This window comes from Choloepus didactylus, chromosome 24, assembly GCF_015220235.1.
Source record: "Choloepus didactylus isolate mChoDid1 chromosome 24, mChoDid1.pri, whole genome shotgun sequence".
Taxonomy (NCBI): domain Eukaryota; kingdom Metazoa; phylum Chordata; class Mammalia; order Pilosa; family Megalonychidae; genus Choloepus; species Choloepus didactylus.
The window spans coordinates 5,222,703-5,366,881 of record NC_051330.1 but is presented as its reverse complement, the minus strand read 5'-3'; the positions used below and the strand labels follow the sequence as shown (position 1 = coordinate 5,366,881).

General features: G+C 41.1%; 2 protein-coding genes, 1 long non-coding RNA gene, 1 other non-coding gene and 2 pseudogenes across 6 annotated transcripts; 3 read left to right on the top strand and 3 right to left on the bottom strand.

The window, feature by feature from the left end:
* Positions 1-6,791: 6,791 nt before the first annotated feature.
* LOC119520043 lies at positions 6,792-24,117 on the bottom strand. Of its 2 annotated transcripts, XR_005214124.1 has the most exons (4): positions 24,034-24,117; positions 21,685-21,766; positions 19,175-19,318; positions 6,792-8,359 (listed from the first exon to the last, which is right to left on the bottom strand). It is a non-coding gene; the product is annotated as an uncharacterized LOC119520043 (long non-coding RNA). The 2 variants fall into 2 exon arrangements; XR_005214125.1 differs by lacking the exons at positions 6,792-8,359; positions 19,175-19,318; positions 24,034-24,117 and adding exons at positions 14,683-15,736; positions 23,788-23,886.
* A 28,554-nt stretch (positions 24,118-52,671) lies between these two features.
* Positions 52,672-54,109, top strand: LOC119519825 (annotated as a pseudogene).
* A 923-nt stretch (positions 54,110-55,032) lies between these two features.
* Positions 55,033-68,170, bottom strand: PSMB1 (proteasome 20S subunit beta 1). Its single transcript, XM_037817817.1, has 6 exons — positions 67,986-68,170; positions 64,555-64,662; positions 62,247-62,328; positions 59,564-59,693; positions 58,086-58,192; positions 55,033-56,991 (listed from the first exon to the last, which is right to left on the bottom strand). Exons 1-6 carry the CDS (start codon positions 68,096-68,098, stop codon positions 56,806-56,808), a joined length of 726 nt encoding a protein of 241 aa, XP_037673745.1. The 5' UTR covers positions 68,099-68,170; the 3' UTR covers positions 55,033-56,805.
* Positions 68,171-70,752: 2,582 nt separating this feature from the next.
* LOC119520071 (TATA-box binding protein) lies at positions 70,753-133,531 on the top strand. Of its 2 annotated transcripts, XM_037817819.1 has the most exons (8): positions 70,753-70,878; positions 73,643-73,863; positions 87,217-87,599; positions 97,577-97,664; positions 120,426-120,517; positions 129,643-129,810; positions 131,231-131,325; positions 132,086-133,531. In XM_037817819.1, exons 2-8 carry the CDS (start codon positions 73,810-73,812, stop codon positions 132,163-132,165), a joined length of 960 nt encoding a protein of 319 aa, XP_037673747.1. In that variant the 5' UTR covers positions 70,753-70,878; positions 73,643-73,809; the 3' UTR covers positions 132,166-133,531. The 2 variants fall into 2 exon arrangements, with proteins under 2 accessions (XP_037673747.1, XP_037673748.1); XM_037817820.1 differs by lacking the exons at positions 131,231-131,325; positions 132,086-133,531 and adding an exon at positions 130,167-131,215.
* LOC119520150 lies at positions 109,165-109,298 on the top strand. The gene has a single exon (XR_005214141.1). It is a non-coding gene; the product is annotated as a small nucleolar RNA SNORA70 (small nucleolar RNA).
* On the bottom strand, positions 124,256-125,292 carry LOC119520070 (annotated as a pseudogene).
* Positions 133,532-144,179: the final 10,648 nt, after the last annotated feature.

The window sequence follows — 144,179 nt, the reverse complement described above, 5'->3', positions numbered from 1 at the left end:
TTGATCTAACAATCTCTAACAATCCCTGTGATTAAGCTTCTGTCATGAAACAATGATTGAAACTTTTACCACCTTGCATACAGTAGGTGCTCAATACATGCTCATTGGACAAATGATTTGGTGCTCGATCTAACAATCTCTAACAATCTCTGTGGTTAAACTTCTGTCATGAAACAATGATTGAAAATTTTACTACCTTGCATATAGTAGATGATCAATACATGCGTATTGGATAAATGTTTTGGTGCTGATCTAACAATTCCTGTGATTAAGCTTCTGTCATGGAACAATGATTGAAACTTTTACCACCTTGCATACAGTAGGTGCTCAATACATGCTCATTGGATAAATGATTTGGTGCTGATCTAACAATTCCTGTGATTAAGCTTCTGTCATGAAACAATGATTGAAACTCTTCAAAAGATGTATCATTAGTTCTTTCTATTAATTCTGGCTAATATTTTGGTAGTAACAAGTCTGAGCGGATGGGGCTTTGTTGGCCGTGGAAACTTCGGCCTCAGTCTTTAAGCTCTTTTCCCTGAAGATTCCAGGTAACAGTTAGTTCCCAGAGCCCAGTGCCCCAAATTCCATAAAAACACTATTTCAGGAACACCTTTATTTTCATCTACAAGAAAATGTTCCAGTAAATAACCAGCATAGCCTCGAACTAGCCAGACGGTTGTCAATAGCAAATCTTACCTAGAATAGACAATTTTCTATTTAAAACTCAGCTGCTATGAAAAATACATACGCAAATAGGGCCATGACTTATTTCTAAGTGTTTCTAAAGCCTCCCTGGAAGCTTCCAGCATTTACTATTCTATCTTGGATAGAAGGGTAACACCTTAGTGGTTTGAGAGTCATGTAACAAAACCTTCAGGGCAATCCACCTTTCAGTAGCAGGTAGAGCAAATGCACGTTTTGAAATTCTTCATCCAGAAAGCACGTACTGCATGTGGGAGAATCTCTGCACCCTGTCCCAAACCGAGGGCTCGACTCCACTTTGCAGACAGAGAGGAAGAGAATGGGCACCATTCATCCAGTGGGGGCTGGTTTCCAAAACATGGAAACATGCTTGGAGGTGCTCGATCTTGGGGCTCCGTGATAGCACGAGGCACGCGCCCCATGCCCCAATCCCACACCCGCCCCTTTTGGGGCCTCCCCGAAGTTCCTTGCCCTACCCTGTCTCCTTCTACCCACGGCACCCAAGAATGACAGAATTAACGAGAGGGGAGCACGGTCACCCCGGGCCTGGGTCACTTCACCAGGACTGTCAGCAAAGGTGTCAACTGTGCGAGCGGCTTAGGACAGGCACACACCTGTTCCTCGGAGGACTAAAACAAGACTGCTACCTCATTTCAAATCCCCCACCGAGCAGCTGTCGGGCGGCCGCGGCTTTTGGTCCTTGTGCCCAGCGAGCCAGATTCAAACAGGTGGTCTACACAGGTTAAAAATTCCCTATCCCCTTACCAGTTCCCAGAGCTATCCAATTCCCCTCTTTCCTTCTTTTAGGGAGCACTTTGTTGTGAATAGAAACCTTGAACAGGCTGCTGCTTCTTTCTTCCCATTTTCTTCTTCAGGTCTGCAAGAAGAACCCAAACCAAACATGGAAAGCTGTGCTCCTTTTTTGTGCTTCGTCCTATCCAGAAAGCTCCCATGGGGGTTGCTGTGACAACGCAATGAGCTCCTGCGAATGCAGATGTTCATCCCCAACCATCTAACCAAACTGAGTGCTCCCAAAGGTTCTCCTCTTTAGCAACTTAGGCCAAGGAACGGTTGTAGGTGGCTTTAGACACACCACACAACGATCACTGGGGGACTTCTGTTTTTGAGACACAGCCCTTCTCACTTTTCAAAGTGCATGTCACTTGCATTGTTTTAAATGAATCAAAACTCATCTTCTTTGGTGAAATGTTGACCATAGACAGGGACAATTAGAGACAGAGGAGAACTTTGCGGTCACCTGATTCAGTATTCTGACCACAGGTGTCCATTGGCATCGCCCTTAGAGATTTTAAGGCATCTGTGGGCCAGGGTCTCCCCCCAGGGTCTAAGTCAGTAGGCCTGGAAGGGCGTCTGGCAGGGACATTCTTGAAAAGTCATAAGCATTGAATATCTCATGTCTTTCTATCTGATTGCTATTTTTGTCTCTGTATATAGATTTCTAGGTTATTTTGACATTATTGCTCTACAAGATTGTTTGTGGAGTCTAATACCATTCTTATATTTTCCTTTGAATGTGATTTCTTTCTTTTCTTTGGGAGTTTTTACAATCTTCTTTTTATTTCTGGAGTACTAGAAATTGTCATGATATACCTTGGCATGTGTTTTATTTCCTTGTTAGTTTCTGCCCCCTCATTTTCTTTTTTCTTTCTTTCTAGAACTACCCTCAGATGTTGGACTTCATGTCTTTACAGTTTTTTTCTTTTTTCTTTTTTTTAATATTTATGACTGTCTTTTTTTTTTAATCTTCATTTTATTGAGATATATTCACATACCGCGCAGTCATACAAAACAAATCGTACATTCGATTGTTCACAGTACCATTACATAGTTGTACATTCATCACCTAAATCAATCCCTGACACCTTCATTAGCACAAACACAAAAATAACAAGAATAATAATTAAAGTGAAAAAGAGCAATTGAAGTAAAAAAGAACACTGGGTACCTTTGTCTGTTTGTTTGTTTGTTTCCTTCCCCTAATTTTCTACTCATCCATCCATAAACTAGACAAAGTGGAGTGTGTTCCTTATGGCTTTCCCAATCCCATTGTCACCCCTCATAAGCTACATTTTTATACAATTGTCTTCGAGATTCATGGGTTCTGGGTTGTAGTTTGATAGTTTCAGGTATCTACCACCAGCTACCCCAATTCTTTAGAACCTAAAAAGGGTTGTCTAAATTGTGCGTAAGAGTGCCCACCAGAGTGACCTCTCGGCTCCTTTTGGAATCTCTCTGCCACTGAAGCTTATTTCATTTCCTTTCACATCCCCCTTTTGGTCAAGAAGATGTTCTCCATCCCACAATGCCAGGTCTAGATTCCTCCACGGGAGTCATATTCCACGTTGCCAGGGAGATTCACTCCCCTGGGTGTCTGATCCCGCGTAGGGGGCAGGGCAGTGATTTCACCTTTCAAGTTGGCTTAGCTAGAGAGAGAGGCCACATCTGAGCAACAAAGAGGCATTCAGGAGGAGGCTCTTAGGCACAACCATAGGGAGGCCTAGCCTCTCCTTTGCAGCAACCGTCTTCCCAAGGGTAAAACTTATGGTAGAGGGCTCAACCCATCAAACCACCAGTCCCCTATGTCTGTGGTCATGTTTTGTTTTTTTTTTTTAATATTTATGACTGTCTTTTTTTCCCAGTAGGGGAAGGTGTGGCCCACTGACATTCTGTGAATGGGAATGTAGGATGGGGACCAATTTAGTTCATGTACAGACTTCCTACCTATCTCTCTATTTTCCCCTCCCTGCCTTACCTTTACCCTTTTATTCCAACTGAGCCTCTCTGGATTTGGGGGCCAGTTGTTCTCTTCTTATTGGTGTCCCCCTCTGCTCTGGTTTGCAAAAGCTGCCATTATGCAAAATGCCAGAAATGGATTGTCTTTTACAATGGGGGCTTATTAGTTCACAAATTTACAGTTCTAAGGCCATAATAGTGTCCAAACTAAGGCATCAACAAGAGGATACCTCCACTGAAGAAAGGCTGATGGCATCTGCAACACCCCTGTCAGCTGGGAAGGCACGGGGCTGGCATCTGCTGGTCCTTTGCTCCTGGGTTGCATTTCAAAATGGCTTTCTCCAAAATGTCTCTGGGCTTCTGTCCCTCTTAGCTTCTCTCAGCTCCTGTGCATCCTTGCTTGTTCTCCTAGGGCATTTCTCTTTAAGCATCTGGGGGTCCTCTCTTAGTTTCTCTGGGGCAAACTCTGGTCTTCATCTCTTAGTTTAGTATCTCCAAGCATCCTTCTGTCTGCATCGCCAAGGATCTGGTGTCTGTGTCAGCCCCTGAGCTCTCTTAAGGACTCCAATCAACTAATCAAGACCCACCTTGAATGGGTGGGGTAACACCTCCATGGAAATAATGTAATCAAAAGGTCTCACCCACACTTGGGTGGGTCACATCTCCATGGAAACAACCTAATCAAAAGATCCCACCCATAATAGGTCTGCTCCCACAGGATTGCCTTAAAGAACTTGATCTTTCCTGGGATGCATAACAGTTCTAAACTGGCACAGAAGCCATTACATGCCCTGATTCCCATCCCATCGCAGAGCCATCTTTGCTAGGCTAAGTGTCTCCCTCCATCCTGGAGGCTGGGAGTAGCCTTAACAAATCTTCTCAGATCTGACTAAACCCACACTTCCCCTCGGAGGCCCTGATCCATCTACAACTGCTGGACCACTTCCCTTCCCTCTCCCAGGAATCACAAACCAGCTGCAGCTGCTGCCTCTCTCACTCAGGCCCCACCAGAGGCAGATACTACACAGACATCTGTATTCCATGCCGCCTGAGGAGGACAATTCATTCTGCTGGCTGCCCCATCTTTTTCCTCCTCTCCTGCCCCACGCTCCCTCACTATCTAGCTTGATAGGATCTTTTTCAGCCTTCTCACTGGATTTCCATCTCATCTGACTTCCAGGCCCCCTTTCCTCCAAGAGAAACCAAAAAACAAGTCCACGAACTTAATGTAGGGGCACATCCAGAATGATGCCTGACACAGCAGGTGCTCAAGAAATGAGGGTTTGGCAGTGAGTGAATGAGTGTAGCATTTTAGGATCCAGCCAGAGGGTAGGGCAGGCTCTCCAAGGCAGTGTGAATCTTCCTAGAATCCTCCAGAATAGCACAGAACAAAACTTTGTGCTTGCATATTCCCTAAGAGAATTTTCAAAACTATGAACCTCACACATTTTTAATTGACAGCTCACAATTTTTTATCATGCATTAAAATAGTTGCAAAGACTGTTGTTTCTGGCCTATGGTAAAAATTTACATTTTAATATAAAACTGTTATATCACTCTTTTAAATACATCCAATGAATCCTAAATAAAATAGTGACTTGAAACCCACGGTATTTTATTCTAAAGTATATACATCTAGACTTTAAAAGTTATTCACTGATAACCCCATCATATTTCTCTGTCAAATAGAATGTATATGATTAAATAGATTTTAAAAAATTTATTATCTGGGTTTTCTTTTGTGGGTATTGGAAATGTTTTGGAACTTGATAGAAGTGATGGTTGCACAATATTGTGAGTGTGCTAAATGTGACTGGATCGTACACTTTCAAACGGTTAACTTTATTTTTCATGAATTTCACTTCCATAAAAAATAAATTTAAACAACCTATTGCCACCATAAGCCACAATTCAGGATTCTTAATCTTTATTTCCGTGGACCCCTCTGGCAGTCTAGTAAACCTGTAGCTCCCTTCTGAGAATAATGTTACTAAATGCAGACAACAAAATACCAAGGATTAAATGGGAACCAAGCATATTGAAATACAGTTATTCAAATATCCTAATTGTGATATAGTTGCATGTGCTTCTTTGGTGACATTTGAAAATGAGATCTAGCTGTAAGTCTAATCACTGTTGCAATTTCAAAGCAGTGCTAAACAGAAATGCTATTTCAAGTTATCTGCAGCAACTGTGCTGGCTCTTAGAGACAAAGCCACACAACTGCTGACACTGCTGTGATCTGTTGCCTATGTGTATAATGAGAAGAAATGCTAAACTTCATTTAGAGGTTAGTGAAAAAAATGATTTTTTCTTTCCCCATCCAACTTTATGACCCCACTAAATTAAGAACTCCTATTCTAGGGGGTATATGGGAACTCTGTATTTTATGAATAATTTTTCTGTAAATCTACAACTTCTCTAAAAATAAAATAAAATTAAAATCAAATCAAATCAAATCCTCATTGTAGGTATAAGAAATCTATTCCAGATCAAGTCCTCATTGCATTTGTTAGTAGTGTATAATTGATAAAAAAAAATCAGTATGCTACAAATTTTGATAATTAAGTAACATTAAAAGTCAATTTATTTGAAGTGCATCCCTTAATAAAATGGATGAGGCTGGGGTTTTTTTTCAATTAATTTATTTGTCTGTGGATGGCCAATACTTATTGCTAGAATGAATAGGGTGATATCAGTCTCTCATTTTTAAGCACTAAGAAAACTTTGCCCAGATAAATACAGAAATGGTAATGGAAGCAACTTCATCAGAGCAACAGTCCACAATTCTCTGACCCCTCCTGAGACATATGCCAAAATTCAGATAACGTATCACCAAAAATTATTTGTAATGCTCAATCAGCGGACAACTCAATTTGGACCTATGTCAACTTTTTAAGCATAATTTTATTGAGATATATTTACACACCATAAAATCCATCCAAAGTATACAATCAATGGTTCACAGTATCATCACATAGTTGTAGCAACCCGTGGCCTGAGCAAAACAGGCCTGCAGATCTTTGGTGCACAGCAGTCTGCCTGACCTAGGCAGCTAAATGTTTAACCTATTGTCTTTCTAAGCCAGTAAAGAGAAAAAGGGTAAATTGACCTTAAAATGTAACTTGATGCAAGCAGGCAGGAAGTGAGAGGCTCTTAGTCTCACAAAAAGAGCAAAATGTAATTGTTCAAGTGCTAGTCTGGTTCCTTCGTGCACCACCCCCCAGGTCAGAGTGACCTATTCCTGCATCCATGCTCCCCCCACCCTTAGAAGGGCCTTTGTCTTAAACCCTTATAAAAGGCTTTCTGTCCTTTTTGCATCGCTTGGTCATCTTCCCTGCAAATGCGATGCCTGCCCGGCCTGAGAGAGCCGCCATGATCTCTCCACGACTTCTCACCCTGTAAGTAAGCCCAGAATAAAAGTTCATGTGTCAGAAAATGCTCGTTGTCTTCTTTGGTGTTTGGACTGGCCTGGCCCTCTTGGGCTGGGACAGTTGTGCATTCATCACCTGATTATTTTTAGAACATTTGCATTACTCCAGAAAAAGAAAAACAAACAAAAAAGAAAACCCCACACATCCCATACCCCTTACCCCACCCCCCTCATTGATCACTAGTATTGTGTGCTAACACAACTTAAAACTTACAATAGAGATGGGTTAACTAAGAAAGTGTAGTATTGGCAGAGATAGATACATAGATAAGTGGAACAGAACAAAACATCCAGAAGTACATCCTTACAAAGACAGGCAACCGATCAGGGCTATTGGATTACAGTTCAACAACCTCAGGTGTTTCCTTCTGTCTACTCTAAAACACTCTAAACACTAAAAAGAAATATCTATACACAGAGTCACTGTCATTTGTTAAATGCTAATTTCTCAGTTGACACCTCCTCCGTCTCATTTGATCATTCTCTCAATCTTCAAGTCTATCTGGGCAGTGCTACATCCATCCCCAGGAGTCATATCCCAGTTGCCAGGGAGATTTACACCCCTGGGAGTCAGGTCCCACATAGTGGGGAGGGCAGTGAGTTTATTTGCTGAGATGGCTGAGAGAGAGCTGGACCTCCATCAATTTTGATGAGAGAACAGGAACCAACTTTTTTATGAAAGGTTTTCTTTTTTTGCAGTCATTAGAATCATTCCCAGCCTTGGTTTCTCACTATACCGGAAGACTTAGCAAACATCCACGTGTTGTACCTGTTACTCTTTCGCTTAAAGGCACGTCATGTCCCATCCTTAGCTTTGCGGGTTTGAGAGGCACAGCAGAAGCCTGTGGTCCTGAAGCCAGCAGCTGTGGAGGCAGCTTCTCTATCCCTGGCTTGCTGATCCCAGCACAAGCATCACTCCTCTCCCCAGGACAGTTCTGTGTCGGCATTCTACTTGTTTTTGGAACTTCAACCTAGAGTCTGCTCCTCTACTCGTTTCAATGATCGAAAAGTTCCTAACACCCTGCATTTAATCCCTTTCTGCTTAAAATAGCTAAAGTAGAGGTAGATTTCTGCAATTGAGCCTTAACCAATTAAAAAAGCTATTTCCTATGTACCCCAGTGGGTCTGTTATTGCAACCTTCGTGGAGGCAACATACCACGGTGGTAAAGAGGGCGGCCTCTGGATTTAGGCTGCTGCTTCTGGACACATCAGCTTCTCCTGGGCTTGTTTCTCTCATCTATGAAATGAGGCGAGGTAGATGGACAATCACTCAGTGAATATTCATGCTCTATTCCACCGCCACCTGGCCTGGGCCTCTGACTGGCTTTGACCCGTGGTCAGCCAAGCCCGAGCCTAGGCCTTCAAGACCTCGTGTAGCTCTGCTCTCCACCTGGTCCTCTGTCCTCCATGGTGAAAAGGATATGCCGGGTTATGGGATGAGACAGCCGAACAGACCCGAATCCCACCTGTGAATGGAAGCAGAGCTGATCCAAGCTACCCACACACAGTCCCTCCAGGGAGAAATAAATGCCTCTCGTTGTGTGCCACCAAATCGCGGGGAGCTCGTCACACAGGAGAGCAATCTAGCAGTAGCTGTGGAATACCTCAAAGTTTTGAGAATAAAACGAGAAAATCTTCAGGAAGTGCCCACCTATCCCATAGTACGTGCTCACTTAGTCATAACAGCATTCTGTTGACATTTCCACTGATTTCTCTCATCTGGCTGTTGGCTTATAATCCCCTTTCTCCCAGCTTCTTCTTTCCCCCATTACCAACCTTCAGAATTGGGTGTGAGGGACATGATTAGGATACCTGTGCTTTGCAGAGCAGCTCTGAAAGTGCGCTCTTTCTCCCTCTGGGCCCCCTCACCATCCTGGCGCCCCACAGGATGCCTGACGATGAGGCAGACAGATTCGCCTCGGGCTACATCTTTTGGACACGGAGCATGGAGGACAGAAGCCAGGGTCCTGTGGGGGAAGCCACCAGGGGGCCTGTTCTCCTGACCCTATCTGTGGTGTCCTGTTGGTGTGTAGTGGAGGGGGGGCGTGGGAAGGGGGGAGAGAAGGGGAGGGGGAGGGGAGGAGGGGCAGGGAGGAGGGGGAAGGGGAGGGGGGACTGGGAGGGGAGAGGAATAAGAGGAGAGGAGGAGGGGGAGGGGAGGAGGGGCAGGGAGGAGGGGGAAGGGAGAGGAGAGGGGGAAGGGAGGGGGATGGGAGGAGGAAAGGGGAGGAGGGGAGGGGAGAGAGGGGGAGGGGACGGGGAGGGAGGGGAGGGGGAAGAGGAAGGGGAGAGGAGGAGGGGGGACAGGGAGAGAGGATGGGGAGGGGAGAGGAGTAAGGAGATGGGAGGAGGGGAAGGGAAGGGGGAGGGAGGGGAGGGGAAGAGGAAGGGGAGAGGGAGGAGGAGGGAAGGGGAGGGGAGGAGCGGGGACAGGGAGAGAGGATGTGGAGGGGAGAGGAGTAAGGAGATGGGAGGAGGGGAAGGGGAGGGGGGACTGGGAGGGGAGAGGAATAAGAGGAGAGGAGGAGGGGGAGGGGAGGAGGGGGGATCACTCCCGGGGAGGAGCCGGCCCAGTTCCTCCTTTCTGGGGGCCCCTCCACCGACGGGAGCACAGCCCTGGGGAGCCCACGCTGCCAATGTCCCCCTGAGCTGCTTCTCAGTTACCACTTCTGCCCTCTCCATCCTCTCCCAGCCCTCCCCTCGCCCCCATCTCCAGCTTTATTTGTGTGTGTATTGGTTTGGCTCTGGAGGGGCCGCCACCTCCCAGCTGCTGCTCAGTGCAGGCCAATGTGAAATGCACTTGGGGGACCCCTCCCACCCTGCGGGCCCCCGGGCTGACGTCACAGACACCCGTGCTCGTCTCTGCCCCACGCGCAGGCAGCCTTTCTCTCCCCTCCCGTCCCAGGGGCGCCCTTCTACCTGCCCTCGCGGCCTAGTTCCGATCTGCTAACCCATTTAGGGGCGCACAGCCTCTTTCTCTCCCTCTGGGACTGCTTCTGCCCGTTCCCTCCATCCTGCGCAAACTGCCCCCAGCCTCAGTGTGACCATCCGAGGAAGACTTCACCCTCTTTCTCCTCCTTTTAAGTTTCCCCCAACAGCTCCTCCAAAAGTAAAGAGACAGAGGCCTTGGGGTCAGAAGAGGCCTGGCTGGGCCCTGGCTCCTCTTGGACAGGCCGAGTGCACCCCAGCGAGCTCCTTCATCCCCGCGAGCCTCGGTTTCCTCGTCTATAAAATGAGGAAACTCATACATTCCTTTCAGGGTCGTGGTGGGGATTAAATGGGATGTAGCTCGTGAAGCAGGTGGCACGTGTTTCGTTTTCAGCAAATGTCAGTTGCTTCCACCGTCCCTCTCCTTCCTCCCCTTGCCCCTGTTTTCCTTCCCTGCCTCTCGCCCCACAGCCTCTTCTCTTCTAGAGCATTCAAATATCCCTCTGGCATTGAACGCTCGGCCAAAAGCTAATGGACAGGGAAAGGCCGCTATGGAGCAGCCGTTCTAGAGCTCTCCTTGCAAGGGTCACTCCAGGACATCAGAGACCCCCCCCCCACCTGCCCTTTGACGCCTTGGCCTGGGAGCCCGGGGGGATGGCACTGCAGCGCTTGCTACCCCCTCAATCACACCCGATTCGAGGGCACACGACCCTCCCCACCCCACCATGGCCCAAGAGGGCAGAGCAGCCCAGGGTGCTGATGGGGGCTCAGTGGACAACCAGATTCTCTCTGCAGGAGCTTGAACTTGAGATAGCCTGAAAGAGCTGAGCAGCTGGCGGCAGGAACAGAAGCCTAAAGACCCACAGCGAGAGGGACGGGGGCAGGACGGTGCATTGGCGCCTGGGCACAGAGGGGGCTGGTTTTGGGGGTGGGTGGGGTCTTCTGCTGCAGTGCAGACCCCAGAGCAGCTGCCCGGCTGCCGATGCTGGAGGGGTCATGGGTAACGTCCCCAGTTCCTGGGGTGACTGTGCAGACGGGTGGGTCTCTGACGCCCCTTCTTTTCCTGAACGCTTGCCATAAGCTTCGCTCGGGAACAGAAGCCAAGGGGATCCCCCTTCCTCGCGCTACGAATGAGCCCCACTAGCCCAGCTGTGAAGGGGGCAAGAACCTCTCAGAGTTGGACCATAGGAAAAAAGATAATCATTTTAGAGCCTAGAGGGTTTGTTTTCTTTTCAACCAGGCATCCAAGGTGCTCGAGATTCACACTGATCTGCTGAGATACTGTCTTCAGGGCCACCTCTGAAGAAATAAATCCCTTGGAAATAAATCCCTTTCCAAGCAGCCAGGTAAATTCGCCTGACATTATGAGTCTATGACTTGAGAAAAATTAGACTCCTCTGAAAAGCAGTTGGTATTCAGGGAAGGGAGATTTGAATGTGGAAGCAACTTAGTCTTTCTTCTTTTTCCAGAAAGCTGCTTCTCTGAAGCCCTGGGTCTAGCTTGTAGGAAACAAACATTTATTTCACTGGACTCCACCGTCCAGGGCCCGGTCTCCTTATGGATTTTTTATTTGGGTCAGAATCAGGATGTCCCTCTGAGCTCCAACGATAGTGGTTTAATATAATAATCCGTTCCCTTTGCCACCACTCTGTGGTTAGAGGATATCTAAGTTAGGAAAGAGCCCCCAAAAGTGGACAGAAATTGCTTTTTGTACCCCCCGCCCTTCCCCAGGACCCATATCAGCAACCCCATTTGGTTGGGGGGTTCCACCCCTCTAGTAAGGTGGGAAGTCAGGAAGCCGGCAGTGTCCTGAGTGACATAAAGACACAATATGACAGTCTTTCCCCCCAGGAACACCTGGGCAAGCTGCCCCACTCCCTGTGGTTCCTGTACCCCCAACCTCAGGGGGCCCCCGTCTTGCTCGCCGCCTATTTTCAAGCTGCCCCATCCATTCCCCGAGCTCCTGACAGCCTCACACTAAACCCCCCTGTTCCTCAATGCTCAGAGTCAGTTTCTGTCACTCACAAGCCAAAGAATCAAATTGAAACAACCCCCCTCACCCACCCACCCAATGACTTATCCTTTCAGCCAGGACTTCATTTGTATTATTTCCACAGTAACTCTGGGCTAGTTTCAAGTCTTTATGCTTTCTCTACAGTAGAGGGTCCTTAGACTCTGCCCTTCACCCCCCGTAAATCTGCCTTTTCTAAGGGCTGAGCCTGCACCCTTCATTTGAGTGGAATTTCCAGAGTGATCCCCAGCAAGGAGAGGACAGAGGGTCGATCTCATCTTGGCCAGAGCGACCCAGCGGGTTTCAGGCCCCACTGCCAGCCGCAGTCCTAAGCCATGGGGTCAGGAGGTGTGGATGATGTGTCCTGAAGTCACTTCTGATCCAGGGCAAAGCTCCTTGTGGCAGCCCCCTCACCTCCCCTGTGAGAGAGGCCCTCCACGTGTCCAGAGCAGAATGCGGATGCCATCCTAGAAACCTCAACTCATCTCCATTTTTGAGAGGCTGGCAGAAGAAACCGGAGAAATCAAACCTTTGGCTGGATTTGGGGATGGGTGAGCATTTTGTTTTCCTTTTTCCACTCAAAATCTTCAAAGGTTGCCTCACCAAGCATCTCTCCATGTGTCCTGGGGTTTCAGGTACCAGGGCCAGAGGAGAGCAGGGAAAGCCAGGATCTGGGACCCAGGAAGGCTGACCCGTGTGTGCATGTGTGCACATGTATGTGCATTCCTCAGATGAGCATATCCACACGTGCACCCTGGAGCCATGGAAAATGGTACAGCCCTGCCAAAAAAAGAGAAAACGAACAAACGAACCAAAAAACCAACCACAAAACCATTGAGAATGTTTGCAGCTGGACGAGCTGATTGTATTCTAGTTGAAAAAACTCCAAGCAATCCAGCAGGGCCAGGGCTGAGGGGCAGAGGAGACAGAGAATGTGAAATGAATTTGCAGTTTGGACACAGCCTCTTCCAGAGCAGGTATCCTTGGGATGGAAACCCAGATCCCAGCTGAGAGGGGCCCCGGCTGGGGTTACACGATCCCACGATCCCACACAGGGCACCGTCTGATGTCCCTGCTCCCCGGGTTGGAGTTATTTTGACATGGAGATGTTTTGACAAACAAGGGTTCACATCAGAGACTGTGCTGGTTTGAATGTTTTACGTCCCCCAGAAAAAGCCATATTCTTTGATGCCATCTTGTGGGGCAGACATATTAGTGGGGATTAAGTTGGAATGTTTGGATTAGGTGGTTTGCATAGAAATGTGCCCCACCCAACTGTAGGTGGTGACTCTGATGAGATATTTCCATGGAGGCGTGGCCCCATCCATTCAGGGTGGGCCTTGATCAGTGGAGCCGTATAAATGAGCTGACAAACAGAGGGAACTCCGTGCAGCTGTGAGTGACATTTTGAAGAGGAGCTAGAGCCAAGAGGGACACTTTAAAGAAAGCACAGGAGCTGCAGATGAAAGACAGTTTGAAGACGGCCGTTGAAAGCAGACTTGCTCCGGAGAAGCTGAGAGAGGACAAATATCCCAAATGCAACTAAGAGTGACATTTTTGAGGAACTGCAGCCTAGAGAGGAATGTCCTGGGAGAAGGCCATTTTGAAACCAGAACTTTGGAGCAGATGCCAGCCATGTGCCTTCCCAGCGAACAGAGGTTTTCCGGACACCATTGGCCATCCTCCAGTGAAGGTACCCAGTTGCTGATGTGTTACCTTGGACACTTTATGGCCTTAAGACTGTAACTGTGTAACCAAATAAACCCCCTTTTATAAAAGCCAATCCATCTCTGGTGTTTTGCATTCCGGCAGCATTGACAAACTAGAACAGAGACCAAGGCAATTGCTTGCACTGGCTTCCACTTTAAACCGTTAGCTGCCAGTTCCTCTTAACATTTAAAATATAGGTTGTTGGATTTCATATTTAGGTAGTTTTAATCTGTTCACATTCATTACAGCTTACTTAGACTTTTATAGGAATTGCTCTTGAATATTAATAAAATTTATTTTCAGTATCTAGTCACATTTTTTAAAATTAGCTGCTTAAAATAAAATTAGTTGCCTTAAAACAGACAAGGGGAGGCCACCTAGTTATTTAGAAAGGCCTCCAAAAGTCTTGTGAGATGATCAGAACTCCATCTTGGAGAGCCCTGGGCCCGGAGCTCGAGCTGACTTCAGTCCTGCCAGGATTATGAGTGGTTTCTCCACTTATGAAATGGGTGTGAACACACTGGTCTGAAGCACAACACACACTGAGGCCCCCCTGTCTGCGTGCCAAGCATGGGACTCTGGATATTTCCCAGTAAAAGGCCTCTCTGTCACTGCAGAGATGAAGACTTGGGAAGAGAAGTTAGAGGGTGCCACTCTTTCTCTGGGCCACCCCACAAGTTAAGAGCGGCATGCAATGTGCTGGACGGGAGCTAGAGCCAGACGGCACGGGGTGAAATCCAGTGAAAGTCCCTGGGAAGGTGGACATCCAGGTGGGCAGCTGTCAGAAACACCGCACAGTGGGTTGGCTCACACAGCGGGAGCTACCGTGTCACGGTTTTGGAGGCCGGAAGGTGAGCTTCCTCTCTTAGCTCTCTGGTGCGGGCTTGCTGTGGCCCTCAGCGGTCCTCGGCTTGCTTGAAGCTCACAGCTCAGAGGGCAGAGAGAAGAGGTGAAAAGAAACCAATTCATTCAACCCACCTAACTGAGTCCCACCTTCAGTGAACCCTACCTCCGGATTGTTCAGTTCAGTAAGCTGATGAAGTTTATCATTGCTCAAATCCAGTTTGAATTGGGTTGTCCGTCATTTGGAATCAAAGGATTCTCAACTGATACATAGGGCTTGAACCCTTTTTTGTTGTTCTAAATATACTTTAAAGAATAAAGTCAAAATTCTAGAAAGAGTAGTCTAAGCGTGCTGTCTTCCTTCATCTAATCATCCAGTCCTCAACCTCTCCAAAGAGGCATTTGCTTCCAATCCTCCAAGAAATAGCTCTGCTAGGGGGGCCAGGGAGAGTCATTTACACAAAAGCAAAGGTAATCAACAGGTAAAGCGTGCGAGAGACAATGGCGGCTTGGACCAGGATCAGTTGTAGTGGAGGTGGTAGGGTGTGTGTGTGTGTAGAAAAAGTCCAGAAGAACATGTAAGAAAATGTCAACACTGGTTATCATCTTTGGCTGGTGTATTGCATGCGCTTCCTTTTTACTCACCTGTATTTTTAAAGCTTTCCAAAATAAGCTTATATTAATTGGCTCCTAATTATTTCAAAAGTTGAAGAACATAAAAGGACATACATTGACCACGATTTTTAACCTCAACAAGATAATACAGCACCTTAAGTCCCTAATTCTGTTTGCTTAGAAAGCAAATGCTCAGATATAGCCACTCAGGGCTTTGCTGAATAGACTGAATAAGACAAAAACTCAGACTCAGTTTCCAGATTTTATATTCCATTTAGCCTCAGGTTGTGTGCCTGCATTTCATCATTGTGAAGAATCTGAGCTCTTCAGAAAAAAATAAACTAAGAAACACAAAGAAGGAAAACTCCCATCCTGGAAGAGCAACAATATTTTCTGAACCAGAAACAGGGAGATGCGGTCTCACTGATATCATCGCACTTGCTAAAATAACAGGGAAAGACATTTTCCGTCGGGGCTGTCCGTGAATATCTGAGACGATGCCCGGAGCTTCCCGACGGTGGCAGGCCTTGCATCGCTGGCTTTGGGGTGCACAGGAGAGAGTGAGCGGGGCGCGTCCGTGGTGGGGACAGGCGGGTGGCAGGCCCAGGACCCCAGTGTGCGTAACAATGACAGCCACACAGCCGGGCAGAAATCAATAAGCCAAGAGATCACAGGCTGGACAAGCCCTGGGCGCCCACACACCGGCTGAACATCTGTCAGGCCCACAAAGAGCAAACTGCGAAGGACAAAGGGGAGGGGGATTATGTTCACTCAAGTCCTCCTTCTGGCCCAGCAGGTGACATCCAAGCTGGCCGGCCTGCTTTTCTTCAGACACTGAAACTCCGTGGAGGGGTTGCTGCCCAGAAAACACAGAACCCAGCAACCCCAGCACAAAGGAGGCATGGGGGAAAGAAAGTGCAGATGGGAAATGTAGGCAGATCCACGTTACTGGGATGGCAGAAGCTTCCCACGTGCTCACCAAATTGGGAATCAAAATTTCCCCAGAACCATCGTGTTTGTATGTGAAAGCCATTGATCCCAACTGAACTGATCAGTCCAGGTAATGAACTGCTTGCTCCACCAATTTCCTATTACTGGGTCTTTATAAAATGAGCCGAGTTCAGGGATGACTACAGCAGGGGCCTAGGGGTTGCAACCATTAGTAATAAAAACGGCTCCCTGGGATTAAGCACAGGCTCTGGGCCAGGTTCTCTCTTTGCATTTAATCCCAAATCCCTGTGAGGTAGATCCGTTATTAACCACGCCCCAGCACAGGGCCCTCCAGAAGGCACACGCTGTCCTGGGGAGTCGTGCGTGTGGTGATCGTGAGTCATCCCTATTTTACAGATGACAAAACTGAGTCACAAAGCTGGTCAGCAATTAGCCCAAATCCCACAGCTGGTAGGTGGCCAACTTACAATGCATTACAAGCCTCCCAGTGAAATTAAGTTCGCCCAAAGGCATTTCTCGGGAGGCTTTATGCATCAAGCTCAGACGGAACCGCTATCATGATTTTAAAATAGGTCCACAAATTTTGTGATGTTCCTCCCTTCAAAAAGTGGAGTCTAAAAAATACAAAAAGACAACAAAAAATTTAAAAAATAAACTAAAATTAAAAAGTGGATCCTAATTCCTCTCCCCTTCTGTGTGGTTGCACTTAGGGACTCACGTCTAATGAATAAAAGGTGAAAATGTGGAGGGGTGTCACTTTTGGAAGCTTGTTGCCAAAAGCATCAAGGTGCCCTCTTTGTTCCCTCTTTCAGATCTCGCTCACTCTGGCGGAAACCAGCCGCCATGCCGTGGGGACTCTCAGCAGCCTGATTGCAGGGTCCACCTGCTAAGGACCAGTGCTAACTTGCCAGGCAGGTGAGGGAGCCGCTCGGAAGCAGATCTTCCCACCCCGGGCAAGTCTTCAGATGATGTCAGCTAAGCCACACTGAGTGCCTGACTCCACAGACCGTGGGGGATCATAAGTTTGGGGGCTGATTTGTTATGCGGCAATGGGTAACTAATGCATCCACTTTTATTAATCTGATGCCAATGGTGTGATGTGATGATTGCCAAGTTTGAAAATTAATTAACAAACCGTCTCCCTGTCAGTGTGACAAGGAGTTTGCAAATATATTACACAGCAAAGACAGGTAAGTGCTCTCCAAACTCATTTTCCTTTCCTTCCAGGCATCCCGCTGGACTACGTTTCCCAGCCTCCCTTGCAGTCAAGTGTGACCATGTGACTGAGTTCTGGCCAAGGAATGTTGGTGAAGATGATTATGCCACTCCCAGGCCTGGCCATAAAAATTTCCTGTGTGATCCTCCATGTTCTCTCTCTTTTTCCATCTGCCAGCTAGATATTGAGGCTCAAGGGCACGTTGGAAACCATATGTTGAAGGTGGTGGAGCCTCCAGCAGTCTTGGAGCTTGGATGACTACATGGAGGAGACCAACCACTTCCACCATTTTGATACACACCCATCAGGGGCACAGATGTTGAACATCACATGCACTAGAAAGAAACATTGACGGTGTTAAGCCACCAAGGTTTCAGGATTTGTTTGTTAGGGCAGCCAGGCAGCCATAATGAATACCTCTTGCATTTCACAGGGGCATTACAGCAGAGTTTCATTCGTATGTATGCTGATATCAGGGAAATCCCTGTTCCAGGCATTTATTCTGCTCAACTGTAGTTTCAATTCTTGCAGACTGTCTTTTACTCAGAAAACAATAACATGCAATTGCCTTGGGTGAGAGCCGGCTTCTTTGCAGGATCATGGATTCCAGTGGCTATGTGAGCCCTGGGCTGTGGCTTTGGGGGTTGTGTTAGTTAGGGTTCTCTAGGGAAACAGAATCAACAAGAAATATCTAGAAATAAAATAAATATCTATAAGATATTAGGAAAGTGTCTCACGTAACTGTGGGTATGCACGGGTCCAAATTCCGTAGGGCAGGCAGCAAACTGGCAACTCCAATGGAGGTGTTCAATAAACTCAGGAAACGCTTCACTGGCTAGCAGAAGAAGTGAAGGTGCTCTATCTGTCTCGCTTAAAAGTCTTCAGCTGATTGGATTAAATCCAGCTTATTGAATTCTCTCATTGTGGAAGACAACACCCTTTGTTGATGTGATCAGTCACAGCTGCATCCAGTTGACTCATGATTTAATAAACCAGCCTTCTGGTTTATTAACCAGCCACAAATGTCCTTGCAGTAACGGTTAGGCCAGTGCTTGCTTGACCAGACACCTGGACACCATCACCTGGCCACGATGACACATGAACCTAACCATCACAGGGATCATATGCTTGAATTTGATGAATGCCATTGGATGGCTCTTGGTAATTTTGTTCACAGGTTGGAAAGATCTTCATTGTCAGTGGGATCTTTGAATGCTTGGGACAGAGAAGGCAAATGTGAGCTACTCCACTGGTACCTAGTTGAGAGCTTTCTGTGTTTTCTATCTTTTCTTGAAAGACATTTTACCATCTGTGGTAATTTTGCTGACTTTTCCTTCTAGATACAGGCCACATGAGCACATCCTACAACAATTCCCAAGGGAAAAACTCTTTCTTCTCCCTGCCATTGGGAAAACCACATCCTCCCATGGGAAACGCTGTAAAGTTTGCCTGCACGGGGCTATAATGATTATCACAAATCTCTTACCTGCAGGTCAGAAATTCAGGTGAATAATAATGAGTTTCTTAACTTCCGTGCCTCAGTTTACTGATCTGTTAAGTGGGGATAATCATAGCACCTGCCTCAAAGGATTGACGTGAAGATGGAGTCAGGTAATATACCTAAAGCTCTTAGCATAGTGCCCAAAGCAGAACATTCAATAAATTAGTATTATTAATAATATTGTCATAATGGTGGGGTGATTGTCACTGACCCCAACAGAGAACAAAGGGAAGCAAATTTTTTTTTTTTTTTTTTTTTAAGTTCTGAGTTCCATTCACATTTCAGTCAGATGCTTCTTCTGATGTCAACCCTCAGCCTGAGCAGTGGGTGGGTGTGAAAGGCCCTGGCCTTCCTCCCCAACTGTCCCGCCTGGTTGAAATGACCGCCTCTGACCCACAGCCTGTGATGGGAACAGCTACCCTTGCCTCCCCTCCCTGCCAGCTGCACCATCTCCAGTGAGTACCACAAAGGGACCCAAAGAGGCCAAGGGACCTGCGGGGAATCACCTTCTTTCCAGGTAAGTGGAGCGCAGGGACTCACGGGACATCCTTTGCCTGGAGATATCGACTAAAGCGGCCTCCCGGGCTCCACCCAGATTCCCACTCTGCTGGCTGCTCTTTGTTTTCCAGTCTTGCCCTCCGTGCACATTCCTAAGGAGGACCAGAGAGTGGGGGAGAGGAGGAGGTAGATGAGGCAGCTGGTGGAGGATGTGAGCGCTTAGGGATGCATGTCCAGGTATCTCAAAATATCCAGGAAGATGCGATTAGCAACTCCTTCCCTTCCCTCATCCCTGTCAATCACCAAGCCCTGCCAACCTACCTTCTCAAGATCTTTCCAGCCCATCCACTCCTCTCCACTACAACCTTTTTCATTAAAACCCCATCCTCTGCTCCCAACTGGTCTCCCCACCTCCAGTCTAATCCCCCCAAAGCAGCCACATGATGGATCAAAATCACGAAGCTGACTATTCAGCTCCCTACTTAAAACTCTTGCCTGGCTTCCCAAAGCCTTCAGAATGAAGTCTACGCTTCCTAAAAATGGAGTCCAGGCCCTTCATCAACTCGTCCTAATTCTCCTTTGCTACTGGGTACAGACCTTCCTATGGCAAAGCTGCCACACTGAGGCCACATGAGAAACTGGACACCAAGGTCAGTCACATGAGCAGACACCTTCACTCAAGGTTGGTGTTTTTTTCTACCTCACTACTCTTGGTCTCTGTTGCTGGCTTCTCTGAGGAGCCTCCAGATGTTGGAATGTCCCAGCTCCATTGGAGAATGCCAGCTCCACTCCAAAATGTCCAAGAATGGATAAATGGAAGAATGCCCTCCATTCTTCTTTCTTTATATTTTTAAATTATTCTTATTTTTTTTTAATCTTTCTTCCTTGAGAATGTCATTCAATCCAAAACAATTCAGCCCCTAAATGGTTGTTTTCAGTCTATTAATTTGCCATTCACTTCTTCAATAAATCATCAAACATTCATTGGGTCCCTTGCACACCAGCAAAGAAAATGGAGGGAAAATGGGCCATGTATCAAGTATCAAATACTCTAACAAGAGAGGAGAACAAGCATATAAACAATTATAAAATCAAGGTGAAATACTAACTACCATAAGCAAGAGATAAACAAGTTCTGTGGGAGTTGGGAGGAGGCAGAAATTACATTTAATTGTTAGCATCAGGAAAGGTCTTACGAAGACGTCATTTAACTCACACATTCATTCACATATCTTTATTGAGCACATCATAAGCATTTGAGATGGATCAGGAAGGATGAATAGAATTTTGACTGGGTTGGGAAGCTAAAAGGGAGGGGAAAGGAGAGGTAGAGTGACCCCAAGAAGAAATATTAGCTGCAGGGCCCACTAGCACATTCTCTCTACTCCTGACAACAGTGCCCTGATTTTCCTCTGGAGAACTGCTGCTTCCCCAATTATAACCGTATGATTAGATACAACTGACCCTTACTCCCAGCTCCAAGGGCAGACCCTCGTTGGCTTAAGTCAATCAGCATATCCCATCTTCCTGGTCAAAGAGATTGGTTCAAGGATGGGCCTGTGAGTCACCTAGAACCACTGGTGCTAGACTGAGGTTATAGCTACTATCACAAAAAGCAAGACAGAGAGAAAAAGAATAACTAGTTGAGTGGCTAGATCAAGCCTTGCCTGAAGCCCCTTTACTGTCTGAGCCAGTTTTAGTTTGATTTTTCTATTCCCTGTAACCTAAAAAGTCCTAGTAGATACAATGAGTAAAGATATTGACACAGGTAAGCAGGAAGAAAGTCCTGGAAACCAGAGATTATTGTAAAACATAAGTAAATAATAAGAGATGAGCCTGGAAAAGTAGATTTTATTCTCATTGTAATAACTTTTTAACTGTAATAATAATAATAACCTAATGCTTATTGGTTACTTAATACATGTCAGGTACTGTTTTAAGTTATTTAATGTTAATTAATTCACTTAATCTTGTGAGATACACACACTATCATTAGGCCCCACCCCTTTTTTTCTACAGATGTGGAAACTGATGCACAAAAATGTTTATAATTAATCCAAGGTGGCACAACTAGTGGATGAAAGGGCCAGGGGTTTACACTATGCGGCCCTACTTCGGATCCTGAACTGTTAACCTCTACGCTGTTGTTTGTAGTTTGGGGGGGGACTATAAGAAGCTAAGAGATCTGTACCCTTATGGGCTGTGGGTCAGATACATCCTCCTCCACTTTTTAGCTGAGGTGACTTTGGAAAAGCATTTAACCCTTTTGAGCTCCAGGTTCTTCATCTATATAACAAAACAGGGCTACCATCAGGATGGAATTAGATGGAGTCATGTGGTTAATGAGCTTAGTACCATAACTGGGGTATAGTAGCTGCTCAGTAAACCTCAGGCCCTTTGCCTTCTCTTTCTCCGCATCTCCCTGCTGTGCAGAGCTTGTTGCCGTGGACACTGGGGGAGCTGGGGGAGCACTGAACCCCTGGGGCCCTGCTCTTCCTTTCTGGCTGAGATCACTTACCTTCATTGACCTGCAGTGGCTAACGAAGTCCACTTGCAGGCTCTTAGTGGCTGTAGCTCTGCACAACGCCTGCAAGATTCTCCTGAGAAGTAATAAAATAAAGACAAAATATATATATATAAATAATGGGGGGGGTGAGGGCTGTTTTGGGTGTTCTTTTTATTTTCATTTTTATTTTTATTTATTTATTTATTTTTTGGTGTAATGAAAATGTCTTAAGATTGATTCTGGCGATGCATGCACAGCTATATGATGACACTGTGAGCCATTGATTGTACACTTTGGATGGATTATATGGTGTGTGAGTATGTCTCAATAAAATTGCATTTAAAAAGAAAAACTCTCCCGAGAGAAGAGACGCTGTCCCCTGACCTCGTCACATTGCCCCAGGCTCTGTTTGGGTCTTGCTCGTAGACATATGGCTGCGGCTTTGTCTTCACATATGTCTGCAAGTCAAATGCAACCACTGTCCCAGCCAGGACCCTGCAGACGCTTACTGACGAGGGCTGGTTGACCATGGCACAGATTTTCAGTTGGGAAGTTTCTGGTTTGGCTGGCTGCTCCCAGCTGGGATGAGCAGTGAAATCGCAGCTGGGATTCCCAGACTGTCCCTTTTAGGGTGGACAGTCCCGGCTACCACTCCCCACTGCGTCTGAAACCCTCTCCCCGCTAAGCGGACCCTCAGGGCAGAGCCTGAGACTGGGGAGACACGTTCCAGAGGGGTGGGATGGAACGGGGTTCGCCCACAGCTGGAGTGTGAGTCTGAAGTGTGCATCTGAGAAGCAACATCCAGAGACAAAACTGAAGGGCCAGAGATGGCGGGAAGACCCCAGGAAGAGAGTGGTGGGGTGGAAACCATGGCAGCCAGGCTGAGGCCGAGAGAGGGGATTCCCAGGCTGGGGGCACAACTGCAGGGACCTCTTTTGTTTTCTTTAAACTTTTTGCTTTGGAATCATTTTAGATTTACAGAAAATCTGCAAAGATAATACAGAGTTCCCGTATACCCTTCACCCCGCTTCCCCTAACGGTAGAGATCTTACATAACCACGATGCACATGTCGGAACTCAGAACTGACATTGGCACAGTGTCATTAACTAAACTCCAGACTTCATTCAGAATTCTCCTGTGTTTCCCACCATTGCCCCTTTTCTGTCTCAGGATCCCATCTGGGACCTCACATTATGTTTAGTCATCACATCTCCTTAATCTCCTCTGATCTGTGACAGTTTCTCAGTCTTCTCTGGTTTTTCATGTCCTTGACACTCTCTGAGCACTAGTGGTCAAGTGTTTGGTGGAATGTCCCTCAATTTCGGTTTGTCTGATGTTTTCTCATGATCAGACTGGGATTATAAGCTTTGGGGAAGAATAGCCCAAAGGTGGGGTGCCCTCCTCATCACTTCGCCCCTGGTTGGGGTGGGGGGTGGTACGTGTTATCGATGTGATTTATGGGAACGTTACCCTTCATCTCTTGGGTAAGGTGGTAACTATTTTTCCCTTGCTCTATTCTACTCTTTGGAAGCAAGTCATAAATCCAGCCCACACTGAAAGGAAGGAGAATTACGCTTCATCTCCCAGAAGGGAAAGTATCTACCTGTACTAATTGGTGTGCAGAGGCTTCCAAAAATACTTATAATACCTGCTTTCAGGATGCCCTCCCAGCTCAGACTACCCCTTCTTAGAGAACATTTCCCGGGGGCTCAAGGGCCTTCCTGTCGATTAATGTTTTTTCGGAGCAGCTCATTTTCAAGTTGGAAAATCCCAAGAATTCCTCCTGGCCACTTCAGTGTCATCAGGAGAGCTATTTAGAGACAGAATTAGAGAAATCTGTCCAGAGGGATGATGTCTAGAGCCAGCCATCAGCCCCCTGCCCCCCATCATGGTGCAATTTGAGAATCAGAGAAAAAGCTCCTGTTCCAAGTCTCCTTGCCTTCTGGACCTGGCTAAGGTGGCCCCCCACCCCATCCTAGATTCCCTCCCTACCGGCATTCCCCCTGAGCTGCTCTCTCCAGCTTTTCCAAGTCCTCCCCTGATCTGGAAGACGGATCTTCGCTGTGGGACCCCTGAAGTCACCTCCCCTAACCCTCACCCCATCCTACACTCACCCTCTGCGCTCTCCAGGTAGACTCTTGGCCTGGGGACCCTGGAGATTCCAAGTATCTTTCTGGACCTGATTCTCTCTGTCCTGTTTGGTTTTCTGACTTGACAAGTCTCTCAGTTAAAAAATCCTAGTGTGCAAAAGACACCCTGCCCTCCCCCCAGCTAGTTACAAGTAAACCTCAGAACAGATCGCCTGGTGGAACCTGGGAGTCTGCATTTTAACAGCACCCCATGTGGGTTCAAAACCACACCTTGAGCTGGCGAGTTTTCTTCTGGCCCCTGGTGACTCTTGTCTCACTCTTGCGTCACACTCTTGCTTCTGCCCTGGTGGAGTGTTTTCCTGGTTCAAGCCGCAACCCTTCTTCCCGTCAGTTCTATTTCTGGTTTAAGGGCAACTCTCCAGTTCATAGTTCATTTACCAGCCAAAATGCCCGGCGTTCCCTGACTGCTGGCTCCCAGCGTGGCTTCATGCTCAGCCACACTTTCATAATGTAGAATCCTGAAGTCCTCTGTGTTTAAGGAACCGAGGTTCAGAGATCTGAAACAATTTGTCCCATGTCACAGATTCATTCATTCATTCATTCATTCACTCATTCTACAAATATTTGTTGAACGTCCACTATATGCCAAGCATGGATCTGGGTGAACAGAACAGGTAATGCCCCCATCCTTACAAAGCTTACAGTCCATAAGGGGGCACAAGATTATCACAAATCAACACACGTGTACCATGTCAGGTGTTGATACATGCTTTGAAGGAAAACAAAGAAGGATAAAAGGAATGGGATAGAAATAGGGTCAGGAAAGAGAGAGAGGACGATCAGGCTTGGTCTCCCTCAGGAGGTGGCATTTAAGGGGCCTGAAGGAAAGAAGGGGACACGTCATGCAGCAATCTGCGGGAAACAGGTGTGAGTCCCGTGACGCTGGGCAGCCAGGCCAAGTTTCCAGCGAGCGTTATGCAAGCCCTGCGCCCTGCCTTGCCTCCTGAGCTAGCCAGATGCCCAGGGCACCCCACAGGCCTGGGGGTGGATGCCTGATAGCCCTCCCTGGCAGTCTTCCCTGCTGGGAGGGGAAGGACCTGCTGGCTAGCACCCCCTCCCTGGGTGACCTTGAACATGAGCCTGCGGCTTGCTAAGTGGGGAGCCTACAGCTGCCGGCTCAGGCCCGCCATATGCCCTCGGTTACAGTGTCATCTGTGACAGCACCGGACGAGAGCACGTGGGTTCTGCAAGACCTAGCATGGGGGCACGAGAGTATAGCAAACATTCTGGACATTGGGGTCAGGGGGTGGGGGCAGAACTTTCTTCCTATCTCAAGAAGTTTGCCAGAGAAGCGAATATTTGCAAATAGCTTTTGTAATCCCTGCAGCACAGAAAAGGAGCATATTAACTTCCAGGAAATGTCCCAGCTGGTGCAGGTTCTTGACTCTGTGGCGCCAACCCCTGTTAGAGGGGTCAGGAGGTCTGAGGAGGCTCAGAACTCCCCAGAAGGAAAGGAGAGCAAGAATCTATCTCCTCTTATTTTTCAAGTCTCTTCTTTTCCTTTTGTCATCATCATCACCATAATGGTGAATATCCTGATTGCCAGAAAAAATATGGTGCTGGATTAGGACTCCAGTGTGGCCAGATTCTCCGGCAAACTATTTTCCCCCTTTAAATTAATTAAGTCTATTAAGGAGTCTGAAACATAACAACAAACTCTGGCCCCATCACTTGGTCAGTGTTGAGGCTGGAAGGAATGAAGCCTTCTTTCATGAGGTAAAGCTTTTGGGGTCTTAAATCAGATAGTACCTAATATCTCGAAAGAAGACTCACTCCAAATTTTTGTGTATTTATGGCTGTTGTGTCACACAGGGTCTTGTTTGTTTGTTCGTTGGGTTGTTTTCATTTGGTTTTGCTGGTTTTCTTTTGTTTCTGGTGGTCTCTGATTTTCCCCCACTGCGGCCCCTGAAATACACCTACTATACAGTTTCCAAGTTCTTTTCTAATCATCTTCAGCTTGATCAAGTTAGTCCCTTCCCCCACCTAACTCCCAGGGGTGTAAATCTCCCTGGCAATGCAGGATATGACTCCTGGGGGTGAATCTGGACCCGACACTGTGGGACTGAGAACATCTTCTTGACCAAAAGGGGGGTGCAAAATGAAATGAAATAAAGCTTCAGTGGCTGATAGATTCCAAATGGAGCTGAGAGGTCACTGTGGTGGACATCCTTATGCACTATATAGATAACCCTTTTTAAGTTTTAATGTATTGGAATAGCTAGAAGCAAATACCTGAAACTATCAAACTCCAACCCAGTAGCCTTGACTCTTGAAGATGATTGTAGAACAATGTAGATTACAAGGGGTGACAGTGTGATTGTGAAAGCCTTGTGGATCACACTCCCTTTATCCAGCGTATGGATGGATGAGCAAAAAAATGGGGTCAGAAAACTAAAGGAAAAATAGGGTGAGAGTGGGGGGTGATTTGGTGTTCCTTTTTCACTATTACTTTTTTATTCTTGTTGTCACTTTTTCCGTTACAAGGAAAATGTTAAAAAAAAATAGATTGGGGTGATGAATGAACAGCTATATGATGGTAGTGTGATCAATTGTATATTTTGGATGATTGTATGGTGTGTGAATAAATCTTAATAAATAAATTTAAAAAAGAATACAGGAATGGAAGCTGGAGATAGTTCCTAGATATTATTTTCTTGTCCAATAGAGGCCAAAAAAAAAAGCCCAATAGTTGAGCTGCCACACCCTTCTGGGGGCTCTCACTTTGTCCCTCCGATTGTCCTTGGTTTGCTGCACAGGTCAAGAAGGGCTTCATCTTGTTCTCAGTGGAGGATGGGCCAGAGGTGTCCGCTCGGGCTGTCCCCGGCTGGGCTGGGCAGCCATTGGCAGGACCGTCCACCTTAAGTGAAATGATCGGAAACCCGAGGATCAGGGCCGAGCTCCAGCCTCCCGCTGCCCTAGTTGGCTGCAGCCTGGAGTCTTCACGATGAGGTTGGCGAGCAGCTAACGAGGAGCACTTGGGGACAGGGCAGGAGGGAGCCTGGCCCAAGCAGTGGAAGAGAAGCACATACTCACCTTCCGGAAGCCTCTACAGAGGTTTGGAAAGGGGCTCCACCCAGGAAAGCCTTACTGAAGGGATGGAGTGTAAATGCAAACCTATGGGCTTGCTGCTGCAAGAGGGTGAAATAAATCCGAGATTCTGAGGAGGAAATAGTTGGGCATCCATGGAAGGGAACAGGGCTCTGGGTTGAGGCAGGGCCTGCCCCTGGCGTCCCAGGGTCTCCTGCCCTCGCGGCCCGGGCCAGCTTTCTGGGCTGACAAGCAGTGGGAGGAGACAAAGATGGAAGAGGAAAATGGTGGCATGTGCTGGTTTAGGTAGAGGCTCCTCATACAGGACTAGAAGACCAATCAGCAGTGACCGTTAGAAGACTAGGGAAGAGCCAAAGAGTAGCGTTTGCCCAGCTACTTAATTCAGTAATTTCCTACCTTATGCCACACATCAAAATGTCCTGGATGAATTAGTAAGTTCACTTAATTTTTAAAACATAGCAGAAAATATAAGAGTATATTTTATTAATCTAGGGCAAGAAAAGCCTTCTTATGAAAGAAGCAAACTCAGCAGTCATAAAAGAAAAGACGGGCAGATTTAACCATGCAAACATTTAAAACACCTCAATGAAAAAAAGGCCTCCTAAATGAAATTTTTAAAAATGACAACTGTAATAAAATATTTGTAAAGTATGCAAGAGGTAAAGAATTAACATGCATAAGGCATAAAAAAATCTTCAGATCAGCGGGAAATAGGACTCAGAAAAATGCACAAAGAAAATAAACAGGCAATTCACAGAAGACACAATAAAAATATGTACATATCCATGTCCATATACACATACACAAATATACAGACATATACACACACAAATAGATGATTTTTTCCAACCTCCTCCAACTATACGTATGTGTGTGTGATCCCATTTCTGTAGGAAGAAGCCGCTGTGTATGTAATGTAAATCATTGCACGTAAATGCAAGAAAAATGTCTACAATGATACACATTGTGGTATGTGACTATTTATTGAGAGCTTCTACAATGTGTCATGTTTTGTTCTAGACGCAAAACAATGCAAATAAGGATCTGCAGCTCCAGAGAGCATAGTTTCTAATGGTTATAATTTGGTGAAATAATGAATGATTGTGGATCGTGCTAATTGCTAGGGAGCAGATAAGCAGGTTGCTCTGTAAAAGACTAAACACTCAGCTGTAAAAGACTAAAGGAGCCCAGAGGGAGAACTAAGCTAACACCTGAAGATCTAAGGGAACATCATCCTTCCTTTCTTTCTTTTCTTTTTTTTCTTTTTTCTTTTTTTTTTTTTTTTACAAAAATATATATTCATTCCCATACCATGGTATAATAACAAAAATTTTAAGTAACAAAAGTTGAGCATTTCCAAGTTTCTTCAACAGTGGCCTTGTGATTTTTATTGCTCATAATTGGGAAGAGCTTATTAGATCTTTGTTTCTCTCTCCTAACTGGTTTCTCCACTTTCACCCTTTTTTTTTTTTTAAACAGTTTTATTCACATACCATACTATCCATCTGTGCCAGTTTGAATGTATTATGTCCCCCCAAACACCATTATCTTTGATGTAATCTTGTGTGGGCAGACCTATCAGTGTTGATTAGATTGTAATTCTTTGAGTGTTTCCATGGAGATGTGCCCCACCCAACTGTGGGTGATGACTCTGATTGGAAAATTTCCATGGAGGTGTTACCTCAACCATTCAGGATGGGTCTAAATTAAATTACTGGAGCACTATATAAGCTCAGACAGAAGGAGCAGGCTTGCTACAGCCAAGCGGGACACTTTGAAGAAAGCACTGGAACTGAGAGAGGAGCTGAAGTTTACAGAGACATTTTGGAGATGGCCTTTGAAAGCAGACTTTTGCTCCCAACAAGCTAAGAGAGGACAAATACCCCAAGAGCAACTGAGAGGGACACTTTTGAGGAACTGCAGCCTAGAGAGGAACATCCTGGGAGAAAGCCATTTTGAACCCAGAACTTTGGAGCAGACGCCAGCCATGAGCCTTCCCAACAAACAGAGGTTTTCCGGACACCATTGGCCATCCTCCAGTGTAGGTACCCAATTGCTGATGTGTTACCTTGGACACTTCATAAAGTGTAAGACTGTAACTGTGTAACCAAATAAACCCCCTTTTATAAAAGCCAATCTGTCTCTGGTGTTTTGCATCCCAGCAGCATTAGCAAACTAGAACACCATCCAAAGTGTACAATCAATGGTTCTTGGTATAATCACAGTTATGCATTCACAACCACAATCAATTTGAGAACACTCTCATTGTTCTGGGGGAAGTAAAAGATCCCATGCCCCTTGTTCCCCCTATTATTGACACTTAGCTTTGCCATAGTACCTTTGTTACAATCAATGAAAGAATATTGCAATGTGGCTGTTAACTATAGATCTTACTTTGCATTAACTGTATTTTTCCCATATACCACCCTATTATTAACACCTTGTAATAGTGACATACTATTGTTCTAGTTTATGTAAGAACTTTCTTACCTTTGTACACTCAACCACAGTCAGTTTTTGCTATGCTACAGAATCCTATGTTTTGTCCGCCAGCTTTCCTCTGGTGACATCCATGACCCCAGCCTTCCTCTTCCAACCATACTCACACTCAGCACTGTTAATTACACTTACCGTATTGTGCTACCATCACCTCTATCCTCTTAACACCACCCAGTCCGTCCCCCACAATGACCAGAAGAGCATTTTAAAATGCAAGTCTGGTCATCCCACTCCCCTCTCTCATGTTTTTCTTGGGATAAACATGCTTGATCATGACATGCTTTCCAAGGCCCAACAGGACCCAGTCTCGGCCACCCCCTCCTGTGTCATCTTCCACCCCTCACCCCCATGCTCACATCATACTAGCTACAAAGACTTCCTCTTCCTGAAAATGACCAGCTTTCTCCCTGCTCTGGACTTCCGTTCACACATTCTCTCTGCCTGGAAAGTTTCCCCAGCCTCTTCTCCTTTCACTTCCACAGTAAAATCTTCCCTGATGCTCTCCTACATTCCCAAAAGTAGTCTAAAGAACACCAGCTATCTTTATACACAAGTGCCCTGTTTTAGAGCTGGCATTAATCTTTGATAACTTTTGATCAACTCAATGGAAATACTTGTTTATAGCTGATTAACTAACTTATTCTAGAAGACCTTGAGTTATGTCAGTCAAAGTTTGTGTTATTTCTACTTCTAGGCTTACATCAAAGATAGAGGCTTTAAATTTCCAGTTCAATACTTTTATGAAAGCAAACAAACTTTTATAAATCCAGTGGACCCAAAATTTTACCAGAGTTTTGCCACAAAACCTCAGATTTCAGAGTGTTTCTGAATTCATGTGTTCATTACCAAAATTCTATGTATCCATCATTGTGAGAGGCACAGTCAACTCTTAGCCCAATCATTTCCTCTTGAAACAGAGCCTTGTAATAGGGCAAGAATTGGAGAATGGATATGATCTGAAGGTTGAATTCCAAAGACAGCTGGAAAAAAGTCAAGGCATAATTCTTTTTTATTAACTCTAAAAATCTCTTCTAAAACTGCTGCAATACTTCACATTTGCAACTCCTTAGGGTAGTTTAGCCAGGGGACGATAATGCAATCTCAGTTGCACCTGTTCAAGCCACTGCTCCCTGTGGAGAATGGACCCCTGCATCTTAATGCATACATCAGCAATGCTCTTGTTTTTTCTTGCAGGTTCATGGCTAGGGAGTGCAGGTGTCTTGAATCATTGCTAAGCAAGCGCCGTGTTATGAGCTACAAGGCAATTATAATTTCAATCTCTCCGGTCCCTTTAATTCTGAAAAACCCTTGGGGGTCGGGGGCCAGTTAGGCAGAGAGAACACCACTGTGGTGCAAAGGCTCAGATGTATGAAGCAGTGGAGGGAATCTGAGCCTGAAGAGCTACAATTAGTTAAGACTGGAGCATAAACACAGCAGGGAGCGGTAATTCCCGTTTATTTATTAATGTATGAATTCACTCTACCAATATTTATTGAAAGTCTATTATATGCCTGACACTCTGTAGGTGATAGAAATATACTGGTGAATAGAAGACATGGTTTCTGTCCTCATGAAACTTCTAGTCTAGTGACTAGAGATATTAGAGATATTAGAGATGTAAAAACACACTCAAGAAGAATGCAATTCATGGTACGTGTTGTGACAGAAACAAACAGGTTATGCTAACATCGGAGCATGGGGTGTGGAGGGTCTTCTTTCTAGAAGGCTGTTCTTTGGAGGTGTAAGAAGAGAAGGAAGAGTGAGAAGGAGCCAGTCATGGGATGTGCGTTCTGGTCTAAGAGTCCAGACCGGCCAAACGCCCCAAGGAAAAACAACTCTGTATGTTCAAGGAATAAATAGGAGGTCAGTGGAGCTGGAGGGCAGTGGGCAGTGGGGAAGGTGGCATGAGCAGAGTTGGCAGAGGCAAAACTCCAGGGGATATACACACAGAAACTAAGATGCTGTACCATGTGGCATCTCTGCTTCTCCGCCACAGTCAAGAGTCTGAATTTTGTTCTAAGAGTAACACAACAGAACAGAAGGCTGACAAGCAGGATTGACATCATCCAATATGGTTTCAGAAGGCCAATCTGACTGCAAGGTGAGGTTTGGTCAAATCGCCAGAGAAATGTGTATGCTGGCTGTTGGAATGTCCCAGATCCGAGAGGATGAGTTGGACTGCAGTTAGTGGAAGCAAGAAGATGTGGATGGATGTGAAGATATGTTTTAGAGGTGGAATTGACAAGACAGCATTGGATCAGATGTAGGGAATGGAGGAAAGGCAGAAATCACAGGTGATCCTCTGGTATATTGCTGGAGTGACAGGGTGGATATGAATAAGCTGGAGAAGACCATGGGGGAAAGAGACTGGAGTTGAGGTGGGATGTCAACAATTCATTTCGGGACCTGTTTAAGTAGGAGGGGCATGAGATGACCCAAGCAGAGATGCCATTCAGGCAGTCGGATAACATTCCATTTGGGATTCACAGCAGAGTTTGGGCTAGAGATATAAATCTACGCGTGATCAGCACCTCTGAGTTTGGAGAGCTACAAGTACTTTGTCAAGACTGGTGCATAAAAATGAACATGAGGGGTGTGCTGTCTTCATTTATTTAGCAGCGTGGGGCTGGTTGAAAACCTGGAGAGGGTAGCAAGGAAAGATCACCCCTGACTGAGCCCTGAGAAACCCCCACATTTAGAAGCTGGGTAGAGAAAGAAATGGCACACAGGGTCCGGAACAGCCCCCCCCCCCCAATCCCCGGAGGCAGCCCTCAAAGCCCTCGGACATGGAAGTGGAGCTGGGTGGGCACCTCGCTCCAGGCTTTGCCCACAGAGACGGTGCTGACCCACGAGAGAGAGCAGCACCGGAAGCCCAAGGCCTCCTCTCCCGGTTTCAGTGGTTGTCTCCACATGTTCCTGGGTGTTTCTCTCTCAGCTTCTCTGAGCTCTCTGAGTTTCATCTGTTTTTCATCCTCTCATGGAGGACTCCAGTAAGGGATTAAGACCCACCCTGAAGGGGCTGGGTCACATCTCCATGGAAACAACCTAAGCAAAAGGTCCCACCCGCAATAGGTCTGCCCCCACAAGAGTGGATTAAAAGAACATGACCTTCAAAAGAGGGGTGCAAGATGAAAGGAAATAAAGCTTCAGTGGCTGAGAGATTTCAAATGGAGTCGAGAGGTCACTCTGGTGGACATTCTTATGCGCTATATAGATAACACTTAGGTTTTAATATATTGGAACAGCTAGAAGTAAACACCTGAAACTACCAAACTCCAACCCAGTAGCCTTGAGTCTTGAAGACAAATGTATAACAATGTAGATTACAAGGGGTGACAGTGTGATTGTGAAGACCCTATGGATCACACACCCTTTATCCAGTGTATGGCTGGATGAGTAGAAAAATGGAGACAAAAATGAAATGAAAAACAGGGAGCGAGGAGGGTGATTTGGGCGTTCTTTTTTACTTTTATTTTTTATTCTTATTCTGATTCTTTCTGGTGTAAGGAAAATGTTCAAAAATAGATTGGGGTGATGAATGCACAACTATGTGATGGTCCTGTGAACAGCTGATTGTACACCATGGATGATTGAATGGTATGTGAATATATCTCAATAAAACTGAATTTAATTAAAAAAGAAAAGAACATGGTCTTTTCTGGGGTACAAAACAGCTTCAAACCAGCACCCAAGGAAAGAGTGATTGCTGTGAGGCAGGTGGCAGAGATACAAACTAAGGAAATCCAAAGATTGAGGCAACTCAGCACCAGATACCTCAGACTTGGGGGGAAAAGCATGGTCTCAACACCTTGATTTTGGACTTTTACCTTCTGAAATCATTAGCCAATAAACTGCTTTTGTTAAGCTCACCCATTGTTTGGTGTTTATCATAGCAGCCTGGCAAACAAAGACAACAAACCAAAATGTAATTCTAAAAAATGTTTAAGTAACCCACAAGAAGGCAGGAAAAAGAAAACAGAGAACAAACAGAAAAAATAATATGCAATGGCAACTTAAACCCTAACATATCAATAATTACATTAAATAGTCAATACACCAACTAAAAGAAAGAGATGAGATTGGCAGAATAGAATAATTGTATAATGATAAAATTATAACCCATTAAGCATAAAGGGTGTAGAGTTTCTGTTTGGGGTGATGGGGAAGTCCTGGTAATGTTTGCTGGTGGGTAGCACAAACATTGTGAATGCGATTAATCCCACCGAATGGTGTCCGTGGAAGTGGCTGAGATGGGAAAGTCCATGTTGTTTTCATGTTTCTGCAATTTGAGAAAAAAAGAATGACTAAAGAAACAATGACAAATGCAATACATGATCTCGGACTGGATCTAATAATGTAGGCGAAAGGCTCAAATGGACATTATTGGGACATAGAAGAAAATTAAAATATGGACTGTAAGCTTTCTATCAATGTTCAATTTCTTATACTTGATAACTGTACTTTAGGGGGTTATGTAAGTGAATATCCTTGTTTTTAGGACATGTACAGGGAAGTATTAAGTGTTCAAGGAACACGATGTGTGCAGCCTACTATCAAATGTTTAGAAAATAGGTGGGGGGGGAAGAGAGAGAGAGATAGAGATAGAGACAGAGATAGAGATCGACAAAAAGAGAGGGAAAGAGGGAGGGAAAGAGAGGGAGAGAGAATGATATAGCAGATGTGTCAAAATGTTAAAATTGGTGGATCTGGTTATCTGGATGGAGGAGGGGGAGTACGTTTAAGTTCTCTGTATGGGTTTTGTATTACTTTTGCAACTGTCCTGTAAGTTTGAAATTATTTCAAAATAAAGAGTTTAATGGTGGCAAAAAGGCCCAACTATATGCTGTTTACAAGAAACTCACTTCAGATTTAATGATGTAGGCGGCTTGAAAGTAAAAGGATGGAAAGGATATATCATGATTAATCAAAGAAAAGCAGGAATGGCTATAATATGGCTATAATAATATTAAATAAAGTAGATTTGGGAGCAAAGAAAATGACCAGAAACAAAGGGGGACATTATATAATGATAAAAGGGTAAATCCATCAAGAAAACATAGCAGTCCTAAATATGTATGCACAAAGCAATAGAGCTTCCAAATATGTGAAGCAAAAACTCATAGAACTGGAAAGAGAAATAAACAAATCCACAATTATAGTTGGCGATGACAACATCCCTCTCTCAACTGATAAATCAAACAATAAGTTCTAATTGGCATTTATAGTACAGTACAGTATACCTATCAACAACAAAATGTATATTCTTTTCAAGTGTCCACAGAACATATACCAAAATATACCATATCCTGGACCACAAAACTAACTTGCACAAATTTAAAAGAATTGAAAACATACAAACCAATTAAGACCAGTTAGAGTATATTTTCATTTTTATACAGTTCAATGTATTTTTATTTCCCCTGAGGCTTCATCTTTGAGCTTTTCCTGTTATTGATTTCTAATTTGATTCTGCTGATGTCAGAGAACACACTCTGTATGTTTCAAATCAATTTAAGTCCCCGCTTCAAGAAACTAGGGGGGAAAGAGCAAAACAGACCCCAAAAAAGCAGAAGGGAGGAAATAATAAAAATAAGAGCAGAAATATATGAAATTGAAAACAGAAAACAATAGAAAAATAAATGAAATAAAAAGCTGATTCTTTGAAAAGTTCAATAAAATTGCCAAAGCTCTAGCAAGACTGACGAAGAGAAAAACAGAAAAAATGCAAATTATCAATATCAGGAATGGACGGGAGATTTCACCACCAATCCTGAAAACATCAAATGAATAATAAGGAGAGACTATGAAAAACTCTACACACATAAATTTGACAACTTAAGTGAAATGGACCAATTCCTTGAAAAACAAAATCTACCACAACTCATCCAAGATGAAATAGATCATCTGAATATTCCTATAATTCTTAAAACATTGAATTCATAATATTGGGGGGGGGTTGTCTGTTTTTGTATTACTTTTTCACAGTTCTTTTTTTTTATTACTAGAGAAGCTATAGTTATACAGAAAAATGATGTGGAAAATACAGAGTTCCCATAAACCCACCCCCATACACACGGTTTTCCTTATTAATAACACTTGTATTAGTGTGGTAACTTTACTACAATTGATGAAACAATATTATTATAATTATACTATTAACTATGGTATATAGTTTACATTAGGGTTCATTGTTGTGTTGTACAGTCCTATGGGGTTTTTAAAATTTTTTATTCTGGTAACATATATACAACCTAAAATTTCCCCTTTTCCCCATATTCAGATAGAGTAAATCAAGAAAAAACCCATTTACAATTTATGATAACAACTAAAATAGTCAAATATCTATGAACAAATTTAACGAAGGGTGAAAAGGAACTGTACTCTGAAAACTACAAAACCTTGTGAAAGAAATTAACAAAGACCTGAATAAAGGGAAGGACATTCCATGGATTAGAAGTCTAAATAGCGTTAAGATGGCAGTTCTACCCAAATTGATATACAGATTCAATGCAATTCCAATCAAAATTCCAACAGACTTTGTAGAAATGGAAAATCCAATCATCATATTTATACGGAAGGGTAAGGGGCCCCAAATAGTCAAAGCCATCTTGGAAAAGAGGAAAGAAGTTGGAGAACTCACAGGTCCAGATTGAAAACTTATTACCAAGCTACGGTAATTAACATAGCATGGTACTGGCACAAGGACAGACATAGTGACCAACAGAATCGAATTGAGAATTTAGGAATAAACCCTCACACCACTGGCCAACTGATTTTTGACAAGGGTACCAAGCCTACTCAGTGGGGAAAGAGTCATCTCTTCAACAAACGGTGCTGGGAAAACTGTATATTCATATGTAGAAGAATGAAGATGGACCCCTGCCTCACACCATAATCAAAAATTAACTCAAAATGAAACAAAGACTTAAATACAAGAACTGCAACTGTAAAATTCCTAGAGGAAAACGTTAGGAAGCATCTTCGGGGGCCTTGTGTTAGGCAGTAGTTTCTTAGACTTTACACCAAAAACACAATAACAAAGATAGATAAAGGGGACTTCATCAAAATTTAAAACTTTCGTGCATCAAAGAACTTTATCAAAAAAGTAAAAAGATAACCCACATAATGACATTTGTACAAAGTGTTAATAATAGAGTGGTGTATGGGGAAACACTACCTATTTCAAGCTATGGACTATAGTTAACAGTAATATCTTAATATTCTTTCATCAACAGTCACTGGTGTACAACACAAATACTAGGGGTCAATAATGGGGGGGATAAGGGATATGGGGTGTTTTGGGTTTTCTCGTTTGTGTGTCTATTTGATATTTTTCTTGTGGGAGCAATGAAAATGGTCTAAAATTGAGTGTGATAATGATTGCACAACTAGGTGATATGCTGAGACTTTGTTTACTTTGGATGGAGTGTATGATATGTGAATATGTCTCAATAAAATCTGCAGATTCAAAAAAAAGATAATCTACATAATAAAATTATAAAAATATGCTTTTATCAATTGTAATAAATGTACCACACCAATGCAGGGTGTTCATAATAGGGGGGTATATGGGAACACTGTTGAAAAAAAAAAAGATAACCTGCAGAATGGGAGAAAATATTTGGAAAATAAATATCTGATAAGTGATTAATATCCAGAATATATAAAGAACTTCACAAGTCAATAACAAAAAGGCAAAAAAAAAAAAAAAAACAATGTAAAGAAGACATACAAATGGTCAATAGATACATGAAAAGATGCTAACATCACCAGCTATCAGGGAAATGCAATGAGGTACAATTTCACACCCACCAGAATGGCTACTATTAAAAAAAACACAAAACAAAACAGAAAATAACAAGTGTTAGAGGATGTGGAGAAATAGGAACACTCATTCATTGTTGGTGGGAATGTAAAATTGTACAGCACTGTGGAAAACAGTTTGGTGATTCCTCAGAAAGTTAAGCATAGAATTACCTGGTGACCTGGCAATCCCGCTTTTAGATATACAACCCAAAGAATTGAAAGCACAGTTTCAATCAGATATCTGCACACTGATGTTTGCAGTGGCATTATTTATGATTGCCAGAAGATGGGAGCAACCCAAGTGTCCATCAACAGACGAATGGATAAACAAAATGTGATATACACACACAATAAAATATCATTATGCTGCAAAAAGGAATGAAGTTCTGATGCATGCTACAAACACGGCTGAACCTGGAAGACTTCGTGCTGAATGAAATAAGCCAGACACAAAAAGACAAATACCATATGATCTCTCTTTTATGGAATAAGCAGAATACACAAATAGTTTGAGTCAAAAACTAGAATGCAGGTTACCAGGGGCTGGGGAGAGAAGGGAATGAGGAGTTAATGTTTAATTGGTACAGGGTTTCTCTTTGGGGTGATGCAAGAGTTTTGGCAATGGATGATGGCGATAGAGACACAAATTAGTGAATATAATCAACACAACTGAGTTGAAAAAGGATAAAAAGGGAAATTTCAGGTTGTATATAAATTACCACACACACACACACAAAGAAATCCAGAACTGTACAACATAAAGATTGAACTCGAATGTAAACTGTGTTCTAAAGTTAATAGTGTAATTATAATAATATTGTGTCATCAGTTGTAACAAAGTTACCAAACTAATGCAAAGTGGTAATGATAGGGAAAAATGTGTGTGTGAGAGGGGCATATGGGAACTCTGTAAACTGTATTTTCAGCATCATGTTTCTGTAAACGTACAAATACTCTAAAAGAAATTTTTTAAAATAAAGTTTTTCAAAAGGTTTACAAGAAAAAGTTACATACTTTGTGATTCCATTTATATGATATTCTCCAAAAGGGAAAATTAGAGGAACAGAAAGCAGATTAGTGGCTGCCAAGGGCTGGCGCTGGGGGCAAAGGCTGACTCCAAAAGGGCACGGGGAAATTCTGCGGAGTGATGCAACTCTGCTGGATCTTGGGTACAGTGGTGGTTTCCAACTGCACGCATGTGTCAAATACATAAAGCTGTACACTTAAAAAAGTGAATTTTATTGTATGTAAAATTTTTAAAGCAAATTTTTAAAAAGCAAGGAAGGGTGTTGAGGAGGGAAGTGGTATAATCAGATTTGCATTTTAGAAAGATCACTTGTTGCCATGGGGAGAGACAGGCAAAAACATGGAGGACAAGAGATTAGTTGGGAGGTTTTGGGGTCCCCCAGGCAATGGAGAAGGGAAAATAGAAGTGGTTTACAGAATTCATAGACCCACTTTTTGGCACTGGTAGTGGAAAGATGGATGCGCTTCCTTGCCAGAAAGTGGGGTCTTTTTCTTTTGCAAATGTGTGAATCCACTTATCCAGCCAACCGGTATGCAAAGTGTTAACTTCTACATGGGAGATGAAACTGATAAATCATGTGCTTGGAAAAAGTGATTTCATGAGATACTGAAGGACAGGGGCTCAGGAAAGGATTTTATCATTTTAGTTCAAATAAACACCAAAGAAAAACAAAAATTTCTCAGTAAAATCTTTGATTACAGATCAACTGGTGCAGGGTTTGAGCCCATTAAGAAATAACAGAAAGATTCTCATAGAATATGGCATGAACTCAGCCATCCAAATTTACCTACCATGAGATTTTGTCCAAGGCTGATCCTGCCACTCCCTTCCACCCCTCCTTCCTTGTAGAAATCAACTAGAATGCTTTCTCTCTTTGGGAACTGGGGTCTAGGAGAGAAGAGAAGATCTTTTGTGCTGTCCTGGAGGACACCAAAGCAGTGCTTTCCAAGTACCTTCCACCAGGTTAGAGAATCACTGGTATTGACGAGCGTTTCCTTTAAAATAAAGTACCCCCAGCTACTTAACAGTCTTTCATACATAGTGAGAACTTAGGGAACCCATTAGATTGCCCCCATGGAAATAACTCACAGTTAAGACAAGGATGTAAGAAATTTGATGATCCTATGCCAGCTAAGTCCTAAAACCCAGAGGCAACAGCCTCTTCAAGAACATCAACTAGATGTGCCCCCTTTGCTCATAAAATTGACACCCCTTTTCAACAGGAACAGGTCAGGGTGGTCACTGCCTAGACATCCCTGAAGATCGGGAAAGAGATTGAACTAGAGGAAGGGGTAGCAACAGACAGGATAGGATTTAACAAAGGATTATGAATACTGAATCTCTATATAATTTTCTTTTTCTTAGTTGCTAGGGTACTAGAATAGCTAGAAGGAAAGAATTGAAATGGTGGAACTGTAACAGATAGCATCCTTTGAAATTTGTTCTATAGCTACTTGTCAAATTGTAATTTGAAAGCTATACCTTTTTGTATACATGTTATATTTCACAATAAGGAAATAACTGAAACTGTGGTACTATAACACATAACAACTTTGGAAATTTCCAATATATATACTTGTTAAATCACACTTTGAAAGATATTACCTTTGTGTATATATGTTATATTTCATGATAAGAAAATAACCGAAACTGTGGAACTGTAACCTATAATATTTTTTGAAATTTGCTCTCTAACTACTTGTAAAATTGCACTTGAAAAGCTATCACTTCTATATATATGTTATACTCAACAATAAAAAAATATGATTAAAAAAAAAGAAGAAGAAAAAGGAATTGGATGTCAGTGTACAGGATTTTGGAATCTCGGATCCCTGAGACAGAACTAGTCTTGATGTAGACTTGGGCTGCCCGAGAACATCTGAGTTCTGGGTAATAGGAAGTACAGAAGAGCTGAGGTATAAAAAAAATGTGAAAAAGAAACTTGTGCTTTGCAATTTTGCTACAGGTCCTAGTGGTGGCAATAAATTAGACCTCCAACAACAATTTTCCTGTAGCCTCTTGGACTTCAAAGTCTGATGACAATTTCAATTTATTTTTCTAAACATTTTTTTTTTACTTAAAAACTAGTGCAGATTATCAAAATGAAAAACCACAACACCATCACCAGAAATCACCCATAATCCCAACAATATTAGCCACTTTCAAAATTTTGATGTACTTCCAGTTTTTTTCTGCATGCGCACATGTGTGTGCATATCGCTTACAAAAATCAGTCATACCAAACTTGCTGTTTTTAACCCAATTTTTTAAATTTAATAAAGTGAGAATAAGACCCCATGTCAGAAAAGGGTTGTGTGGCATGTAGATCTGTGAATCTGTGTCCTGAAGCCCAAATAACTGGAAATATGTCGTTGCTTGTGTGGCCACCCTGTTTTCTAGGTATCCTGAAATGGTTCTGAATCTAAATCCGATTCTAAATGTTTAAAAAATGAGAGTCATTAGATATGATTTAGTATTTGCCTCTCTTGCAGGAAAATGAGAACTTTGTAAGGCTTCCCATATGAATCAGTTCACAAATCGGAGATCAATTCTTCATTGGTGAACCCAGGTTTGGGGGCTGAAAAGGCAGTCACCATATCAGGCTGCTCATTGACAACATTTTGCACATATTGAATTTTAACTGCAAAAAGAGGCAGAGGCTGAGAGAAGCCGACCCAAACCGTCAGGGCCATTTGCAGCAAAGTAACCCCAAGGGACCTGGAGGAGCGGCCAAGGGCTGGAAGCCAGCTCAGTTCCCGGGCAGCTGAGAAGAAAAGGCCAAGAAGGGGCAGGCGAGCTGGAAAAGGGGGAGAGAGAGCACCGAATCCAGGCCAACAACAGGGCACTGGTTGGCTGCAAAGCCACTGTCGCCTAACCTTCTGTGGCAGCTGCAACCTCCTAAACTTGGAAAACAAATGCTTAATATGGAGATCAAACTCCCCCTGGGAGGGGAAGAGAGATGCTAGCCCAATGGGTCCTCAGACTTTTTACCACCAAGAATTCTTTTTATCTCTTCCACTCCCACCCTCCATTGACTCACCCTGTGTCTCCAAAGATTTTTTCCTGCAAACCTGCATTTAGTTATGACTTTCATGAATCAATGACATAACTGCCAATCAAAGTTGTATTTGCAAGAAACCACTGAATTGATGCAAATAATTCTTTTTACAAATAATGATTAAGCATTGTAACAATGGTGAACACTGAGCTGGAGATGCTCAGGTGACTGTTGCACAGACCTTAGCCTTGAGAAGATAATGGACATGTAAATAAAGAGTTACACCCTGCAGTGTGTCTGTGGATTAAGAAAAGGAGGAAGAAGAAGGAGGCAGAGGGAGGGTATCAGAGATGGCTTTGCACAGAGACACACCTGAGCTCAAACTTTGAAAATAAATGAGGGTTTTTCAGACAGGTAAGGGTGGGGTGCATTGAGCATCCACCAAAGAGCAGGGATAGCATATGAGGTATAAGAGTAATAAGCACCTTTTATTGGGACATCCCACTGCCTCAGGCACTGGGCCACACGCTCTACATATATTCTCTCATCCAGGCCTCACTGGAAAGCCATGAGGTCGGTGCTTTATTCCCCACAGTTCAGAGGAGAGAGCCAACTAAGGCTTGGGGATGTTAAATAATTTGCCCGGGGTCACCCAGCTAGAAAATGACAGAGGTGGGACTGGCAGCGACTTCCAGTGGATTTCAGAGCCTGTAGCCACGATGAATCTGCCACAGATCTGCTATCATCAGGGCTATGAATCTGCTATTACCTTTGGGCAACTAGAAGCAACTTGGTGTTGCCAGAAAAGGGAAGGACCAAAGATTAGGTGAGGTGTGGTGAGGTGAGCAAGGACCTGCTCGTGCGCTGAGATGATGAGCTTGAACTTGATCCAGGAATGAAGGGGAACGGTGGCAGGTTGGAACAGTGGAGTAATGAGACCAGATTTGCACTTCAAATTAATTACTCTGGCAGTGGCGAAGGGGTGAGAGTGCAAACCTGAGGGGCGTTTGCAGTCACTCTGGCAAAAAGGAGACAAAACGGATTCCTTTCCTAGCCCTTGCAGCCTTACTTCAAGTAAACTTCCAGTTCTGATCCAATTGTCCAAAATATGGCTCTTGACCCCATTTCTAATCTGATTTCTTATATGTCTCCAAGGGCCCTGCTTGGGGAAACAAGCTCATCCAACAACCCAGCCCTCCCACCCCGGCCAAGCCTGTCAGGCTGCTGAGCAAACCCAAGGCTGACTCGCTCTGAGGGGAGGTTCGCGTAGATTCGCTTCCGATCCCTAACTTTTCTTAAAACTGTCTTTAATTCTATCCACCGACACATACGTTTGTCATACCTGTACCTCTCTTAAAGAAAAGAGAATGGCTGTAACCCATCTCAAAGGCCATTTGTCACATTTGGATGGACTGCGTTTCCTATAAAAGGCAGTCATGGAGGAAACTGGGATAAACATAGACTTTTCCTTTTTCTAGATAATTCTTTGAGATGGGACCTGTACCGGAAGGGAAGGCAAGACACTTGGTTTCTGACATCCTTGGGCAGCATGGGGTCCCCCACAATGTATCAACTGAAGGTGATGATGACAAGGAGCAGATATCCCGGTGCAGCTGGACCTCCATGGCACACACACGGAGTGGATGTGACTCATTTGAAACGTTCGTTTTAGAAGAATGAGACAGAACAATCTTTTACCACCGAGAAATAATAGTTTGAATCCTATTACTCTTCAAGGTGGCACAGGCCTGCGTTCCCAAAGGATTTATGCAGATTTCTGGATGATTGACTCGCAGCAGGCTGTTAAGGGAACTTGGGAATGACGGGGCTATTTTGAGGCCAGTGTCTTGGAGAACAACCTCAGTGCTCTCCCACAGACTGTCCCCTTGGCACCACTCTCAGAGACAAACTGCTGGCCTGTGCAGCCCATAGCCTGACTCTCGGTGGCATTTCTCGAGTCCTTCTCCTTTTAAGGCCATCGGGGAGCTGAGCCCCCACGGCCGGGGAACGGGGCGGCAGCTGGGGAGGGTAGGAGTCATCACTACAAATAGCTTGGCTCTGGGGTTTCTAAAAGGAAACCTGGACCACCTGAGCCTCCCCAGAAGACTTAGAAGTCACATTCACTCCTGCTGTCATTTGTAACCATCTGCATAATCTGCGACATCAAGGGCGTTTTGTAAGACACTTCAGCTGGTAGGTTAAATGTGGCGCACAGCTGTCTCTGAGGCACTCTCCCCAAAATAGTCCTGATACAGGAATAATGGAGATAATGGCAGAGGTGATGATGAGACTAATAGCAAGACATTTCACTATTATCACTTGGGGTAAAATATATAGAAATAAGGGGGCCCACAAGCCCAGAGTGTACGAAGCAGAGAGTGTTAAATAGAGCCAGGAAAAAAAATCCTCAGCTAGTAGACCACATAGGATGGAATATTTGTTATTTGAGAAAGCAAATGGTATTTATGTTACACAGAGCAGGCGTACATGATACAGTAGAAACCATACTTTCAGAAAAAGAAAAAGAAATATGCACTGCCCTGAAGGGGACGTTGGAAACTTGTGGAGGGGCTTTCTGTATGATTTGGTGGACTGGGGTGCAACGAGCCCTCCTTCTGGAAAGGGGCACGCACGTGGCCACACATTGGGGCAGGGGGAAGGGGTGAAGGGTTGCACACGATGCCATCTTCGGGTCTGTCCAGGTCAGAGCCTGTAACCCTATGAGCTAAAGGAAATAGAAGATGCGTGGCTTTTGGCAGAAACTGGAAGTTTGCCTTCTATCAGCATAAACTAAAAAATCTGTAGTACTCTGAGATGTGTGTCATATTACAGAAAGATTTCTATCACAATAGATTGTTGTTGAACTAGTAGAAACAGGCTCAATTTGTTCATCTAAGCCATTATAAGACTTAGATGAACTTCAGTTGCTGTGCTTATGAAAAATTGAGACTGAATCTGATTAAGCCTCTAAATCTGACTACCAATTTACAGGAAAAGAGGAGAGGCCAGAATTACAGGAATGCAATCGGTTGGGTTCAGGACGTGGGGAATTCTGCAGGACAAATAATCTGGGTTCTTCAATAATTACATTTCAAGGGAATGAGATAGAGAGAGGAAAGAAGAGAAAAAGAGAGAGGGAGAGAGAAAGACTGACTTAAAGTTCCAGATTTGAACAAACTGCAAAAAGACATTTATAAGACAATCAGGGAAATTTGAACATGAACTAGATATTTCATATTGAGGAATTATTATTAATCTTTAAGGATATGATTATGGTACTGTGATTGCATTATAAAGTGTAAAGATATATATACATATACTCATAATAAAATTATGATTTTTTAGAGGCTCTAAAACACCTATGGGTGAAATTATACGATCCCTGGGATTTGCTGCAAAATAATATGGGGGGGGGGGGAGGGGGCTGGGGGAGAAGAGAGTGGGGAAGGGAATGAAATGAGATTGGCCATGAGTAATTACTGAAACCAGGTGATGGATACATTGGGGTTCATTATACCAGGCTCTTGATTTCTTTTGTATGAATTTGAAATATCCTATAAATAAATAGATAAAAGAGTTACAGGAATTTAAGGAAAAAACAGTTTGTGCTTAGTAATAAACCAAAAGCAGGCTAGGTACTTTACACAGATGAGATCTTGCCCCCTAGGAAATCAGAACCCAGTTTCGGACAGACATATCTGGGCTGGTACCACATCAAATGGAAACGTCCAAACCAGAAGACCCAATTCCGAACTGGTTGCAAACTTTGAGCAACTGAAGCTCCTATAGCAAAGTCCGCTCAGCTGTAAAATTCTAAACTTTGTTTTTATCTTTTGACAGATTTATGAGGAACACAGGACACTGTCAATTTATTAAAGTACTATACAAATGAGTAAAAAAAGAAAAGAAAAAGTAAAACCTCCTGACAAATCTTGACTTCTGATCGCTTCCCTCTGATTTTTGAAAAGTGTAAAAGAGAATGTATTTGCGTCTTGTTTTTAAGGCACTGACACTTGACATTACTCGCAGCTTCTAATGTTATTCCATTGGTCACTGATCATTTTCTCTCTGATTTTCCCTTAATTTATTTTTGGGTGGGGGAAATATGGGCTCTCAGCATTTATTCAAGTTTTGTAACTTGTGCTAAAGGTTAAAATTCATCTTCATCTTCATTAAGCTTGAGGGAAGTCAGAATTTTCTAGGGTTTTCTCCAGACAGCCCAGAGACTTTGTACAACTCTATCTAAAAAGCTGAGGTTTTTTTCTTGTTAATTAAGTAGTTCCATAGTCCAACAATTAAATCAGACTATTACTCTGCCCAAGCCATCACTTAAACTGTCAAATGGTCTTTAAATACACTTGGCAGCTCTCAGAACACCTTACCCCTTGCAGTTAACAAATAAACACCTCCCCCCCACACCACCCAGCCCACATACCCCAAAATATTTGTGGCTTATTAGTATTTGTGGACACAATTGTCTATTAGATGATTCAGGTATATCTTTTGATGTCAACACGGCCAGTTAAAAGTGAACAACTCTGTAAAACAACTAGAATTTTTACTAACTCAAATCAAATTACCAGTTAGATTTTTTTTCCATTAAATTGATTATTAGATCGTATCCACAAAGCAAAATATTTTGTGAAGGTTGGTTGGTTCTTTTGGAATCATAGAGCAGGCATTATTAAATGAGGAATTCTAAATGTATGGAGTTGTGCCCTAAAATTTAAAAACATAAATGTAAAAATACATGATAGGAGTTACATAAAATAAAGAAAACCACACATATTGGGCCACTCCACTATATTCACTGGGATACTTTTCCTTCTGTCTTCTTTTAGTCATGGTTTCATCTGTAATCATGTATACAATTTTGCATTCTGTTGCTTTTCATTTAACATCCTGCCCTGATATTCTGCCATGTTGCAGAACAGCCATTACTTTTAATCACTGGATAACATTCCATATGGTATTTCACAATTACTTATACATTTCCCAACTGTTAGTCATTTAAGGAATTTTTTTCCTTTAAAACACCCCTCTTGTGACAAGGTATATATATATTTATACACATACACACACACATACACACACACACATATATATATATAAGAACATATATATATTCAGATATGCTGTGTGTCATATCATCCCATCCAATAAAAAACTACAAACTCAATGAACCACACCACGGTGGTCAGTTCTTTTCCTTAGTCCTTTTCTCAACACCATAATAATAAAGTGCTGGAACCACAAAAACCCTGAACAACCAAAATCTTAAGGCTTCAATGAAACGATTCCAATCTCCCTCGAACACACGGCACAAGAACCTTCGGTTGGCGGAGCAGTAAGGACGGGCGCGGGCTCTTGTGTCTGCTCCGTCTGCTGGAGCCCCCTTCTCTACACACCCACATGGCTCACGCCCACCCTCCTTCCAAGCCTCCTCACCTTCTCCGTGTGGCCTCCTCTGACCAGCCTCTTAACAACTGGCAAATTGCACACCCCCTACCCCCTACCCCCTTTCCTGTTTCATTTTTCTCCGCAGTACGCATCACCTTCTGAAATCCTCTAATATATCCATTTTTCCTTTTGTTCATTGCCTCACTATCCCCACTATGCTACACGCTGGAGAGAGAGATTTGTGGCTGTGTCAGTCACTGCTCTTCCCTGTACTTATCTCAGAGCCAGGCTGTGTGCGTCGAATGAAGGAACGTGGAAAGCTCATCCCCAAGTGCGTCACCTCCCTGGCTCTCTCTTCTTACTCAGATCTTGGGTCTCGGCTTAGATGTCCCTTCCTCCATCGCCATGCAACCTAAAGTAGATCCCTGCCACCTCACACTCTTCCAGTTCTCTCCATAGATCCCTGATGTCTTCTGGTTTATTTGGTTGCCATCTACCCATGGGAGCAGGGATTTTGTCTCACTTGTCCGCTACGGAACCCCTGGGATGGAGAACTGCACCTACAACAGCAGGAGTTTGAAAAATACTGTTGCGAGAATGAATATATGGAGCATGACGAATGCATGAATAAAATATCCTAAGCTCGTCACCAAATACGTTAACATAAATACGCAAATTCAGATATCTTTGGGGAAAAAAATCAGATTTTAGCATCTGATGCCAACTGTAGTTATGTTGGCTTCAATGTTTGATATTCTTTTTAAGAGCTTCCAGAAAGAACAGCCATGCATCACAAGGGGCTCTCTGACACTATTGGGGTCTCTCCAGCCATGTGCTCCATTCTCTGCTCCTTTCTCTTAGTCTGTATCTTCCCCTCAGCAACACTAATCTTGGTCCGGTTGTTGTAAACAGCTTTCAGGGGAAATTCTGAGCAGCTTGAAAAAAAAATCACAAAAGGAAGGTGTTATGACATTTAAGGATTTCAGGGCCTTAAAATTTGGGAGCAAGAGGGTTGACAGGTCTTGATGGAGGACCTGAGCCTACGATTTGTTGGGGGAGAATTCATAAGCAGCACCCCTCTTAGGACATAGTAAGAGCAAGGTTTGTGCAACAGACACAGGATACCATCTGCACAAGTTAAACCAATGTCTAAGGTTTGGGCAGATGAATTTTCTTAGCATTTTTAAAGAAGGAAAGAACCTAGCAAAGTCATCACAGATAAGCATGCATGTCACCTTCTAATCACTTTCTTAATCTTCTCAGCAATCACTTCTGAAAAGTAAATGAAAATTGTCAATATGAGAGAGTTGGGAATGTTGAAGAAAATAGAATTAAGTCATGCCTTTTGAAATAATTAGAACTAAACACTTAAAAAGAAAACTAAAATCAAATAGAGACTGTTAAATGAGTCTATTACAAGTGCTGATATTTCCAAAATAGCCTAGTACTCAAGGATTTGGTCAGACCATACACTATGGCATGTTTCAACCTTTGGTTGAGAAAATGTGGTCATTATAATAACAGCCTTTCCTTGTATCTCCAATTAAGACAGATCTGCCTTGGACTTGATGTGTCTCCTGAACAAAAGGGGAAATTAAGCAAAATTACCTGGGATACACAGCAAAGTACATTCAGCCCCTGCAATGGCAAACAATTGTCACACAAGGCAACTCCCAGTAAACCAAAAGGCACTAAGTTAAGTACAAGAAAAGCATATCTTTTCTTGCATTTTTTGGAGGTCTAGTTGAACACTACTTGAAATGAACCTATCTAATGGAGCCACAGAAGATCGTTCGTGGAGATATTGCTTGAGGGTGTTTTGATGTTTTCTACCATTACCATTGCTATCTACCATGACATCCTCAATCAAGAATCCTGATGGCATTTATAAACTTAGATCCTTAGACTAGCATGACAGTCATTCTTTGGAATGAATTTACCAAAGTACAAAAAATAAAATGACCAGCTGGCAGCAGAAAACAAAGAAAACCCAGAGAGCCTAGTATAGTGAAGCATGAATCCTGGGTCTTTATCTCAGCCCAGTTGTCGGCTGCCTGGGCAAAGAGTTTTCATGTATTCTCTGGCCATTTGTTTCCCTGCTTTTAAAAGTGCATGGCCAAAGGAGAGGCTAAACCTGCTTATAATTGTGCCTAAGGATCTCCCCCTGAGTACCTCTTTGTTGCTGAGATGTGGCCTCTCGTTCTAGCTAAGCCAACTTGGCAGGTGAACTCACTGCCCTCCCCCCACGAGGGATCTGACACCCAGGGGAGTAAATCTCCCTGGCAACGTGGAATATGACTCCCGGGGAGGAATCTGGATCCAACATCGTGGGATTGAGAGCATCTTCTAGACCAAAAGGGGGATGTGAAATGAAAGGAAATAAAGCTTCAGTGGCTGAGAGATTTCAGATGGAGTCGAGAGGTCACTCTTCTGGGCATTCTTATGCACTGTATAGATAACACTTTTTAGGCTCTATTGTACTGGAATAGCTAGAAGTAAATACCTGAAAGTACCCAACTCCAACCCAGTAGCCTTGACTCTTGAAGATAATTGTGTAACAATGTAGCTTACAAGGGGTGACAGTGTGATTGTGAAAACCTTGTGGATCATACTCCCTTTATCCAGTGTATGGATGGATGAGTAGAAAAATGGGGACAAAAACTGAATGAAAAATAGGGTGGGATGGGGGTGGGTGATTTGGGTGTTCTTTTATACTTTTATTTTTAATTCTTATTCTGATTCTTTCTGGTGTAAGGAAAATGTTCAAAAATAGATTGGGGTGATAAATGCACAACTATATGATGGTACTGTGAACAGCTGATTGTACACCATGGATGATTGTATGGTATGTGAATATATCTCAATAAAACTGAATATTTTTAAAAAAAGTGCGTGGCTCCCCAAAATTCTGTGTTCAGATTTTTGTCACCCAGTGCACAACCAGCCCCATTCCTTGCCCCATTCTCTCTCTTTCTCTGATACACACACCTGGACTTCACACACACACACACACACACACACACACACACACTCACACCAATTTAGCAAAGCTTGTCTCCTTCTATCCTTTCCACTTGATAGTGAGGATGAGCTGAGACTCAGGACATTATCAAGATGTCCCTTCTTCGGGTTATGAAACAAGCATTTAGGATTGGGCTCCAGACTCCCTTACAGGAAGCCAGTGAAGTCTGAGTGCTGGGAAAATGGACCAGCAGAGCCAAACTGCTCATCCTTGCGGACCAACCAAATCCCCAACCTGGGAAGGGTCATGCTGGGCAAGTCCACACTGCCACCCGGTGGCCTGCAGGAGGGGGACATGCAGATGTGACACTGGATGAGAACGGAGACGGCCGCTGATCACTGTTTGGGATCTCAGCCAACTCTACGACTCCAAAACGTTCCGATAGAGGACTCTTCAGCAGAGCTTTCGCTGCAAAAAAGACACAGGTTATCAGTCTGTTTGAGGACAGAGTAATATAAGATCACACTTGAAATTACCCTGTACTTTGCAGAAAGTCAGCACTTGTAGATGTGAATCCACATCCCCAGGAGAGATTTACCCATTATAGAAAAAACGGTTTTCAGAGATGATTCACAAGCTCCAAGGAGCACTGAGGGAAGGGAGAGAAACGCAGGTGACTAGAAACGCAGAACTGGAGCACGGTGAGGACCGGAAGGTGAGGTCAGGAACTTAGACCTCCTGTTTTCTAGAAAACCTGGTCTCTTCATTGGAGGGAGTGGACATGCATCTAAAATTCGTACAAATACGTGGTGAACTATTCACTGTCTTAAGGAGAAAGTGGGCCAGAGGAGGTTAACAGACAAACTAGTAGTGACCCTAGGAGTAAAACTTCATTTCAAAACCAATACTCTCATGCCATTCGTCCTAGGCAGACAGTGAGTCAATGGGCCATGACTTAAGGATGAGATTTCTGTACCCCTGAGCTCTCCTTGCTTTCAGGCTCCCCACAGTCTGGTGTCCATGGCCACGACTACCTGAAGGGCAAAAAAAAAAAAAAAAAAAAAAGTATTTTGAGAGCTACTCAGTGATTTAATATTTCTCTCACACTCAGAAGTAGGTCATGGGATGGATTTTCAATCAACAGCAGCAAAATTATCATTCCTGGGGCTTTTAAAACAAATTCTGTAGCTTTTGAAAACATTAGTAAATTTTAAGTACCTCCCAAATATCTAAAACTTGTATGATGGTAATACAAGAAAATAAGCAATACAACAGGTGGGGGTAAAAACAATATTAAAGAAATAGCAACATAGTATTATATTTAATACAAACTATAAGTATCACATTCATAGAAGTTTATGAAATCTAGAAGAGCTGGGGAATGCTCAATAGAGATAATAAAACTTTACTTGAACTTCTAAGGGTATGATTTATAAAGCTCAAAGGGAAAGAAAAGGACACATTACATGTATTCGAAGAATACTAGTTGAATCACTGAAACAAGAACAAGGATCTCACACCCACTTTGGTGAAGCCCATCTACAGTCAGGAGGCATGTCTAAGAAGTGCGTCTAAGAAGTGGGAAGTTGGATAATGAGGTACAGTCTACCTATGGATTCCAATTTTGAACTTTATGTACTAATAAATACCGTTCCTGGCAAACCTCAGAAATACGGTGGGGTCAGATCCAGACCAACTCAATAAAGGGAATATTGCAATAAAGTAAGTCACACAACTCTTTTGATTTCTGGTGCATATTAAAGTTACATTTACACTATACTGTAGTCTAGTAAGTGTGCAATAACATCATGTCTAAGAAAACAGTGTACATACCTTAATTAAAAAGTGGCATGAAGTCAGCACATGTTGCTGGAAAAGTGGCACCGATAGTCTTGCTTGATGCAAGGTTGCCACCAACCTTCAATTTGCAAAACACGCAATGTCTGAAAAGTGCGAGAAAACAAGGTCTGCCTGCAATGGGTAGTGAATGACTATGGTGGGTATACTGTGCACAATTCCAAGTGAGTGTGGACCAGAAAAGATGTCTGGCACAAGATTTGGAAGGTGGAAGCGAAGCAACAGCCTCCTTGTTTTTGTGCTCACAAGTTGGAGAAGGGCAGGGCACAAGGCACTGCTGTGATTCACGCGTAGGTTCTTTTTCTGTTCCTGCCACATCCTTCAGCTCCTCGGCAGCTCCTGGGGTAGGGGCATGTTTAGCCTCAGGACAAAGGGGGGCCAGCTTCTCCTACTAGACACCCCCTCACTGAAGTGGGATGTTTGGAGATAGTAAGAGACTAACCCAATTTCCAGCGTGTCCTCACGGCTGCCAGTTCAGCCGCCCGTGTTCATTCATTTGCATCCATTTTCCTTTCCCAGCCCTTGGGGATTTAGGCTCCAGCACCAAACACGGAAATGACAGCCTCATACAGACGATTTTAACCAGCTTCTGCAGCTGTGTGAGATCAGATTCCTCTAATCAATTCCTACTCATGCATGTCTCCTAGGATTGTTTCTCTGATTAAACCTAAAGAGTTAAGGGAGTTGTCAAACTGTATGTGCATAATAATCACCTGTGTATTTGATTTTAAAAATGTATGTTTTCATGCCCCAGCCCAGAGACAAGGACAATAGGTCCGAGGTGGGATCCAGGAGTTAGCATTTTTTATATGAACCCCATGCAATTCTGATATAGGTGATCACTCATCACACTGAAGATGTGTGCTCTTGGGCCATGAAGGTCTTGCCTATGTAATATTACAGAGAAGCAGGAAAAAGGAAATCCACCAAGGCAATAATTACAGAGACATTTTGGTATCTTTAGAGTAAAACCAATTTTCCTCAAATGAGGGATTGCAGAGTCACCCTGCCTGGTTTCTCGGCACCTGTACTTGGAACGGGAAATGTGGCTGCGTGTGACAATATGGAGGCACAACAGCGGCACCTGCTGGTCACGAGACTCTTCTCCGCAATTCACTTCTTCTAGCCTAACTAGTTCAGCCTCACTGAACCCCACTGAGCACACAGGCTGCAAAAAATATTTTTGTCTGATAATTAGAGAAAAGACAAGGGTCTACACTGCATTCGAATTCAGTGTGTGTAAATCAAGCCATGGCTAACACCTCTGAAACACTAAGCACTTGTGGTGCCTGCCCACCACCGGAGCCCAGTGGGCCCCGTTCCTACCTTGGCCCCAAGAGGAGTGGGGTTTTGGGGTACACATTGGCCTCGGGGATGGGCAGGCAGCTCCATCCAGGGACCCAGCCCGCCGAGCCCTGGCTTGACTGACCCACCCTGTGGTCACATCTCTTCGAATGTCTCCACAACCCAGCTGTCAGCGTGTGTGGGTGTGAAGTTGGAACCCTTGTTTTTGACACAGGACCCTATACTGGAAGAGCTGGTTATGCTGGTGAGGACCGCCCACAGGTATCGGTGTGGAGGTACGAAGAGAAGGCTGGAAGCACACTGATAGAAATAGATGGTGATAAAGGCAAACCAGGCTGTCCCACCCACTATGCAGACACTAATGTCCAGTATGTTCCAAGGGAGAATATGGAAGCTGCTTCACCACTACAAAATGGGATGGTTGAAGGTTGGGATAGTTTCCAGGCTCTTCGGGATCATCCCTACCAAATACAAGTCAAATCAGAAGCCAGCCTGCATCCTGCTCTCATGTCAGCAGCACAGTGGGATTCTAGAGCAGAAAGAAACTGAGTTAATGTCTGAACACTACATCCCTGCATTCTTGAACCTTTGCAAAACTGCAGTTCTGACATTTGCTAATGGTCGTTCTACTGGCCTGATTTTGGACAGCTAAACACTCATACTACTGAAATTCCAGTCCACAATGGCTGTCCTTCAACAAGGCACTGTGAAATCCCCTTACTGGAGAGTTCATTACTACCCAACGCCAAGAACTCTTCTAAGATCTGACTACAGAATTGATCCCTCCACATACGATCACTTCCAAAGCTGTCCATGAAGGCTCTCCGCAAGTTAAAACTTGCCACAGGTTACAAGGCCATGGCACGATTATATGTGTAATTTTGTTATCCAGGATTTTCAAGCCTCAATACTTCAAGCATCAGATTCGATTTAGAATGAACCAGTAGTTGCACAGATGCCAGCTGCTCATTATGAATTCCCCAATGGCTGTAACTGATTTCTGTGCAGAACAGCTAAAGGTTCCTGAAGGATTATTTGGCCCTTCCACCGAAAAGGTTTACCGGGAAATAGCGCTGGGAGTCAGTCACGTTGTCACCGCAAGTGTTGGAATGTATAATGATATCAGACGAGGTCTCTAGGGCAGTGTGGTAGTGGCAGGAGGAAACATGCTAATACAGAGCTCTACCAACAGGCTGAACAGAGGTCTCTCAAAAAAACTGCCCCCACATGCGGTTGAAACAGATTGCAAATAATACAACAGTGGAACAAAGTTTTAGTTCATAGATTGGTGGCTCCATTCTAGCTTCTTTGGGTCCAACAGATGCAGATTTCCAGACGAGAATATGAAGGAGGCAAGCAGTGTGTAGAAGGGACATGCCCTTGAAAAGAATTCCCAAACCTCTACTTTCCTGCATCACCTTACATTTCACAGCTTTAGTACACTCAGGAAAAGAATGACCATCTTTTGTAGCATGCTTAAACATTTTTGTATGTTTCAATTTCCACTTAAATCTTTTTTTTTTTTTTTTTTTTTTAAATCATCATTTTATTGAGATATATTCACATACCACGCAGTCATACAAAACAAATTGTACTTTCGATTGTTTACAGTACCATTACATAGTTGTACATTCATCACCTAAATCAATCCCTGACACCTTCATTAGCACACACACAAAAATAACAAGAATAATAATTAGAGTGAAAAAGAGCAATTGAAGTAAAAAAGAACACTGGGTACCTTTGTCTGTTTGTTTCCTTCCCCTACTTTTCTACACATCCATCCATAAACTAGACAAAGTGGTGTTTGGTCCTTATGGCTTTCCCAATCCCATTGTCACCCCTCATAAGCTACATTTTTATACAACTGTCTTCGAGATTCATGGGTTCTGGGTTGTAGTTTGATAGTTTCAGGTATCCACCACCAGCTACCCCAATTCTTTAGAACCTAAAAAGGGTTGTCTAAAGTGTGCATAAGAGTGCCCACCAGAGTGACCTCTCGGCTCCTTTTGGAATCTCTCTGCCACTGAAGCTTATTTCATTTCCTTTCACATCCCCCTTTTGGTCAAGATGTTCTCCGTCCCACAGTGCCAGGTCTACATTCCTCCCTGGGAGTCATATTCCACGTTGCCAGGGAGATCCACTTAAATCTTTTAAGGCTTTAACTGGCTTTATAAATTGAGTTTGTGCTTTCTTTGAAATGCACTTAATATAAGCATTTTATAATTTTGTATATCTAATTTCTCTAAATATTTTGCTTTCAGTAAAATGCTTTCCAACTGTTCAGTGTATTAATTACCAGTGGACTGATAGAATTGCTTTTTATTGACTTGTAAAACTTACTGCCTATGTTTTTTATTTTTAACCACAGGCTTGCAAATTAAATAAAAATTGCCATTCCTGAATTGCCAATTCAGAAATTAAAAAAAAAACAACAAAAAACTAAGCACTTGTTTTCCTTCAACAATTTCTAACATTGGACTCCTTCAATTCCATATACTTTTCATTCTTTGCAGCAGATTTTGGGAACATAAATCTGACCAAGTCTCCGTGCTATGACAGCTTTCTAATCAGAACTCTAAAGGCTGGCCAACTGTAAAATTAAATCAGGCTTCCAATCTTTACTGTAGTTCTAAAGCCTGTCTTTTGCAGGTGAGGAACTGTGGTTGAATGACTCTATAAAGGCCACTCAAACAGCTGGAGTCGGAATTAGTTCTAGAATGATCCCATGCCAGCACACTTTGTACTAGATAGTGTTGTCTCCAGCCTTTTACTTTCAAGGTCTGTAAGAAATTAGATGAAAATAACTTGTACCCGAAGGTGGGACAAAAAGATGCTGTGAAAACACCAATTATGCACCATCAATCTTTTCTCAGTATGTAGAACTTCACTAAAAGCCTTCACTAGGACCTTAAAGGAAATCTTTGGCACACATGAATTTATGCCAAAATCTGTGGAAAATCCTTTGGATAAAAAATAAAATAGATCTATTTCATATAATTAAAAATGAAAAACGAGTATTGTGAATGGGATAATCTACAATTTTTAGTTGTGACACTATAAGAGAAATGTAAGATCTCACCATTTGTATCCCTAGTGCCTGTGACAGTGACACAGTATTTAACAGATATCTGTAGAATGGTCAAAATATGCATTCCATGGAGTCACTGAAAATTTGATGTAAACTCTTTTTAAAAGGATGCAAAATAAATTGATGTAGTTTCTAAGATTAACTGCCAAATCGTAAAACCCCATTAAACCACAGATCATTGTGCTACGAAGCAAATCATATCCCGCGTTATGCTGTGTAATTTCACTTGCTCAATCAACATCAAGAAAATCACTCCAACATTATAATTACAAAATATACTTAATAGTTCTAAAACCAAAACTGTTTTAGTTCTATCAAAAATTAAGTCTGAATTTTTAACTTTTCTACACTGTTTGTAAAAGACTGTCCCAGATTCCAGGTTAGAAGCTATTTAAAGAGCTATTTGCTTTTACGATTTTACTTCTACTCTGGTTGATCTGAAGCTGCTTCTCCAAACAGCCATTCTACTCCAGACTGCCTGCTTAATAGTCCCAAGAATGAAATACATTAACATATTCCATTTACATCCATGCAAGTCTATAAAATCAGGATAAACACTGTCCCTTCTTGGTGGTTTAAAGGCAGTTCTCACATCAAGGCAAGTGGGGTAAGCTAACTAAGATTCTAAAGAGCCCCCTTCATAGAGCGACCATCCTAAGTTGGTCATTTAATATGCTAACCAAAAGAGTCACTGTTTCTAAACAAATTTCTTGTTCATAAATGTAAGGAAAAGTGGACATAACCTTTATTTACATCATTTTCTCATCCTTGAAACACAATAGCTCCAAGAGAAAGAAAGGTGTGAAGAAAACAAAAGGAAGAAATTTCACTTCCTAGATCTATACTGTTTAGACAAGACTACGAGTTAAACTGGGATGCGTACTGTGGATTTCTTTTTTAATAAAACAAATTAGTGCAACAGTTCCAAGATCCATAGTTACAAGGTACAAAATTAAGATGCTTTAACTGACTCCTCAGAGAGGACACAATCAGTCCTTCCTCAGGGGAACAGTCTCCTCCTGGATGCCGTCTTTGGTGACAATGCAGATCTTAAGTGCATCTCCAGTGTACACATCTCTCTCAGCTGCAGAAATAAACACGTCTTTCACCAGCTGCATGGCTCTGTCCAGGGACAGTGGAATATGCTCCACATTCTGCATGTTCTTAAAACCAACCTAATGAAAACAAGAAAACCTGGTTTAGGACACAATATAACCATAAACGTAAAGGAAGTTCCAAATGTCCCCCAATACCTTTACATATCTGGCGATGTATAGTAACTATATCATGCAAAATTAAACTGTTCCTCAGACTGAAAACCTTCCAGACCAGCTGAATTATACATGTCTAATTCTTGACAAATATTTACTGAGACAAAGTTCCTACTCGAGAAGCCCATAATCTAGATGGACAGATATAAGGAAAATACTACAATATCACATGCTGTAACTGAGAAGAAGAATGAGGTAGGAGAACCCCCAATTGTCATCAACTGAGTCTACTGAAAGAAGTCTTCACTAGAGAGGACACTTGAGCAGCTAAGTCTTGAAGGATACACTGGATGTAAAGAGAGGCAGAAAGTTTCAGACAGAGGGTATGGTATGTTCAGAGGCAGGGAAAAGCACAGCATCTTCAAGGAAAAGTAACAGGCAGAGTCTAAACGCAGTGAAGGAGCAGTGGAAGATAAGGCCAGGCCTGACGTGCCCTGTTGAGTTTCAACTTCAACCAAAAAGTGCTGTAAAACCAAGTAGAACTTTAAGCAGAGTAACTACATGCAACTTACATATTTTAGAGAAGTAAGCTAGGAGGCAGAAGAGATGTTAGGAAAAAAAATAGTTATCCAGGCAAGATACAATTCAGGTCTGAATTTAACCAGCAGTAATGGAAAAGGAGTGGCAAATTCAAAATATATTTAGAAGGCAGAATACAAAATTAGATGACCCAGAAATGGTGAATAAGGGGGAGACCTTCAGACAAAGATGGCAAGAGGAGAGTTGGAAACATGGGTCAACCACCCCAGATGTAAGCAATCTGGAAGTTGTGAGACCATGGGAAGACACTGAAGCCATGTGAGTGGATGAGGACATCCAGGAAGAGCTGGTAAAATACAAAGAGACAGAAGATTTGGTTGGGGCAAATCAACCAAACTGAGTAACAACTTATATGAAGGCCTTTACCGCTCAACTCTAAGTCTGAAGAGGAAAATTTGTAGAAAAACACTTTTTTTTTTTTTTTTAACAGCAAATAAATCTGGATGCAGTCTCATTACCTGGTTGTCCAGCAGGGGCTGCAACATGGCGCTTGCCGAGCCTCCAGCCTTGAAAGAGTCTCTCTGGTAGGATCCTACGGGATCAAAGCTGTACACGGCTCCCTTCCCTTCAAGAAGAAAACACCATCTCCATTAAGGATGGTACACTGTTAACAACCCCAAATCATGCTTAACATTTCGGTAAATCACTCAAATATGAATGGACAGCCAAAAATCAACAGAAATTTGAAGGGAGCTTCTAGTGTGGAAGAAAGGGGCCAAAAATAAACAAAGAAAAAAAGAAAAGGCAGTTTGATGAAATGCAAAAAACACAAGAAAGCTTCAAAGAAAGTTTTTTAAAAATCTCAGAGATAAAGGGAGCTACTATATCCATTGCTCAAGAACAGGATGCTTTGGGGGAGGGGCAGCAAATAAGAAAAAGCCCTCCTGGAAATAATGACAGCAGAAATAAAAAGAATTCAGTAAAGGATTAGAAGCTAAAGTTAAAGAAATCTTCATAAAGAAGAATAAAAAGACAAGGATATGGACAATATGAGGAAAAAAAGAAAATGAGAGGATAATAATCCAGGTGGTGGAGAGAAGGGGAAGGCTGGGGGCAGCAGTCTTGGGGGACAGAAGGAGAACACAAAGAATAAGAAAATACTCTAGACAAGGATTATCACCATAAAATTTCAGAACACCAGAGTAAAAAAAAGATCCCAAATGCAAAGTCTCAAAAAAGTCCCATAAATTTTTTTTGGAATCTTCTAGGAGATGTACACCACTGAAACAAGGAAATAAATCAAGAAGAAAGCCTGGGATCCAAGAAACGGAATATAACTAGGAACAAACCAAAGGAAATTCCCACATGATGGCAAAAGAAGTCCCAGGATGACAGCTGTGGTGCCAAGAGCAGGGTAATGTAAATTTGGATCAAAAACAAGATGGAAATTTAAACTAACAATATTAGACTGATTTTCTTAGGCTTTCATGATCTGATCAGAAGTGTTTCAAAAATGCTCTTAAAACTCTGGTGGAATGTATATATTTATTATCTAAAATGACTTCTAAGATCTCAATTTTTAAAAAAAAATACTGAAATCAAATATGGTTGCTAATAAATTGTCATTACTTAAAATCATACTTGGGTCAAGTGTCTCAAGATCAGGTTTCTAGGTTTCTTTAAGATAAAAAATGCTTATTATCTACTACTGAATGCACACAAGATCCTGAGAAAATAAAATACAATAATCAGTTGCCCAATAACCACTACTGTAATGGAGCTTTCATATACTACTTGCTCTGTGCCTTTGGATGTTCACTGATTTCACTCTTTTAGCCTGGGTTTTCTTATCACTTTTATTATCAGAAAAAGAAGTTGTTTGATTATACGGTGTTTATGGTTCTTTTCAACTTTAGGATTCTGTACCTTTAGATAGAAGATACACACATCTAAGAAATACCACCCGCCTCCATGTTCCAGGAAGAAAAAATTCTACCTTCTTCATCAAGTCCACCGATGATGTTGTAAACATAATACGGAAAGAAGCGTCTTGAATAGAGGATTGTAGACAGCATTGCAGCAATCGCCCCTGTAGTCATGGCCTTATTATTGGAATGCTTATACATCTGTAATTATTAATAAAAATAACAGGCATATAGAGGCAGGATGTATCAGATAACAGCAAAACAAATGGCAAAGTGAAAAGAACGAATGCATACCTCAATGAAAGAGGAAAATACAACCATTTCTTTCATGGTTAACACAATATTACTAAGATGAAATAATAATTTATACATCTTGTCGTTTTTTGCATTATAAAAAATTTTAAGGGAAAGAATGCTAAATTTGCCCTCAGCTCTCTGCATGCCTATATTATTTTAGGCACTGCTAATTCAAGAGGAACTGCACACAAGTAGTGCACAGGAGGTAACTTGGGAAGAATGTTTCAGATCCAGCTCTCTCCATCACTCTGTATCTAAATCAGTGGTCAGCAAGCTATAGCCCACTGGTAAAATCCAGCCTGCCACCTGTTTTTACAAACAAAGTTTTGTTGGAACTCTGTTATGCTCATCCAAAACATACTGTCTATGATTGTTTCTGCATCACAACTGCAGAGGTGAATAGTCGTGACAGAGACATATGGCCTGCAAAGAGGAAAACATGTACTATCTGGCCCTTCACAGGTGAAGTTTGCTGACCCTGATCTAGACCCAGACCTAGTCTCTCTCTTTTGCAGAGTAGATATCTAAGAGAAGAAACGAGGGTAGCAGCCTTTCTCCACATAATTCTCGTGCAGGGCAGTGGCCCTGCTCCTTAAAGCATCTATAGCAGAGAACAGAGTATCCAAAAGAGGATCTTAGGATGACAATACAGTGATTTCCAATTCTGGATTTATTACACCCTTGAGAATCCTGAATTATCTGACAGACTGAGATATTCTACAAAAAATGCGAACATAAAATTAGGTTCACTAATTTCATTTGTCAGCCATATGGTAAATATCTCTGAAGGACTTAAAAAGCACTGTAAAATTAAACAATGACAGTCAAAATACAGAAAAAGATGAGAAATCAGCTACACTACATGTAACAGATAAATCCATTTAGAGAAGAATTTTTTTTCCAAGATCAAAGTTCTAAAAAGAAAATTCTTAAGTTTCATTTCAAAACCAACTATTACTAACATTCATTCACTTCACCGTGTAACAATTTATGAAAAAAAAACTTCCAGGAAGGCTCATCCGTTAAGTTGAACTCCTTGTTTTACTTTATTAACAAAACACTCCTCTGTGCTGTGTGTTTATTTTGGTCCTAATATTTGTTTTTAAAATATGTATTAGGTATCATTGTGGAAATATAAAAGTCAATATATTTGAGTCACAGAGTCCATAAATTTAAGTCACTGAACCATTTGATGTTAGCAAGGGTTTTAAATAAGTATTGTAAGTATTAGCAATTAATCAACAGTGAGTGAAATCATTTCACAGCTAAAAAAAAGCAAGTTGTCAGTTAAATAAATACATTATGTACTCCAATGACTGTGATAACCACTCATAAGTGTAAATAGTCACAAATACGCAAAATAGAATATATCAGCCTCTGCTAATTTTTTCATACACAAGATGGACTTATCAAATATGTAAAAGTTATTAACATGTATCCTACAACATTAAAAAAGAAAACTAAGGGCATATAATACTGCTACTGTAAATATCATTAATAATTATGAGAAAAAATTCCACTAGTCTATATTTCTTTGAAACATAAACCTACATTTGTGAATGTCCACAAAGGGTGATATCAAGATTCCCAACTCCATTTACTGTTGCCAATTAAGAAAAGAAAGTGAATTTAGCGGTTATTATTACAAATATAACCCACTGTAATATATTCCAGATGAGTCATATTCTATTCTCCTTGAAATTATTTTGAAGCAAACACTGCTTAACATCCGCTGGGCATAGTCAAAATCAAAATCAAAATCAAAATCCAGAAATGCCTTTGTTTTATCAAGAGTCAGTATACCAGTGCTTCTCCCATCCTGGCTCAAGACATTTTCCAGTGTCAGCTCCATTAAAAAAAACTGCAAATAGGTGAATCTTATTCTCTCATACTACCCCTTTGCCTCTCCCCTCCCCCATCAGCTCTATCTCACACCATAGATATCTATGAATTAAAACCTGCTATGCTGTTAGGTGATAATGGCTCTGGTTGTGACCCCGTTCCCCAAGCTCCTGGCTTGTTCCTGTTCCTGCTCACGTGTCTAGTCTAAGAGGCAACCCCGTAAACAGGGAAAGCATGCCAGAGGCTGGAATGCCAAACCAGGCTGCTGTCGGAAAGCTTGTCTGGGCTAACCTCTACCACGGCAACTGACTTATTCCATTGAGAAAAGAGCACTTTCCAGAGGAAGAAACCCCCTCCCAGGCTACCTTCTAACAGGATAGAGAACTCTCTAGTACAGGGATTTTTAACAAATGAAACTTGCTATAGCTTGACATTATGCTACGTTAATGACACTGCAGTAAAACTATCATTTCATCTCTAGGATACACTCCAGTTTCACCTACTAACCTAGGGCCTCTCCAGTTACTCTAACCAACAGTCATTCTGGAGGCCTATGAGAATTCAACAAATTGTTATTAATTTTTCAATAGTGTAGACATACATAAAAACATTTACCTTTAGTCTTGCTTCAATAATTTTTGTAAGTGTAAGGCAGTCTCCATGAAAACCACTGCATCCAATGACTGTTTTGTCAGTTCTATAAAAAGCACATTTCAGGAAATCGAGTTAATTAGACAGTAAAGCAAAACATGTCTTGGACAATTTTAAATATAAAACTACAACTCCCATTATTCAATAAATGGCAATTTACTTGGCTCTTTGGGCAGAGGGGTACATCTCACTCCTTACATCAAATAAATTATAGATAGATCAAAGATTCAAATTAAAGAAAAAAACGAAACTGAATGGACTAGAGAAAAAAATGGGTGAATTTTTTATAATCTTGGGCTGGGGGGTTGCTATTTAACTATGATATGCAACCCAAAAGCCACAAAGGAAACTTTCAAAAATCTGATTACATTAAAAATTAAAATTCTATAGAGAAAATGTATGATGAACAAGGCTTTAAAAAAAAACCTAAGAAAATATATTGGTAGTACATATTACCAAAGTCTAATTTTAATTTTCTTTGTCTATAAAGTGCTCTTTTGAGTAATAAAAATAATAACACAATAGAAAAATGGATAAGTTACACGAACAGATGGGCCACATAATAAGAAACACAAATCACCATAAACATATGAAAAGATCCTCCATTTCACTCAGAAACCCAAATCTAAACAAGAAACTATTTTCCACCTATTAGGCTAACTAAAATTTCAAAAATTAATAATGCCTATGGTGGCGAGGCTGGAAAATGGGTGCTCTCAGACACTTGGAACAGAACAAACTGGTCTAACTTTTTAGAAGTACAATTTGGCAACATCTAGTAAAAACTTAAATGCACATCCCTTTGACTTAGTAATTCCACTGTCAGAAATTCATCCTGTCGATATACTCACTCAAGTATGCAAAGATACTCATTTGTAAGAGTATATATATCATTTTAACAGCTCCCCAAAACAGGACATCAGTAGGGAACTGATAAAATTTTAGCACATCCATACAAATTCAACCACGTATCTCAAAAATTAATTCCTTAACCGTGATATCAATCTATAAGGAAATTTAAACTAAACTCATTGAGAAATATTTAGCAGATGTAACATGATAAACTCTTCCTTTCAAAAATTTATGACTCATACATACATGCAAATCATACTTGCCCTACTAGGAGAACCACTGACCCTGCTGGGGTCGGCACCAGCATGTCCCAATCTACCCTCCAATCAACCTCACTGGGACCTCCAATCCCCATGAGACCTTACTACCTTTACTACCAAGACAGGCCAACAATACCAACAGGGTAGGACAAAATCTTAGCACTTTCAACCCACAATTTTGCTAAAAAAGAAAAAAAAAATCCTAGCACCTCAAGATGTTTTTCTCAAATATCCAGAAGCCTGGGCGCACGATGAAACTGGCATATCGGAGAAAGGGGCATCAAAAGATGGGGGAAGGGGACAGAAAGGGAAGTGGGACAATAAAGACAAACTTCAGTTTTTTAAGGTGAAAATTTAGGCCAGCTGTAAGAAGACAGAAGTCTCTTTTCTTCTTCACCTCTCCCTACAACACCACAAAGCCCTGTCCAAAGGACCAAAATCTCTTATCAGTCCCATCCGAGTTAACACTCAGGTTTAACAGACTCTTGTGGACTAACCTGGGAATTGACCACCACTTATAAGCATTTCCAAAACTGTTAAATACAAGACACTGCTGATGTGCAAGATGCAGTCAGGTTAACTTATACAAATATTTTTTCTTTCAATACATTTGAATTTATTATCGCATATTTTAGAAAAAATATAGCTTGCCCATTAAAACCGTGGTCCATGGATAGAACCACTTAGGACACAGCTAAATTGAATACTTCAGGTTATTCAAAAAAAAGGGAGCAGATTTTAAAAACATTTACTGGATTAATGGATGATGGATAAAGGGATGGAAAATGGAAAGACGTTCAATTAAGCAATTATAATAAAATGCTAATAGTAAAATCTAGGTGGTGGGTACAGGGATGTTCATCATGAAATTCTTTCATCTTTGACGTATATTTGAAATTTTTCAAAATAAAACTTTGAGGTAAAAAACATTTATGTTCACAAAAACATTGTTGGCACCTAGCTATAGCAAATATCATGAAGATCGTATGCAACTAAATTAAGAAACACTAATTTAGAAAACTTTTCCAGAGAGAGAGCAAGAGAAGTTCCAAACAAGCAACTTAAAAATTCATTAAGTATTTCTTTTAGAAGTTGAAATCTCTTGTGGTGTTAAGCCATTACAAAGGAGCTGGGAAATGTGTCCTTAGAAATGTACTTACAATTTATAACACTTGGGGCTGTCCCGGGTATGAACTGAAAACCCTTCACTTAATCGAGTGTCAGAAGCAACAATTGAAAAATCTTCTCCAGCAATTGCCAATACAGTGCTGAGGAAAAAAGAAAATAATTAATACTCCAATATGGTAATATTTCCCCAAACAGGAGTGAACAAGAAAAGGATTCAAGTGGAATACCCAAGACTGGGGTAAGGATTCCTGGCTATAAGTACTACCTAAAAAACCTACGACTAAATCAGAGGAAATGTTCCTTACAGAAAGCAACTGAAAAGGGACTGAATTACCATCTTCATCAAAAAATTATATACCTACTTTGTGTAAGTTACTGATGTTCCCAACAGCCAAGTGTCATGGCTCCTATCTTTGAAGACTAAGTAAGGAGAGTGGCAATAGATGGCTAGAAGCACTCAGAGAACAGGGGATTAGTTTTGTTTTTTTTTTTTTCTTTACATCAAAGTGCTTATATAATCTCAAGTGCAGAGTAGACACTCAAATATTTGCTGAAAAATGAATGAACCAAAGAGCAAACTTTTCCCCTGAGTTGTTACATTATTATAGTAGTTTAGTGAAAAGGCTGTGAGCATTAACTGCAGGAGAATGCCTGGGTTCTAATTCTAGCTCTCTCACTAAGCAGTTATAAGCCTGTGGACAAGTTACTTACCTTCTCAAACTGAGAGATAGAGAGATCATGATAGTAGCTACCGCCTCAGAGTGTAGAAAGGACTAAATATGTGTTAATAATTGTAAATGTACAGCAATTAGAACTATACCTGGGATATAACTGGTACTCCAGTGTTAGCTATTACTGTGCCATATGCCTGAGGCAGGAGAATGACTAAGCACTTGAGACCTAGAGTTAGAATAGGGCCCCACCTCTGCCACTTACTAGCTGTTACCTTGGACAAGTTCCCCAGGTTCAAGTTATGATAATAACGGTACCTATGTTAGAGGGTGACTGTGAGAATTAAAGGACATAATTCACCTTTAAATAAAACATAAAGCACCTAGCAATGTGCCTCATAGAACTTAAGCGTTTAAGAAAATTTTAGCCATTATTGTTACTGAGATGGGATGTGAGCTAGTAAGGCTTTGACAAAGAAAAGGATGATATTCTGGGTACGGTGAATAGTGAGCAAAGGGAAGGAGGTAATAATTCAAATAGTACATTCAAGCAACGTATCCAAGGGTCCCTTTTCATGCAAGCAAGTGGAGGACATAAGGTTTATTAGGTGATGGACAGGGATCCTACTGAAGGGTCCCAAATTCCAAGACTGTGGAATTTTAGCAAGGAACCATGGAGGTTACCTGAGCAAGAATGAGAAAAGTTCCATTTGCTAAGTGGGGTTTTAAGAAGACTACTCTGACAACAACATATTTCATATTAATATAAAATGAGAAGGGGAACTGTTCCTCAAGAATAATGCAACAAGGCAGCAAGGTGAATGGAAAGAAACAGGTAAATCCAGAAAACATTACAAACAAACAAAACGAACAAGTTTTTCTACTTATTTAAGTGTGGTAGAAACTGGAAGAGTCAATTACGATATTCAAGATTTTAAACTTGGAAGAGAACAATAGCATTATGAAGAGTGTAAATAAGAAGAGCTGACCGAGAGGAATAACTAGCTTGCTTTTTTGGGGGTGGGGGTGGGTGGGTAGAAAATCCAGGTAAAAACATTCTATAAAAAGTCAGAACTGAGGGACTCATGAGAGGTAGAGTCAGAGGAACAGATTTGGGAATTACTCTTCCAGAAATGATGATGGGAGCCCACCCGAACATGTGAGAGTGCTAGGTGACAGATACGGAGGCTAATGACTTGGGGGTTTACCATGTTTAAAAGATTAAGAGGGGAAAGAGGTACAGAACTAAGCCTTATTTTGTAGAAGCAAAAAGTATAGAGTTTTAAGAGTCAGCAGCAATGAACAATAAAGAAAAAGAACAAAGTTTGAGAAAATAACAATTTAATAATCAGAAAAGTCTTAAGTAGCTAACTTTTAAGGCAGTAATGGCATAAATTAGATCACAATAGGTTAAGAAACAGTCATGGGTACTGAATACTGAATGCCTTGAAAATTCTTCTTATAAAGAATTTATACCTACCTTATGAAATGGGTCTAATCCACCTTACAATAATTAACTACTTAATTAATCATCACAGGAAGTGCTAACAAGTACAACAGAAAGAGCACACACAAAGTCAGTGGTGACAGAGATATGAACTCAAGTCCTGGCTCAATTTCACATCAGCTCTGTGTGCTGATGTGCCCAGGGCAATTGAATTTCTAAGAGCCTCAGGTTCATTTGTAAAAATGAGGCTAACACCATCTATCACTCAGCTATTATGAGAATTAGGTGACATAACTGCTTGCCATTTACAAAAAGCTTCTCATTTAAAATGATTCTCCCCCCAAATTTAAAAAGTAACTAAGGCAGACGAGGAAATCTGGGCTCAAGAAATTGAGAAAGGTACCCCAAAACTGCAGAATTCTTTCATGGCAGAACTAGGTCTAAAATCACGGCCTTTAATTTTTGGTTTCCAACATACTCCCAACAATCCGCAACCATATTTCAAATTCATAAGGACCTAATCAATGTTTCTGGTCTTCTTGAACCATCTGTTAGAACTGGGCATACATGTCTTAACTACAAAGTCTAACCACTGGTAAACTATAACCACTGCTTCCATTTATAGCTCTTTATTGTCAGAGTCCTGAACAGAGATGGTCAGAACCCTGATTCTTTTGGTGTTCTTACCCGGGGAAAGTATTACTTTTTTTAAAAAAGCTCTTAATTAACAAATATGAAAGCATATGTCTATCAACAGATCCCTCTTCTGAGTATTTTTTTCTGAGCTTAAACAAACATTTAAAAAAAAAAAGAATCATCTGTGAAGTTAAGTCTGGCCAGCTTCGATTTAAAATAACAGGAAATGATTATGCCGTTTGATGAAATGTTTCAGCTACATCGAAACTCTGCCTCTAACAACACGGATCAATAGTAACGTTATTTCAGATCCTGAACCGGTCCCCCTCGCCTGCTGGCATAGGAAACGTGTTCAGCACTACAAGAAGGTCTTCCACACAGCAGAGGATATGTTTCCATTTCTATTTACTGCCTCGCTCCGGCGAGAAGCAGGCTATGGGGTATACTGATCGTCCACATAAAGACCCGAACGACTAAACTGTGAAGCGAAACCCTAAAACCCGCCAAGCAACCCAGAGCAAGCCAGGCATGAAGAGAGAAGTACAGGAAAAGGGAGGAAGGGACGGAGTCGTGCCGTTAAGCTCAGGGTCCTGAAGGCCTGAAGGGTGAGAGAGGGGCAGCGCCTTTCCCGCCGGCGACTCCAAATAAGCTTCTGCACAGAGGGTGCAGAAGGGTGAAAGCGAAACCGGCAGCTCTCTGTGGATTTTACCCTCCGTTGAAAACGTAGGGCGAAAAGCGAAGCTGCGTGGGACCCGCGGCTCTGTACGGCTCCATCTCCAGCTCTCGGCCAGGACCACAGTACATAGCAGGTGAGGACAACATAGCCCCGCTCCGACTGCCGCTCCCGCTCCCGCTCCGGCTCCTGCTGTCTCACGGCAAGATGGCAGCGCCGACCGGAAGCTGAGCTACTTCCGGCTGCTCCTCGGCGCCCACCTCTGAGCCGCTCTATCTTGCCCTCCTCGTTGCTCCTGGAGGTCACCGCTGCAGCCTGAGCTTGTGGTTAGCGGGCGCTCCCCAGCCCAAGAAACAGACCAAAATGTAAAGGGCTTGTGTTTTTTCCTAAGGAAATATTCGAATTCCCTGCAAATGGACAAAGATTTAAAAGTCTGACGATATAAAATATTATCAAAAATGAGGAGAAATGGAAACTGGAAAACCCTATTGTTGGGAATGTAAATTGGAACAGCCAATTTGAAAATGAATTGGCATCTAGCATAGTTGAAGATACACATGCTTTAAGACCCAGCAGTTCCAATCCTAGGTATATTCTCTAGCCAAAAGACACATACAAAAATGTTCACAGTAGCATCATTTTTACTGGCCCCAATCTGGTAATGAACCTAATGTCCATAACCAAGAGAATAGATAATTGAGGTACAGTCATACAATGGGATATGTCACAGCAAATAAATTAACAAACTACATCTATTTTTAACAAACTACATGTAAATTAATAAACATGGGTGAATCTTATATATTGACCAAAAGAATACATACTGTATAACTTCAAGGTTCATTGTAAGTAGGAAGGGCCCGTTTGGCTTGGTATAAGAGGGATGTTACGACATTGGCAATATTCCGTTTCTTCTCTTGGTTTATAACTATTTGTCAATCAGTACATATGTTTTCATGCACTTTCCTATATGAATGCTATATTTTACAATTTTTAAAGGATATTTTTTAAAAGCAAGCAAACAAGCAATTGGTTAATATAGGATTGTGAGGCCATAAAATAGGCCATAAAATCCTAGATAACACCCCCAAAAAATGTGTCTTAAAGCGCAGGTGCAAATTCCTAAGCACGACAGCTAACTTTACTAGAATCACTCCTGCTACATATCCATAATTTCAAAAAGATATGTTTACGATCTTGCAAATCCCAACTTGGCTCTATGCCTTCCCTGTTCTTGCCCTATACAGCTCCCTATAACTTGCCACACAATGCAGATTGCTACTCTGAATGCCCTGCAGCCACCCAGGACCAGCTTCCAGGTCTGCAAGTTCCCTAATAAACCGTTACTATTTTGCTTATCTAGTGGCCTGCTTCACTCTTCCATCATATGTGCCCATAAAACTTTGGTATAACCTATTCTATAGGTTCATGGACAGACAAAGATGGACTACATGGAATATACAGGTAATTTGGGATCAGAAAACGTTTTTAAAAGTACTTGTTTAATTATATGTTTCCCATGTTTTAACTTAAATAAACAAAGATAAAACAAAGGATTTTCTTTGATGGTTATGCACAGAGAAGTGTTGTACTTATTCAGTTCACTCTATATATGCTACCAAGGTGCCAGGTATTGCCTGGATACAAAAAGCACAGATTACATTTCCTATCCTTACAGAGCTGACAACCTCACTGATAATGCAAAAATCTAAAGCAGCAAATAAACAAAGCAAAGCTGTACAATATATGGTTATGCCTAAATAAACCCTAAAAGGGAGAAATCAAGGTGTGTTGGAGTCTAATCAATCATTGAGGTAAATGAACTACGAAACATCTACCGATAGTTTTGTGACATATGTGAAAAGATTGCAGAAGATGGTTGTATTAGTCAGGGTTTTCCAGAGAGACAGAACTGACATATATATATATATGTCATATATATAGATGTAACTATTAAGAGATTTATTATAGGAATTGGCTCACACAACCTTGGGGATCAGCAAGTCTGAATTCCACAGGGCAGGCAACAAGTTGGAAACTCGGTGAAGATGTCATTGAATTCCCCAGAAGAAGCTGGTTGAAGTAGAGATAGAAATTCTTTCTAGCTGCTGAAATCCTTAGTTCTTGCTTTAAGGCCTCCAACTTATTGGATAAGGAGACTCCTTGCTGATTGTACATGCATTCAGTGGTAGATGCAATCAACTGACTAATGACTTAAATCCATCTACAGAATACCCCCACAGAAACAATCAGGCCAGGGTGTCCTTAAACAAGCAACTGGACACCCTAACCTAGTCAAGTTGACACATGAAATTAACCATCACTATGTTAGTAGCAGAATTATACATATAATTGAATCTCTTTATCGAGGCTATCGTTTTTGTTTTTCTTATCATCCTATACGTTTAAGAAGTATTAGCTAACATTCAATGAGTGCTTAGCATGTGCCAGGCACTGTTCACCTATTAACTTAATCTACAATATCTCTACAGTGCAAATATTATCATCCCATTTTATAGATGAAGAAACCCAGGCCCAGATGTCAGGTAACTGCCAAAGGACTCAAAGCTACTTGGTTTAAAAAAAAACAACAACCAACATTTAAAAATCAAAAGCTTTCCTACATCCACCAACGACCAATTAGAAAGTATTTTGGCAAAGCGGACCCGTCCCGGAACTTCCTAACCAGCTCCCACCCTCATTTCCTACTAAGGAAACGGAGGAAGTGACGTATGCCCACACCTCCCACGGGCGTTGCTCCTGCATTGTGAGCTCGCTGAAGCCGAGGGCGGAACTGGCGGAAGTGACATCATTCAGCGCGCGCCGGGAGTTTAATAGGGTCGGGAAGGGTCGCGGTGGCGGGTTCCCAGACCGTGGGCGCCTGCGCTCGGTTAACGTCGGCTGGTGACGGTTACCTCAGGGGCTCCAGGTAACGGCTTCTTTGACTTCCTCTGTTCTCAGGAGGATTGTGGGGTGTGGAAGGATAGCGGCTCGGCCGGAGAGGCCCTCAGGACGATGAAGGGGGAGGGAACGCGGAGCTGTGCGCGCAAGGCCCCGCGGGCTGGGGGACGTTCCTCCCGGCTCGTGGCGCCCACCGCTCTGGCCTGTACCGGCGGCCCACCTGTCTCGGCCTCCGCTCCCAGCCGCGGTCCCGACACGCCTGTGGTTCGAAAAAGCGGCTTCCCGCCGCGCGAGTGTTGGGTGCAGGGCGATTGGAGGGGCCTGGAGCGGGGGACCGCCCCCGTGAAGCCAAAACCCATCTTCCCTGTCCTTCCCTGATATAACGTTTCTTCTCGATGATAGAAGGTAGATTAACTCTGGCCTGTGCCTGCTCGTTTTGCTCTCGTGCTGGTTTTACGATAAAGTTGTGCTTGGGGCCTTTTTAACATTTTGTCATAAGCCTGAGACTTCGGGCCCCGAATGGCTTAAGACATGAATAAATCCGCACCACTTTATTTACAATGCCCCACTTCTCTGGACTCAGGCGGGTGTAATTATCTAATTTGAAACTCTAGGTAAGCTTTTCTGTTGAAAAGCTGCCTCATATGGACTGTGCTTGATTGAGTTATGCAGACGCTAGAAGGCTTTGCAGAATTAATTGGTTCTCTTCACTTATCAGTGATTGCTCTCAAAAAAAGATCTGTTTTGATGTATTCAGTTTCCAGAAGATGACACTCTCCAAATAATCCTCTTTTCTAAGGATAAATTAGTACTGTTTTAATGACACAGGTGAGGAAATGGTGGTCTCTCCCATCACTGGGAGTGATGTGCCTTCTCTGGCACATTATGACATAAGACCCTCTAGTTCCTCAGGTTTCCTCTTTAGGTTTTTAGTTTCCAAAAAGTAGACTGCAGCTACCAAAGGCTCTGGATAAATCTCTAGGTAGTAATGTTTATGAGTGCTTTAAATCCTGCCCTCATTATCTCTTGGCTTAACCATACAATGATCCCTTAAACTAAGCTTCTCTTCTCCAGTTTCACTGCCCTCTAATTCATCCACATTCTTGCCAGAGTACCCCTTCTGGAACACAGATCTATTCTTGCTGCACTTTAAAATCCTATAACTGCTCTTATTACCTATGTTATAATGCCTACAGTTCTTGATAATGGGATCCCAACTATATTTGCTGTCTCATCTACAGCTACTTTCCATACAGCCATATTAAGCTGCTTTCATTTCTCTACCTTTTTGTGTGTGATTGTCCTTTTGCCTGAAATACTGATTTGTAAATTCCTACTCACCTTGCTAGACACAAATCACATGATCCTTGCTTTGTGATCTCCAGAGTGCTTTGAAGTTCATAGTTCCTTCTCTTCCATAGCATCTATGTATTCATTCATTTATGATCTCAGACTACATGCCAGGCACTGTGCTAGATGCAGTATGCCTGGTTTCTGCACTCAAGGAGCTTAGCATGGTGCATATCTTCCACGATAGCACTTACAAAATGTTGCAGTAATTATTTTCATACCCTTCACATTGAACTCCTTGTTGCCAAGGGCTATATCCCCTTCATCTTTATTTGCAGCACGTATACTATTGTTATTTTAGGATTACAGTGTCTAGAAAGTATAATTTTTCTTACGTCTCCGATATGTTTATTTTCAGAAGCAGAGTTTTTTCTTTTTTTCCTTTTAATCTTACTAATTTGAGTTTTAGCGTGTGTTTGGCTTGATTTGGTTTGGTCTGTTTTTCAATGATGAGTATGTAGAATATGTAGTCTTTGGGGACTTTCACCCTTTCAAAGTGATTGTCAGATTTCTTTTATTCATTCGGCAAATATTCGAGTGCCTGCTCTGTACCAGTCACATGCTTGAAATGCATGTGGCTCTTTGATATTTAACCTGCAACTCTGAGACCTGTAAGTGCTATGTGAAATATTTTATTAGTTATAATAAATGTTTAAACTGAAATGTAACAGTAGCTAACATTTATTTGTACCTGCTCTACAGATAACTAGACACTATTCTTGATTGGTTATCTCAGTCAGTCAGTAGATCTTATATGGATTCATTCAGTTCTCACAGCAACCCTGGACAAGTTACGGGTCTGTCTGAACTGAATTGAACAAAAGGTCTTTTAGCAGGCATTTGGTTGTTTCCTCTAAAAGTAATTGCAAGTGTGTAGCCAGTAAAGAGATGATGATTTTTTAAAAGAGATTACAGGTTCAGTTTGCATTTATGTGTTCCAAAGAGGTAAATTTATTACGTTTATAAAAGACTTTTGTTTATCTTTGTGTCTGTATAGTTTCTATCACAGCCCTTTATTTAAAAAGGACCTCAATAAATTATTAAACTAAAATACATTTAATCCAATTCAATATTTATTGAACTTTATCCACTAGTGATTGTGGAGGATATGAAACCGAGTGGGATAGTTAAAAATATGAACTTGGCCTAACAGTGAATTTGTTTTTTTCTGGGGATTTTCCCCCCAAATCTTTTAATGCGGAATAGTATCAGAGTATTTAAATGAAACATAACAATTCAGTAAAGATCCATATGAAGCCTTTGCTTTGTTTTGCTAACAATTTTGCATGCAGTCACAGGAAACATGCAAAGAATGAGGCCCCAGGATTACAAGGTAAAAGGAAATGTATTCCAAAATAGCTTCATTTGTTTTTGTTTTTGTTTGTACATGAAACTGGCTTATAAAACTTTACAACTTTCCTGTTTCTTACATTAAATTTCAGACTTTTTCGAACCAGTATCACTTATTCTTGGCGTGCATGAAGATAACCCAAAGAGTTGACGAAATTGCTAAGAAGAGTGCACCAGTGATGCTCCAGGAAAAAGACTGACTGCTGAGGGCAGATTCCAGTCCAAGGGTGTTTGGTTTACTAAGAAGAAAGTGAACATCATGGATCAAAACAACAGCCTCCCACCTTATGCTCAGGGCTTGGCCTCACCCCAGGTAACACACTGGAGGGAGAGCATAGGGAGGGAGGGAGTTTCGCCATACAGAGTTGAAAATGGATTTCTGTGTTTTTTTTTTAAGCCTTTCCTATTAGTTTTGTTGAGTAATTCCATTAGGCTGTGAAAAAAAGTGATAATGTTTTATTTGGTGAATTTATTCAGAAGCTAAGTTACATATTTGTTAAACACTTAGTCTTTTGAAAAATACTTGTGAAAGTGTTCGTAGTGATGTATAGGGTCTTTGATTTTGAAAGTTGCTCCCATCAAACTATGTTCTAGTTTTATCTTTTCCTTTTTACTTTTAAAGTTATAAATCACAGATTTTTTTTTTAAATTTTTAAATAAACTCTGTTGAGGTACAATTTACAGACAACAGAAATGCCCATTTTAAATGTGCATTTTGACAACTGTTTACACCTCTGTAACCTCCCCAAATTCCTGCCTGCCCCTTTACAGTCAGTCCGTCTCATCCAGTCACAGGCAACTGCTGGTCTGCTTTCCCAGCACTAAAAATTTTTTTGTCTGTCTTTGCCAGCATAATGTTTTTGAGGTTCATCTGCATTGTTAGGTGTATCAGTAGTTAATTCCTTTTATTGCCAGGTAGTATTCCATTGGATGGATATACCACAATTTGTTCATTCTTGAGTTGCTGCGCCTTAAGGGGTTATTTCCAGGTTGGGGCAGTGAGGCTGTAAACATTTGTGTACAGGTCTTTGTGTGCAGTGTGCTTTAATTTTATTTACTTAGGAATGGGTTGCTAGGTCAGATGGTAAAGGTATGTTTAACTTTATAAGGAACTGCCAAATCATTTTCAAAAGTGGCTGTATCTTTTTGCGGTTCTACCAGTGGTGCAGGAGAGTTCTAGTTGGTCCACATCCTCACCAACACTTGGGACTGTCAGTCTTTTTCATCCATATTTTCCTGACGAGTAATGATCTTGAGCATCTTGTCAAGTGCTTATTGGCCATTTATATATAGCTTCATTTGTAAAATGTCTGTGCATATCCCATTTTTTATTGGGTTTATTTGGTCGTCTTTTACTAATCCATTTATGTATTCTGGATACAAATCCTTTATCAGATGCATGTATTATAAGTATTGTTTCTCAGTCTGTGGCTTGCCTTTTAATTTTCTCCATGGTGTCCTTCAAAGAACAGAATTTCTTAATTTTTTTGAAATCCGATTTATCGTTTTTTCTTCATAGTTACTTGTTATGTGTCCTGTCTAAGAAATCTTTGCCTACTCTAAAATCATAAGTGTGTTTTATAGTTTTAGCTTTTACATTTAGGTCTGTGATCCATTTTGAGTTAGTTTTGCATATTTAAAATAAGGCAGACCTACTTTTAAAACCTGAAACTAACAGTAAGATTATATTGTAATATCTTTTTTTTAAAGCAATTTTATTCAGCTATATTCACATACCATAGAATCATCCAAAGTGTACAGTCAGTTCATAGCTTCATCAGCTGTGCATTCATCACCACAATCAATTTTTTGAACATTTTCGTTACTCCAAAAAATAAGAATAAGAATAAAAATAAAAGTAAAAATGAATACCCAAAACATCTCATACTCCTGTCCCCCCCATTGTTCGTTTGCTTTTTGTCCCCGTCTTTTCTTCTCATTTGTCCACACACTGGATGGAGGGAGTGTGAGCCACAAGGTTTTCACAATCATACAGTCACTACATATAAGCTGTATAGTTATATAATCATCTTCAAGAATTGAGGATACTGGATTGCAGTTAGCAGTTTCAGGTATTTCCTCTTAGTTATTCTAGTACACTAAAAACTAAAAAGGAATATCTATATAATGTGTAAGAGTAACCTCCAGAATGACCTCTTGACTCCATTTGAGATCTCTCAGCCACTGAAACTTTATTTTGTTTAACTTCTCTTCCCTCCTTTTGGTCAGGAAATCTCTCTCAATCCCATGATGCTGGGTCCAGGCTCATTCCTGGGAGTCATGTCCCACGTAGTGTGGGGGAAGTCAGTGAGTTTACCTGCTGAGTGGACATAGAGAGAGATGGGCCCCATCTGAGCAACAAAAGAGGCTCCCTGGGGGTGACTCGTAGGTACCATTATAAGTAGGCTTAGCCTCTCCTTTGCAATAATAGGCTTCATAAGGGCAAGCTTCAAGATCGAGGACTTGGCTTACTACAGTGGTAGTCCCCAGTGCTTGTGAGAATATCAGGAATTCCCCAAGTGGGGAAGTTTAATATTTCCACATTTTCCCCCAGGCCCTCAAGAGGGCTGGACAGATACTCCTTACTCTCCACCCAAATTACTCTGGGATGTATTGGGGTTTCACGCTACCCTGTACAAACCAACCAGCTCTCTCCCCATATTCAACGTTCCCTGTAATTATGGTGTTTGAATAAACTGACCATGTAAGTTAAATTATATAGCATGCTACAGAAAGTAGAGATTTTGCATCAAATCAACATCTCTTCCTTTGGTCTCACACAGAAGTTCAAGTTTTAAAACACAAGTCAATATAATCCTTTACCCTTCAGTCTAGTTTGCCTTCATTCTAATCAAGTCCATTTCTGTCATATCTCTAATTGAAGTCTGATCTCTTTTTCAGCTGTTTTAACATTTGCTGTTTGGGGTAATGTTGACATTCATAGCTGCTGAACTCTGGCTCTGAGTCTTGGATGTCACATAGATACTCAAAGTTACAGGGACCTCCCTTGTTATGTTTTGTTTGAAATGTTTTTTTGTTGTATTATTTTTTTTTTTTAGTTTTTTTTTTTTATATAGTTAATTAAAAAAAAGAAAGAGTTAATTAAAAAAAAACAATGAAAAAAATATGCAGAGCCCCCTTGAGGAGGTGGTGGAGAATGTAGGGATGTTGGGCTCCCCATCTCGATGTTTGCTGATGTTCTCACAGACATAGGAGACTTTTGGTTTGATGGGCTGAGCCCTCCACCATGGGACTTGCCTTTGGCAAGACTGTTGCTGCAAAGGAGAGGCCAGGCCTGCCTATAATTGTGCCTGAGCGCCTCCTCCTGAATGCTTCTTTGTTGCTCAGATGTGGCCCTCTCTCTCTAGCTAAGCCAACTGGGCAGGTGAAATCACTGCCCTCCCCTCTACGTGGGATCTGACACTCAGGGGAGTGAATCTCCCTGGCAATGTGGAATATAACTCCCAGGGAGGAATGTAGACCCAGCATCGTGGGATGGAGAACATCTTCTTGACCAAAAGGGGGATGTGAAAGGAAATGAAATAAGCTTCAGTGAAAGAGAGATTCCAAAAGGAACCAAGAGATCACTTTGGTGGGCACTCTTACGCACAATATAGACAGCCCTTTTTAGATTCTGGTGAGTTGGAATAGCTAGCAGTAAATACCTGAAACTATCAAACTACAGCCCAGAACCCATGAATCTTGAAGACGATTGTATAAAAATGTAGCTTATGAGGGGTGACAGTGTGATTGGGAAAGCCATGTGAATCATACTCCCCAGTGTATGGATGGATGGGTAGAAAAATGGAAGGGGAAAAAAAAGGCACCCAGTGTTCTTTTTTACTTTTATTCTTTTTCACTTTAATTTTTATTCTTATTACTTTTGTGTGTGTGGTAATGAAAATGTTCAAAAATTAATTTGGGGGATGAACACACAACTATATAATGGTACTGTGAACAATTAAATGTATGCTTTGTATGACTGCCTGTTATGTGAATATATCTCAATAAAAATGAATGTAAAAAAAAAAGAATGAGTGAATGAAAAAACCTCAACCACAGGAAGAAAAATGGGAACCACTGTGGAAACTAGTTCACGGAAGAGAGAATTTAGAAAGGGCCATTAGGAATAAAAGGGGCTCAATGTCATTAACTATCTGGAAATAAAAGTTACAGGGACCAACCAGATTATACACAAACAGCTCAGCATCTCAGAATTTAGAGATAACCACTACAACTCGTGAATAGATGTGACTGCTGTACGTTCTTATAATCTAGGAACATTTACCGAAAGCCTTCCCCTGGTAATTTATGCTCTCAGATTCAATTCTCAGAGTTTGCACATTATAGATAGATCATATTAATAAGGCAATATAATGTTTGTCTTTTCGATTCTGGCTTATTTCACTCAACATACTGTCCTCAGGGTCCAGTCACCTAGGTGTATACCTCACAACTTCATTTCTTCTTGCCGCCACTCGGTATTTCATTCTATGCATACTTCACAGTTCACCATTCCATTTATCAGTTGGTATTCCCTTAGGCCACCTCCATTCCTTGCAAATTGTGAATATCATCTGTTAAATACCAGAGTGCAATGTCTACTCATGTCCCTGCTCTCAGTTCTTCCAAGTATATACCCAATAATGGGGTTATAGGACCATATGGCAACCCCATAGTTAGCTTCCTGTGGAATCACCACACTGTCCTCCAGCTAGGCTGTGCCGTTCTACTTCCCTACCAACAGGGAATAAGTACATCCCTCTCTCCACATTTTCTCCAGCACTTGTATCCCTTTGTTTATTTTTTTAACAGTTTTATTCACATACCATACAATCTATCCTTAGTAAGCAATCATTGGTTCTCAGTATAATAACATAATTCATTCTCCACCACAGTCTATATGAGGACATTTCCATCTCTTCTCCAAAGAAAGAGGAAAAGGAGGGAAAAAAATGTTGAATAAAACTACAAAAGAGAGAAGAAAAATAAACATAAAATACAATGAAAAGGTCAGACAATATCACCACCACCAAGAATCCCATATCACTCCATTATATTTCCCTCTCATAGACATTTAGCTTTGGTATATTGCCTTTGTTACAATTAATGGAAGCATCTTATAATGTTACCATTAACTACAGACTCTAGTTTGCATTGATTGCATTTTTCCCCATACCATCCAATTTTCAATACCTTGCAATGTTGACATTCATTTGTTCTCCCTCATTTAAAACCATTCTTACATTTGTACATTTAATCACCATCATTGACCACTCTAGGTTTCCCTAAGTTATACAAACCCACTCTTTATCTTCTATCTTTCCTTCTGAAGTCATATATGCCTTAGCCTTCCTCTTTCAACCATACTCATGCCCATCTTTGTTCAGAGTACTTACATTACTGTGTTACCATCACACGCTATTATGTTATCCATTCTATTTCTGAATCTAATACAGTCAATCCTGTTAAACCTCTGTACTCCTTCGGCATCAAATGCTCAATCTCCATCCTCTTTCTTTCTCCTGATAACCTGTGTTCTCAACTCTCAAATTTCACTCATCAATGTTATTCCATATTAGTGGGACCATACAGTATCAATCTGTTTGTTTCTGGCTGATTTCACTCAACATAATGTCTACTGTCCACCATTTTGTCTTTTGGATTTTATATGTCGTATCTTATTTTATTTTTATTTTTGCCTCTCCCTTTTGACCCTTACTGATAGTCTTCATTTCTACCCTCTTTTCCAAACCTCTCACTCCTGTCTTTATATTTCTACCCTCTTTTCCAAACCTCTCACTCCTATCTTTTCCTATCTCCCTGTAGTGCTCCCTTTAGGATTTCCTATAGAGCAGGTATCTTGTTCACAGACTCTCTCAATGTCTCTTTGTCTGAGAATATTTCAAACTGTCCTTCATTTTTGAAGGACAGTTTTGCCCGATACAGAATTCTTGGTTGGCAGTTTTTCTTAAATATATCATACCACTGCCTTCTCGCCTCCATGGTTTCTACTGAGAAATTCACACAGTCTTATCATGCTTCCCTTATATGTGATGGATTGCTTTTCTCTCGCTGCTTTTAGAATTCTCTCTTTGTCTTCCCTGGTATGTGGTGGATTGCTTTTCTCTTGCTGCTTTCAGAATTCTTTCTTTGTCTTTAACATTTGATAATCTGATTATTAAATGTCTTGGCTTAGGTCTACTCTGTTCATTCTGTTTGGGGTACGCTGCACTTCTTGGATCTGTAATTTTATGTTTTGTAAGAGATGGGAAATTTTCAGTGATTATTCCCTCCATTATTCTTTCTGCCCCTTTTCTCCTTCTGGGACACCCATGACACATATATTCATGTGCTTCATGTTGTCATTCAGTTCCCTGAAACTCTGCTCATATTTTTCCATTCTTTTCCCTATCTGTTCTTCTGTGTGTAGGATTTCAGCTGTCCTGTGCTTCAGTTCATGAATCCTTTCTTCTGCCTCTTCAAATCTGCTGCTGTATGTATCCATTGTGTTTTTCATCTTATATTGTGCCTTTCATTCCTGTAAGTTCTGCCAATTGTTTTTTCAAACTTTCGAGATCTTCCTTATGTTTGCCCAATGTCTTCTTTATATTCTTCATCTCTTTTGCCATATCTTCCCTCAACTTGTTGATTCGATTTTTGAATTGATTTAAGAGATTTGTTTGATTAATAATCAGCTGTTTCAATTCTTGTATCTCAGTTGAGGTGTAAGTTTGTTCCTCTAACTGGGCCATATCTTCATTTTTCCTAGTGTGATCTGTAGTTTTCTGTTGTCTAGGCATCTGGTTTCCTTGATTACCCCAATCAGATTTTCCCAGGACAGGCCCAGATATCAGGAGGAGGCTGTATTCAGTATCAGGTTGTCCTGAGGGTGAGAGCCAGAAGATTGTCAGACATCCTGTGAGGTCTGTAGACTCTGTGCTTTTTCTGTCCTGCCCAGGAGATGGTGCTTGTCAGCCGGCAACTCCCCACCAGCATAAAGAGATGTGGTATATTTAATTCTCAGTGTACCCTGTCCAAGCTGTTTCTGTTTTGTTTTTTTTGTTTTTTTTTCTTCCCGCCAGGCCATGGGGTCTGAGTTCTCTGAGAGAAGGCTGCTACTTGAGCTGGGCCTTGTCCCTTCCTTTTCTTAGGGACGATAATCCCTTTAGGGAATTTTTTCCTACACTTGAGTTTTTCCTTTGACTCTCTATCTTAACTCTACCCTTGTCTGGGTCATTGCTGACAATTGAAAATACCTGAGGCTCTCTCTAATGAACTACTTTGAATTGGAGGGAAAAAAAAGGAAAAAAGGAAAAAAAACCGGAGCCATTTTCAGAGCCAGTCCCCAGCACTCCAGTTCACAAGGGAAGAACTGCAGTTGGTACCTGGTTCTTTGTGCCCCTTTTCTAGGGACACAGCCCTTTTCCAGTATTCTGAGCTCAGCAGACTCTAGAAGCCTCTGTTTTTATTTATTTACGTATTTTTTCCCGTCAGCCCCACCTCCTCTCTGCCAGGATAAACCTCTGGGCTCCTTTCCTGCTTGCTCTGGATTTATCTATGCTTTTAGCAAGTATTTAATAGTCCAGATTTGTTAATTAAAACCACAGTTGGAGCTTGGTTCAGCTACATTCCCTTGCTCCCAGCAGGGACTGCTGCTTTCTCTTACAGTGAAGTTTTGCAACTCAGCCTACCATACTGGTGGGGGAGGGGCGCCAGCGCCACGGTTTGGGGAGCTTTACTTACAGTTCTATACTGCAGTCTCAGCCATTTCACCCATTCCTGACTGGTGTATGATGTCTGGTCACGGACGTCCCTCCATAAGTTGTTTCAGACTATTTTCTAGTTGCTCCCGGCTATTCACTAGTTGCTCTAGGGTACTAAATTTCACACCTCCCTATGCTGCCATCTTGCCCTGCCTCCTGTTGCAATAGCTTTTAAACTGACGTAAACTGAATTTTTTTCCTAGTTCATATTTTTATAAAAAAAAGTTATTGATGCTGTATTAGTTAGGGTTCTCTAGGGAAACAGAAATAACAAGAGATATCTGTAAATACAAGATTTTATAAAAGTGTCTCATGCAACTGTGGGAATGTGCAAATCCAAATTCCATAGGCAGGACACACGAGTCTAAATTCCATAGGGCAGGCAGCGAACTGGCAACTCCAATGAAGCTGTTCAGTGAACTCCTCAGGAAACGCTTTGCTGGCTAGCTGAAGAAGAAGTGAAGGTCCTCTCTCTCGCTCCCTTCAAAGTTTTCAACTGATTGGATTAAATCCAGCTGATTGAATTCTCATTACTGAAGACACACCTTTTGTTGCTATAATCAGTCATAGGTATAGTCAGTTGACTGATGATTTAATAAACCAGACTTCTGGTTTATTAGCCAGCCACAAATGTAATTGCAGTAATGGTTAGGCCCGTGCTTGCTTGACCAGGTACCTGGGCACCATCACCTGGCCAAGTTGACACGTGAACCTTACCATCACAGTCCACCCCTTGTCAACTTGGCAGTTATACACATCACCTTAAACCATACTTTATCTCTAAGTAGAGCACAATAACAGACATATATTTCACCTAACGATACTCAGCTGTCCTGTGTACAACTGGAAACGCACTAAATCTCTCCAGGATAGGGTGCAAGTCCTTGGGTGATGTTAACTCTTAATTTCCTTTAACTTAAATAATAAGCATAACAAAACGAGGGAATATTCATGTCATCATAGTCCTTTTTTCTGTAACTAGTCATGTGGTTGTAGTTCATATTTATCGCTACCTTCTTCCACTACCCATTCCATGTTCCCTTTACCCTCAGCAAGGCACTTCAGCTGGCCGTGGTTCTTTGCCGGTTGGGGTGACCCAAACCTTCATTCCTGAAATTTCTTGGCCATTGATAGTCCTGCCTGGATTTGGGCTGTTGCAGTTTTCCGTTGTCTTGAATCACAGAGCATGGTAGTACTAAGAGATGCCCTAGGGGATTTCCTATATTCCAGGAAAACTCTTCTTTACTTCCATTCTGTAGTTGCAGTGCTATTTCCTCTTGATAGTTAGGATTAATCACCCCAGCCAGTATAGTAATCTCCTTCCTTGCCTGTTGATTCAGAGGCATGAGAAGGCCAAAGTGGCCAGGTGGCAGTCTTTAACTTCCAGTTCAATGGGATTATTGTTGTGTCTCCTGGTGGAAACACTCCTCCTTTTGGAACAAAGACTTGTAGACCAGCAGAACTTAAGGTTGCAGGAACAGGAAGCAAAAATTTCCCTAGTGGATCACTAGGAGTGATAGTGAGTGGTGCCACTCCTGTTTCCATCCCTTGATTTCTGGACCCGTGAATCCTGGCTATCGGAAAAACAGCCACATAGAGTGGACGCTGATTGAGAGCATACACAGCCCCCTGGAGAACACTGCCCCAACCCTGTGAGGTATTGCCACCTAGTTAATGCCATAGTTTAGTCCTCAACAGGCCATTCCACCGTTCTGTCAGCCCAGCTGCCTCTGGATGATGGGGAACATGGTAACACCAGAGAATTCCATGAGCACGTGCCCATCCCCTCACTTCCTTTGCTGTGAAGCGGGTTCCTTGGTCAGAAGCAATGCTGTGTGGAATACCATGACAGTGGATAAGGCATTCTGTAAGTCCACGGATGATAGTTTTGGTGGAAGCATTGTGTGCAGGGAAGGCAAACCCATATTTGGAGTATGTGTCTATTCCATTGAGAATAAATCATTGCCTCTTCCATGATGGAAGTGGTCCAATGTAATCAGCCTGCCACCAGGTAGCAGGCTGATCACCCCGAGGAATGGTGCCATATCAGGGACTGAGTGTAGGTCTCTGCTGCTGGCAGATTGGACACTCAGCAGTGGCTGTGGCCAGGTCAGCCTTGGTGAGTGGAAGTCCATGTTGCTGAGCCCATGTGTAACCTCCATCCCTGCCACCATGACCACTTTGTTCATGAGCACATTGGGCAATGACAGGAATGTCTGGGGAAAGAGGCTGACTGGTATCCACCGAATGGGTCATCTTATCCACTTTATTATTAAAATCTTCCTCTGCTGAAGTCACCCTCTGGTGAGCATTCATGTGGCACATAAGTATCTTCATGTTTTTTGCCCACTCAGAAAGGTCTATCCACATAACTCTTCCCCAGACTTCCTTGTCACCAATTTTCCAATCATGTTCCTTCCAAATCCCTGACCATTCCAATCATGTTCCTTCCAAGTCCCTGACCATTCAGCCCTACCATTAGCAACAGTCCATGAATCAGTATAAAAAGGCACCTTGGGCCAGTTCTTCTTCCAAACAAAGGGAACAACCAGGTGTACTGTTTGATGTTGTGCCCACTGGGAGGATTTCCCCTCACCACTGTCCTTCAGAACATCCCAGAAAGGGAATGCAATGTTGCAGCTGTCCACTTTCAGGTGGTGCCTGCATGTTGTGCGGAACAGTCTGAAAACCAGGCCTGAGTTTTCTCTTCCTTGGTCAACTGATTGTAAGGAACTCCTCGAGATGCCATAGCTGTGGGCTGGGAAAGTAGGTAAGGTGGAAGGAGTGGGGGCCATGGGCATTTGGGCCACTTTCTCATGTAACTTACTTGTGCCTTCAGGACCCGCTTGAGCCCTATCTCGTATATACCATTTCTACTTTATGATGGAGTGCTGTTGTGCATGCACGACTTTATGGCACCCGGTAAAAGGTGTGTTTTCTGGACATTCCTGGGGTGTGTGAGCAAGTCTTCTATGATAAATCCACTCTAACATTCCAATGTCTCTAAGCCTTTGAATCCCCTCTTCTGCATTATACCAGGGCAGTGCTGGCATTTCAACCTCAGGTAATGTTGGCCACCTTTTGATCCACATTTCAGCCAACCCCAAACTGTTAACGCCCTTTCTAACCCCTCAAGTTACAACATTGAATGCAGAATCTTTGCTTAGTGGGCCGATATCAATAAATACAGCTGGATCCAATTTTATGTTCCTTCCACCATAATCCCACACCCTTAATATCCATTCTCACATACCTTCCCCTTTTCTGTCTATATAAATTGGAAAACTCATGCAGTTCTTTTGGAGTATAGCATACTTCCTTGTGGGTCACACTTTCTACCTCACCTTTGGGGCCTGTTGGGGCTTTAGTCTAGTTATAGGTCTTGAAGCAAAGACTGTTGGTGGGTCATGAAAAGAATTAGAAGTATGCCTCAGGCAGTTTACCTCAGGACATTCCCTTGCAGTTTCATCTTGTGAAACAGGATTAATCTCTCCAGACAGAGGAGTGAGGGCTGCTTCCTCAAGGAAGGTGATTATAGCACTGAAGGGTTACTCTCTTTAGGTGGAGGTTGGATGGCAGGCTCCTCGGGGCAGACTGAAGGTTGGGAAGCTGTTTCCTCAAAGCAAGCTGGAGGTTGGAGAGCTGTCTCCTCAGGGCAGACCATTACAGGTATATCTAGCAAAGATTCAGCAGAATCAAGGGTTCCATTGTCCTCACTGCCATTATTATCAATCCATATTTCCCCATCCCAAGTTTTGGGATCCCATTCTTTTCCAATCAGTGCCTTTACTTTAATAGCACACATCCTGTGAGGTTGAGATTTTAGCTTACATTGTAAATCTGCTGCTCCAACAATGAGACTCTGGTTCTGGTTTTCAGAAATTTCAAGTCTGCAGCCACAAGAAATAAGGTTTTCAGGGCACACAAAGAAACCTTTGTATCTGTCATATGGCTTTTAAGTTTCAAGTTTGAAGCTTTTAGCTTGTCCCTTTCTCTTATAACTTTATCCAGCATGTCTAAGAGCAACCAGCCAACATCATTATACATCTTAACTCTCCAAAACTCTGTTAAGGTGTCAAAAACACTGTCACCCAGAGCCTGGCTTCATACAAGAGTATGATTAGCAGAATCAAATTGTGATATTTTGCATATCTCTATTGCCAACTCATGCCATGGACTGTCAGTGCCATCTTGATTATTGGAAATGGAGTCATTAGTGCCTTTGAATCCAATCAAAGTAGAAAACCAATTGTAAAAGCCCATTTTAAGATTCTGTTGCTCAAGAATCACTCCTGTTACCAAGCTGTATTAGTTAGCGTTCTCTAGGGAAACAGAACCAACAAGAGATACCTGTAAATATAAGATTTTATAAAAGTCTCTCATGCAACTGTGGGGATGCATGAGTCCAAATTCCATAGGGCAGGCAGCGAACTGGCAATCCAATGAAGCTGTTCGATGAACTCCTCAGGAAACGTTTTGCTGGTGAGCCGAAGAAGTGAAGGTCCTTTCTCTCCTTTCAAAGTCTTCAACTGATTGGATTAAATCCAGCTGATTGAATTCCTTGTGGAAGATGTGACCTTTGTTGATGTCATCAGTCACAGCTGCAGCCAATTGACTGATGATTTAATAAACCAGTCTCCTGGTTTATTAACCAGCCACAGATGTTCTTGCAGTAGTGGTTAGGCCAGTGCTTGCTTGACCAGACACCTGGGAACCATCACCTGGCCAACTTGACACATGAACCTAACCATCATAGAAGCGATAAAACCATATTTGCATAGTTAGGGCTACATTAGGTGTATTTGGCTGTCTTTCTTTCATATTGTTTCTGCCACTGTGTAGGGGTGACATAGTTGAACATATATATCTTAGACATTTTTAGCTTGTGCTCTCTGCTAAGTAAAGTGGTAGAAATGGGAAAGGATTGTGTCTGGTTTTCAAATCTTAGACCATTTGAGAATCTACTGAAAGCAATGGATCCTTTCCCCAGAAATTACATGCAGAATGCCGCATGTAGTTTGAAGAGGCTCATAAAACTGAACTCCGTGGGGCTCCATGGATTTTGGTATGGTAGGGAAAGCATTGGACTGGGTCTCAGGAAAACAAGGTTGTGATCTTGACTCATCTTGTAACTAGATCTGGGATTTGGAGCAAGTCATTTAACTTCTCTAGATGACAGCTTTCTTGTTTTTAATATGGGAAGAACAGCATCTGTTTTCCCTTTCCCAGGGGGCCATTCTGAGTCTTAATGTACCAGTGTCTGCAAAAGGAAGTATTATAGAAAAGTAAATTGAAATTCTCTCAGATCCATTGGACTTGGTTGATTTAAACTTGTGGGAGAACAAACAGTCAACCTTTTTAGTAGAATTTTAAAAATTATCATGACCTTGCTAACACTTCAGGGTTTTTTATGTGCCTTTCATCATATTGAACACTTGAAGTGAATATCTGAGGTAACCGTGTAATTTGTCATCCAAATTGGGGTGGACAGTTTGAGGGAAATGGCATAACCCAGATGGGATGCTAGAAGAATGGTTTAAGCAGTGATCTGTGGTTTCTCTAATTTTCTCTCCTTATTCTCTTCAGCAGTCTTAGAGCATTATTACCCTTAGTTATGCCTGAAGGGTTGAGCAACTTCCTGAAGTTCTCACAGGTAGTAAGTAGCAGGGTTGAAATTCACACTCAGGTCTGTTACCAAATCCTAGGTTCTTGACTGAAGAAGAAAGTTCTGTGTATAAAAATAAGTCAGGTCCTCCTTCATCCTTCCTAGTAATGCTCAGTCACCCCATTTATACTCAGAAGGCATCTTCTTTCCGTATCTCGCCTGCTGTTCATCGAGGCAGGTTCCACAACACTGAAGACCAGGCCGCCTCACCCCTGTTTCTCCTTGCTTCCCCCAGGGCGCCATGACTCCTGGGATCCCCATCTTCAGTCCGATGATGCCGTATGGCACGGGACTGACCCCCCAGCCTATTCAGAACACCAACAGCCTGTCGATTCTGGAGGAGCAGCAGCGGCAGCAGCAGCAGCAGCAGCAGCAACAGCAGCAGCAGCAGCAGCAGCAGCAGCAGGCAGCGGTGGCGGCGGCGGTTCAGCAGTCTACATCTCAGCCGGCTACACAGGGGGCCTCTGGCCAGACTCCGCAGCTCTTCCATTCTCAGACTCTGACAACGGCACCTTTGCCAGGCACCACTCCCCTGTACCCGTCGCCCATGACGCCCATGACGCCCATTACTCCTGCCACCCCGGCATCGGAGAGCTCCGGAATTGTACCACAGCTTCAGTGAGTACCTCGTGCCTTGTGTCTTCTCTCTTCCTGTCCCTCAGAGCTGGGCTGCTGGTCTCTGTTTTCAGACGGATTCACTGATGGAAGGGAGTGGCATTAATGGTAATTCTGTGTGAAAATGTGCTGTATTTCTCATTTGAGAAACGAAAGTAAAACTGCCGTAGTGGGTCAGTGCTCTCCATAACATTTTCAGATATTTGGTAGTTTGTGTTACATAATCAGGCCAGTGCAATCCATAGCCAAATGTCAATCTGAATTTCATTGTTGTTATTATAGATGTTTCCGTGTAGCTGATTTGCTAAATCACAACTGTTTGTAGTCTCCTTCCCTTGTGGGAAGGTCTTTGGAACAAAAAATTAGTATGAATAAATATATTCATGCTGATCCTTGTTTTTCTTCATTGTTACTATGGGCTGCACTGCAAATCTCTCAAGAGCTAAGTCCTTCCCACAAGGTAAGGATGACTGCTCCTGTCCGAAATGGATTTTCCCACCTAAATCAAGCGGGTCCTGTATGTAACAGGGTGGGAGTAGGAAAAAATTCTTCCTGAAAACCTGCAGATATTCCCGTATATAAGTCAGTGAAAAGGATATAGTATTTACTGGTTGTTTTTTTACAGTTTCATTGAGATGTATTCACACACCATACAATCAATCCAAAGTAAAAAATGACTCAATATCATCACATAGTTGTGCATTCATGACCACAGTCACTTTTGGAACATTTTCATTACTCTAAACAAACAAAATAGTGGTGTGCATTTGTTCTAATTCAGGAAAGAACCTTTTTATATTTGTACTATTAATTATACTCATTGTCTACCACAACATTCACTGTTAATATGGTCACATGTTTTAACCTCCAGCTTTCCTTCTTGTGATATGCGATCCTAAATTTCCCCTTTCTACAACAGTCACACACATAATTTAGTTCTGTTATAGTCACCATTATGTGCCATCATCACCTCTATACATTTCCAAGCATTTAAATTCAACCTAATTAAAAATTCTGCACACATTAAGAATCCACTCCCCATTCTCAAGCCTCATTCTCTCCTGGTAACCTATATTCTAGATTTTTTGTCTGTTATGACTTTGCTTACTGTAATTAGTTGACACCAGTGAGATCATACAATATTTGTCCTTTTGTGTCTTGCATATTTCGCTCAACATAATGTCCTGCAGGTTCATCCATGTTGTTGCGTGCATCAGGACTTCATTCCTTCTTACAGCTGAATAATATTCCATCGTGTATATATATCACATTTTGTTGCTCTGCTTGTCGGTTGATGGATGCTTGGGTTGTTTCCGTCTTTTGGCAATTGTGAATAAGGCCACTATGAACATCAGTATGCGAATGTCTGTTTACTTCTCTGCTTTCAGTTCTTCTGGGTATGTACCTAGTAGCAGGATTGCCCAGTCATATGGCAATTCTGTACATAGTTCCCTGAGGAACCTCTAAACTGTCTTCAGCAGTGGCTGCACCGTTTTACATTCCCACCATATTTTTGAATTGTTTTACATTTGTTTGATTAATATTTAGTTGTTTCATTCCTGTATCTCTGTTGAAGTATAAGTTTGTTGCTTTGGGCCATATCTTTGTTTTTCCTAATGTGATATGTAATTTTTTGTTGTCTAAGCATCTTGTTTCCTTGATTACCCCAATCAGATTTTCCCATACCAAGTGGGCCCAGGTCTCAGGAGGAGGCTGTGTTCAGTATCAGGTTTTCCTGAGTGTGAGACCCAGCAGATTGTGAAACTTTCCTGTGAGACCTCTAGATTCTGTGCCTTTCCTATCCTGCCCTGCAATTTATTTTGAAATGCATTAAAATTAAAAGAGTTAACTTATGGATAAAGGCATGGACAGATTGATATGTGATAAAGCAAGTATAAGAAAATAATTTTAGAATCTGGTTGGTATAGGTGTTTAGTGGAAATTCTGTCAACTTTGATGAGAATTAAAAAATTTTTTTTGAGTGAAACATTGGGGAAAAATGAATCCCCTATGAAGTACTCTTTGAAGAGATATTTCAACTAATAAGTGAAGAAGGAATGAAAGTATTAGAAAAACCACCATTTTGAAATCTCCAGTGAATTAACATCAAACTGTTGAAATATTGATTGGTATTGCATTGACTCTATAGATCAGTTTGGGTAGAATTGACATTTAACATTGACGTTCCTTGAACACAGAATGCCTTTCTGTTTATTTAGGTCTTTATTTCTTTTAGCATTGTATTGTAGTTTTCTATGTACAGGTCCTTTACATCCTTGGTTAATTTTATTCCTAGATATTTGATTCTTTTAGTTGCCATTGTAAATGGAATTTTTTTCTCGATTACTTCCTTGGATATCTCATTACTACTGTATAGAAACACTACTGATCGTTGTGTGTGGATCTTTTATCTGCTACTTTGCTGAATTTGTTTATTAACTCTAGTAGCTTTGTCATAGTTTTTGGGGGACTTTCTAAATATAGGACCATGTAGTCTGCAAACAGTGAAAGTTTTACTTCGTCATTTCAGATTTGGATGTGCTTTATTTCTTTTTCTTGTCTAATTTTTCCAGCTAGAACTTCTAGAACAGTGTTGAATAATGTGGTGACGGTGGGCGTCCTTGTCTTTTTCCCAGTCTTGGAGGGAACCCTTTCAGTCTCTCACCACTGGGTACAGTGTTAGCTGTGGGTTTCATGTGTGCCCTTTATCATGCTGAGGAAGCTTCCTTGATTCCTACCTTTTGAATGAATTCGGGTTTATTCAGTCTGGAGTAGTTGGCTTGTTGGATTTGCGTGTTTATGTCTTTTATGAGGGTTGGGAAATTTCCAGCCATTATTTCCTAAGTGTTCTTCCTGGTCCTTTTCTCTTCTTTCTGGGACACCATGATGCGTATGTTTGTGTGCTTTGTGTTGTCAGTCATTTCCCTGAGACCCTTCTCAAATTTTTCCATTTTTTTCTCCATCTGTTCTTTTGTCTGTTTGAATTTGGTTGCTTTGCCTTCTGGTTCGCTGATCCTTTCACCTCTTCAAATCTGTTGTCTCTAGTGTGTATATACGTGTATATACACACACATACATATATATACACATATACACATATATGTGTGTGTGTGTATATATATATTCCATGGATGGATGTGCTTTATTTCAACATCTGCGTAAATATGAGGTTTTTCTACAGGGTTGAAGTTTGTTTATTCAACAGTAGAGCTTGTCTCTGAATTCAGTTGACTGACACATTATAAGTAGTAGTCCTCTATCACTCATCATTTTTATTATGCACAAAATATGAAGTCTTTGGGTGACATTTCTCGTTTCTCTGGAAGTCTTTTGAACTGCTTCCAGTTGCAATAAGGCAAGGTTTTTATCTGCTCACATTCATGTAATGTACAAATATAGAACTTAATGTTAACACATACAAAAAAAGTATAATCTCTATGCTCTAATAACCTGTTTTAAGTTTTTTTCTATTAAAAAATTGTTTCTATTATCTCTCCACAGAGTTATAAAAAAGTACAAAGTATAAGTTATTATATATCTTGATTTACAAGTAAGAATAAAATTTTGAATTCTGCAGATTAGAATTTTTGAGTAACATTGATAGGCATTTACTGGAAGGAACTAAAACATCAGACCTTAAATATTTTCTATTTCAATCCCAATTAAGTTTTTAAAAAGCTATAAATTGTTGACAGTCACACTCAATAACTTGATGTCTCCATAAAGATGAAATTAATCTGATATGTGGAGACTTGCATGCTAGACAGGTGGGACCCTTCTATGCAACTGAGTGAAGCGGTTGTCTCTTAATTTTTGCTCTATGTTTTAAATACAATTAAATATATGCATGGTAAAAAATTGTAAGCAGTATGGAAAGGTCTAAAACAACAAGGCATAGTCCTTTTTTTCATTAACCAGCAAATTTGCTGCCTTCAAAATCATTAAAACAGTCATACCAATAATTTGCAAACTGAAGCACCCTTGGAATCTCTTATCTGAAAATAATTCTGAGGTTTTTGGAATTGTGTTGATTGTTTCTTGTGTTACCTCTGTTGCAGAGGAAAGCCATGCAGTCTTCAATCTTCTTATCTTGTAAGGCCAGCCGGGCCTGGGCTTGCCAATTAAAGCCCACAGCACAAGAGAATTTTGTACATAATTCTGTTACCAGGAGGCTGTTTGGCCACTCCCTTGTCAATAGATCTGTGCTCTTCTGAAGCTTTCGGATCTCCTTCAGAATGTTACGTCTCCGTGGACCACATTGATGGAAGGAAGGGCCTGAGGGGGCGTCCCACTGCAGGGTGCCTGGGGTCACGCTCGCAGTGTGCCTCGCCTCTCAGGGGCTTCTGGCTTGCGGCTCCGCCGGTGTGGGTCCATGGCAGGGGCGATGGGTTCCCAGCATTCTAGTATAATTTCATGTACAGTGTCTTTTATTTCCATAAGATCTGTTATTTCTCTATGTATTTTCTCAAATTCTTCTTTAAGATCACTTAATGTCTTAATATCCTTTATCTCTTTAGTCATCTCATTGAGTTTGTTTAGGATATTTGCTTGAACATCTTTGATTAGTTGTTCCAGTTTCTGTAGCTCCCCAACTTTTTCCTTTTTTCCTTTGGCAGGGCCATATCTTATTGTATTTTTGTATGCCCTGTGCTTTTTGGCTGATAATCTGGTCATCTGATTATTTTGATGGGGTTATTCTGGAGGCCAGTTTCTCTCTCTTGTTTGGGGTTTCACTGTTTCTTGAGTTTGTATTAAAGCTCTTCGTTGACAGTTGGGTCCTCAATATTTCCTAGCCAGAACAGGGCTGGGTACCCGAGCAGGGGGTGTAGACCAGCTCCAGTGGGCCCTGGAATAGGGTTTGGAAAGACAAAGCCCTCCTTTGAAAATTAATTTTAGAAACACAGGAGGTTACAATTTTTTTTCCTGGAGAGGGGGGAGGAAACACAGTTATTTTCGTTTTCACCCTGGGGGCACAAGCTGGGAGCTGTCCAGACAATAACCTGGCCATCAGAACAAGGTTTGTAATTAAAACGTCAGTGACCGGCAAAGCCAGGACCTCGCTCCCAGGCCTTCTCAGTAATGACGGAGCTATTAAATTAAGAATGTTATGAAATCATTGCTAAAAAAGCTTTCATGGTAATGAGATTCCATTCAGAGATATGCAGACTGCCTTGTGAAATGGACTTAAATGATAAAAGAAAAGTAATAAAAGAGTGAAATTGGGGGGGTAAATAAAAAGCCCTCCTTTTTTTCCTCTGTACTTTCCAACCTGCCCAGGAGAGGGCACTCTTTGACCACTTACTCTAAAGCTGCTGAAAGTGTGGTCCCCTCAGCGTTTGACCTGGCGGGGCTGAAACAGGGGTTCTGTGTTCTTACTTCACAGCCAGTATCTGGCTCAGTGTTGGGCTGTGTCCCCCTCTGTGCTTGGGGCAGCGGATTCTCCCAGCCACCCCATTCCACAGCCGTCCCCCAGGCAGGGATCGGGCCACCCGCTGCTGTTTCCCTCGAGGGTTGGGGGTGGACGTCAGGAGCCGCAGACAGTATTACTCACAATCTCTGACCATGGTTTCTCCACAGGCACTGTACTGTTGGCTCCTGTCCCCTGAATCCCCAAATGTTTGATTCAGACAGTTCTGTCTTGCTACTCGCTGCTTTTGGGAAAGGAGTAGGTTCTGCTTTTCCCTTCCTAATCCTGCATTTTGGAAGCTCCTCTTTGGGGCCCTTCTGTATTCAGCACTTCTCAGTGGCTTGTATCCTTCCACGGCTCCCTGTGGCCTTCGGTCTGTGTGTCCGGATATAGGTGTGGCTCTGTCTCACTGCTGAGAGATTTTATAGTCTGTGTCCCTGGTGGGAGGGTCCTGGCTGCTGCCTCTGGGCACTTCCCTGCTGCGTGGGACCAAGCAAAGAGGGAGGGAAGAGGATCAGCTGGTTTGGGATGTAAGTTTCCTACCTGATGTTTTTCTTTCTTTGATTCAGCGTTTTTGGAGTCCTTTTCCAGTCTGTATCTTCCTCCAGAGTTCTGAGCAAGTGAGATTTGTCCCTATCTTTGGCTGAACCTCTGGGTAGAGTTTTTCAGTGGATGTCTTATATCGCCATGTTGATCAAGCCACATTGTTTTAGGGCTCAAGTCCTGTTTGTGCCACTTACTGACCTTGTGAAAGTTACTTAATCTTTCTGGGCCTTAGTTTTCCCATCTGTAAAAGGGGGCTAATAATACCTACTTTGCAGGGTTGCTGGAAAGTTTCAATGAGATAATATCTATAAATTGCCTAAATTTATTGGCACATTAAAAGATTGTTATCGATATGATGCATGCTGCCTGTCTTCAAATGTCCAGAAAATGAATGGATGGATGTTAGATCAAATAATACAGCAAAGGTGACAAAATGTTAAAATTAGTGGATCTGGGGCTTGGGGGTATGTTGGAGTTCTCTGTATGGGGTTTGTATTATTTTTGCAACTGTCCTGTAAGTTTAAAATTGTTGTAAAATAAAAAGGTTTAAAAAAAAAAAAGATAGCTACCAAAGTTAGGGTTAGGGGGACAGCTCTCAATGAGGAGTGGTTTTATCCCCCAGGGGATGTTTGGCAATATCTGGACACATTTTTGGTTGTCAGAGCTGGGGAAACAGCTACTGGCATACCATGGGTAGAGGGCAGGGATGCAGCTAAGCACCCTGCAGTGCATTTGCCAGCCCCTCACTCAAATAATTACCTGGCCTATGGGGTTAACAGAGCAGAGTTTGGGAAATCCTGGGTCAGGGTTAGGCAGATGGAGATGACTTGTATGAATTTAATGATGTATGACTTAATGAATGAATTATGACACAAGTCATAAGCTAATGTCCTGCAGTCAATAGTGTTTTAGTTTGAGCCAGAGTGTTTGAATTTGTGAGCCTGATTTTTATCCTTTTAGAAGTTGAATGGTCATGCATATTTTTGTTGGAATAATCACTTTTATTGATATAGTGGCATTTGAGGAACTCTTTTCTTCCAGATGTGGTCTATGAGTATTATCCTGGAAAGGTGAAGAATGCACTAAGTTTAGCTTCCTATAAGGAAATGTTTCACAGTATTCCAAAAGAAAAACCTAAGAGCCATTTGGATTAGAAAAATAAAACAAATTGATTTGAGATATCACTTGATACATCTATTTCCTTCATTTTCCATGTTGTGTGCGTGTTTTACAGGCAGAATTTTTTTGGTGTAAACTTAGGTGAATTGAAAAACATGTGCCTACATTCTATAACAGACACTAAATAAATGTTTTATTTATAGAAACGTGTTATATAATTTTAAAAACTTCCTTTTTAATTATGGAAAATTTCAAACTTACACTAAAGTAGAAGGACTAGGATAATGAACCTCATGTACCCATCATCCAGCATCAGTAAGTAACAGTTTGCCATTCTTATTTCACTTCTTCCTCAACCTTTTTCTCCCTCCCCCAAATTTTATATGGCTTTGCTACTTTTAATCTTCAGTTTACCATCAAGGTCCATTTGAACCGATTTTGTGCTCCATTTGTTGAGCAATTCTAACTACTTGTATCCCTTTGATTCTTTCTTAGAGAAAGAATAGATGGGAAATTTTTACCTATTTTAAAAGTTAGATGTTACGATTACCATTTGGAGCTATTAGATCCTTTTTAATCTAAGATTATACATTGTGGGATCTTAGTGATCTTATTTTTCCTATATCTTGAAACGTTTTGCTCTTTCAGCATTCTAGGAATGATTTTACTGTTATTCATCAGTTATTCTCAACTGTATTTAAAAGATTAAAACAATCGAGAAATTGGAAAATGGTGGAATTACTTGAAGGATGGTGCATTAGCACTTCATTGTCCTTGCTGTGTTGCCCAAAGTATCGCATCAGTTTTTAAGAAGCCATACAAGACATCTGGAGGCATTGTTGCAGTCTCCTTCTTAGCTTTCATAGAACACAGGAGTGCATAATTTTTAATATCCTGCCCATAATAACAGCAGGAAGAAATTGACAGAGGAACATGTTTCACAATTATTAGATGATGCAGAAAATGAATGCAAAGAGACAGACTCTAATGGTGATGGTGACATTTATCATATAAGTGAAATTTCAGACTGTGGATGGTCAGATCTGATGGGTGGAAAATATGGTTTTATGATATTTATGTACCACAGTTTACTTAATTCCATTTATAAGTGGACAAAGGCTGAAGGCAGGTGTGTATTCAGATGTGGTTGGAAGGAAACAGATGATGTAGAAATGAGAAAATCCATTGGATTGATCATCCTAATTGGTTTTACATTTATGGAACAAAGATGACTGCTTTCTCTAGCAAAATTGTAAGCAGTTAAAGTTTTCAGAAGTATTACATTTTGACAGTACAAGAACAAGTACCAGAAGAAATGATAAGCTGGAACCTATTAGATATTTGATATCTGAAGTCAGTATTTACAAGATGGTTAAATGGCTGTGTTCTGTGTTCATGCATGACAGTTGAAGGGCAGTTAGTTGCATTCAAAGGGCATTGCCCATTTCAAGTATATGTTGCTTTGAAACCAGGAATATATAGACTATAATTTTGTTTGTAGTATTTAAATTTATATTAATATTTCTAATAAAGTTTTTTTTTTTACTGTATCTTTATTGTTTTGTAAATGACATGTAAAAGGATTTAAGGATATTAAAAAATAAACTGGGTCCATTGGACCCAGATGATAAATGATGATGTCAGTTTTTCCTAATTCACTGAGAATTAATCAGAAGAAAAAGTGAGTTTTTTCCTTTGGCAAAAAGACTAAATTCTTGCCCTTCCAAAAGATACTTATTTTGAGAGGAAAGTCCATGACTGGTTTTTTCTCGTTATAGTGATTTTTAGGAGGTGGCATATGTGAGTGAGCGGGGACATTTTTCCCCCCATAGATCTCCCTATTATTTTTTTTAACTTTATTTATCAAAAAATTAAAAAAAAAAACATTTCAAACAAAACGAAGAAGAAAAAAAATAACCTAAAATAACATTGCTTCCAACATGTTCCTACTATACTCCAAGAAAATTAACAAACCATAATCATTCCTGAGCATTCCCATATCATTAAGATTATCCTCAATGTCTTATCTGTTCTTATTAGATTATCATTCTCCCTTCACTAGTTGCTGTCTATCTCTAGGTCCCCTACATTATACAGTATAAGACACTTATTTTAACATTTTACAGAGTTCATATTAGTGGTAACATACAATATCTCTCTTTTTGTGCCTGGCTTATTTCACTCAGCATTATGTCTTCACGATTCACCCATGTATCATGTTTCATGACCTCATTCCTTACTGCTGCATAGTATTCCATCAAGTGTATATACCACATTTGGTTTATCCACTCATCTGTTGAAGGACATTTGGATTGTTTCCATCTCTTGGCAATTGTGAATAATGCTGCGATGAACATTGGTGTGCAGATACCTGTTCATGTCACTGCATTCAGATCTTCTTGGTATATAATAAGAAGTGAAATTGCTACATCATAGAGTAACTCGATATTTAGTTTTCTAAGGAACCACCAGACTGTCCTCCAGAGTGGCTGTACCGTTTATACAGTCGGGTGGGGACATTTCTTTGTTTCTGGATTAGAGGTGGTCCGATTCAATTAATGGTTGAGGACATGGACTCTGGAGATGGGCTGGGTTCAAATCCTAGCACTACTATTTATGAGCCCTGTGATCTTGAGCAAATTACATCACCTTTTAGCTTCCTCATGCGAAAAGTGGGAATGTTAATAGTTACTATTTTACAGAGTGCCTAAATCTATGTAAAATAATCTATGTAAAATGCCCAGCAGAGTATGTGGTACATGGTGAACCCTTCGTAAATGTCAGTGACTTTTTTTTTTTAATTAAAGCCTAGTGAAAAGTCATAGATTCCTAGATAATCATCTAGTACCCCATTCTGTAAAAGTTTAATAATTTAAATAATCATGTTATCTTTTCAAATTTCTTGCAGAAACATTGTATCTACAGTGAATCTTGGTTGTAAACTTGACCTAAAGACCATTGCACTTCGTGCCCGAAATGCTGAATATAATCCCAAGGTAAGAGCTATTTTAATGCATTTCATACTGTATAATAAAACAAGAATTTATCTTTAAGGGCCCTAGAAGTTTGTATCATACTTAAGTTTCTTGATACCAACAAAATGAGAATATAAAGCAAAATATGTATCTCTTTATCTTTGATATTTAGTGAATAGAACAAGTTCATTCATTCAACTGAATTTCGTGAGTATCTACCACGGAGGAGTCCCTAAGAATACATAGCAGTCTGCAAGACATACTTAGCATCTGTACTCAAGGAGCTTACGTTGTGATGGGAATAATGTGCAGTTGAAGAACAGAATATATAGTATTATCCCATTTATGTTTTGAACACTGTATGGGAGAGCATGACATGATATCTGGAATTTATTTCAGTATAATCCAGTTGCAGAATTGAGAGGGAGAGTTATACAGATGAAGCAAGATTGGCCTAGAGTTAATAAATATAACACATTTATTTTAATAGTTTTTCTGCTTTTGTATCTGTTTTAATTTTTTATGATAAAAAGACTAGAAAGGAAAAAATAAGAAGCTATAGTTTTTCTGATTTTAAAAATACTAAAACTGTAGCCATACTCAAAAACAAGAGCAGGCATTGTCAGAGGCCTTGACAGAAACTTTGGATTCTGAGAGTCTGAAAGTAGTAAAGTTCAGAATGAAAAGGGAAACAGGATCCTGGTGAAGTGGGGAGTCCCTAGCAAAGAAAAACTCAAAGACATATAGTTACTTAACAGCATGCTCTTTACTTGTATTCAAGGGAAACTAATATTGAATTGATTTCATCTAACAAAGGAAAAATATAAGAAAAGGAAAAGAGAGGGGGAAGAGGAAGAATTTTGAACCATTTTTTTTTTTTAATCTTCATTTTATTGAGATATATTCACATACCACGCAGTCATACAAAACAAATCGTACTTTCGATTGTTTACAGTACCATTACATAGTGGTACATTCATCACCGAAATCAATCCCTGACACCTTCATTAGCACACACACAAAAATAACAAGAATAATAATTAGAGTGAAAAAGAGCAATTGAAGTAAACAAGAACACTGGGTACCTTTGTCTGTTTGTTTCCTTCCCCTATTTTTCTACTCATCCATCCATAAACTAGACAAAGTGGAGTGTGGTCCTATGGCTTTCCCAATCCCATTGTCACCCCTCATAAGCTACATTTTTATACAACTGTCTTCGAGATTCATGGGTTCTGGGTTGTAGTTTGATAGTTTCAGGTATCCACCACCAGCTATCCCAATTCTTTAGAACCTAAAAAGGGTTGTCTAAAGTGTGCATAAGAGTGCCCACCAGAGTGAACTCTCGGCTCCTTTTGAAATCTCTCTGCCACTGAAGCTTATTTCATTTCCTTTCACATCCCCCTTTTGGTCAAGAAGATGTTCTCCGTCCCACAATGCCAGGTCTACATTCCTCCCCGGGAGTCATATTCCATGTTGCCAGGGAGATTCACTCCCCTGGGTGTCTGATCCCACGTAGGGGGGAGGGGAGTGATTTCACCTTTCAAGTTGGCTTAGCTAGAGAGACAGGGCCACATCTGAGCAACGAAGAGGCATTCGGGAGGAGGCTCTTAGGCACAACCATAGGGAGGCCTAGCCTCTCCTTTGCAGCAACCGTCTTCCCAAGGGTAAAACCTGTGGTAGAGGGTTCAACCCATCAAACCACCAGTCCCTTATGTCTGTGGTCATGTTAGCAACCATGGAGGTGGGGTAGGCGAATACCCCTGCATTCTCCACAGGCTCCTCAAGGGGGCACTACATCTTTTTTTTTTTCCCCTTGTTTTTCTTTTCTTTTTTTTTTTTTTAACTTTCCCTTCTTTTTTAAATCAACTGTATGAAAAAAAAAGTTAAAAAGAAAACAAACATACAATAAAAGAACATTTCAAAGAGACCATAACAAGGGAGTAAGAAAAAGACAACTAACCTAAGATAACTGCTTAACTTCCAACATGTTCCTACTTTACCCCAAGAAAGTTACATAATATAGCAACATTTCTGTGAACTTGTTCCTACTATATCCATCAGAAATTAACAGACCATAGTCATTCCTGGGCATCCCCAGAACGTTAAATAGCTTATCTGTTCTTCTTGGATTATTGTTCCCCCTTCCTTAATTGCTCTCTACTTGCTAGTTCCCCTACATTCTACATTATAAACCATTTGTTTTACATTTTTCAAAGTTCACATTAGTGGTAGCATATAATATTTCTCTTTTTGTGCCTGGCTTATTTCGCTCAGCATTATGTCTTCAAGGTTCATCCATGTTGTCATATGTTTCACCAGATCGTTCCTTCTTACAGCCGTGTAGTATTCCATCGTGTGTATATACCACATTTTATTTATCCACTCATCTGTTGAAGGACATTTGGGTTGTTTCCATCTCTTGGCAATTGTGAATAATGCTGCTATGAACATTGGCGTGCAGATATCTGTTCGTGTCACTGCTTTCCTGATCTTCCAGGTATATACCGAGAAGTGCAATCGCTGGATCGAATGGTAACTCTATATCTAGTTTTCTAAGGAACTGCCAGACTGACTTCCAGAGTGGCTGAACCATTATACAGTCCCACCAACAATGAATAAGAGTTCCAATTTCTCCACATCCCCTCCAGCATTTGTAGTTTCCTGTTTGTTTAATGGCAGCCATTCTAACCGGTGTTAGATGGTATCTCATTGTGGTCTTAATTTGCATCTCTCTAATAGCTAGTGAAGCTGAACATTTTTTCATGTGTTTCTTGGCCATTTGTATTTCCTCTTCAGAGAACTGTCTTTTCATATCTTTTGCCCATTTTATAATTGGGCCTGTACTGTACTATTGTCATTGAGTTGTAGGATTTCTTTATATATGCAAGATATCAGTCTTTTGTCAGATACATGGTTTCCAAAAATTTTTTCCCATTGAGTTGGCTGCCTCTTTGCCTTTTTGAGAAATTCCTTTGAGGTGCAGAAACTTCTAAGCTTGAGGAGTTCCCATTTATCTATTTTCTCTTTTGTTGCTTGTGCTTTGGGTGTAAAGTCTAGGAAGTGGCCGCCTAATACAAGGTCTTGAAGATGTTTTCCTACATTATCTTCTAGGAGTTTTATGGTACTTTCTTTTATATTGAGATCTTTGGTCCATTTTGAGTTAATTTTTGTGTAGGGGGTGAGGTAGGGGTCCTCTTTCATTCTTTTGGATATGGATAGCCAACTCTCCCAGCCCCATTTGTTGCAAAGACCATTATGACTCAGTTCAGTGACTTTGGGGGCCTTATCAAAGATCAGTCGGCCATAGATCTGAGGGTCTATCTCCGAATTCTCAATTCGATTCCATTGATCTATATGTCTGTCTTTGTGCCAGTACCATGCTGTTTTGGCAACTGTGGCTTTATAATAAGCTTCAAAGTCAGGGAATGTAAGTCCTCCCACTTCGTTTTTCTTTTTTAGAGTGTCTTTAGCAATTCGAGGCATCTTCCCTTTCCAAATAAATTTGATAACTAGCTTTTCCTAGTCTGCAAAGTAGGTTGTTGGAATTTTGATTGGGATTGCATTGAATCTGTAGATGAGTTTGGGTAGAATTGACATCTTAATGACATTTAGTCTTCCTATCCATGAACATGGAATATTTTTCCATCTTTTAAGGTCGCCTTCTATTTCTTTTAGTAGAGTTATGTAGTTTTCTTTGTATAGGTCTTTTACATCTTTGGTTAAGTTGATTCCTAGGTACTTGATTTTTTTAGTTGCTATTGAAAATGGTATCTTTTTCTTGAGTGTCTCTTCGGTTTGTTCATTTCTAGCATATAGAAACATTACTGACTTATGTGCATTAACCTTGTATCCCGCTACTTTGCTAAATTTGTTTATTAGCTCTAGTAGGCTGTATCGTTCGATTTCTCAGGGTTTTCTAGATATAAGATCATATCATCTGCAAACAATGACAGTTTTACTTCTTCTTTTCCAATTTGGATGCCTTTTATTTCTTTGTCTTGCCGGATTGCCCTGGCTAGCACTTCCAGCACAATGTTGAATAACAGTGGTGACAGCGGGCATCCTTGTCTTGTTCCTGATCTTAGAGGGAAGGCTTTCAGTCTCTCACCATTGAGTACTATGCTGGCTGTGGGTTTTTCATATATGCTCTTTATCATGTTGAGGAAGTTTCCTTCAATTCCTACCTTTTGAAGTGTTTTTATCAAAAAGGGATGTTGGATTTTGTCAAATGCTTTTTCAGCATCTATTGAGATGATCAATTGATTTTTCCCTTTTGACTTGTTAATGTGTTGTAATACATTGATTGATTTTCTTATGTTGAACCATCCTTGCATGCCTGGAATGAACCCCACTTGGTCATGGTGTATGATTTTTTTAATGTGTCTTTGGATTCGATTTGCAAGTATTCTGTTGAGGATTTTTGCATCTATATTCATTAGGGAGATTGGCCGGTAGTTTTCCTTTTTTATAGCATCTTTGCCTGGTTTTGGTATTAGATTGATGTTAGCTTCATAAAATGAGTTAGGTAGTGTTCCATTTTCTTCAATGTTTTGAAAGAGTTTGAGTAAGATTGGTGTCAGTTCTTTCTGGAAAGTTTGGTAGAATTCCCCTGTGAAGCCATCTGGCCCTGGGCATTTATTTGTGGGAAGATTTTTGATGACTGATTGGATCTCTTTGCTTGTGATGGGTTGGTTGAGGTCTTCTATTTCTTCTCTGGTCAGTCTAGGTTGTTCATATGTTTCCAGGAAATTGTCCATTTCCTCTACATTATCCAGTTTGTTGCCATACAGTTGTTCATAGTATCCTCTTATAATTTTTTTAATTTCTTCAGGATCTGCAGTTATGTCACCTTTTTCATTCATTATTTTGTTTATATGGATCTTCTCTCTTTTTGATTTTCTCATTGTAGCTAGGGGCTTGTCAATCTTGTTGATCTTCTCAAAGAACCAACTTTTGGTGATATTTATCCTCTCTATTGTTTTTTTGTTCTCTATGTCATTTATTTCTGCTTTAATCCTTGTTATTTCTTTTCTTGTACTTGATTTAGGATTGGTTTGCTGTTCATTTTGTAGCTTCTTCAGTTGATCCATTAGTTCTTTGATTTTGGCTCTTTCTTCCTTTTTAATATATGCGTTTAGTGCTATAAATTTCCCCCTTAGCACTGCTTTTGCTACATCCCATAGGTTTTGGTATGTTGTGTTCTCATTTTCATTCGTCTCTATATATTTAGCAATTTCTCTTGCTATTTCTTCTTTAACCCACTGATTGTTTAGGAGTGTGTTGTTTAACCTCCAGGTATTTGTGAATTTTCTAAGTCTCTGATGGTTATTGACTTGTAATTGTATTCCAATGTGGTCAGAGAATGTGCTTTGAATAATTTCAATCTTTTTAAATTTATTGAGGCTTGTTTTATGTCCCAGCATATGATCTATTCTGGAGAAAGTTCCATGAGCACTAGAAAAGTATGTGTATCCTAGTGATTTGGGATGTAATGTCCTGTAGATGTCTGTTAAATCTAATTCATTTATCAGATTGTTTAGGTTTTCAATTTCCTTATTGGTCTTCTGTCTGGTTGATCTACCTATAGGAGAGAGTGATGTGTTGATGTCTCCCACAATTATTGTGGAAACATCAATTGCTTCCTTTAGTTTTGCCAGTGTTTCTCTCATGTATTTTGTGGCACCTTGATTGGGTGCATAGACGTTTACGATTGTTATTTCTTCTTGCTGAATTGCCCCTTTTATTAGTATGTAGTGGCCTTCTTTGTCTCTCAAAACATCCCTGCATTTGAAGTCTATTTTATCTGAGATTAATATTGCTACACCTGCTTTCTTTTGGCTGTAGCTTGCATGAAATATTTTTTTCCATCCTTTCACTTTCAGTTTCTTTGTGTCCCTGTGTCTAAGATGAGTCTCTTGTACGCAACATATTGATGGTTCATTATTTTTGATCCATTCTGCGAATCTATATCTTTTAATTGGGGAGTTTAATCCATTTACATTCAACGTTATAACCGTGAAGGCATTTCTTGAATCAGCCATCTTATCCTTTGGTTTATGTTTGTCATATTTTTCCCCTCTGTCTATTAATATCCTTTATTGTACCCATACCGAATGTCTTTAGTACTGAACCTTTCTCCAAGTCTCTCTGTCCTTTCTTTGTTTCTCTGTCTGTAGGGCTCCCTTGAGTATCTCCAGTAGGGCAGGTCTCTTGTTAGCAAATTCTCTCAGCATTTGTTTGTCTGAAAAATTTAAGCTCTCCCTCAAATTTGAAGGAGAGCTTTGCTGGATAAAGTATTCTTGGCTGGAGATTTTTCTCACTCAGAATTTTAAATATATCGTGCCACTGCCTTCTTGCCTCCATGGTGGCTGCTGAGTAGTCACTACTTAGTCTTATGCTGTTTCCTTTGTATGTGGTGAATTGCTTTTCTCTTGCTGCTTTCAGAACTTGCTCCTTCTCTTCTGTGTTTGACAGTGTGATCAGTATATGTCTCGGAGTGGGTTTATTTGGATTTATTCTATTTGGGGTTCGCTGAGCATTTATGATTTGTGTATTTATGTTGTTTAGAAGATTTGGGAAGTTTTCCCCAACAATTTCTTTGGATACTCTTCCTAGACCTTTACCCTTTTCTTCCCCTTCTGGGACACCAATGAGTCTTATATTCGGACGTTTCATATTATCTATCATATCCCTGAGGTCCATTTCGATTTTTTCAATTTTTTTCCCCATTCTTTCTTTTATGCTTTCATTTTCCATTCTGTCATCTTCGAGGTCACTGATTCGTTGTTCAACTTCCTCTAGTCTTGTACTATGAGTGTCCAGAATCTTTTTAATTTGGTCAATAGTTTCTTTAATTTCCATAAGATCATCCATTTTTTAATTTAGTCTTGCAGTGTCTTCTTTATGCTCTTCTAGGGTCTTCTTGATTTCCTTTGTCTCCTGTACTATGGTCTCATTGTTCATCTTTAGTTCTTTGAGTAGCTGCTCTAGGTGCTGTGTCTCTTCTGATCTTTTGATTTGGGTGCTTGGGCTTGGGTTATCCATATTGTCTGGTTTTTTCATATGCTTTATAGTTTTCTGTTGTTTTTGGCCTCGTGGTATTTGCTGAACTTGATAGGGTTCTTTTAGGATTTGTAGACCAATTGAAGTCCTTATCTCTAATTTATCAGATCTACAGTTACACTTTCTCTAACTAACCAGCAGGTGGCGTCCACGAGCCACCTGTTCTCCACAAGCCAGTTCTCCCCTGCTTAGCCTTTTTGGTGAGTGGGGGAGTGAGTCTTGTGGGGTCCAGTTGGTGTACCAAGCTTGCGTGTGTAGTTGGTGTTGCCTGCCCTGTGTATGGGGCGTGTTTCTGGGCAGTCAGGGAGGGGGGGGTGGCTCTAACAATCAAATCTCCCTGGTGATCCTGGAGTTTTAAAGCTGCTGCAATAGTCTAATCCTTCAGTTCAGTCCTGCCACAGTTTGTCTCTGCCACTGACCCACAAGTCCTTGGTATTGGCGTATGTCTCCTGAGACTTGCAAGTGGGCCCCTCTTCCAGGCTGTGCACCCTGGGTCCTCTGTTGAGGGATGACTGTGCTATGTCACAGGTGAGTGCCGTCCCCCCAGGGTGGTTCTGGGCTGCTGGGCTGTGTAGGGAGACTCCCAGTCTGCTGAAATGATGGCTGAATGGGGCTTTGTTAATTCACACTGCTCTACCTTCCCAACTCTGGGACAATCAGCTGAGGTTGCAGGGAAGGCTAATGTCCACGCCCCGTTTTGTGGTGTGTGCCTGTTATTTGAAGCACTTCCGTCACACTGGGTTGTCTGGGGCAGTTCTGGGCTATGGGGCTGGCGATGGGCAGGAGTGTTTCCTGTCCACCAGGATGATGGCTGTGAGCGGACACCCCGCTTTTCTTGGGAAGTTGTGGTGTTTAGTGAATTTTCTCAGCCACTGGATTATTGCGTTTTGTCTCAGAGCTCTCCTAGTTCTGCTCTTGACTTGACCTGCCCAAATTGCAAGTCTTTGAAGCTTTCTGTATTGGGCTTCTTAGAGTAATTGTTTTAGAAAAAGAAAAAAGGATTAAAAAAAAAAAAAAAAAAAAAAAAAGGTTCCTCCTCAGAGATCTAATGGGTTATTGAAATGCTAAGAGACAAAGCAACCAGGGCCATTAAGGAAAGGTCCACAGGGCAGAGAGATCAGCTTTTCTTCGGGATTTGCATATGCGCCTCAGGGCCTGAGCTGGGGCCTGAGCTCTGCCTTTCCCCCTTCTATGTTCACCAGAACTCCAAAAATCCTCCGCTTTTATTTTGGAGTTTTTCGTGTTGTTTTTTGTCTATGCCTGTCTCCTCTCTGCTGGGCTGGCTGCTCTCAGATTCTCTGGTGTCTGGTCTCCGTCTATCTATGGTTGGAGTTTGGATCAGCAGAATGAGTTTCCGATAAGGGCTGCCACTGCAGTTCTCCCTTCTCCTTCCCGGAGCTGACAGCCCCTCCTCCCACGGGACTGAGCCTGGCAGGGAGGGGCGCGGGTCCCCTGGCCGCAAAAACTTACAGATTTCGCTGATCTCAGCAGTTCCACGTTTTCATGAGTGTTGTATGAAGTATGCCCAAAGTCAGATTGCTCTGTGGTGTCCAGTCCACGCAGTTCCTGGCTTTCTACCTACTTTCCTGGAGGAGTAACTAAAACATACAGCTTACCAGTCTGCCATCTTGCCCCACCTCCCTTGAACCATTTTTAAAGTGCAGTATTTGCTTCTCTTCCAGACTTGGATAAGCTATTGGTAGCTGGCAGCTAGCAAAGAAGGCAGCCAGGCTTTTCTGCCCTTGAGTCCCTAGCTAGGTCATCCAAACAGTTTAGGTTATTTATGAGTTCTTCAGAAACCTTGTAAATTTAACTATGAATTATGTATGAACAGTTTAGGTTATTTATGAGTTCTTCAGAAACCTTGTAAATTTAACTATGAATTATGTATGACAGGCTGTCTCTCAATGTACTGTCTATCAATGTCCTGTGTTCACATCTCCATCTTAGTTTTGCTATGTTAGTACCATTTTCCTTACCAATATCTCTCGATTCTCCTCTTGGCTGAACTTCTAATACAAGTTGACTGTGAGGGTTTCGTTCTTTTTCTTATGTAATGTCATTAGTTGAATGTCATCTTGAAACAGTGGCTGTGTAGCAGCATTTAAGCACCTGGATATTATACAGTGGAAGAGAACAAAAAGAGTAAGAACAATTTTAAATATCGTAAGAATTAATGGGACCCACTACACATCTAGTTTTATGGTTGGCTCAAGCCAAACCTGGAAAATAAGTCTCAAGAATCAGCTTGATCAGTTTTAGCTAACCAGGTCCTTTTTTCCTCAGTTGATTAATTGATTGTTCTACTTTTTTTTCCTGAAATATTTATGCAGATACATTAGCCATAGATTCTAACTTGACTGACCAGTAAATAGTTGAGGGCAATTCTGTTATCTAGGACTGTTTTATGTTTTAGCCAATGAATTTATGATAGTTTCTTGGGTTTCTAACGCTTGAGCTGTTTCATTTGCTTTTCAAGCAAGATCATGTGTTGTAACTCAGGAATTCCTAGCCAGGGTAGAAATTCTGATATAAACCAGTGGAATATCCAGGGTCTTATATCCCTCCTAATAAGATACCAATGTCATAATCTTAATAAACTCAGGGTTTTTGCTTTGAATGCTTGAAAAAGCCAGATGTTTTAATTTCCTAGGCTCCTCAAAGCGAATACCATGAAATGGGCTGGCTTAAACAATGGGAATTTATTAGCTTATGGTTTTGAGACCGTGAAAATATCCATATCAAGGGATCATCAAGGTGATGCTTTCTTCCCAGAGACTGGCTGCCAGCGATCCTTGGCTCCTCTGCCATATGGAAAGGCACATGTCGGCATCTGCTGGTCTCTCCCTTCTCTTCTGGGTTTCATTGATTTCAGCTTCTTGCTTCTGTGGCTTTCTCTCTCTCTGTGTCTGAATTTCATTCTCTTATAAAGGACCACAGTAATAGGATTAGGACCCATCCTGATTGAGATGGATCACAGTTTAACTGAAGTAACCTCATCAAAAGGCCCTACTTACAATGGTTTGTACCACAGAATGGTTTAGATTTAAGAACATGTTTTTCTACTGCACTGGATAACAAGTTTAAAAGATTAATACTAAGGGGGAAAGTGAGAGAATGAAAAGGCAATAATGACTCATAAATCTGTTGCACTAATTCTGGGTTTTGATCTGAAGATCTTGGGAGGAAGTTGTATTTTCAGTAATGGCTTCTGAAGTCCTTTTATTGAGCATCAGAATAGAGATGTCCAGTTGTAGTATTCTGAGTATGGGGAAACTGGGAAATATGCATCCATGTGTACATATCCTGGTGCCTAAGAACAGTATTTTAGTTAAAAGTGTCTGCAACTTTTTATTCTAGGCTGTTCTAAGGTGACTTTTATTGATATATCTTCCAACTTAGTCTCCTTGCTGTATATCATGTAGCGGTGTGTGCAGTGGTGTTTGCTTTAGAAATGTAGCTTACCACGATTGGGCATACAACTTTGTTCAGTACATTAGTTTGATAGTACTTCATAAGCTCAGAATATAACAAGATTGAGACCATTAGAGGGGAAGGTAGGCCAGTTCCCAAATAGGTCTTTCAGGAACAACTTCATGTGACATAATTTGTGGCAAATTTGAGGAAAGGATCACTTTATCATTAAGCTAGGAGTAGAAGCTTAGGTCAAGGAAAATAAAGCTTTCTTTGGAAATTTAGAGTGTTTTAGCAATTAGCCTTTTGGCAAAGGAAAACTTCAGTCAACCAGAAAATTTACAAACTATGATTAAGGATGGCTAAGGTTTGTGATCTGGGCACTAAATGAAATCCCCTCCACTGCAGTTTTTCCTGCTTTGTGATAATTAAAGATAAGGCCATACTCAGCAACCAGTGAGCTTCTGAAGTAAAAGTCTGCAACAATCTAGTCAAATTCCAACAGTCTTCTTTGCAGAAATGGAAAAGCCGATCATCAGATTCATATGGAAGGGTAAGTGACCCTGAATGGTCAAAACAATCTTGAAAAAGAACAAAGTTGAAGGACTCACACTTGCCAATTTTAAAACTTATTACAAAGCTACAAAAATCGAAACAGCATGTGACTAGCCCAAAGACAAGTATAAAGACCAAAGGAATTAAACTGAGAGTTCGGAAATCAGTCCCCACATCTAGTCCCTTCAACAGAAGGAGCTGAGAGAACTTGATAGCAATAGACAAAAGAATGAAGGTGGACCCCTACCTCCCACCATGATTAAAAATTTACTCAAAATGGATCAAAGACCTAAATATAAGAACTGTGAAACTACTAAAAGAAAACATAGGGAAACATCTTTGGAACCTTGTATTAGGAAATAGTTTCTTAGGCTTTATACCAAAAATTCAAGCAACAAAAGAAAAAAAAAATAGATACAGGGGACATCATCAAATTTAAAACCTTTGTGCATCTGAGGACACTATCAAGACAGTATAAAGATAACCTACTCTGTAGCCAATCAAGCTGACTCTCCTCCTCTCCCTGTGAGGGCGTGGTGTGCAGTGGGTGCAGACAGTAGCCTCCTCGGTAGCACACCAGCCTGTTGCTCCCATGGGTTTCCCTAAAGGACCTTGGAGAAAGCCCCTTCCTGTTGATGGTCATGATTGACCTTGAGCCATCTCCATTCTAGGCTCTCGACAGATATGTGAGGTGCCTTTGGAAAGCCCCAGGGTACGGTGGCCAGGGTTCACTTCAGTCAAGTCGTCATGTCCATCCGCACCAAGCTTCAAAACAAGGAGCGTGTGATCATGGTGCTACACAGGGCTAAGCTCAAGTTCCCTGGCCCCAGAAAATCCATATCTCTAAGAAGTGGAGCTTTAATGCTGATGAATTCAGACATGGTGATGGAGAAACACCTCATCTCAGATGGTTGTGGGATCAAATACATCCCCCGTTTTAGCCCCTTAGAAAAGTGGCAGGCTCTGCATTCGTGAAGGCTTTGCCAGCACTGCCCTCACCCAACTTGTGCCCACCACTAAACTATTTCCTGGCCGTCAGAAAGACAACCTACATAATGGGAGAAAATATTTGGAAACCATCTGTTTGATAAGGGTTTAACATCCAAAATATATAAGTCTTACAATTCAACTTGCCAGTTAAAAAATGGGCAAAGGAATTTGACATTTCTCCAGAGAAGATATGTTAATAGCCAATAAGCACATGAAACGATGCTCAACATCATTACCGTTAGAGAAATGAAAATCAAAACCACAGTTTGGCAAGAGCCAAATCAATAAAAAGGCAACTTAAGAATAGTAGGATCTCCTGGTACCCTTGCTAGTCTCTTCCCCTCCCTTCACAAGTTCCAGATTCCAGTTCCAGAGGGAGCAGAGGAGCCCTTAGGCACATGCTGCGAGCCAGCCTGTCTGGCCCAGTCATGCTGGTATCAACCTGAAGAACTGAACCAGGACATCCATTGAGCAGGGTTTCAGGGAATTGAATGATGGCACAAAGCACACTACAAACTACAAAGAGATATCCTTTCACACCTATTAGAACATACACTATTGAAAAAAAACCAGAAAACTACAAGTATTGGAGAGGATGTGGAGAAATAAGAACACTCATTCACTGCTAATGGGAACATAAAATGGTGCAGCCGCTGTAGAAGACAATTTGGTACTTCCTCAGGAGGCTAAGTATAGAATTGCCATATGATCCAGCAATTCCATTACTAGGTGTATACTCAGAAGAACTGAAGGCAGGGACTTGAACAGATATTGGCACCCCAGTGTTCAAAGTGGCATACTGTGGCCATTGGGATATCCAGCTGAAGCTTGCTTAAGAGTAACCTCTAGGATAGCCTCACAGCTCTGTTGGAAATCTCTTAGTCACTGAAATCTTATTTTGTTACCTTTCTTTTTCCCCTTCTGGTCAAAAAGGCATTCTCAATCTGTAGATGCCAGAGCCAGGCTCATTCCTGGGAGTTGAGTCCCACAAGGCCGGGGAGATTCACTCTCCTGGGAGTCATGTACCACCTAGTGTAGGGTAATGAATTTATGAATTTATTTGCAGAGTTGGGATTAGAGAGAGAGAGGCCACATCCGAGCAACAGAAGAGGTTCTCTGGAGGTGACTCCTAGTAGTAATTATAGGTCGGCTTATCCTCCCCTTAACAGCCGTAAGTTTCACTAGAGCGAGCATCAAGATCTGGGGCTTGACTTACGAAGTAGGGGGTTCCTAATTTCACAAAACCTGTATTCTGTCCAAGATAAACAGTGTCTCACATTATCTTCACTTAGTTGTACAGTCATCGTCACTCACGTTTTAAATGATTACCATAACCCAAAACACTGCAAAGCTCTTAACAGCCCCTAGTTATTTATCCCTAGTATTAGTGTGGTACTGGTAAGGTATTCCTATTAAATATAGTCTATAATATGCAATATGTAGTTTTTCCCACATACCATTCTGTTATTAACTGTTTATACCAGGGTCACACCTTAGAAGTAGATAATGCAAGCACTTGTGGGATATATACCTTGAAACAAACCCTTTCCATCATGTTCACCTTCAGTGTGGTGCTGATACTTATAATCCCATTAATGAGCAGTCACCACCTCTGTCTGTTCACACACTTTAATTTCACCCTCATTAACATGTCTGTACAAATTAAGTAATCATGCCCCCTTCACTAGCTTCTGACTATTTCTAGTTTCCCTGTATTCTACATTATATGACACTGATTTTCCATTGTTCAGGGAGTTCATATTAGTGGTAACATACAATATCTCTCCTTCAGTGTCTGACTTATTTCACTCAGCATTGTATCTTCAAGGTTCATCCATGTTGTCGTATGTTTCGGGACCTTGTTCTTTCTTACTACTGCATTGTAGTCCATCATGTGTATATACCACATTTTGTTTATCCACTTGTCCGTTGAAGGACAGTTGGGTCGTTTCCACCTTTTGGCAATTGTGAACAATGCCACTATGAAAATCAGTGTGCAAATATCTGTTTGTGTCACTGCTTTTAGATCTTCTAGGTGAAATTGCCAGATTGTAGGGTAATTCAATATTTAGTTTTCTGAGGAACCGCCAAATTGTCTTCCTGGCAGCTGTACCGTTATACAGTCCCACCAGCAATGAATAAGAGTTCCGGTTTCTCCACATCCTTGCCAGCATTTGTAGTTTCCTGTTTGTTTAATGGCAGCCGTTCTTATTGGTGTGAGATGATACCTCATAGTGGTTTTACATTTCCCTAAAAGCTAGTGAAGATGAACATTTTTTCATGTATTCTTTATCCATTTGTAGTTGTATTTCCTCTTCGGAAAAATGTCTTTTCATATCTATTACCCATTTTATAATTGGGCTATATGTACTGTTGTCATTGAGTTGTAGGATTTCTTTATATAAGGTGTATAACAGTCTCTTATCAGATATGTTTTCCAAATGTTTCCTTTGATTGAGTTGGCTGCCTCTTCACCTTTTTGACAAATTCCTTTGAGGTATAGAAGCTTTTAATTTTGTGGAGTTCCCATATATCTATTTTTTCGTTTGTTGCTTGTGCTTTGGATGTAAGGTCTAAGAAGTTACCTCCTAATACTAGGTCTTGAAGATTTTTCCTGACATTATCTTCTTTTTTTTTTTTTAATTCAATTTTATTGAGAGATGATCACATACCATAAAATCATCCAAAGTGTACAATCAATTGTTCACAGTACCATAATATAGTTGTGCATTCATCACCCCCAATCTATTTTTTGAACATTTCCCTTGTACCAAAAAAAAGTGAAAATAAGAATAAAAAATAGAAGTAAAGAAGAACACCCAAAACACCCCCCCTCCCACCCTATTTTTCATTTAGTTTTTGTCCCCATTTTTCTACTCATCCATCCATACACTGGATAAGGGAGTGTGATCCATAAGGCTTTCACAATCACACTGTCGCCTCTTGTAAGCTACATTGCTATACAATCATCTTCAAGATTCAAGGCTACTCGGTTACTGTTTGATAGTTTCAGGTATTACATCTAGCTATTCCAATACATTAAAACCTAAAAAGAGTTATCTATATAGTACATAAGAATGCCCACCAGAGTGACCTCTTGACTCCATTTGAAATCTCTCAGCCACTGAAACTTGACTTCATTTCATTCATATTCCCCTTATGGTCAAGAAGATGTTCTCAATCCCATGATGCCGGGTCCAGATTCATCCCTGGAAATCATATCCTGTGTTGCCAGGGAGATTTACCCCCCTGGGAGTCAGATCCCACGTAGTGGGGAGGGCAGTGAGTTCACTTGCCAAGTTGGCTTAGCTAGAGAGAGAGGCCACATCTGAGCAACAAAGAGGTACTCAGGGAGACTCTTAGGCACAGTTATAAGCAAGTTTAGCCTCTCCTTTGCAGTGATGAACTTCACGAGGGCAAGTCCCATGATAGGGGGCTCCGCACATCAAACTTCCAGTCCTTGTGTTACTGAGAACATCAGCACTCCAGGTGAGGAAGCCCAACACCTCTGCCTTTCCCCCGGCTCCTCAGGATGGTCCTGCATATATATTTTTATTCTCTGTCCAGATTACTCTTGGATGTGTCACTATTTCACACTAACCTATGCAAACCTACCAGGTCTCACTTCCTAGTAAAAGTTTCATGTAGTTATGTTATTTGAATGAACTGTGTGAGTTAAATTGTTTAAGAAATAAAGATCTTGCACCAACTAAACATCTCTTCCCTTGGTCTCACATGGAATTTGAAGTTTTAAAACACAGTATTGTCCCAGTTTGCCCTTGTCCTAACCACATCTGCTTTATTCGTATCTCTAGTTGAAGTCTAGATTCTGTTTCAGCTCTTTTAACAGTTGCTGTATGTTTAGCTATGGTTTTGAGGCCAGGAAAACGTCCAGATGCAGGCATCATCAAGGCAGTGCTTTCTCCCCAGGAGTGTGGCGCTCTGGGGCTGGCAGCTGGCAACCCCTGGGCTTAGACATTATCTTCTAAGAGTTTTGTTCTGCTTATATTGAAGTCTTTGATCCTTAACTTTTTTATGGGGTCTGAGGAAGGGGCCCTCTTTCATTCTTTTGGATATGTGTATCCAATTACCCTCAGCCCCATTTGTTGAAGAGACTATTCTGTCCCAGTTCAGTGGATTTGGGGGCCTTATCAAAAACCAGTCACACTTAATAATCAGATTATCAAACATCAAAGACAAAGAATCCTGAAAGCAGCAAGATAAAAGTGATGCATCACATAGAAGGGAAGCTTGATAAGACTATGTGTGGATTTCTCAGTAGAAACCATGGAGGCGAGAATGTAGCAGTGTGATATATTTAAGATACTGAAAGAGAAAAACTGCCAACCAAGAATCCTATATCTGGCAGAGCTGTCCTTCAAATATGAGGGAGAGTTTAAAATATTCTCTGACAAACAGACAATAACAGAGTTTGTGAACAAGATACCTGCTCTACAGGAAACACTAAAGGGAGCACTATGGACAGATAGGAAAAGACGGGAGTGAGAGGTTTGGAACACAAACTTGGGTGATAGTAGCACAATAATGTAAGTACATTGAACAAAGATGACTGTGTGTATGGTTGAAAGAGACAGGTTAGGAGCATGTAGGACACCAGAAGGAAAGAGAGAAGATAAAGACTGGGACTGTCTAAGTGAAACCTAGAGTGGTCAAAGATTGTGATAAAGTGTACAAATATGTTTTTACATGAGGGAGAACAAATGAATATCAGTCTTGCAGGGTGTTAAAAATGGGGTGGATTGGGGAAAAAATATAATCAATGCATACTAGAGTCTATAGTTAACAGAAACATTGTATTATGCTTCCTTTATTGTATCAAAGGCAATATACCAAAGCTGAATGTCTATAAGGGGAATATGAGGGAGGGGTATGGGCCTCTTGGCATTGGCGATGTTGTCTGACTTTTATCATACTTTATTTTAATGTTATCTTTTCTTTTGTTGGTTTTTAGCTGTCATTTTTCCTTTTTCTTTTGTCTCTACCTTTTTTGACACTTCCTCTTTGTGGAAGAAATGGACATGTCTTTATGTAGATGGTGGTGGTGGTGAATTCATAGTTATGCAATTATACAGGGAACCCTCGGTTGTTTACTTAGAATGGAATGTATGGGGCGTGAACAAAACTGTCTTAAAAAAAAACGGGTTGATGGATGAACCTTGAGGACATTATATGAGTGAAATAAATGAGACAAAAAAGGACAAATATTGTATGTTCTAGAGAATGATCTGTAAACTAACACACTAAAGAAAGTAGAAGAAAAGTAATAACAAAGATTAAAGCAAAAATAAATGATATGGAAACCATAAAGACAATACAGAAAAGAAATAAAACCAAAGTTGGTTCTTTGAGAAGATCAACAATATTAACAAACCCTTAGCTAGACTGACAAAGTAAAAAAGAGAGAAGACCCAAATAAACAAAATCAGAACTGTAACCCATAGCGTCCTTTGCAGTTTGTCCTACAGCTACTTGTTAAATTGTAATTTGAAAGCTGTAACTTTTTGTATATATGTTATATTTTACAATAAGGAAATAACTGAAACTATGGTACTATAACTCATAATAATTTTGGAAATTTCCTATATATCTACTTCTTAAATCATACTTAGAAACATACTACCTTTTTGTAAATGTTATATTTCATAATAAGAAATACCTGAAACTGTGAAATTATAACCTATAATATTCTTTGAAATTTGCTCTCTATTTGTTAACTTGCACTTGGAAAGCTATCACTTTTATGTATATATGTTATATTCTACAATAAAAAATATGATTTAAAAAAAGGAAATGAGAGGGGTGAGATTACTGTGGACCCTGAAGAAATTTTAAAAATCATGAGTATGCTATGAACAATTGTACACCAACAAACTAGACAATTTAGAGGAAATGGATAATTTCCTGGAAACACATGAACAGGCTATACTGACCCAAGAAGAAATAGAAGACCTCAACAAACCAAGAACAAGTAAAGAGATCCAATCAGTCATCAAAAACCTTCCTACAAATAAAAGCCCAGGGCCAGATGGTTTCACAGGGGAATTCTACCAAACTTTCCAAAAAGGACTGACACCAATTTTACTTGAACTCTTTCAAAAAATTGAAGAAAAAGGAACACTACCTAACTCATTTTATGAAGCTAATTTCACTCTAATACGAAGCCCAGATAAAGATACTACAAGAAAGGAAAACTACAGGTCAATCTCCCTAATGAACAAAGATGAAAAAATTCTCAACAAAATACTTGCAGATCGAATCCAAAGGCACATTAAAAGAATCATACACCATGATCAAGATGGGGTCATTCCAGGAATGCAAGGGTGGTTCAGTATAAGAAAATCAATCAATGTAATACAACACATTAACAAATCAAAAGGAAAAAATCAAATGATCATCTCAATGGACGCTGAAAAAGCATTTGACAAAATTCAGCATCCTTTTTTGATAAAATCACTTCAAAAGGTAGGAACTGTAGGAACATTCCCCAGTATGATAAAAAGCATATATGAAAAACCTATAGTCAGCAAACTACTCAACAGTGGGAGACTGAAAGCCTCCTCCGCTAAGATCGAAAACAAAACAAGCATGCTTGCTGTCATCACTGTTATTCAACATTGTGCTAGAAGTTCTAGCCAGAGCAATATGGCAAGACAGAGAAATAAAAGGCATCTTTCCAATTCAGGAAAGAAAGAAGTAAAACTATCAGTCTCTAGCTTCTTCAGTTCAGTTAGGTCTTTGATTTTAGCTCTTCCTTCCTTTTTAATGTACACATTTGGAGCTATAAATTTTCAGCACCACCTTTGCTGCATCTCATAAGTTCTGTTATGTTGTGTTCTCATTTTTATTCGTCTCTAGAAATTTACTGATTTCTTTTGCAGCTTTTTCTTTGACCCACTGGTTGTATAGGAGTGTGTTGTTTAACCTCCAGATATCTGTGAATGTTCAGATCTTTGATAGTTACTGATTTCTAGTTGTATTCCATTGTGATCAGAGAATGTGCTTTGAATAATTTCAGTCTTTTTAAATTTATTGAGGCTTGTTGTGTGCCCCAGCGTACGGTCTATCCTGGAAAACGTTGCATGAGCACTAGACAAGAATGCATATCCTGGTAATTTGGGATGTAATGCTGTATATTTGTCTGTTAAGTCTAATTCATTTATGAGATTGTTTAGATTTTCAGTTTCCTTGTTGGTCCTCTTGTCTGGATGTTCTATATATAGAAGAGAGTGGTATATTAGTCTCATACTACTATTGTAGGAACAACTATTGCTCCCTTCGGTTTTGCCAATGTTTGTCTCATGTACTTTGGAGCACCTTGATTGGGTGCATAAACATTTATGGTTTTTATTTTTTCTTGGTGAATTGTCCCTTTTATTTATATATAGTGTCCTTTGTTTCTCATGACGTCTGTGCATTTAAAGTCTATTTTGTCTGATATTAGTATTGCTACCTGTGCTTTCTTTTGTCTGCAGCTTGCATGGAGAATTTTTTCCCATCCTTTCACTTTCAATCTATTTGTGTTGCTTGGTCTAAGATGAGTCTCTTATAAATAGTGTATCAATGGATCATACTTTTTAATCCATTCTGCCAATCTGTATCTTTTAATTGGGGAGTTTAATCCATTCACATTAAATGTTATTACTGTGAAGGCAGTTCTTGAACCAACCATCTTATCCTTTGGTTTTTGTCAAATCTGTTTTTCCTCTCTCTCTCTTCCTTTAAGTTACCCTTACTAATAATACTCTTCATTTCTGTGCCCTTCTCCAGACCTCTCTTTCCGTTCTTTTTTTCTCAGCCGGGATAACTCCCATTAATATTTCTTGCAGGGCACATCTCTTGTTGAAAGATTCTCTTAAGCGTTTGTTTGTCTGTGACTATTTTAAATTTTCCCTCAATTTTGTTTCAATTCAATTTTATTGATATATTTACATACCCTACAGTCATCCACAGTGTACAAGCAGTTGTTCACAGTACCATCATATAGTTGTACATTTGTCATCAGAATCAGTTTTTGAACATTTTCATTATTCCAAAAAGAAAATAAAAATAAGAATCAAAACAAAGTTAAGAAGAACACCCAAAACATCCCATTGCCCCCTTCTCTCCTATTATAGGAGAAATGTTCCCATTTTTCTACCCATCTGTCGTCGAACCCTGTATAAAGGGAGTGTGAGCCAAAAGTTTTCCACAATCACACAGTCACACTGTGTAAGCTATGTAGTTATACAGTTGTCTTCAGAAATCAAGGCTACTGGATTACAGTTCAACAGTTTCAGGTATTTCCTTCTATCTATTCCAATACAGTAAAAACTAAAAAGGGATATCTATGTAATGCATTAGAATAACCTCCAGAGTGACCTCTCAACTCCATTTGAAATCTCTCAGCCACTGAAACTTTATTTTGTTTCATTTCCCTCCCCTTTTTGCTCAAGAAGACTTTCTCAGTCCCATGATGCCAGGTCCTGGCTTAACCCCGGGATTCATGTACCAGGGAGCCAGGGACATTTACACCCCTGGGAGTCGTGTCCCATGTGGGGGAAGGGCAGAGCGTTTACCTCCCGAGTGGGCTTAGAGAGACTTGATTGGAATGTGTAGAATCTGTAGCTCTCTTTGCATAGAATTGACTTCTCAATGACGTTTAGCCTTCCTATCCATGAATGTGGAATATCTTTCTACCTCTTTAGATCCCCTTTGATTTCTTTTAGTAGCAATTTGTAAATTTCTGTGTAGAGGTCTTTTACATCCTTAGTTAAATTTATTCCTAGGTACTTGAAGTTTTTAGTTGCTATTGTAAGTGGAATTTTTTTTTTTTGATTGCCTCCTCAGTTAGGTCATGTAGGAACATTACTGACTTATGTGTGTTAATCTTGTATCCTGCCACTCTGCTGAATGTGTTTATTAGCTCAAATAGCTTTGTTGTCAATTTCTCAGCATTTTCCTAATATAAAATCATATCATCTGCAAATAATGACAATTTTGCTTCATCCTTTCCAACTTGGATAACTTTTATATCTTTGTCGTGGCGAATTGCTTGGATAGAAGTTCTAGCACAATGTCAAATAATAGTGGTGACAGTGCATATCCTTGTCTCATTCTCAGTTTTAGCAGGGAAGGCTTTCAAGTCTCTCATCATTGAGAGGTATGCTGGCTGTGGGTTTTTTTATATCCCTTTATCATATTGAGGACATTTCCTTCAGAAATTCCTACCTTTTGAAGTGTTTTTATTGAAAAGGAATGCTGAATTTGGTCAGATGCTTTTTCATCATCTATTGAGATGATCATTTGAGATTTCAGTTTCAGCTTGTTAGTGTGTTATATTACATTGATTGATTTTCTTATATTGAACCACTCTTGCATGCCAAGAATAAACCCCACTTGGTCGTGGTGTATAATTCTTTTATTTTGCCATTGAATTCAATTTGCTTGCATTTTCTTGAGAATTTTTGTATCTGTATTCATTAGGGAGATTGACCTATAGTTTTCCTGTCTTGTACTATCTTTATCTGGTTTTGGTATTAGAGTGATATTAGCTTCATAAAATGAGTTAGGTAGTGTTCCTTTTTCTTCAGTATTTTGAAAGAGTTTGAGCAGGAATAGTGTCAATTCTTTTTACAATTCTTTAATCATTAATGAGGTGATATTAGTTATCTGACCAATAAAATCAGTAGAGGAAACTTAGGAAATTCAAAATAATTAGGATTTTCCTGGAACTTGTATAACCTAAAATATAGTGCTAGCAGTTTTACATTCATGGTGCCAAAATCAGAGAGAAGACATAGAGCCATTTTTGTTTTTGTTTTTTGTCTACAGCAGTCATTTTATTTCAGCTTCACTCAAAGACAGTTTTTTGAAATAAGTGGTAGGTGGTTGTGTAATGATGTCACTCATCAGTCATAGTCTGCTAATTTTTTTTTCTTTAGAGAAGTTGTAGGTTTACAGAAAAATGCAGGAAGTAGAGTTCCCATGCATAGAGCAGTTTTTAAACTAAAACTGATAAACCAATCCAATTTATCAGAGTAATCTTGATTAAGAATATTACATGATTTTTTCTTGTGCAATTAAATGCAAGTTGTTAAAATTTTAAAGTTATTTGAAAGTAATTTTTCACTTTTCAAAAAATCATGTAGCCTAGAAACTGAGACCATAAATTCAACCCACAGTTAAAATATTTTCCCCTTGTGTTAAACGTTTAGCAAGAAAGTTGCCCAAAGAGCCAAATGTTTAAAACAAAAAGTAGAAATTAAAAATAAAAACTTTGAGTTTTTTTCTTACTTTGCATTTATGTAATTGCTTAATGCGTGAATAGTTTCTAAGAGTCAAAGGGAAACAAGTGCTCACTCCATTTTATTTTGAGATGCATATAATCTGATATTCATGGTTGTTACTCACACTTATTAAATCATGATAAGCAGCAAAATGTAATTTAGGAGTGTAATTAGTTAAAGAAACAAACTTTGGAAACATTGCTCATCTCCCCTTGTAAGGGATGGGAGATGGAACACACAGGTCTTGGGATGGCTTGCTGTGTGGGACTCAGAATTTTTAACTTTCTGCTCCGTAGGCAAAGGAGTGCCTGTGAGATAAGGGACTCCTGTCCTGGGACTGTGGACAGAGATTTTGTTAACCCTGTGTGTGCTGGGTCCTTCTCATTGGTTCTGATGTTCTTTGTCATTGTCTACTTCTCTTAACATAAATCAGCAGTTTGTCACAGCTCACTAACTTTCTCTCTGATCATTTCAGCGGTTTGCTGCTGTAATCATGAGAATAAGAGAGCCGCGAACTACTGCACTGATCTTCAGTTCTGGAAAAATGGTGTGCACAGGAGCTAAAAGGTAGATCTAAGGAATTCATCGTCTTCTATAGCTTATAAAAGGAAAGGCAATAGCTTATGGTTTCTAGGACCATACTTTAAAATGTTACAGTTCCTTTCTTGGTAAAATGCCTGATTTTTTTTTTTAGACAGAAGTGATCAAATTTTCATACAATCAGGCATGAGTTCTGGGTGTAGATTATAAAACTTATTTATCCATACAGTTTGTCTGCATTTTCTGGGTATTTGACATGGTGCAATATCCAAAATATTAATAAAGGTCCTTTTATGTGATAAATGTTATATATAACACAAATTCATCCCCAGTTGGAAAAAAAATGGTCAAGAAGCATAAAACTTCTAAGCCACTGGAATGAGAACATTGCAATCCGTGGTAGGGTCTGAGTCATGCAAGGCCTTCAAGAATGCAGCCCTCTCATAAAAGGTCATTGCCTGTGTTCTGTGCCTCTTGCAGCGTGACCCTTCCTCAGAAGATTAGCTTCTCTAAAACTTCCTTACCAGGGCCTGCATAGTTGGTAGAAGGCAGAAACTAGGGAGGAAATTAGTAACATAAATTCCAAAAGCTTGAGACCAAATAAACTAAATTATGTTTCATTTTTTTTATAAGAGATCATTAAAACGTACTTGGAGGTGTTAACATTTAGTGGGGGACTATGGGTGCTTTTGCTTATTCTGAATTTTTAAATTGTCTTTTTTTTTTTTTAAGTTCAATTTTATTGAGATATATTCACATACCATACAGTCATCCATGGTGTACAACCAGCTGTTCACAATACATTATATAGTTGTGCATTCATCATCACAATCAATTTTTGAACATTTTCATTACCACACACAAAAAAGAATAAGAATAAAAGTTAAAGTAAAAAAGAATACTCAAAATATCCCATATCCCCCCATCTCTCCCTATTATTCATTTACTTTTTGTCCTCATTTTTCTATTCATCTGCCCGTACACTGTATAAAGGGAGTGAGAGCCACCAAGTTTTCACAGTCACACTGTACAAGGTATATAGTTACACAGTCATCTCCAAGAATCAAGGCTACTGGGTTGCAGTTCAGCAGTTTCAGGTATTTTCTTCTAGCCATTCTAAGACACTAAAAACTAAAAAGGAATATCTATTTCATTCATCACCCTTGAGGCTGCCTCCGTCCACTGCAGATTGTGAATACTGACACCATAAACCCCACTATGCAAATGTCCATTCGTTTCCTTCTTTTCAGTTTCTTCCGAGTATATACCCAGTAACTAAGTTGCAGGACCATATGGCAACCCCATGCTTAGCTTCCTGTGAAAACCACCATACTGTCCTCCAGCTGGGCTTGCATCATGATTCTTCTTCCCCACCAACAGTGGTGATTAGGTACATCCCTGTCTCCACATTTTCTCCAGGACCTGTATCCCTCTGTTTATTTTTTAGACAGTTTTAGTCACACCATACAGTCCTTCCTAAGTAAACAAACAATATGTCCCTATGTAATCACGTAGTTATGCAGTCACCAACACTTATCTACATAAGGACATTTTCATTTCTTCCAAAAAGAAAGAGGAAGGGGCGACAAAAGTAAAAAGAAAGAGAAAGAGAAAAAAATGACAACTAAAAAGCAACAAAAGAAAAAAATTAAAATATAATACAATAAAAAAGTCAGACAATAACATTAATGCCAAGAATCCCGTATCCTTCCCTTTTATCTCCCTCTTATAGATACTATCTTTGGTATATTTTAACCTTGGTTACAATTAATGGAAGCATATTACAATGTTACTATTAACTATAGACTCTACTTTTCATTGATTGTATCTTTTCCCCAATACCACCCTATTTTTAACACCTTGCAAAGTTGACATTCATTTGTTCTCCCTCATGTAAACATGTATTTGTACACTTAGCCACAATCATTGACCACGCTAGGTTTCACTAAGTTACACAGTCCCAGTCTTTATCCTCTGTCTTTCCTTTTGGTGTCCTACATGCCCCTAACCTTCGTCTTTCAACCATACTCTCAGTCATCTTTGTTCAGTGTACTTACATCATTGTGCCACCATCACCCAATATTGTGCTCCCTACCTCTCTCTCCTGTCTTTTACTACCTGTCTGTAGCACTCCCTTTAGTACTTCCTGCAGAGCAAGCAAGTATCTTGTTCACAAACTCTCTCAGTGTTCCTGTGTCTGGGATTTTTTTTAATTCTCCCTCTTTTTTTTTTTTTTTTTTAACCAATACCAATATGATTTTATTGGAATGTGGAATTTAAACAGATGTTTCAAACAAACAATCTAACTTTGTAAAAATGTATGGCATTATTAAATAATTAATAAAGAAATCCTAAAGTGGGATGTGATGACATGTGGAGCTCTAGCCCAGGTGTGTGAAATCTCCGCAGCAGTAGCATGGCGCTGCAGCTTGGATTCCAAGGGGTAGCTGGGGTGAGGCGCCCGCCTGCAATCTGTGTTGATGACAAGTCCCCAAAATGAAATCAACCCTATTTTTTTTTTTTTAAACCTAGCTTCCTTTGCTAATGTACAGGTTAGCATGATGGATCCAAAGCTTTAACCCTTGTGCCAGTAGATCTGCTTCCTTCCCCAAGCCCCTGGTATATTCCTCTCCTTTCAGTTACTCAGGTGGCCTTGCCACACAACTCCAGCACCTTGCGTGCAAAAGACTTGTCTTTTTCATCACAATAAGTATCACATATCAGAGCTTAAAAATGCATTACCCTGATTACAGCAGGAAATTATTTCTCTCAGTGGGGTAAAAAGGAGGGAGGGGTATATATCTTTCACCCAATAAATCCTTCCTGAATAAACTCAAATGGGATATTTTTCTCCTTCCCTGACCTGCCTGAAGACTGACTTTCCAGCTTTAGCTGTGGTCGTGAACAAAAAGTCTATTTCAAAGAGGTGCATTAAAATAGGTGCACATATAGGGAAGTGCTGGAAAGTGGTTTGTTTTCCTTACAAGGCTGAGAAAAAATAGCAACAAGATTTTTATGGTTGGGCAAATTGACAAAGGTTACACTTTGAGTTACACACTTAGCATCTAACTTTCAATGAGACTATTTGTTGCGCTGCAAGGTTTAAAGTGATGCCACCTGACATCAAAGAGGACTCTTTAGTGAAGTGATTACAGTTTGTTCCCATATTAATACACTTAGAGGAAAACTGCAGGGATGAGGTACATTTCCTGGAGAGCTCATGCCATAAAAAATACATAAAACATAAATTTTAGAAGAGCTTAAAAAAAAAGAAATACTGTCACTGTTTAATATCTCTTTTTCACAAATGAGGCTGGTGTGTCAGTGTAGACTGCTGACATTTTGCTAAACTTGAGCCTGAATCTCACCAAAGGAAACCCAGACCACAATGGAATAGATAGGAAGTCAGATATTCAGCGCTTGTTGACTGAAGGGGTTAATTCAACAGTGGTCTCCTGTTAAAGAAGGTAATGCACAACTCCGAGTCTCTCATCTCCCATGCATTCCAGAGGGAGCGTCCCTCAGATCCTGAACTATGTGCATCATCACGCTGCCAGAGTGGCAGCTCCCTGTAGACTAGTACTGGGGAGTGTCTTTCTTTCTTTCTTTTTGACAGACTTTTAGGTCTTTACTCTTCTTTGCATTTAGAAGGAATGATAAGAATTTCTTTTTATCACACGGTAGTTTTCTTTCAAGATGTGTGTTTTGGTTGGTTAGTTTTATTTGGCAAGCATCAGTGCCGCATTACCCGTCGCTTGCTAGTCTTCATCGTGCAGTCGTGGGACTGCTGGAAAGCACAGCGTTATCTGCAGAAGGCTGGGACTGCTCCTTCACCACAGGGTAGAAGTACGGGTGCTCCATGGCCTCTTTGGTGGTCAGTCTCTGTTGATGGTTGTATCGCAGAAGTTTGTCCAAAAGATCTAGGGCCTCGGGACTGACAGGGTGTCTGTTCTCACTGAGGATAAAGTTTTTCCAGCATTTCCGTGAGTGTTGTCCCAGGATATTGTTGAAGTGATCTAAGTCTATGTGATACTTCAGATACCCATACAGCTCATCTGTACCCAGAACCTTGCGAACAAGCTGGTCATAGTTGTCCTGTCCATGGAAGAAGGTTTCCTTTCGAAAGATCATGCTTGCTAACATGCAGCCCAGACTCCACATGTCCAGGCTACAGTCATACATCTGGTAGTTCACAGGAAGCTCTGGTCCTTCGAAGCACCTCGAGGCTTACATGGACATTGTCCTCTTGAGCAGGATGTTAGAACTCTGCCAGCCCCTAATCGGTCAGTTGCATTTTCTGTTGGTGATCTATCATGACACTGTGAGGTTTCACATCTCTGTGCATGATTCCTTTGCTGTGGCAGTAATCTAGAGCTTTAAGTAGTTCATACATATAAAACCAGATATCAAAGTCTGTCAGGATCTGGTAGAGTTGCTTAAAATCTGTATTATTGATATATCCAAAAACAAGCTGGTATCTTTGACCTGGGGTCCTTTACAGTGTCGATAAGCTTAATGATATTTGTTCCACCACGAAGATTCTCCAGAATCTTAACCTCTCATTTTATCTTCTTTTTCTTCACTGGCTTGAGAATTTTTACAACCACTTGCTCATTGTGGTTGATGTTAATGGCCTCAAATACTTCACTATACTTTCCCCGACCAAGTTTTCGAACCAGTTGGTAATCATCTTGATTACCCCAGCTCGGGACTTGGGCCTCATAGTCCCAGTACTCCCGGCTCCTCAGGCTGTTCACCTCGACGTAGACCCGGGCCCTGCTGCCTGCTGCCGGGCTGGGCATGGCAGATGGGACCGGGGGGCGCAGTGGGGGGCGGGTGGAGCAGGCAGCGGGCCCTGGAGCAGTGGGTGAGGTGGAAGGGTGGGCGGAGCTTGCGATCCCAGCGGCCTTGGCTCAACTCGTGGCCCTGAGTCAGTGGCAGCAGCAGCGGCGATAGCGGCAGCCGCGGGCTGGGAAAAAGCTCTCCCTCATTTTTGGAAGACAGTTTTGCTGGATATAGAATTCTTGGTTGGCAGTTTTTCCCCTTTAGTCTTCTTAAATATATCGCACCACTTCCTTCTCACCTCCATGGTTTATACTGAGAAATCTGCACATAGTCTTATCAAGCTTCCTTTGCGTGTGATGGATTGCTTTTCTCTTCCTGCTTTCATGATTGTCTTTGTCTTTGAAATTTGATAATCTGATTATTAGGTGTCTTGGCATAGGTCTATTTGGATCCATTCTTTTTAGGGTACACTGTGTTTCTTGAATCTGTAATTTTATGTCTTTCAAAAGAGATGGGAAATTTTTGGTGATTATTTCCTTCATTATTGTTTCTCCCCCCTTTCCCTTCTCTTCTCCTGGGACACCTATGACATGTACCTTCTTGCGCTTCATGTTGTCATTCAGTTCCCTGAGACATTGCTCATATTTTTCCATTCTTTTCCCTATCTGTTCTTTTGTGTGTGGGATTTCAGATGTCCTCTTCTCCAGCTCATGAATCTTTTCATTTGCCTCTTCAAATCTGCTATTGTCTCCATTGTGTTTTTCATCTCTTGTATCATGTCTTTCATTATCATAAGTTCTGCCAATTGTTTTTTCAGACTTTTGAGTTCTTCTTTATGTTCTCCCAGTGTCTTCTTTATATCCTTCACCTTTTTTGCCATATCTTCCCTCAACTCGCTGATTTGATTTTTAGATTGATTTAGTAGAGTTATTTGATTAGTAATTAGTTGTTTCAATTCCTGTATATCAGGTGAAGTGCAAGTTTATTCCTTTGACTGGGCCATATCTTTGGTCTTCTTAGTATGATCTGTAATGTTCTGTTGTCTGGGTATGTAGTTTTCTTGATTATCCCAACCAGATTTTCCCAGACCAGAACCAGCTCAGGTCTTAGGAAGAGACTGTGTTCAGTATCAGGTTACCTGAGGGTGAGTCCTAGAAGACTGACAGTCTTTCCTGTGAGGCCTCTAGACTCTGTACTTTTCCTATCCTGCCCAGCAGGTGACACTTGTCAACCTGCAGCTCCCCACTGGTGTAAAGAGATGTGATCCTTTTAATTCTCGGAGGACTCTCTCCTGGCCAGGGGCTGAGGGTGTCAGAAGCCAAGCTTAAGTTTTTTCTGTTTTCACCATTCCCCCACCCCAGGCCCTGGGGTCTGAGTTCTCTAATGGAGGGCAGCCACTTGAGCTGGGCCCTGTCCCCCTTTTCTTCGGGAAGAAACACCCTTTAGGGAGTTTTCTACACTTGAATTTCTCCTTTGTCTCTCTGACTCTGTTTCCTCCACCCTTGACCTGGGTCAGTGCTGACAGTTGAAAATGCTTTGTCTAATGAGCTGCTTAGAATGAGAGGGGAAAAAAACGAAAAAGTGCAAAAGCCCCTTTTCAGAGCCATCTCCAGGTCCCCAGTTTCACTGGTCAACCAGTGTTGGTCCCTGGTTCTCTGTGCCCCTTTTCGTGGGACACAGCCATTTTCTAGTTTTCTGAGTTCAGCAGTCTCCAAAAGCCTCTGTTTTCATTTAAGTGTGCGTGTGTGTGTTTTCCACCAGCCCTGTCTCGTCTCTGCTGAGAGGGACCTCAGTTTCCTTTCCTATTTGCTCCGGGTTTATCTGTGCTTGTCACTGTATTCAGTAGTCCAAGTTTGTTAATTAAAACCACAATTGGAGCTTGGTTGAGCTACATTCCCTTGCTCTGGGCAGATACTGCTTCTTTCTCCCACAGTGAAGTTTTGCATCTCAGCCTGTTGTGCTGGTTGGGGAGGAGCGCCAGCTCCACAGTTCTACTTACTATGTTGAAATCTCAGCGGTTCCACCCATTCCGGGCTGGTGTATGATGTGTGACCAGTCACGGATGTCCCCCAACAGTTGTTCCAAACTGTTGAGTAGTTGTTCCTGACTATTTACTAGTTGCTCTAGAGGACTTGCTAAACTCCACACCCCCCTGTGCCACCATCTTGCCTGACCTTTAAAATTGTCTTTAATGAAGGGAAGGCCTTTAGTGTGGACACTCTCACCTCTGGTCTCTCTGATGTTTTTCAGAAGCAGGAAGGTGGTCAGTCCTTTGTTTCCACTTGGCCTTGGCCCCAGCATGCAGTAACTCTTCATTTTAGAGCCTCTTTTATTTTCTCTCCCCTGGATGGAATAGCAGAAGAATTTGGTTTTACAACTGAAGTCACATGTTTCTGTTTCTTTCCCAGATAGGCTTTTTTTAATGCAGTTTTATTGAGATATGTTCACATATCCTATAGTCATCCACAGTGAACAATCAACTGTTCACAGCCCCGTCGTATAGTGGTACATTCATCACCACAGTCAATGTTTGAACATTTTCCTTACACCAAAAAGAATAAAAATTAAAATAAAATATAAAAGTAAAAAAGAACACCCAAATCATTCCATCCCCCCCATCCCAACCTATTTTTCTTTTAGTTTTTGTCCCCATCTTTGTCCTCATCCATACACTGGATAAAGGGAGTGTGAGCCACAAGGTTTTCACAATTACTCTGTCACATCATGTAAGCTACATAGTTATAAAATCATCTTCGGGAGTCAAGGCTACTGGGTTGCAGTTCAACAGTTTCAGGTATTTCCTTCTAGCTATTGCAGTACACTAAAAACTAAAAAGGGATATCTATATAGTGCATAAGAATGCCCTCCAGAGTGATCTCAACTCCACTGGAAATCTCTCAGCCACTGAAACTTTATTTTGTTTTCAGTTTGCTTCCCCCTTTTAGTCAAGAAGATTTTCTCAATCCCATGATGCGGTAACAAGCCTCATAAGGGCAAGCCCCAAGATCGAGGGCCCAGCATACCAAATTGTCAGTCCTCACCGTTTGTGAGAATATCAACAGTAACCCAGGTGGGGACGTCCAACATTTCCGCATTTTTTCCCCAGCTCCTCCCAGATAGAATTTTTTAATGCAATTTTATTGAGATATATTCACATACCATACAGTTCTCCAAAGTGTATCATCATCAGTTGTTCACAGTATTGTCGTATAGTTGTGTATTCATCACCACAATCACTCTTTGAACATTTTCATTATTCTTAAGTATAAAATAAAAATAAAAATTAAAAAGAACATCCAAAGCATCCCATTCCCCTTCCCCCCTCCCCCCATTCTTCATTTACTGTTTTAATCCAGTTTAATTGAGATATATTCACACACTCTGTGGTCATTCACAGTGTACAGTCAGTTACTCACAGCACCATCATGCAGTTGTGCGTCCATCACCAGAATCAATTTTTTAACCTTTTCCTTACTCCAAAATAAAAGTAAAAGCAAAAAAGAACACCCAAAACTTTCCATCCCCTCCATCCCACCCTATTCTTCATCTAATTTTTGTCCCCATTTTTCCACTCACCTGTCTCCCTACACTGTATAAAGGGAATGTGAACCACAAGGGTTTTACAGTCACACTGGGCAAGATACATAGTTCAGATAGTCTTTCAATGCAGTAATTAGCCCTCTTTTACACAGAGCATTTGCAGACTGAATAGTGTGCATTCGGTAGGGTGATTATTTTAAACAAGACAAGAGACCACTAATAAATTTATTTTCCTTAAAAAAAACAAAAGCACTCCCTATTATATGATTACTTTTTGTCATTCCTGATAACCCAGTACTTGAGAGCCTTTTGTTCATGATGGCATTATTACTTTTATTCGTCTTTTCTTCCATAAACTCTAAGTTGCTAAGTCACATTTTGATCCAGCAGATGAGGTCATAAGAATACATAAAGAGAAAGACTTGATAAAAAAGAGGATACAATTTGTATATACATTCTTCAATAATAAATCTCATCAATTTTCCTATCAAAATGTTAGTCTTCTCTGTAGAAATTTGTAGGCTAAAAAATAATAGCAATGATGATGCTATACATTACACATCCATAAAGTCTAGGCTGTCAATAATAGGGTGGATTGAAAGGGTGATCTTTTTGGTAGGTTTACAGTTTCCTGTCAAGGGTGCAAGAGCATTTTATAATTGTTCACAATTATTAACAGATTGTTAATAATAATCGGAGGGGGCTGATCATTTCCACTTTTTTTTTAAACAGCTTTCCTAATTTGGACTTTTTATAAGTTATTCATCTAAATAATTATTTTAGCTGGCTTTGAGTATAAATATCTCTTTATTTCCCCCTTTCCTTAGTGAAGAACAGTCCAGGCTAGCAGCAAGAAAATATGCCAGAGTTGTACAGAAGTTGGGTTTTCCAGCTAAGTTCTTGGATTTCAAGATTCAGAATATGGTGGGGAGCTGTGATGTGAAATTTCCCATAAGATTAGAAGGCCTGGTACTTACTCACCAACAATTTAGTAGGTAAGTGTAAAAGGGATTGTACTTGCTTTTGACAACAATTCATTTAAAATCTAAACATTTTTGAGGATAAAACAGCGAAATATTCACTGTGTAAGAAAAAATAATATAGTTACAATTGTATTTATTTATTAAATTCCTTAGCCTCACCAGCCTCCTACTTACCATCTCACTTTGTGACATTCAAAATCCCTTCTACTGGAATGAATTTGATTCCTCATTTTGAATATCACAAAGTAAGATGCGGAAGTGCGGGACTGGTTAAGGACTAATCAGGAACTTTGAGTCCCTATTTTATTACTTAAATTTATTTTAAATGAATGAATTAAATCAACGCCTTTTTTCACTTTCTTTCCCAGTTTGAATCTTTTGTGCTACTTAACATTATGTCAGATCTACCAGCAAATATAAACGTGAGCAATGTGAATATTCCAAATTGCCCTTTATTTTTCTTGCTACTTACTGAAGATTTAAAAGGCAGACTCTCGCCTGCCCACCTCCCAGCCTCGTCTCTTGCTGTAACCCTAACCCTAACCCTGTTCTCCGCCCTCCCACACCACCTCTCCTGGTGCCTCGAGTTCCCCACACTCTGCCGCACCAGAGCCTGTACACCGGCCAGTTTTCACACCCAGAGCACTCTTAGTTGGCTTTTCACCTGGGAAACTCTCGCTCATGTTTCAGACATCCACCCACACCGCTCTTCCTTGGGGAAGTGTTTCCTGAACTTTCTGCTTGTACACACACACACACACACACACACACACACAGACCATCCTGAGTGTTTTTGTTCTCTCTGAATTAACAAAAAAGAGGCTACTTGGATTAGAAATAATATAGACCCATAGGACATTCAGTCAGACAGTGTAATCAGGAATAGATTCCATCTCAAGTCAATATGTAGGACATTACTTTGGGTAAATTAACCTGACCAAAGTTAACAGCTAGAGAATATTTCCGTTTCAGGAGGTGAAATGGGGATGATTAAAAGACAAACTCTTACTGTCAAATCTTAGAAATAAGTGATTACTGAGTTCCTATAAATTAGTATACCTCCACTTGCCTCAGCATGAGTCTTAATAAAGATCAGAGATTACCAGATGTACGTACAAAGCTGTTGTTACCAGGTCAGAAAATTCAGATGTGGTAGAAACAGGGTGATGTGAAGGTCGGACGGCCAGGCATCGAGTAGGAGATGGGGTTGGTCATCGAGAGTCATTACAAGAGGCCTCCGTTCTTGCTGTCAGGGCTCACTCTCTCCTTTGATGCTACTTGATAAAGAACTGGAATTTTAAATTCCAGTTTAAATTATTCAGTAGTTTCTACCTATCACCAAATAGTACTTTTACCTGGTACTGTTCTTCATTTTATCTGAAAGCATGGGCAGCTTTTAATTTCTAAAGTGTTTTTGCCATTTTCCTTCTAGTTATGAGCCAGAGTTATTTCCTGGTTTAATCTACAGAATGATCAAGCCCAGAATTGTTCTACTTATTTTTGTTTCTGGAAAAGTTGTATTAACAGGTAAGTTGTAACAGGAAGTAGTATCTGAAGGGTTTGCATTTCAAGGCTGGCGTTTTTCTCAGTATTTAATGTTTGTTGAAAAGGAATTTTCACAGTGTTTGGACAATTGGCTAATGACGTGTAAAAAGGCTTTTGCCTTTTTTCTGTTCCTGCCGACTTAATCTGAAGAGAAACCTACCTCTGAAAAGGAGTGGGAAGGGGGTGGTCAGACCACAAGCCACGGCTTACTTCCAGTGGGGAGAGGGGACATGGTAAGCACTGTGTTGAACAAGTGATGGCAGTTTGGAGCTGGGATTAGTTCCATAAGGCTTCGGGATTCACAGCAATAACTTTATGAGACAAGAAGGAAAGATTCACAAGAGTTGAAGGCAGCAGTTGGGAAAATAAAATTATGCCATTCTTAACTGCTGCCCTGCCCAGCTCATTTCAGTAATCCAGTTGCACAGACTACAGAGAGAAGAGTGAAAGGGACGCATTACAGAGTGCTGTCTGCGCCGTGGGAGAATGTAGTCAACAAATGTATTGGTATTATAATTTTTAAAGGGGGGAAAAACAGTTTTAAGAAAATCATTTCACAGTCAAAAGTGGGATTTTTACAAAGAATGCCACCATTGATGTTTTAAATGCCTGCATCTGTCAATCTAACTGGATATGGAGAAAATTGTGCCTGCAGTTTTGTTTTAAATAATCATGTTACCTTCTCAGCGTGCTAAGAAATGCGATTCCAGCCTCTCATTTCTATCCCACCTTGTCTTCTTAGGTGCTAAAGTCAGAGCAGAAATTTATGAAGCATTTGAAAACATCTACCCTATTCTAAAAGGATTCCGAAAGACAACGTAATGGCTTTTGGATAATCCTGCCTCCCCAACCCACTTGTTTTTTTAACCAGATCAGTTTTGGTACATTTAAATGGTGTTATTGTGAATGGTTCAGCAGTTCTTGAGAAGATGGACTTCAGTTGCGCATTGCAGTGCCAGGTGATGCTTTTCTGGAGCACATCCCACCTCGGGAGAGCAGGAAAAGGTATTATTTCTGTAGAGAGAACACCTGCTCAGCATTATGGGAGTTGCTCGTGCAGTGCTGCTGTTTGGGCAGTGCTGCCCATTTATTTATATTTAAATTTTAAACACTTACTGCTATTGACAAGTTGGTTTAAGAAACAAAACTTTTAAGTGTTAATACCACCTCTACAATTGATTGGACTTTTTGTTCTGTTTACTTTTTCTCCCATAAACCAGTTTTTATATTTCTACCAGAAAAGTAAAAATCTTTTTTAAAAGTGTTGATTGTTGAATTTGTAACTCCTCGGGGTTATTTTTGTGCCAGACACATTCCGCCTTTCCAGTATTGCAGGACAGAAGAGATGTATTAATGAAAACAAATGGCTGTACATATTTTTCTTTGTTCAGAGTACTCTGTACAATAAATGCTGTTTATAAAAGTGTTAGATTGTTGTTATAAATGATACCTTGTAAGAGTCCTGTGATCATACTGTTTTTTAAAAAGTTGTATTTTAGATATAATGTCTGAAATCACTTTGATGTTCACTTGTTATTTGTTTTAATTAACATTTCATTGTATGTTCTAATGAAAAAGGATAAACTATGTGGAAATTTAAGATTGCTTACAAAACATTTGTTTATTAACTTCCGTATATTAATTGTTAGGTTTTTCTATTGGGAAGAGAAGAGACCAAAGCTCGATCAAAGGAGCTTTATTGTCCAGCCGTGCACAGGTGGGCTGAAGCCTGCGATGGCGACAGCCCTGAGCAAGGGGAGCAGTGCGGCTTATATGGGATGGTTGGTGGGAAGATTTTTGTCCAGGGACAGGGAGCTGGCAGGTCTAGGTATGCAGTTTCTCAGTGGCTGCTTTTGGGAAGGGGGGGTAGTTGGCAGGTTTTCCTTGGCTGGCTTGGGAACAGGAAAGTTTAAAATTTTAAAAGTTATCACAAACTTGCAGAATTCCAAAGGGCAGGGGTGGAGTATTGCCTAACATTGCAGATTTTTTCTTTTATTTTTCTAGGGATGCTGAGGGGTGCAGATCTGTTTTTCTGTATCTGCTTCTGGCTGGTGGGGGGCGTAGAGCTGTCCCTATGTTTTGTTGCACGGTAGTGGCTGGTAAGGATTTGTTCATTGGAGGAACAGAATGTCACCGATCTGGTTTGTCACGGCTTAAACACTTCTGCGAATAAACCTGATTAGAAGTTGTTCTGGTTTGCTAATGCTGCCATTTTGCAAAATATCAGAAATGGACTGGTTTTTATGAAGGGGGTTTATTTGGTTACAAAGTTACAGTCTTAAGGCCATTCAGTGTCCAAGGTAAGGCATTAACAGTCAGGTACCTTCACTGGAGGATGGCTGATGGCATCTGGAAAACCTCTGTTAGCTTGGAAGGCACATTGCTGGCGTCTGCTGATCCCAGGTTGCATTTCAAAATGGTGTTCTCCAAAGTGTTGCTCTTGGGATGTTTTGTCCTCTCTTTGCTGCAGGTCCTCTGCAAAATGTCACTCTCACTTGCTCTGAGCTCCCTCTGTCTGTGAAGTCCTTTATACAACTCCAGTGATCCAGTTAACACCAACCTTGAATGGGCAGGGTAACACCTCCATGGAAATTATCCAATCAGACGTTTCGCTCACAGTTGATTGAGTCACGTCTCCACGGAAACAATCAAAAGATTCCAATCTAATCAACACTAATATGTCTGCCTCCATAAGATTGCATCAGAGATAATGGCATTTTGAGGGCCATAATACATCCAAACCAGCACAGAAGTTGTAAGAAACAAGGTCCCAGAGTGAATGTAGAGAAGATGAAAAGTAGGATAGGAAGCGGAAGGAGAGTGGCAGGGTTGATAGTAAAATAGTGGGAGACGGTAACATGAGGAGCTTGTGGTAGGGTGAGGAATGTTTACATTTTGTGAATTATCAGGCACAAACACACAACATCAAATATTAATTAGAGCACAAGTGCTGCTTTGGGCGGCACTTAGAATTTCTAATGCTATTCTGTTGTGTAAAACTACTTTTTTTAAGTTGTGAAGTTTTATCACATTTTCTAATTTGGTTTTTCCCATTTTCTAATTTTGATAACAGAAATAAATTTCCCTTTCCACAAACTTTCTGCAACTTTCTGTATCCAGATTTTGTCCAACATTTTTTTCTTTTTCTTTAGGACAAAGCTACTTTTTCCTTTTAATAAAAAATACCTTTTATACCTTTTTATTTATTTATACCAAAATTTGGAAACTGTTTTTAAGAAAACATTTTATAACATACAATTACTATTAAAATTAAATTTGTTAGAATAATGTTACATACTCAAAACTCTTTAGGTAATGCATTATTGAAACAGTAATACACAACTTTTTTTAAACAAGAATTAACAGCACATGTAGGTATTAAACTGGATGTCTGAGTTTTTATTAGCAGATAGATGAGTTTTAGGTGAGGGGGGTTTTTTGTTCCATTCTTCCAGGTTGACCAGAGAGGGAGGGAAGGGGAGAGAAGGGGAGGTGGTAACTTGTGTTGAAGAGGTTGTATTGACTAAAGACAGAAGGAAGATGCCTGATGCTGTTTGAGAAGGAATGAGTATTTGGGCTTTTAGCTCAGCTCAGATGTCTCTTCCTAGGATTGGCATGGGGCAGCATGGGAGGGTAAGAAATGAGTGGGTAAATACATGTTTATCGAAGTGTGCATGGTAGTCAGGTGGCTAGAGGCTGTGACACTGTGCCATCAACCCCAACTATTGAGACTGAAGATTTGTTTTTTGATCCTTTATATTCAGAGAGAGCAGAGTAAGTGGCCCCTGTGTTCATAAGAAATAAAATTGGCTTAACCTGCTAGTGCAAGTTACCCAGGTTTCTGTGTAAGTGATCGTCGCGGGGCCTTGTGTGGTTCCCGGGCACCTTCGGTTTTTTGCCACTAGTCCTGGGAGCAGTCGGACTTCCAGTGACCCTCCTGCTTGCAGAGCGGACATGGCCCTGGGGTGGGGGTGGGGGTGGGGGTGTCGGGGATTTGGGCATTGCCTGGCCCAGTGCCCAGGCTGTCTGCATTTAAAACAAGCTCCTGGCGAGGTTTTCCCTTTTGGGTTAGGAGGGCCTCAGTGCTGAGGCAAGAAGATGGTAAGCCTGAGTGAGAGACTTGGGTTTGGCTTCCTCCTTAAGTTTTTCTTGCTGGGCCTTTTCTATATCTCTATTGTTAAAAACTTCAAAGTTTAGATCAGTTAGCTCTTTTTGGTTAGTTTGGGTTCCTGCTTCTTGCTTTTGGAGTTCTCAGCAATGTCGGGGCTGACTGAGAAATAAAATGCATTTGGAGGAGTAAGGTGCCCTCAAGGCTGAGTTAAGATTAGTATAATGGAGAGAGGGGCAAGATGGCGGCATAGAGAGGAGTGGAAGCTAAGTAGTCCCCCTGGAACAACTACAAAAAACCAGAAACAACTAGTAAATAATCCCGAATAACTGTGGGGGTACAAACGAGGCCATCCACTCATCGTACACCAACCTGAATTGGGAGGAATGCTCGAGAACACAGCATAAAATCTGTAAGTAAAACCTGCAGATCCGGGTCGTGGGACCCCCTCCCCCATAGCCCAAGTTGCAAAGCCTCGTGGTGCCAGAGAGAAGCTCTTTCCCAGCAAGCAAATATAGCTCAGCTGAGCTCCAACTGGGGTTTTAAGTAGCGAGTGTGAACTGCTCACTACAGGTATGAATCCCCAAAAAAACAGACAGAGGCTTTGGGTGACAACTGACTGGAGAGCCGGAGGGTCGCCTTGGACTGGGTCTGAAGGGAACTGTTTCTTTTTTGGCTCAGTGGAGAGGGCCCCAGTCGCCTTCAGTTTCCAGGGCTGTGACTTGGGGAAGGGTGGAGCCAGCACAAGCAGAGAGAGAGACCATTGAAATGCTAATGACCTCCACCTGGGGGGTCTGTCTTCTCTAGGAGGAAAGGGGTGGGGCCCTTTCCATTCAGAACCAGACCCCAAAGCCTGGGGGAACACGGCCACACCTCACACCAGTCAAGAACCATAGGCTAACAGGGATCACCTGCTGGGCAGAAAAGCACAGTGACCTGAGGCATCAGAGGGTGGAGCAGTTTTCTAAGACACACCCTCAGGGAAACCAGATACTGAATATTTCTTCCCTCTGGGACCTGAGCCTGTTCTGGTCTCGGAAAACCTGATTTGGATAACCAAGGAAACCATGCCTAGACAACAGAAAATTAGAACCTACACTAAGAAAAAGTTATGGCTCAGTCAAAGGAACAAACGTACACTTCAACTGAGATACAGGAATTTAAACAACTAATGCTAAATCAATTCAAAAAGTTTAGAGAAGATACTGCAAAAGAGATAGAGGCTGTAAAGGAATCACTGGGCATATATATACGGCAGAAATCAAAAGTTCAAAAAAACTAGTAGAATCTATGGAAATGAAAGGCAACAACATGAGATGAAAGACAGAATGGAAATATACAACAGCAGATGTCAAGAGGCAGACGAAAACACTCGAACTGGAGAACAAAACACCTGAAAGCCTACACGCAAAGGAGCAGATGGAGAAAAGAATGAAAAAATATGAGCAATGTCTCTGGGAACTCAAGGATGAAACAAAGTACAATAATGTACGTATCATTGGTGTCCCAGAAGGAGAAGACAGGGAAAAGGGGCAGAAGCAATAATAGAGGAAATAATTAATGAAAATTTCCCATCTCTTACGAAAGACATAAAATTACAGATCCAAGAAGCACAGTGTACTTCAAACAGAAGACATCTGAATAGGCCTACGCCAAGACACTTAATAATCAGATTATCAAATGTCAAAGACAAAGAGATTCCTGAAAGTAGCAAGAGAAAAGCGATCCATTGCATACAAAGGAAGCTTAATAAGACTGTGTGCGGATCTCTCAGCAGAAACCATGGAGGCAAGAAGGAAGTGGTGTGATATATTTAAGATACTGAGAGAGAAAAACTGCCAACCAAGAATCCTATATCCAGCAAAGCTGTCCTTCAAATATGAGGGAGAGCTCAAAATATTTTCTGACAAACAGACAATGAGAGACTTTGTGAACAAGACACCCGCCCTACAGGAAATACTAAAGGGAGCACTGCAGAGTGATAGAAGACAGGAGTGCATGGTTTGGAACACAATTTTGGGAGATGGTAGCACAACAATGTAAGTACACTGAACAAAGATAACTATGAATATGGTTGAGAGAGGAAGGTGGGGAGCATGTGAGACACCACAAGAAAGGAGGAAAGATAAAGACTGGGACTGTGTAACGTGGTGAAATCTAGAATATTCAACAATTGTGATAAAATGTACAAATATGTTCTTTTACGAGGGAGAACAAGCAAATGTCAACATTGCAAGGTGTTAAAAATGGAGAGGCATTGGGGGAGGGATGCAATCAGCATAAACTAGAGACCGTAACTAATAGAATCATTGTATTATGCTTCCTTTAATGTAATAAAGGTGATATACCAAGGTAAATGCAGATGAGGGGGGAATGAGGGGCATGTTGGATGCTTGACATTGGTGGTATTGTCTGATTCTTTATTCTACTTTGATTTAAGGTTATTTTTCCTTTTGCTGCTTCCTAGCTGTCATTTTTTTTCCTCTTTCTTTTGCCTCTCTACCTTCTTTGACTCTCCCTCCTGCCTTATGGAAGAAATGTAGATGCTCTTATATAGATAGTGGTGAAGGTGGTGAACACATAAATGTATGACCATGCAGAAAACCATCGATTATTTACTTGGGATGGAATGTATGGTGAGTGAACAAAACCATATTAAAAAAAATGGGTTGATGACAAAACCTCGAGGGCAATATACTGAGTGAAATAAGCCAGACACATAAGGACAATTATTGCAGGGTCTCACTGATAGGAACTAATTATAATACGTAAACTCATAGACATGAAATATAAGGTACCAAGACATAGGACTAGGCTTAAGAATGGGGAGTGGTTGCTTAGTATGAGCAGAATGTTCAATTAGGATGAACTTAAATGTTTGGAAATGAACGGGTGTCGGCAGCAAGATGTGAGAATAACTAACAGCACTGAATGGTGTGTGAATGAGGTGGAAAGGGGATCAGAGTCATATATGTCACCAGAAGGAAAGTTGGAGGTCAAAAGATGGGAATGTATAAAACTGAATCCTACGGTGGGCAATGTCCATGATCAACTGTACAAATACTAGAAATCGCTTCCACGAACCAGAACAAATGTATGCAATACAATTAGAAGTTAATAATAGAGGGGCATATAGGGAAGAAATATATACCTATTGCAAACTATATACTACAGTAGGTAGTATTTCAGCGTTTTTTCATAAACAGTAACAAATGTACTATACCAACACTATGAGTCAACAATTGAGGGGGGTGGTTAGGGATAGGGGAGGATTAGAGTTTCCTTTTCTTTTTTTCTTTTCTCATCATTAACTTTATTTCTTGTCTGGAGTAATGAAAAGTTTCTAAAAATTGAACAAAAATTAACTGTGGTGATGGATGCACAATTGTATGAGGGTACCCAGGGGCAAGTGATTGTACACTTTGGATCTCTGGATAATTGTATGGTATCTGAACAATCTCAATAAAAATGAAAAAAAAAAAAAAAAAAGATTAGTATAATGTCAGAGAGCTTCTCTAAGCCTAGCTAGAAAGGCTGCTGGCTTTTTGTCATTTTTTGGGAGATCTCTTTTAGCTTGTCATAATTAACCAATTTGTATGTGGCTGCTTGCAGTCCCATGATGACACAAATTACAAGGTTGCGAGACTGCCAGCCAGGTTTCCCCTCCTAATAATTCCAACCGGGTTCCTCTCAGGGCACTGCGGTGGCTCCCACGGGGCTATTACTAGTGTCTTGTCAATTTAGGATGTCTGCATGAGTCTGAGCTGCCAGCCATACTCATTCTTTCTCCTTGGGGGTGAGGCAGGTAGAGAGGATAAGATAGAGATCTCACCAGGTGAGGTTGTCGGACACAGTTAAGTATTGAAATTCTTTAAGAAATCGAGCAAAGTCAGTAGAGTATGATCCTAGGGGTCACTGAATTTGGGAAAGGTCAGAAAGAGAGAAGAGAACATGGATGCGGATGGGCCTCTCCGGTCCAGACACTTCCCGCAAGGGGAGGAGGGGCTGGGGTCAGAAGGACCAGGCCCTTTGCGGGGAAGGAAAGGAGGGTTGAGACTCTGAGGTGGCATCTGGAGATGCGGGAGGGTTGTTTCCTGGCTATGCTTCAACAGCAGCTTCAGCTTGGCCGGGGTGGGGGGGCTGCGTAAGGAGGAGGAGGAAGAGGAGGAGAATTGAGGAGAAGGTCTTCGGCAGGATCGAAGGAAGTTTGGAGGAGGAGGGAGAGAGGAAGAGCCGGAAGGAGGGGAGGACAAGAAGAGGTGTCTGCACAGGTTGAAGAAGGCCTGGACATAGGGGACTTCACTCCACTTGCCGAGATGCTGACAGTCATTGTCAAGGTTAAAAAGAATTTGGGGATCAAGGGTTCTGTTTTCTGGCCAGGTTGATCCATTATCTAATTTGTAATGTCACCATGTGGAATTGCAATAGAAAATGAGCCTCTTAGGTTTTAGATCCTTTCTGAGGCCGTTTTTTTTTTTTTTTTTTTTTTTTTTGGTTTCAAAGTAAGTACCCTAGAGGGTATGATGGGGAGGTTGGGATTGTTTGTTTCCCATGATTATAATGAGGGTGCACAGGGAAGGAGAAATCCCAGTTCTCAGACTTAGGAACAATCGAGAGGGCATCCCCCCTTAAGAGTTTCTAAGCCCCGAGGCAGAGATGGAGGAGTGGATGGGGGTGTCCCACTGTCTCACTCGCTCCTAGGGTCCTGGACCCAGCAGAGGCAGCTCTCACCTAGCAGTAGGATTTCTGTGAATGTTGTCCCAGACAACAGAGAGAGAGTGCCAGAGTGGGGGGAGAGAGGGTGCATTCTCCTTAACCGGAGATGATTCACCAGTGTTGGGTGCTGAAGTCAGGCAATGGGTTCTGACCCTTCTTATGTAGATTTTGTCTCTTCTTGATTCCCGGGTTTTGGCACCAAAATGTTAGGTTTTTCAGTCGGGGAGAGAAGAGACCAAAACTCCATCAAAGGAGCTTTATTGTCTGGCGTGCGCAGGCAGACTAAAGCCTAAGACAGTGATAGCCCTGAGCGAGGGGTACAGTAAGGCTTATATGAGATGGTTGGTGGGAAGTTTGCTGCCCAGGGAGTGGGAGCTGGCAAGTCTAGGTTGGAAGTTTCCCACTGGCTACTTTTGGGAAGGAGGGTAGTTGGCAGGTTTTTATTGGCTGGCTTTGGAGCAGGAAAGTTTAAAATTTTAAACGTTATCACAAACTTGCAGAATTCCTAAGGGTGGGGGGGGGCAGTGGCTCATCGCGGACTTGCAGAATTTCTGAGGGTGGGGTACTGCCTAACATTTGGCACCTTCTCTTTCCCAGGTACATTATATCATTGCCTGTAGTTTTCACAACATCCAGCAAGTTAGGGTTTATTTCTGTTTTATAGGCGAGGAAACTCAGACCCCAGCTAAGTAACTTGCCCAAGTTTACGTCGCTGGTATGTGTAAAAATGAGCTCTAAAAGATGTTAAAGTGCATGTACTATTCACAAAACTTTTAATTCTATCACTTTCTTGGTGAGTGTCTTCACCCCTCCATGGAATATCAGGAGGACATTTGTTAGTTTGGGGTTTTGTTTTGTTTTTAATTGTAAAAATCCTTTCTTGTTAAAATCTCAAACAGCTCGTATGTATATGATCAAGAAGGAAAAAATCTTTCTTCCTTTCCCTTCTGCCTGTTTCTCCAGGGTAACTGCCAGATTAGTGGATTTCTTCCAAGCCTTGTTCATGCAAATTCTATCCTGTGGAGGTGCTTTTGATCCCCCCTTTTTTGGGGGGGGGGGCGTCAGAAGCTAAAGTGTATATTCAATTTTATAGCTTGCTTTGTTGAGTCAATCTGTCATGGATGTGTTTCCATGACACAGGATCTCAGGCTGCCGCATACATGTGTGACACCCACTCTTCGTCCACCAGTCCCTCCTGGGCGTGTGCACCGTCTCGAGGTTTCACTGGTACAGACAGGGCTGCAGGGAACATCCCTGTGCATGTGTTTCTGTATTTCTTACAAATTTGCAGCTGGATTCAGAGGCTTGATCAGACATGGGTTCAGTTCCTTTGGAAAGATGGTTAAGTGGTGTCTTCTTTTTTCTAAGTACCAGTATTTCTGTAGTGCATATTCCTAGAATTATTTCTGGCCGAAAGAGTAGTTATTTAAGGTTTAAATAGATCAATAGGAGATGAACTCCAAAGACCAGTCATGGATGAAGTGCCCTTTTCTTGCATTTCTCTGTTCATTAGTGATGCCAATACTGTATACATTAATTTAGAAAGACATCATAATATTCTATCTTTCTGTCCAAGGGAGAAGTCTCACTATGTGTGTAAGCCTTCTCCTGTGTTCTTCAGTAAAGGTTTATAATTTTTTTTTCAGCCAGGACTTTTACATTTCATGAAAGTTAATACCAAAGTATTTTATGATTTCTGTTAATGGAATTTTTCAGAACATTTAAAATGAATTGTTAATTGATATATTAATCTTATTCCCAGTCACTTTACTGAACTCTTATTAAAGTGCTGTTGGTTGTTCTTTAGTTGATTGTCATGAAAGTTCTAAGTATGAATCATTATAGTTTTATCTTTTCCACTATTTCTTTTTGCTACCTCAATGGCTAGGACTTTCAGAATTACCTTTTTTCCTCCTTTTTAAAACTTTTTTTTTTTTTAACCTAGTAGTTGTGAAATAATGCACTTGCAGGAAGCCTAATAAAACAGATGCATAGTGTAGTCTTACTCAAAGTCAAACACCCTTGCACCTGCCACACAGGCCAAGAAATATTACATTGCCAGCCATCCCAGTGGCCCCTCCTTAGCTCCAGTCCAACCACAATACCCACTTGCCCCAAAAGTAACCATTACCCTGGCTTTTACATTAGTTTCTTTAATATTTTAGAGTGTTATCACCCAAGTGTATATCCCTAAATGCTACCATAGGCTAGTCTTCCACTGAAAAAATTATTTTCGTCTCTCAATCTTGAGAGTGCCCTTCTATTTCTTTCTTTTCCTGCCAATCTACAGGCCATTTGGCTTGTTAGTTTCTCATGATGAAATTCAGTGTTGCAATTCAACATGTTTCTCTGTTCCCTGTATTTCTTACAAATCTGCAGCTGGATCCAGAGGCTTGATCAGACACAGGTTCAGTTCCTTTGGAAAGATGGTGTTGTGTTCTTTCATTAGGAATCAAATGTCTGGTGTCCCTCTCTCGATGTTAGCAGCCATTGCTGTGCAGTGTCTAAATCCATTAACTCATTAGTGGGTTACAAAATGATGAAATTCTGGTTTTTGTTACTTTTTCGTTTATTATTTGGAATACTTTTATAAAGTGGTGTGCTTCGTATAGCAAGATAAATGCTTAGTTCTTTCCCTTTGTAAGTTTTGAAGATAGACTATCTCATGCGTTCATACTGTATTTCAAATTCAAGATTCAGGCAGACCTACAGGGTTTTTATTTAGCTGCTTCTGTATTACTTATGTATATACTTTTACACTTGAGACTCCTAAATTTTTTAAGGACACAGGGAATGATGAATTAGAAAATCCCATGATACATTTTCTTCATCCCATATTACATACACAAGTCTCAGAATAACCAAACTAATAACTGCTACCACCAGTATGATTACCAAAAACACTTGGATTTCTGAATTGTCAAAATGATTGATGAGACCAGTACTCAGTATCTGAAATCAAAAATAGAGCTGAATTCCTTGCTTACTGTAGTAAGGGGGAGCCAGTCTGGTCAGGCAGTCTTGAAGCTGAGTGGTTGGCTGATGTTGAACTGTGGATTTACGGGAAGCATGGGGTGCAGGGATTCGTGGGCTTCCAGAGGCATAAGTGAGTGACATCTGTAGAAGCTTGGTTACATGGAGAGAGATTTGTTTATCGACTTACGGTATTTTCAAAGGTGTCCTGACATTTCTAGAGGCAACTGAGTTGTTGACTATATTTTTTATCTAGATTTTTTATCTAAATATTTAACTTTTGATACAATTGCTGTTTTTTAATGTAGTTGTCAAGTTGGCACCCTCCTATTTTCTTTCTGGTGATGTGGACCAGTCTCTGATACCATCTGTTGCAAAAGAAGATGACCCAAGGGTTCCTGCTGCCATCTCCAAAGGTGGCCTGCAGGACAGCCCTGTCTGATGATATCCCCAAGTAGCATCTGTTAGCACAGACAGACCCTAATGAATTTGCTTAGCGAGTCCTTAGTAGTCAGGACACTGTTATATTTTGGGGCACTCTCTATAACATATCCTGACAATAAGGAATCATCTATTATTTGGGATATGAAGGCACCACTAGCCCAACTTCTACCAGGTTCATGATGGCAAATTTTAGTGGATCTTCAAGTAGCCACAGGTTATGGCACCACAGTTAACAGGTGATCCCTGTTGATTTTAGCACCCCAGCTTCAAAACTGGGACATCATTCTTCCTCCTAAGAAATTGTCTTTAATGTAGCCTAGTAATAAATGTCCCCCTGGGAATACTCCATCCTGCAGTTTCCTTTATGGTGCCATGTGTAACCGTATTTTACACACCCACACACCCACACACATACATTATATACATATGATATGGCCTAAGCAGGCCAGGACTTTCTGATATGAGTGTAGGAAAATAGCAAAGTAGTGAATGACATTATCTGGTTAGGTTACCTCAAAAATTTGTGAGGATTTATGGTAGAAATTCAACTTCAGAATCAGCAATAACATGTTATAGGGGAATGTGAGCCAATTAT

Excerpts from the sequence above, each read along its gene's own strand:
- PSMB1 (XM_037817817.1), bottom strand. The coding sequence starts at position 68,098 with ATGTTGTCCTCACCTGCTATGTACTGTGGTCCTGGCCGAGAGCTGGAG. Across the intron at positions 62,329-64,554 it reads AGCCCCAAGTGTTATAAATT|AACTGACAAAACAGTCATTG; the intron begins GTAAGTACATTT and ends TGCTTTTTATAG. Across the intron at positions 58,193-59,563 it reads CGGTGGACTTGATGAAGAAG|GGAAGGGAGCCGTGTACAGC; the intron begins GTAGAATTTTTT and ends TTCTTCTTGAAG.
- LOC119520071 (XM_037817819.1), top strand. The coding sequence starts at position 73,810 with ATGGATCAAAACAACAGCCTCCCACCTTATGCTCAGGGCTTGGCCTCA. Across the intron at positions 97,665-120,425 it reads ATGCTGAATATAATCCCAAG|CGGTTTGCTGCTGTAATCAT; the intron begins GTAAGAGCTATT and ends TGATCATTTCAG. Across the intron at positions 131,326-132,085 it reads TGGAAAAGTTGTATTAACAG|GTGCTAAAGTCAGAGCAGAA; the intron begins GTAAGTTGTAAC and ends TTGTCTTCTTAG.